This window comes from Toxotes jaculatrix, chromosome 20 (assembly GCF_017976425.1).
Source record: "Toxotes jaculatrix isolate fToxJac2 chromosome 20, fToxJac2.pri, whole genome shotgun sequence".
Taxonomy (NCBI): Eukaryota; Metazoa; Chordata; class Actinopteri; family Toxotidae; genus Toxotes; species Toxotes jaculatrix.
The window spans coordinates 2,919,270-3,063,448 of record NC_054413.1 but is presented as its reverse complement, the minus strand read 5'-3'; the positions used below and the strand labels follow the sequence as shown (position 1 = coordinate 3,063,448).

General features: G+C 40.0%; 1 protein-coding gene across 1 annotated transcript; it reads right to left on the bottom strand.

Moving 5' to 3' along the window:
- Positions 1 to 63,405: 63,405 nt before the first annotated feature.
- Positions 63,406 to 116,376, bottom strand: LOC121200276 (cadherin-18). The gene is made up of 11 exons (XM_041065466.1): positions 116,146 to 116,376; positions 103,998 to 104,292; positions 99,458 to 99,577; positions 90,853 to 91,020; positions 89,422 to 89,609; positions 88,287 to 88,540; positions 83,454 to 83,590; positions 80,795 to 80,916; positions 78,991 to 79,108; positions 70,145 to 70,396; positions 63,406 to 64,161 (listed from the first exon to the last, which is right to left on the bottom strand). The coding sequence occupies exons 1-11, from the start codon at positions 116,374 to 116,376 to the stop codon at positions 63,656 to 63,658; spliced, it is 2,391 nt and encodes a 796-aa protein (XP_040921400.1). The 3' UTR covers positions 63,406 to 63,655.
- Positions 116,377 to 144,179: the final 27,803 nt, after the last annotated feature.

Sequence of the window (144,179 nt, the reverse complement as noted above, 5' to 3'; positions counted from 1 at the left end):
TTGGTCCTTCTGGGAATCCTTAGTATGTCAGGACAAATGAGGCAAACCAGTCATGTCAGAGTCCACTGATGTTCAGCTACTTCTGATGCATTCAAAGTCAAATCATCAACTTCAAGTTTCGGATAGAGATGGCAGATTTGTTTTCCCTCCCCCTTCAGTCACAAAAACAATTAAATCCATGTCCAATATCCAGGTTTCTTGGGCATCCATGTTAGTTTCTTTCTTTTTTTTTCTTAATAAAAGAATCCCTTTGCTTGTAATTGGAAAATGTGAACAAAATTTCATAAGCTACTTTCCCACTGTGGTTCAGAAAAAAATCAAAGTTTGAAATATTTGTATAGACTGAAAATAACTGTCCTTTAAAAAAATAAAAAAATAAATAGATTTCCACTCTTGAAAACACTCTCAGGAGTCTTGAGCTGCACTTGCAGTTCTGAGTATGTGGTCTCATGTGACGAGACATCACATTAAACTAATCAATCAAGGGAATGTTTTCTAAGCTTAATTGCCCATCCCTGTATGTCTGTAGAGTAGGTCTGAAAAATCATTACATTTATGAGATTATTCCTTGCTAATTTCATTGGGAGGTCTGGGCTTTAAGACACAAATCAGCTTAGCTCTGCAGACTGACAAAAGAGGCGGTTTACAGATGCTGTGGAGGAAAACAGAAGAAAAAGAGCATCAGTGATTTATAGTTGTGGTCTCAACAAAGCCAGGATTGAGGTGAAATTGTTTATCACACTCCATCTTTTCTAGATCTAATTCTGTCACTCAGAGAGAGTTCAGTCGTGATGGGGATGCATTGGGGATGCACAGTGAAAAATTAGCATTTTAACCAGTAATTTAATTTTGTCTTGAGTCTTAAAATCTTTATCAAAGACAGAAGACTGTCTTTGATAAAGTGGAAGTGGTCTCTTACTCTGACACTCAGCAGCATACTGCACACCGAGGCACGTTGTTATGACAGGCTCCATTTTTCATAATTCTGCCGTTTTGATTACAGCTGCGTCGTGATTGATGAAGCCCACCGGCTGACTTTAACGCATCATGCCGGGTCTCGAGGTGTTATGGTACGGCAGGTTGACATGAGGAAAGTGAGGAAAATCCGAGCAACTCACTCCTCTACTACAGACACTGGATGGCAATTAGTTATTTAATTCTTTTAATAAATGTTCAGGTCATTTCAACAAGTTTCTAATGGGTTTTGTTGTTTTCTTTTATATCGACTGACTCAGAGCATTTGCAAGACGAAGCATGAAGTCAGTCAATGGTGAGAATGTGCAACAAATGGATCTTGGCCCAACACTGACCCTTTTCCTCAGCTTTCCTTCTGCAGATGACAGGAACATGACCTTGTTATACTGTTCATTTAACTTGTGAAGTTTTTTTTTTCGTTTGTGTAGATGGATTGTTAATGACGCTTCTTACAGCATCTGTGGGCCCTTTAAAGAGTATTTCTTTAGTTTTTCTTTTTTTTTCCTGGTTTCTGGAAGAGAAATGTGCGAGTGCAGGACTGTTGTGACAGGGAAGCCTGCTCTGACCATGTGGTGCATGTCTGAATGAAAGAGTATGCCTGAAAGGGTGCCTGAAAGCTTGTTTTCAATGGTTTTCAATAATTTTCACTTTATCCCACAGTGCAGAAAGTGTTTGACAGGCACAGAGGAGGAAGAAAGAGGAGAGGCAGGAATGAATTACTTTATATCTGCAGAGACTAAAGGTGGGATATCATTTATTTAAAATATGTGTAGTCACAAACTTCTATCAAACTTATGGCTGTATATTTTTTTCTGTGTTGCAGCAGCTTAGCTTCAGATCTGACAAATAAAGTTTCTAACTTCACCATTTCAGAAAGTATGTCTTTTTTTTTGTACAGCTTCTTGTGTTCAAAGATGTTGTTTACTGGGGTTTTCATTTATTAATGATTAGGATGGGGAAAAGTCCACACTGGACATTGGGTTGGTGTTTCTCATCCAACTTAAAAACACGGTGTAATGGTGAACGCTGTCGCTGAAAGAAGTCTCTATATTCTGTGCCCAAACAGAAACGTAAGAATGATTAGTTGTGGTTTTACATGAAGTTAATGTATGCACTGTGAAAGTGGCTGGGTGCCATTTGCCTAAAAGTTGACCTACTCCTTCAAAAATGAAATGATAAACTAATCCTAAAAAAACTAATCCTCTCTAAACACTTCAAATTCCCTCCAAATATTTGCTTCCCCCAGGTCTCCATGCTAGGCTCGCTCTACTTTTTTCTACCTCCTTCAGCTATGTTTCTGTGCAGTGTCAGACTGCTCCGTCCATGACCTTTTGTTCTCCTTACTACTTCTTGTTTTCAATGCTGCAAATTTATTCTTTTTAATTGTCACTGTGCTAAATGGCCATTCACTAAATATTACTGGAAAGATGACTGATTTTTGCAAAATGATGCAAGATTACGTAGAAAAGACACACTATGAATATTGAATGCTTACAGTGGGGTATAAACAGCTGGATCCCCTCAGCAGTTCAACCTTTTCTCTACAGGCAGGCAGGACCGTCTTTGGCTATGCAGTGTCAACAGTGTTCAGTCACCCTGCCTTCGCTTATCAACTTACCCTTTTCCCATTTCCACCTTATCAAAAATAATTATCTTTATTCTCAGGGCCTCTCGGGCTCTGGGTTTTTTTTTTTTTTATTTCCCACCATAACCTGTTATCACATGTTGACTGGCACGCAGGATTTATGTCATTTATCGGCCTAACCAAACATGCAACCCAATATGGTTTATTTCTCAATCTCTCTACACCCTCGTGGTCCCTGCTTCCGTTATCGAGCCCCCTGGCCGCTCTAAAGATACCGCAGGACGTTCGCTGTGGCTGCAGTTCAAAGGCTAAGAAGCAGAGGGAATCGTCTTGTGGGCTCCTCTCGACCTGCTTCTCCAGAATGAAAGGCCACCATCTGGCCTTTTAATTCACTGTAACAGGCAGACATGATGGATTCATGCCACCCCATGTTTACTCAGACCTTCACATATGCACAGATACTGCAAAAGGACAGCCTCATGGAAACTGACCCATGTTTACTGTTGTGATACACAGTAGTTTCTAAGAGATTCAAGATCCTGGCTGGTGGCACAGGTGGCTCCCATTCAGTTCAATAGCTGCAAGAATATTAAAACTCATTCTTCAATAGAAACCACAGCTGAAAAACAGAAATATGTATGAAGACTCGACACAGTTCTGACCCCATTCATTCATGACAGAGTGCTGGATTTGTTGGCTATGGAGCAAACACAAGAAAAACATTATCTGGTTAATTTCATGTTTCAGTCAAACTTGACAGTGTTGCACAACACTGGGACCATTTAAAACGTCCACTGGTTAAATGAGAAAAAGTGCAAAGTTCAAGGTAAATATGATGATTTCACATCAACCAAAACAAAAAATAATTTGCTTGAAATTCACCTGAGATTTCACTTGTACAAATAAATCCTGGGTGTGGGCCATACAAAGCTCAGGACTCTGATGCTAGTGACGCAGGTTTGCCTCCAGCATCTTGCTTGAGATTAGATTTAGCTTAAGGTTAGGTTGGGGAAAGACTGTGTTTTAGCTTAGAAAATGTAAAGCCATCCCTTCACGTGTCAGCCTCAAAGAAGTCCTTACAGTTCCTTAAACCTGACCATAAATGATTTTCAGTTAATATTTTTCAGATACTTTAAGTAAGAAAATTTTGCAAGTTTGTGGAGCATTGATTAACTTTTCCTCATTCCATTGATTTAACAAAAAAAAAAAAAAAAAAGAGAATTTGGGCAGCTTTGTTTTTCTCAAAACTTATTTTCCATTGCAAATTAGTTCAATATATTTGTTGTGGAAAAGTTTGAGGCTCAAAGTGAAATTATTCTGTTAATGCAAATCTCCATTTGTTTTGGGTATAGCCAGTTTGAGTGGGAGACAGTGTATTTACAGTAATTTTAATAATGCGTCAGCTCAGTTTTTATACTTGAAAAGTTAAGTTATCAGCCAAGCTGTTTTAACTGAACCAAACTATTTAAAAATGAATATGCAAACAGTATTAATGGAATTTTAATTGTATGAACATTAGATTAACACGATTAGCTGCAAATTAATATTGGTAGATAATCATGTTTATTTTATCTTTTTTTATATTATTTGAGAATGAAGTGTCTATTAATTGATTACATTGACTGTTCTGATCTCAAACTGTGAAATGACAAAGGATCGTACCTGTTTTTTGTCTCCTCAGCACCACATCCTGTAGATATAGAACAGTTTGACATATAGCTTCCTTTCACGCCTGACAAAAATCTGTCCAGGAAGCACACCCTTACTATTGTCAAATTGGGACTGCAGTTTATAGCTCAATAATGCAGTCATCACTCATACTGTCACTGACCACCACGTGTTTCACATTAGCTCTGAGTTTGACACTGATTTATTCCACCACCCTAGCAGCTGCAGAAGAAAAAAAAAAAAACAAAAAAAACAAAAAAACATCCAGTCAGCATCTGTTGTGCCAAACTGTCTTTTGCCAATATTGTATTTCTGTTTTAGTTCTGTTCTTAAGATCACACAAACTTCATCTCTTTGTGTACTTTCTCATAGATTTCTTTCTGGTCTGGTAGACTTGCTCCTGCTTTGACCCATCCCAAAATGCCATTTGGCAGAGAAGGACCAGCCTTGCATTCTTACATCAGCTGTATAGCCCAGGCCTTTGCTGTGCTCATCTGTTGTGGAATACCCATAAATAATGTGTGACAAAAGGCTGCTCGGGACACTCCTAGGCCTGCTCATTTGACCTTTCGACAAAGAGAAACTCGACAAAAACAAACAACTCCCCTTGACACAAGGACGCAATCTAATTTGGTGCAGAGAGGCTGAAGCAAGGCTTTCCATTTCAGAGTCTTTCGGGGGAACTGATTCCAGCTCAGCACACCCACATCAAGGCTGGCACATGGAGCCTGAAAAGAAATCAATGGCAAAGGGTTTAACAGGCTAACCATAATTGGGCTCATAGTCTAGACCCACTGTGGTCTTTGGTAGTTTTGTAAATACCAATGGAGAATAACAATCTGGGTGAAAATAGCTTGTGTCTGTCTAGATGTGGCTCATTGATTTTTCTGTTTTATTATTTATTTATCCTCTGTTTTGTGCATGCTTCAGAGAACCCTGCGAGATGCAAGCAGCAAGACAGAGAAGACTTGTCAAGATGAAAATATCATTCTGTGCGCAGACCAGAATGGTCACACAGCCAGTACATTATCTTTTTACATTTAAACACAGTTAGTGCATGCTCTCATCCACTGGAACTGGCAGTCAGTGCTACAGCTGAACGAGCAGATACCTGGATGTGTACTGCTGTGACCCTGTGATCATTACACATGATGTATTGAGTAAGGCAAAGAATCAAAATGCAGGATGAAAAGGCAGAAAAGAGGCTATTTGTCTTGACACATTTAACAATTTGAGTGTTGCTTTTACTCAAGTCTGACAGTTGCACCAAAGGGAAATTTCCCAGAGCAGAGGAGACTTTAAATTTTGGACTGTATAAATATGTCTGAATGGCAGTGAAGAGGTCAGCAAGTTCAGTTATTCATCTGGGTGGTTAAGTCATTTACTGAGGGATTTTAGTAATCAAGAGACACGGCACCTAACAGTTTGTTTTTCTCCACTGGTCAGTGGATTGAACATGATGGAATTAAAATGATCTGGAGCTCAAAATATAGTAGAATAAGACGTAAAAATGACCTACCTGACTAATGTACTTGTGGGAGCAAATCCCTGCAGACAGGATCCAACATTTTGTAGAAATCCTTTGCACACTGTTAAACTAAAGCTACATTTACTGCTCCCCAGTTAAGAATGATATATTCAACAATCACACAGGTTATATTTTCACAAGTCCATATACTTCCGGCCTTACAGTGCCTCAGTTCTCACTTGAGAATATTCTCACTGGTAAGAATATTTTTTCATACACTGTACACCCTGACCCAGAAGCTGCCTTCATGTAGGCAAAATGCACAAATCTGCAGTGTTTCAGATGAACAGTACACGGCTGTGTGGCCTCATTTTTGTGATTTAGATCTATTTTTAGACAAGTCTCTGTAAGGTTGTGGGTTTTGTACACAGTATGTGTTTGGGCAGGGACTTTGTTACTGAAGTAATGTATTCATGTGTGATGTTAAATGCAGCTGAAGCGGTGATGACACACCCCTTTTGCATGATTCCACCACCATATGAGCCAAAATCATTCCAACTGTGTTGTGCTCTGCACTTTTTTTCCCCTTAAACATTTCTAAATTTAAAGGAATATTAATCTCAATAATGTGACTAACAGGTGAAAATAGCATATCCAGTTTTACATAATCCAGTTTGTAGCAGAGGAAGGAACTCTAAACATAATCACATTCACAGCACGTAAGCTGCATTTCAGAGTCGTGTTCATTTCACAAGTCTGTATTGTATAATACAGATTCTGCATATTTAAGATGAATTTTTAGAGGAGTTCTGCTATGTGGATCTGCCAAGTGTGCCAAGTTGCATTGTGTTGCTTTTGTGAAACGTAATGAACCCTGCTGTAAACTATAAAATGTTTACTTGCAGTGTCAGCTGCAGTACAACGTGCTTGGTAGGATTCAGAGTCTTAAGGACAGCTTACTTAGTTGCCGGTGGGGGGGGGGGGGGGGGGGGGGGGGGGTTTGAAGGATGGTATTTGTTACCCTCCACCCCCTCACCCCCAGCTGTATGACAGAATATCATCAGGTGCATACTTCATGTAAAAAAAATTAGTTTTTATTCTCTGCAGGTTTACAGGAGCAGATCCTTGTTGTTATGCCATCCAGGTTTTCGATGCTGCAGCTCCTGGTGTTGTTTAGAGTATAAAATACAGGACTTTGACAACTGGAGACTGGCCTGTGTTCCATGAGCTGGTTGTTAAAGGGGAACCCCACTGATTTTTACACAAAGTCTGGTTACAGGTCTGGAAGTAGGGGAGAGTGAGGTTTCTATCTTGCTGTGATAGAGAGAAGGACATGGGAGAAGTTTTCTTTTTCTTTCTTTTCTTTTTTTTTTTTGCTTGTCAAAGTAAATTTTCTGCATGTCTGGTTTAATGACTATTATGTCAAAGCAAATTTATTCAGGTCTAAAAAAAATGTATTATGCATTTTGGCGACTTGCTAATGTATATAAAACCATGTGAATCACTTTGCTAAAGATTAGCCTGAATTCCTCAGCTTGGCTGTTTTTTTCCAAAATGATGGCTCTGGGGCGAGTAATGCCAAAAGCACTGAAGTTCAGTTAAGTCTTTGAAATATAAAATAGTGTTATACAACTTGTTTGGTTTGTCATATGTTAATCATTGTAGAAAAGGTATCATGCCAAAAACCTATAAGAGGAAAAGGGCTGAACACCCTTTGAAAAGCTGGAGAGATCAGCAGTTACTGTCAAAATCCATCAGATCAGTGGCAAAAGAGCGAAATATTGACAGGTCAACACAGCAGAGGTGCACAAAAAAAGGAGGTAAAGGAAGTAAAAACAGTGGGGTACAGTGGAGCAGCAGAAGCAGAAAGGGTCTTCACAAAAGAGGCAGAGAAGGAGCTTGCATCAAGACCAGGTTCATGGCCTTACTCCCAAAGAAATACTGCGAACTGGCATTGGAGTTAGAGGAAAGAAGCATCATCACAAGGATTTAGCAGGAACTTACATGACCCAGTAAATCAGCATAGACTACTTTATCTTGTGTAGTTTAATAATCAATCATGATAGAATGAATAATAGCTCACTTTTTTTGGTCGAGAAATTTTATGGCATTTTTATTAGTTAGTTAGTAATGAAAAACAGTTAAACTTGTAAGGTTTAACTTTTCTTTGTTTTACAGAGATAAATTCCCTCCAAACGTGGTCTATGGAAACGTGTTTCCTACTGAAATTCTACCCTCACCAGAAAGTCAGCAGCCCAGGACACAAACAAACCAAAAGTGTGTGAAGACAAGAATCGTGACTGATAAGCCTGAAAAGCAGGCCACTGAAAGGGCTCATGAAGAGAAGAAAAATAAACATCAGGGGGGAAAAGAAAAGCACCATCAAAGAATAAGAAAAACTGAGGAGAAAACAAACCAAGACCAAAATCACAGCGTACAGCAGCTCTGAGGAGAATGATGTTCCCATCCCATTTAACACTTCTGAGCATGAGAGCTCTAACGATGAGAGAAGTGAACCAGAAATCTCAGATCTGTTAGCTGGAGACTTTTTCATAGTAAACTCTGCATCCAAATAAGGGAGTTACCATTACACTGGCTTGTTTGAGAGCCTCGAGGGCAGCGAAGTGAGTGCAAGATTTCTCAGAAGGATCTGGGGGATCTCTGACGGTGAGAATCCCACCTTTGCATTCAAGGAAAAGGATGAGGCATCTTTCTCGCTGAGTGATGTGCCGAAGAAGCAAAAGGCTGGAGGAGCTGCAAGGAGGGAGCAACAGTTCATATCCCCCTGCAACCTTGGAGATTAGAATATTGAAAAGCTGTTCTGATTGCTCATGCATTCCTGCATTCTTCTTCAAGGAAGAAAATACAGGAATGTTCGGAATTTAAAAAAAAAGGTATTTCTGGTTCTGTAGAATTAATTTTAATCCTACATTTTAAACAAAGAAATGCCCAATGTAATTAAACTGAAATAAAATACATAAAAGATACACAGGACCTTAAGTAAATGATCAATTAGACTTGTGTAGCGTATACACTAAAAGTAAATTAACAGTGTATATCAGTAAAACCTGCTTTTTTTCTTTCTACCTTTTTTTTAAAAATTCACTTATTACCTTTTAGTTCCTCACAGAGCCTCTGTAATATTACTACCAGATGGTATACGGAAAGGGCTTTTAGAGGCTGACTCATAGATACTGATACAGTGCATTGCTGTCCATCAGTGATTACTGTCACCACAATTTCCTGGTTGCTTAATTAAATATTTATGAACTCGCTCGTCCTATTTTTGTCTGGAATCACTATAACAAACATGAATTTATAATTAATTGCCTCACAGTGGCTCAGGAGACAGCTCAAGTGATCACACAATAATTTGCTGCTGCAATTACAAACCATTGTTCGCCTAATATGATGTATGTGGAAATTAAACTTTTGTGAGAGCCCACAGTGAACTGCTGCATAATTATATAGGAGACCACCAGTTTACATACACACGTTCTGTCACAGACAGAAAAAATGACCAGCAGTTCATCAGTAGATTTACACACTCAATAATCATTTTGTGCAGTAATTACCCCTCCTACTACCATTTCCTATGCTAAATGACATTGCTTTAAACAATTACTTTAAAACGGCAGCTAAATTTTAACAGTGTGAGAAGCCTCACGTGTTCTGTCAGCAGCTGGAGCCTGTTGGCTGTTAATCGGTTTCAGAGACAAAACTCGGGAGAATGTGTTTGTAGCCTCAGCACGTTCATTGTTGTCCAAAATAGACGTTAAATGACAACAAAAAGAGGCCGTGTAGGGCCGGTGCAAACATCACCTTTCAGAACATGACGTTCACTAAGAATAGCTGACTGACTGATGAGGTTTATTTTGGCAACGAGACTGTGCAACTCATCACTCCTTATAAAGCATGCTGGGCAGCAAATGAGAGCACGGGGAGTGATCAATGCAAATTACTCATGAAGCCCAAGGAGAACAGAGTCTGCAGATGGTTGCTGTGGTGGTGGTGGTGGTGGTAGAGCAGAGGAAAATGCATGCGGGGCAACAATTCAGCAGCAGTGTTGGCAGCAATAAAACAGCTGCAGCAGAGAGAACAGGTAAGCATAAGCTGGCTTATTAGAAAGGAGCTGTGAAGACGTCTTTAGAAGAGAATATAGCACCGCTGCTGTTGTCTAAACTAGTTTATACAGGTTTTGTTTTATTTCTAAAATGTATTAGAACATCATGGATCTGCAAAGCTATGGTCCAAACCCAGGGGGTGTTGTGAAGCTGTTGGAGGCTGCAATCAATCACACCTGCAATAAACGGACAATTACTGGAAAGTGGGAGATGGTGGATGAGGCAAAGTGCCACCTTCTCACATTGTTAAACTTTATTTTTGCCCCTTGAATGTTCTAATACACCCCTCAACCTCCCGCTTTACTTTAATTAGTGGTAACTTTGGTTGAGACTGGTGCTCAGGTTGAAGCTGGAGCTATGTGAGGGATTACATGAGGTCATCGAAATCAGTGAACCAATGATGTAACCAATCTTAAATTGTCCTGAGAGAGTGAGGGAGCTGTCAATCAAACACAATCCACACACCTGCACAGTCTTGAGAATAGGTCTAATCTAATTTACCAGTAAGTGAAAGCACCTGTGTGGGTGTACTGAACCATGGACATGTGTGGACTAAATGGCTGCATCATGTGTATCATATTTCAGGTAAAACATTGGAGGGTTTACTTTGCAGGATCTCCTAAAATTTTCTCCCTACCAAATCTTAAGACATCACCAACACTCTGTTCGCAGTTTCCTCAACCTGTTAACACCTGAGGGCTCCCAGCAGTTATTATTTCCACCTGTTGGACTTCCTGCTGAGGACACATCACTTTATTGAGCACAATGAACCTGCCTACTGCAATATGCTAAATCAAGGAGGGACTTAAACATACACAGCAATGACTTCTCCTTCCTTTTTTTTTTTTTGGCAAGTTTCTTGCAGATCACCATTTAGCATGAAAAGACACTTCTTTCCTGGCCATGTGGAATGCCGTGCATGTTGAGCCATGCGGGGGACAGAGGTTTCTATACAGCTGTGAGCCACCAGTGAAGTATGAAATAAAATGTCAGCTCCTCAGAGTGAACGGTTTATTCTGAATGCTCAGATTATCGCCCCTCTGTCTCGACTAAGATGCAATTTGTTTTCTGTCTGAAAAAGATTTAGAGAAAAAAAAAAGTAGAAAAAGAGCAGAATTGCGAACAGGAAGTCGGTGGCTTATTAGAATGCAAATGTGCTCTGGGGCTGAGATTTTGTATGCCGTTATCAGTAGCCATCACGGGGAGGAAGAGTCACTGCTGTGACTCATTCAGGGAAACATGACATTTAGGAGATAATCGGTCTGTCTTTTTGCAATTGTTCTTCAACTTTTCAGCAGTGTGAAACCCTCTCACGCTTATTCAGAGGCTATCTGAGCTGCATAGCCAGCCTCGCTCTGTCCTCTGGCAAGGCTCTGCTGACAGAACAGGACAGAAAAAAAAAAACAAAAAAAAACTGTGGAATATGAGCATGTGATAGAAATCCATATCAAAGTGGTTTATATTTCAAATGTACAGATTGCAGATCCTCTGCTCTCCTTCTGTGTCACTATTTTTGAAATGAGGAAGTATAGTGGATCTTGTTGGCCCATAATGATCAGCTAATTTGAAAAACACTCACGTAAGCACAAAGCAAGATGAGAAGACAGGCAGAGGTTATGTGGCCTACCCTCATTTCTGCTCATGTGCTCATGGGAGATTTTTTTTTTTTTTTTTTTTACAGTAGATGGTGTGGTAAATTTAGTTTATCACTGTGTCAAATACATTTCTAAGATGATTTTCTGGCCCAGCTGCAAAGTGTGACTTGCTCTCCCATCACAGAACGAGAGAGAAAGAGCTCGATACACCCCCTCACTCTGTGAACATTATATCCAGACAGTTTGTGCTGCATAATTTAACTCCATCTGTGAAAAAATGTGAGGCTGAAGGAGAAGAAAGGCGTGAGGAATCTGGTCTCCTGTGTTCTCAGTGCCACTTTTCATACTGAAGCTGGGTGGTAAAATAACATTATCTGTCAATAGCAGTTGGACTTTTCAGGTAAAGACAGGTGTGGTAAAAAATCTTCTGGATTCCTCTTATTTAAAAAAAAAAAAAAAAAAGCAAAGTGCTCTCTCTGTACAAAAGCTTTTTTATTTGCTGTATTTCCTGGTAGAAAACAATAACAGTTCAGAAAGTCTTTTAAACTTTCAGCAACAGTAACAGCGATTTTTTTTTTTTTTTTTTTTTTTTTTACAAGATGGTAGCACAGTAAGGCTCTCCAAATATGGGACCTTCCACTGAAAGATCACATCTTTGCCCACAACAGCAACTTTGGCCACGATTTGCAGTTTTCAGACAAGTAACCCTTGAGCTGACACAGATATCTGTGCTCATCACAAGAATTCATCTGGGCACTCATTTTTAAGATTTATCTTGACCTTGCTGTGAGCTGTCCCAGATTATAAACTTTGAAACATCTGATTTTACTGTAGCCAAAAACAAGATGTGCGTGTAGTTGGAGTACTTTCGAGATGCAACACTGCTGAAGGAGCGTCCAATGAGAGACCAGCAGGACGCCAGATTTGTCCTGCTAAGCTGAGGATCAAAGTTTTAACCTTACAATCACAACCAAACCTAAAACAAAACTTCCTTGAGCTACAGTGAGGCTTACAAACAAAAGCCTTGTTTAGATTTTGTAACAATGAAAATGTAACTGAAATTGAATTGAATTATTTCACTACAGGAGCTTATCCGTTTGTTTATCTTTCTCAGCTTCATTTTTGCTTCACAAAAATCTGTAGATGAAGAAAACGAAAGAAAAACAAGCCTGTAACAGAAAACTAATCTCAAAATAAAGCAGTTTGTGGAAATTTTTGATGGTTAAGTCAAAGTTCCTCAAATGTCACCAGTAAACAACAGAAGCAGGCGAGCTTTGGTGCACAGCACTAATAGCTACACTAATTGAAGTGGGCTCAGTCCTCCTCACCTCCGGTTAGGTGGGTGTGCAAAGGCCAGTATGGTAGCTGGGGTTGAGGCCTAGTTAATGAGGTTTGCTGGGAAGCGGCAGCGCTGCGGCGTGATGTTGTTTCTCCGGGTTTTTGCCCAGCGCCTTCTCTCTGTTGACATCGGCTCATTACTGTGCGTGAGAAGAGGTGACACTGGCGCCGTGACCCCTGTGGTCCAATTCATTATCCTGCATTTTGCACCCTGCCTCCCCCAGGAACACGCCACTTACACAGATTCAAGGTGACGGTGAGAGATAGAAAAAGAAGTAGAGGAGAGATAAAATGAGGGGGAGAAGGAAAGAGAAATGAGGATTCACATTGTCCACAGGGAGGAGTGACACTTTGGTGAAGAGTCTGATTAACTAACGCCCTTAATTTGTGATCCAGTCATGAAATACCGTCACTGTCAGGAGTCGGTGGATGAGGTAAAAGTTTGGCTAAGTCACTGGAGGACATCACTGTGAGAAAATCAACTCGGAGGGTTGATACTTTGCCGTCTAAACAACAAATGTTGATACAAAATATCCACAACCTATGTTCTGACCAATTGAGTGTAAAATTCAGTGTTGACAGGCCTGTGTTTAAAAAACCTTTCAACACAAAGGATTACGCAAATGCTCCAAAAAAAAAAAAAAATTCTGCTGCAGGCTTTGAGCTGTCCTGTATGGAAGTGTAATTATGTCAGTGTCTCCGTACGAAGCAGCACAGTGAGGTGCAGAAAGCCCGACACATCATCTTTCAGCAGCGCTAAATTAGCTTTTGGAAGTGTCATGTCTGAGTTGTTGGACTCATCCTCAGCAGGAATCCTTCCCACCTCCTTTTTTTTCCCCCCCCTCGACCTGTCAGCTCCCATATCGCTGCTGCGGTGTCAGACGAGGCCTCTCACCCTGCAGAGCATCGCAAGAACCCTGTTCCTCTTTCCCTGTGGCAGCTTGTCACCTGCATGCACCTCATCCCATCACTTCCTCCCTCCGTCTGTCTCTCATATTTTCCATTTCCTTCTCACTTCCTCACCCTGATTTTAAAGCAAGCCAAAAGAGCAAGCAGATGACCTATACACGCTGGCCTATGACTTACTCATACAGCGTTTGATTCCTTGTGGCTCCAGCCTCTCTTTTCTATTTCCACCACTTTCTCTGTCCTCAGTCTCAGTTCTTGCCTGTTTCATTTGATGCCACTGTCGTTTCCTTGTCCATGTTGCAGAATAGTCCTTAACAACAATTCAGATGGAACAAAGAAACACATGAAATCACATGATCAAACAGGCTGTAAACAGAACCACAGGTTAGCCACACATATTTTAAAGAGAAAGTATTTCTGAACAGGTACGCCCAAATCTCAGATTGTTATCTGGCAACATTAAAGGTAAACGTTGGCAGCACTGGACAATATGCTTATTCGCCTTCTCACCATGAGTTAGATGAGATTAGATGTCTGTCTGTTTATTATGAAGACAGAGCCAGAAGATGGTTATCTGAGCTTAGCACAAAGACTGGAAGCAGCAGGAAATAGCAAGCCTGGCTCTGTTCAGAGATAAAACAAAACCTTCCTTCTATCTATCTAATTTATTAAATCAGTACAAAAACCAAAGTGTAATCTGTTTTTCAGCTATTATGTGCTACACTCTTTATTGCTTTTCTTTAAGGCAACATTTGATCCCAAGTAAGATTTGAATCACTACATCACTGAACTAGTTTATCCTTGTTTTTAATCGACTTAGGAACATTGCAAAGATTCATACATGCCTTCACCTCATCACGTCTTGATCACTGCTATAGTGTCACGGTCATGGCCGTACTTCCAGTTTATTCCTTGTGTTTCTAGCATTTCCTCTTCCCCTTCTGTGCCTGTGCTTGTGTGTCTGTGTTGTGGATGTCACGCCCCCTGCCTCCTTGGCTGCTGATCAGCCTGCACACCTGCAATCCATCTACTCATCAACACAGCAGCGTATCAGTTCCGGTTCTTCATCCACTCATCACCAGATTGTTGTTTCAGTCAGTTCTGTAGACTCTTGTGTTGTTTTTATCACCAAACTAATCCCTGTCTCCCTGTGCCACAGGATCATTGCGTGCCTGTCTGTTTTCCTGCTACTCTCCCTGCCTGTCGATCAGTCATCCAGCCGTGCTTGCAACCCTTCTTTCACCCCTACTCTGCCCTGCTTCACCAGCCACCATGCAGCTTCCCTCAACCATCTCCCTTTGCCTGCTGTAATCCTCACCTTCATCCACCTTCTCTCCCTGAGAGAAGACAATAAATCTTTTCTTTTTCATCCTTACTCTGAGTCTGTGTCCTGTGTTTGGGTTCACCCATTGATCGGAACAGAAAGTCTTCTTACCTGCCTCATTGAAAAAGGCTTGTAAAAAAAACACTTAAAAACACTGAGTCTTTTAACATGATCTAAAAGATGTGATGACATTATGCCTGATTTCACCATGGTTGTCAATTGGTTATACTAGCTAAACTGTCAGCTTGTTTATAACCTCACATCATCTGACCCTTTGTCTGACCAAGTGCAATATTACCATAAGTGATAGAAATGATAGCCAAAGCCATGGAAACAAGACCAAAGTTGTAATAACCCATAAAATTCTTTCAAAATGTGTTTCTGGAAGTGCAATCCATAGCTAGAGTTCTTATTTTCAATGCTGAAATATCCCCGGTTCGTTCTCGGGGCATGTCAGGCTTATTGAAAGTTGGGCATTTAGCAAAGTGACTTCATCTTTGCTTCGTCTTTGCACTCGGTTTGAACTGAGGCATCTGAGCAGAGCCACCGCTGTGCACACAGCAGAAAGAGTTTGACTTCTCTCTCTTGTCTTTCCCTCCTGCTCTTCCTTTTGTTTGTTCTGTCCTGTTTCTCCCTTGTTTATCACACCTATAAACACCTCTTGGTCACTACCGAGAGGCAGCACCATGTGCAGGCAGCAGGAACAGCAGGGAGCTCTAAACAAGACTTCTGCAAGTCCCTCACTAATGGGAAGGCAGTATGCTCAGAAAAGCCGTAGAAGGAGAAGCCATTTAGGATAGTAGCTCACTTTCTCTTTCCCTAATGGGTTGGTGTATGCCAGGCAAATGAGCATGCCCTGACTGGCCAGAGTCCAGTTCCTCCCCTGCTACTGGAATGATCACGCTCATTATCTTATTTCGCTCCCGGGTCAACATGAACAACACAATCCGTGCTTTTTGCCAGCATTGGGTTAACAAAGGCAGTTTTTCCTGCACTTCTCTCTCCTTTTTATTTCTCTCTGGGGATTCTGTGCCATCTGGTATTGTCAGTGGCTGTGAAATGGGGAGGAGTGGGCAGTATCAAAGGGGCCTGTCCTGCAGTTGATCAAGGGAGAAATCCTGCAGGTGGCTGGTTGCCTGTCTCAGGAGTAACATGACCGGAGGCAAAGGATCCACACAGGAGGGGTGAGGCGATCATTACTGGGTGGAGTCATGTACAATATGTGGATTTTTTTTTTTTGGCTCTGTATGAGTAATGTTATTATTAATGTATTGAGAGAGGAGAAGAGGAAGAAAGAGAGAGAGAGCGAGACTTTTGTATTGGGTTTTAGATGTGGGGATATTTCCCCTGTGTAGACTTTCATATCCATTACCTGAAGTGCCTGGCAGTCAGTGCCACAAATGGAGATCACAGTCACTCTTTATCATAACTCTGACATTCAATATTAAAAATACATTCAAGCATGATTGAATGTTTGATGGTGTTATTCTATGACTGATCTAAGTGTCTGGCGGCTGCATATCATTTGGGGACTGGTGCATTTGTAGAGGCAAACATAAAACGTTACCCCTACCAACCGCAGATACTCCGGAGGATTCTTTTTGGCTTTTTCTCACCAATACTGCTGTATCCTTGCAAACGGAGCAATTTGACTTGTGTGTCATATTATTCTTGGCAAAAAAAAAAGGTGTGAGACATGAGGCTGAATGTTGTGAATCGCACATCTTGTCCTGCAGTCTCACATTAATCTCAATTGTTCCCTTCCATTATCTCTGCATCTAGCTATCTAATAATAAACTCCAGGGGCAGAACCTTTCATGAATGCTTGCCCCACACCCTTCCAAATCAAACAAGATAACTGCACATAGAACATCAGAAAATAAAGTGCTGATGGATACTGACAAAGAATCAGATAGGAGACATCACTCATTCAGCACTTTGTTCTAAATGTGATCTACAGTATAATTTAAATACGTGGGAAAATGGCTGCAGCCCTTTAGAAACGTCTGCCACCAGTGAGAGGGAGTTTTCTGAGGGGACAGGCAGCCACATCTCTGGGGATTTAGCTCCATTTCCACTGTCCAGGTCAAATGAAAAATTAATCATTCTGTAGAGGGAAGAATATGATGCATGACTAAAGGGGATGAGGAAGCTGGTGGTCGGGTGGTGGGGATTTTGAGAAGGCCAGAGGGGAGGTACTGTAATGTAAACTGTAACTGTTAGAGGATGGAGATGGACCAACATTTACTGTATGGTGCATGTGACAAATGAAGACTTAAAATTCAAGTTGCAAAAAGAAAGAAATCTTCACCTATTATGCATAAACAAACTAACAAACAAACAAACAAACTGATATCCGACATGAAATGGCATGAGAAACTTGAGAGGAACATTTCTTCATTAACCTAAAATTGGCTTCCTCACACTTCAGTATTTCTGAAATGGTTTAATAAACAGATTATTTCCTTTGTGTAAGAAACTGTAATTAAAAGTAATATTTGGGGCAGAGCACAAGATATGCATTTCACTGATGAAATATGCATATGTACAGACATCCAGAGTGTAACTTTGTGTTTGCTGTATCAGGCGACAGCGCTGTGTTCACATTTGAGCCAAGTAGGCAGAATCCTTCCATATGTGGGCAGATTGCCAGCGTGACTTTCTCTCAGACACTAACATGACTGAAGTGCATGTCTGAGTGGTGCTAAATGCACCACACCCTGCTTCAATACAGAAGAGAGATGCCTTCTCTGATATTATAGTAGAGTGAAACTTAGAGGTAGGGATTTGGTTTGGGATGCAAAATGGCACAAGGTATAACATGTCTGAGGACACTTTGACTCCTTGAACTATGATTCATTAGTCACCTTTGTGAAAAGCTACCACTTTCTAAACCCACCAGGTTGACGCTAAAAAAATGAATAAATATTACTCGACCCTCTGAATTATGAATGCAGAAGAGAGAGTGTAGTATCATGTTTTTGATGAATATTTTAGCCACGCATGAGCGCATCATTTATGACTCTGGAGTGACTGTAGTCGGAGGTCCGGAGATGTTTTCCTGTGTACAACTCCAGGTACGCTACCATCATAATGACCACACTTGAACATTGGCGATGTTGTTGCCGTTTTCTCTGGCAGCAGCTGGAATAATGAGCCTCTGATGAGTCACACCGTGACAGCGGTGCAACTCAATTACCCAGCAACAACAAACACAGACGTGAAGAAGTGCAGTTTGATGATCCCGAGGAGAAACAAAGCGTCTTGTTTCGCTGTCTAGTAGCTTCGAGATTTGTTTGAACGCCCTTCCTCATCAGCTCCACTGGTTTTCTACCGTAGCTCTACAGAGCTGCCTGCCCCGTTCATTTTATATGAATGCAAATTTGTAGGGTTAAGTGACTCGCTTGTTTCAGGCTTTCACCTCTCTGCCTCGACATGAGCGAAGAACAAAGAGGGTGCATTTAGCATCTTTGTGTACAAGATGTCAGCATCACCCGAGGAATCTGACATCCAGTCTTCCGCACAACAAACACACTAAATACATTACAGGATTGTTAGTACATCCACACAACCGCAACACACAAAATACAAGATTGTTTGCACATATGATCTGAATTTATTTTCAAATATTGAATAAAAAAATACAAATAAAAGTCTTGTTGTGTTTCCAATCTTTCCTGTCAAAAAAAGAAATTACAGTTACTGCATGTATGCAGTTGTGAGTAAATAAACCCAATTCATGTATGTTTAACTGCAATAAATACTAGAGGAATATTGTTTATGTGGTTATGACTGACTGGTCAAATGACATGCTTTAAAAAGAATTTTTAAAAGAAAATTATGTTGTGCTTCAGGTCAAAAGATAAACACACTTCTTTTCCAATGAACATGTGTTCAATAAAGATTTAAAATCCCGAGGATGGTTGTATAACATGAACACCCCCATTTTACTTGTTAAATCTCTAGTCCAGTTGTAAAATAATGAACAGTCTCAGTGATTCCTACAAGTGTGTGGGTGTCTGTTTTACAAGTTTTTGCTGTGTTACATATCTTTCAGTTCTTCATGTTTGAAGAGAACAGATATACACCACTGGGATAAATCAACAAAACATTGTTCTGTGTGTAAATTTAATATGTTTAGAAATTTAGTATAAATAACAGCATGATATAGTATGTGGATGTCTAAACATTAAAACAGTGTGTCATTATTAATGTCTCATCTCGAAACCATGAGCATGAATCTGCCGCTGTAACAGGCTCCACTTTTCTGGGAAGGCTTTCCACAACATTTTGAGACTTGGCTTCAGGGATTTGCTCCCATTTAGTCACAAGAGCATTAGTCACGTTGGCCAGTGATGTTAGCCAATAAAGCCTGGCTTGCCATGAGCAACCCCAAAGGAGTTGGATGAGGTTGAGGTCAGGGCTCTGTGCAGGTCAGTTAAGTCCTTCAACACTAAACAGGGAAAACATTTTCAATGAGGACATCACTTTGTGCATGAAACTTCACACTAAATCTAATTTAAACCCTCAGCCAAGTCTTCAATTCAAAATAAATTAGAATTTGCCACAAAAAATTCACTTTGCAAAAATATCCTCACCTCGAAAATCTAAACCACTGGCTCACATAATTATTGCCACCAAGCCTGTACACAAACAAACTTTTTGGTTATTTCCCATTGAAGTGGGTGAGGGTGGCTCTCATACACACAGAAAGCATGGTGGGTGTTGACTAATACAGGGCATCAAATTCAAGTTGGCAGCCCCAGAAAAATAAACAGTCTACACTTTAATTAACTCTGCAGAAGAAAGAGTATGACTAAGTCAATATTTATCATGTCTAGCGATGGAGGCCCACGCTGGCTTCCCCCACAAGGCCCAGCGCTAATTACCTGGAGGCCAACAGGAGCACTGCTCAGAAATGATGAGATGTACGGTGGATCGTTTCTTAAATTTCCCCCAAGTGCCAGGGGTAACACAAAGCAATCGCATCAGGGAAAACACAAACACACACACCTTTTTTTTATTTTGGTAATTGGCTCTAAAATATGGACAGATGAAGAGATACTGATTAAAGACAAAAGTAGCTGGTGTTGCAACAAACAGAAGCAGTGTGGTCGCACAAGACAGCTTCCTGCCTGTGCCTCCACCTGATGAGAGGGGCTTTGCAAGCTTGATTAGGAGCAACACCTCTAATTGTTTGTCAAAAAAATAAAAAAAAACACACACAAAAGGTTCAGAGTAAATCCTGAGGGTAGTTCCTTGTTGTTTTTATTGATACAGCTTAGAGTAAACATGCGCAAGAGGAAATCGTAGGTAGGTTGCACTGCACACTAAGACAAAAACTGCAGGTGGAGAAGAGAACAAAAATCTTCGAAGGAAGCATTCATCTGGCAAACTTCAAGTTTGCAGGGTCACAGCAAGCCTGCTGTGAGGGCAATAAACCAAAAAGATATTATATTCCCTTTTCACAGCATGAAGACTCGCCTTATCCACTACCAGAAAAAATACATCTTTGAAGGAACAGTTTTAATTAACTCCCCATTTAGACGTTTTGTGTTTGGTATCTTTTGCCTCTCTTGTCCCCCCTCACCATTTTTCTCTTCTTTCTTGATCTCCTTTTCCCTCTGATATGAAATGGTTTCAGGCACAACTTGCTTGGTGTAATTGTCTCCAAAGTGGCGCTATGAAGGTCGAAGCACAGTAAGGGTCATTTGAATAATTTGATTACGGCACGTTTTTTAACCTGCAAAGCTCTTAATCCCGCAGCGGCCAGGGAATGTTAATGAGTCACCTGCCTTGTTGTGCTCGCCGATAAGAGAGGGGGGGAGAGTGAGGGAGGGAGGGAGGAAACATTTTGGTTTTCATTTTTGTTTGGGAGAAAAACTACCTCAGACACAGCTGATAGACAACCACACACACACTTGTACACACAAACACACAACTCTGATGCAGCACTGAGCTCTTTAGGGTATTATTTCTAACCAAATCGTAATGGCCCCCAGCTGTTTCACATATGTACAGCGATAACTCATAAGCAATTAATGAGACAATGTGACCATAGCAGATAGAACAGGGCCTCACTCTCATCAGTTATCTGCTTCCTAGCGCTGTTCAAAGAGCCGAAATGGAGCTTATATCTCACACTGGGGTATCCAGTTTATACTCTTGAACATATCAGGGCCTCAAATGCAGGAACTACCTACAAAAAGGGGAAAAATGCTTTTCAGTGCGAAATTGGGTTTTTGGTAAAGGCAGTAAGTGCACTCCTTCAAGAAGTAAAATTGGGGCAAGACCATTTTTAAGAAGGAGAAGATAGGCCTATTGAATATCACTGGAAGTGTGTTAGCCAATCTGAGACTGTTGGAGTGAAACCCTTTTCTTCTTTTTTTGGCCTCCAATTCTCCTTCTGTATCAGGGCTCACAAACTGTAATTGAAGAATCTCAGTCTTACCTCTGACTGTTTTTATTTATTTATTTTTTTTTAAAAGATGTGTCATCTTAAAAATACTCTGCTGTAAAACCCAGAAACTGACAAAAACATTCGGGGCTGCAGAGCTTTGTCAAAATGTCTGAACTCATCATCCACTGAGCAGTGATCAACAACCAAAGGTACAGCTCTGCTCACAGAACAGATGGACAACGCACGCTCCTTTGAAAGTCATAATTTCATAAGTTTGGTAGGCAGCAGGATTTCACACTTTGTTAATTTGTATTCATTGTGAATCTGAGAGACAGACCAGCACAGGAATTTCTTACTGAAATATTCATCACAATCCCGCAGGGCTTGTACCACTGAGACACCGGCATAACAGAGAAAGCAAATAACATCCAAACTAAATTCATTCAGGGTAAACATTTTGCCCTTCCAAAGAAGTCACAATTATAGTGACTTAAAAGCTGCTTTCTCCTGGTGTCAATTTTCCACCAGCAAAGAGAGAAAAAGAAAAAAAAAAGAAGTCTTTTCTTTTCAATTAGAAATCAGCTTTTATGACAGTCTGGCACGATGAACTGAATGTTAATGCCTGCTGTTAATGCAAATGCATACTAATACTCTCAACCCACATTTAAAGATTCAAGATTGAGTTCTTTATTTTCATCTTAGCAAACTTTCAAAGAAAATACACAGTGTGCTCAAGACAAAAAAAACAAAAACAAAAACAATTACTCTACCAGTAGTATGAACTCCACACAAAACAGAAAAAAGGGTCAAACTGCAGATGGATAAAATTTCTACTATTTGTTTTACTTTTCTAGGACTCACTGGTCCCTTGGCAATGGTCACACTCAAGACAGGCATAGTGGGGACAGTTAGTGCTTAGGGATTCATTGGGGTTTATCTTGGCTCTGAAGTGCCTCTGTATCTCTTTGACATGTGGAGCTGTCTTTTCCTTCCATTCCTTCCATAAGCAAGTCTCCATTAGTATACAGACTGCCCTGCTTGCATAAGCAGGGCAGCTGGTAGGATATTCATCACAGTGTCTTTGGAGCTGTGCTGCCTCTGGGTTGAGGGCTGCTCCAGTCCAAATAGAGCCAAGACCCTCCATCGCTGTAGGACAGACATTTTCCAAGTGGTCTGACTGGTCTCTGCTTGCACCCAAATGGATGGATACTGAATGCATATATGAATATAGATGTGTTTACTCTGTCCTTTTTTGTCTCTATGCTGACTGTGGCAGTGTGTAAACTAATGTAACTATGGGGACATTCATGCTGCAATTGAAAGAGTCCCAATTCTGATGTGTAATGTCACCTGCGGCACAGATCTGATTTACAAGAAAAGCATAAAGATGCATGGAGACACATTTGTTTTCGGTTCTGATCTGCACGTGTGGTGCAAAATTGGATCCTGAGGCATGCAAATCTGCCAGCGTCTCCATGACAGTACATAAATCTTACATAATTAACCTGAGAAAAATGCCATGATTTTTTGCACCCTTGGCAGCTCGGCTGTTAGAGTGTTAGCATGGATGCCCAGAAGACAAACAATGGAAACAAACCAAAAAAGCCAAGATAATTGGTGTTTGGGGAGAAGCCTCGGTTCAGTCAGAACTCCATAGCACAGACATAACTAACAAATGTGTTCTAAAGAAGCAACAGGCAGGATGTAGATCCTTGAACATATGCCATCATTTTTGGTTTTAGTCTGTGCATCTATGTCTTTGTGATCTTTTCCTGGATCTGATATCAAAACAGTGGAAGTTGCTAGATATTAGCAGGGAAACAGGCCTTTAATTTGAAAAACATCATTTATTTCAAACATACATCAACAATCAGCTACACTAAATTGAAGCTCGAACTTCTCAGCAAACTTAAACCAACTGAAGGAAAGCAGCAACACATCCACAAGGTTCTGTGTCTCTTGAAAAGCCTTCCACGCTGCAAAATCTGCAAGACCAGGGACATGAAGAGTGATAAACATCTGGCTGCAGGGACTTCTCATGCAGCATAATCACATGCTTATAATGAATGCTTAGCCGTAATCAATCAATGACCGGCCCTAATGTATGGGTGGCAGAGCCCTGTAGGCCCCACAGTATTGAAAAATGATCCCAGACATGACAGTACATCTCTGCATGGAATCTCATTTGTTTACTGTTCTAATAATGGGATGAGCTGAGTTGTGGTTATATTGAGATAAACTCTCTCTAAGTTAATGCATGATTTGTTGAGGTGAATTTAGCTCAGTATTCAGCTCAGTAGAGTGCTCAGCAGGATGCTGGCAATGTGTGAAGAAGTGTGAAACAGCACTGCTGTCTAACATTGGCTCTAGCTGGCACACTCTCCCACAATCATGCTGTTAAACCTCGTCTGTACTTCCTGGCCAGAGGAATGTAAAAGCAACATCTTGTATTTGTTGTAAAGTAGCAAATACTTCTATTAAAGCTGTCAATTTTCCAATAATTTCTTCTTGAATAAAAGAGCAGAAAGACTCTGTTATAGGCACAAATGACAGCAGGCAGATGCCATTTTACTGACAACAGTAAAATGACCAATGAAAGAAGGCCTGTGATGCAATATGCTGTTGAAATGGTGTATCATTTTCGTCTGAGTTGAATGAGTTGTTAGGCATGATGGCCTTGTTCTTCATTATTTTTTGATAATAAAAAAAATGTATTATTTAAGGAAATTTCATCCATAGAAAGTTATATAATCCAGTGGCAATGCAGGCAAAATCACTGAGACTGAGACTGAGATGAGCTGAAGATCTGGAGCTTGCTCTGTGTTCCTGAGCCTAGCCTTCAGTGTCATCTTCTTTTAATTGGCTTGACAGATGACAGATGTTTTTTGCTGTTTCTTATCCTTGATGTACTTTGGGGATTTTCTGAACAAGTCTTGAGCAACTCCCACCCATTCAGGTGCTCTTTTTTTCCTACCGCAGAGCTGCTCAGGAATACCACATGCTGTCTAATATTGGCACCTGAAATGCTCCACTGAGGCACATTTTGGGTAAAGTGTCATACTCAGTTTCACTAGGATTCACCAAATTTTCACTCACTTTCTCATTTCTCCTGCTACTGAGCTGCTGTCACCTGCAATACCTGTAATACCTGAGAGTCAGCATATCAGACTCAGCACCTGGGGATGGGAAACTTAGATCAGATGGTCTTCTTTTTCAATGTGTGCACCAAGTGGTTTGGTTTCCTTGTCACCTGTGTCTGTTCAGAACCAAGCATCTTTAGTTCTTCCCTGGTGGAAATCAGGGCAGCAACATCACCTTTTCATTACTTTTTTTTGCTGACTTTACAAATGTTATGATCATTAATTCTCTGTGGTGGTGGTGGTGGCCTGTTCTTGCCTGTACCTTGGCAGTGCCTGACGTTAGCCCTATTAGCATGGGACTGGTATTATGTAGGGATCTCATTTGATTAATGAATTACTCCCCAACCTCTGTGTTTTCACAGCCTCTGTGTGAAACACTGGGTGATAATGTAATCCAGTGCAGCTCCTTGAGTACCCCCATTTATAAAGACTGCAGAAAGGTACAAATTCGGTGTCTGAAAGAGGAAGTGACACTGCGAAACTGCGAACAAATCAAGAGTTCAGTTGCTCTCAGGCAACATTTGTCTTTGCCAGTATACACTAGGTTACTTGGCCTGGAATTACAGGCACAGGTGATTTGTACTGGATTAAAACCTCTAACAATCTCAACAGTCATTAGAAATCATCACTTGATCCCAGGTAGTCCTGTGTGATTAGAGCTTATGTCAAATAAGCCTACAGTAGCTGAAGTCTCCAAATATCCCTGCTGCCAACTCCTGGATTCAGTTGCTCATTCCCTTGGTGTGCCCAAATATCTGCTGAGCTGCAGCACTGGCCCCGGCTTGCAATGTCAACAAGTCCTTTACCAGGATAAGCAAGAGAATTTCCCACAGTAGGGAGCTAAAGGGAATGAGACTGAAATAGAATTTTCATTACCAGAGCATAATTTGCCAGAAATGTTCACCTAAACAAGGTTGTAGCTAGTTTTCATTTTTCTTTTTTTTTCAGGTTCCTCCCTGAAAAAATAACTACATCAATAATACAGTAAAATCAGATTACATCTGCACAAATCCTCCGGTAATTATTTGCTCAATGGGCTATTTCCTGATTTTAACTTATAATTATAGTAAAGTGGATGGAATAAAGGCATTTCACAGATTGCTCGAGTGTCTTGGCTCTTTCTTTTATCCACAGAAATCTCAGGGACTTGTTAAGAACATTTCTCTCCGTACAGAAGCAGTCTTATCCAGCCTTCCATTTGAATAACCAATTGACAGATCTCTGTGTGTTCACTGACGATAGAAGGTCTGCCAGTGCGAAGCAGATCTTTCAACACTGACTCAGTCTTTGGAGAAACACGTCACAGAGCCTACCCTCAGCTATGTCCAACCTGAAGCTAATAAGGATGGCCAACTTGCGCTGCTTGTTAGCCACAGCCTTGGATGTTGTAGGCTCATGTAGAGAGACAGTGACCAGCGGTACTGAAGCCTGAGATCACGATAGATGGGATACCTTGCTCCCTGTGCTGTCAGTATCTCATGTATTTGAGTATCTCACAGAAAAGTCATGAAGAAAGATTTTACTTTGGCAGGATTTCAAACTTACAAATGAAGGGTTTCATTCTGAAACATCCGTGTTACATGAATCCTATATGTCTAAAAACGTCCATCCATCCATCCATTAGCTATACTGCTATACTGGGTTGCAGGAGAGTTAGAGCCAGTCCCAGCTGACATATAGAGAGAGGCAGGGTACACTGTGGACAGGTCACTAGTCTGTTGCAACATTGACATATACAGATCAGCTGTCTGCTGCTGAGAATGTACAGTAAAAAAGTAATGGATATCTCATTTGGCATCCCACACGTGCATAGTTCCGATTGTGCTGCTGTTCTACTTGTTCATATTTCCATGTGCTGAGGAATATGTGCACTACCTGAGCTGAAAGTCAGCACATCAAACTTGAAGGGTCATAAAAAACAACACAAGCAGACAGACAGCAGCATGTTGCCTCAGCAGGGTTCCGTCTATGAAAGGAACTGTTGAAAGCTCTGTTGCCCTCATTCTGTTATAAGCAGTGAGAGATACATGCTGTTGGCATTTGAATGTGAATTCATATCCAAGGGGCATGGATCTCTCTCTCATGCCTGTGCTGAGCCACCCTTTGATGATAATCATTTGCATCTTTTTTAACTGTGATTTTTGTCATGAGCTTAGATTGCCTGTGCCGTGAAACATCTGTGTGGTAGATGAACCCGAGACGCAGATTGCAAAGGCGACTTGTTAAATGTCACAATTGGCTCTCTGATGGCCTTAGCACACCAAACCAGGGCCTGGTGCTGTAGCTGTCATACATGGCACGTTGGACAAATGACGCCATTTATGAAATGACAGTAGAGATAGAAGGATTCAGAGGCATTTAAAGGCTACTCTATCAACGAGTTACTGATCTGGGGCGATCGTAATGTTCTTCTCTTTTCCTACTTTTCGTGTCGAGATGACAATGAGATCATGTTAATTAATTCCTTCTATGTGCTGCTATAATGTGGTGTCATCTGTTCAGTGATATTACCTTTCTGACAGCGGGGCTATCAGGCCGTGGACAAATCTCTCTGACGTACCACAAGGAACTAATGATGTTCTTCTTTCTAACCAGCTGTCATAGCCCATTCTCTCGCTCACCACATGACTGATTTTATCCTTTTTTGCAGGTTCAGTTGAGTATTTAAAGGTCGAATTGTATTTTCTGAAGAATAGAAGTGGGAGAAATCATTGTTAAATGTCAAAGTCGAGCTAACAGATTTTCTAATCAGCCAATTCGGACGTTGATAGTGCGACCCATTTTTGGGCCTTATGATTTATTTTTGGTCAAATCCTGCCTTCACTCCTCTGTGCTTATTGATTCATCTGACTAATACACTGTACATGCTGTGTGATATTCTTATCTATTATAAATATCAGCTACATCCATATTTCATTAAAAGTGATGAAATGAAAACAGTGAATTACTCAAAGTGTACTCATTCACTCATAACAGGTTAGGGCCAAAGCTGTTGGAGAAATTGCATCACTCAAGACTCTTGAGAATTTTCTTATAACTTTCTGTGGTTCTGTTTGGACAAGAATGTGTCCAATGATGGAACTGGAGTTAGTTTTACTAGGTGTAGCAGTGTATTAAGGAAAGCCTAGTCATCAACAGTAAGATGAATACACCTGCTTAGCTGAAAAGTAAAAAAAAGACTTAATGATGCACCATATTTGCATGGTCCATTACTATAGGATTCTCTTTCAGCTCATGTATGGCGCCACTCGCTATTTTATTTAATAAAGGCCCTAAAATTTCTTCATTCATTGAATTTTCATTTTAAAAAAAGGAGCATTCTACCAATTTAATATTACACTTCCATTAAAGCTCCAAGTACAGGCTAAACTTCAAGTTGATAACATTTTTGTTTGAGCTTCTCTGACAAATGTCCACATTTTCAGTATTCATTCTTGATACTGAAAACTCAGCTTTTGGACTGACATGGATGAAAACGATCCTTAAAAAAATGGAAATTTCAATTCAGATGAGCTCCATCATCTGAGGTGCATGTAGCATACAATAAGGCATAGGCTATGGTGTAGAGAATGCAGTTATGCTGTACTTACAGAGTTGGTGACTGTTAAAAGTGATAAAATGTCCCCTATGTAAAGTACATAAAGCCTCTAAAATGAGAAATTAAGTTCAGCGCTGTAATCTAATCATCATTCATTAATTTCAAACACAATATAATGGAACACAGAGGCAAAACAACAGCAAATGTATCTTTATCAAAATACCTCTGGACTGCAAAGTATGATGTGATTCTGGCAGAACATCGGGCAGTTCAGGGACTGCTATGTTATGCATATGTGCTTATATTGCATTTTTATGACAAGATGGCCTGGCAAAGACTCTCATTACATATTCCTTCCAGCACAAAGAACATCAAAATTTCACTCATAAAACTTTTTAGTACTCCAGCTAACCACATATTACACCTCAAATCACAGATTGAAATGCCACACACGGTTCCCACTCCTGAAGTTGGAAAAGTCTGCTAGGTATATTTTCATTTCATTTAAAGAAGAAAAAAGCAAGAGAAATCGAGAGAGGGGTCTCATAAATGCAGATGGCAGCTAGACGGTAGAAAAGCGTCGCTGTTAGCCTGTGGAAAACCCCGAGAACAAAAGCATGAGCATCCATCAGGCTGCTGTTGAATAGAGCTCCCTCTGGGGAGCCAGGGCAAACAGGCCTCTCTTCTCTCTGTCTCTGTTGCAGCACATGCTACATAATAAGGATAAGCCCTCCTAGCTATCCAAATGTGCACGTAGAGTAAACAATTATGGGGAAAGAGCTGGAAAGCTTCAGTTTGTATTGGGTTCCCACCTGGTATTGCTGTGTTAAGAGAACGAGAGTGCTGGAACGTCACCCTGACCTTGCTGGCAGAGACGTCTGGAGCTCTTTCATGTCTCACAACGGGAGGAGTAGCTACTGTATATCCACTGCAAACAGTCATAGGCTAATTGTAGATTTGAATCCTGTGCCTGACCACATGACACTTGGAACCAGGAATTCCAATTAAGGGAGCAGTGAGGACTGAAAGGGGAGCTGGAGCAAGAAGTGATTGAGGAGCTTTTGCTGAGCGGCTCTTTGGAATTGTGTTTGTTTATGCAATGAAAAAGTCATGAATGTTGAATTATCTTGCTGGTTACAGTGCAAAAACAATGAGGGGGCAGGATGTAGTGAGGGGGGAGCAAAGGTCGGAAAGACTTTTCACCACAATAATAAATGAGCCAGTAGCCAGGAAATAAGATGAACATACAAGTTTGACATGCTGAGGAGTCTCAGCTGAGTTGTATGAGTGAAGGATGGGAAAGATATGAAAGGTTCAATGAAGTGGTTTAACTATAAGCCCTGCTGCTTTACTCTTCACTCTGCAGGGTGCTTCAGCGTTCAGAGAGACCATCTTGTAAGCAAAAGGTCGCAGGTTCAATCTCAATCAGTCAGTCATCAGAAGAGTGCTTGAACATGACGTTGAACCTCTACCTGCTCCTTCTAATTGTAGCTTGCTTTGGATAAGAATACCATCTAAGTGCTTAAAAGGAAAATCCACCCCTGGATACGCTTACACTGTTATAGTAGGCTTAGTGGAAGTTCAATCAGGACGACGACTTCATTGACGAATCATCCCTCTTGCGCTTTAATTTCTCAACAAGACGACAGAACTCCTTTTAGCTTGCATCATTCAGTCAGCTAAGCTTAAGTGTTTCCACTCCCTCTCCCACACCTACTGGGGAATTAATCACAAATCAATATGTTCTTTATTACTTTAAACCAGGTTGTTCAACATGGTGCTGTCATTCCCATCGTTGTTAGCATCAAGAATCTATCTGGACTCGAACTCTGGAGACAAATCCTTATTTTTGACACATTATTGAATTTTCCAGCTGAGCACTGTCTTCCATTTTAATCGTCTAACATGTTGGTGATTTGAGGCTTTTGGCAAGAAATTAATGTCTCTTCTTCTTTAAACACAGTAGATACTGCCACGTACGTGGTACATGACCAACAGCTGTTAGCGGTTGCTTGAGTTGTTCAGGGTAAATCTTACCTTTAAAATATCAGGAGACGCCTGTCATTGCTGATTCCTCAGAAGATAAAATACTAGTTTCCCCTGAACTGCTGCTTCCAATATTTTATTGCAAGGTAAGTGGCAAATTGTTGTCTGAGCGTCTCCTTTCTGTTCCTTCTTTTCAATGGCCTTGGAGCTCAGCTCAAAAGATAAAAGAGAACAGCACATGCATTTTCACTAAAGGATGACTTGTGAGGTGCAGACTGCATTGTCTCCCAGCTTCGGCAGGACTCCCGTGGGTTTCCCATTATTTTCCCTGAGATGACGATTTCAAACTCAGTCAGTTCTCCAGCTCCAACATGGCAGCTGAAAGGAAGACAAGAAACCACAGCGTGAGAGAGGATGGGGGAGCAGAAAAGTGATACCTTTAAGATTTTTTCCTTCATTTGTATTGAATGCAGTGACCACTTTGGCCTTGTCAGAGATCAGTTATTTAAAATATTCTTTCCATGAGTCTTGAGTACTGTGGGAATTTGATGTTCAGCAGAAACGTTACTTCACAGGCGTGATGCTGAAAGACGGAGAGAATGATCAGCTACTCATGTTCGCCATGTGCAAGGAGAGAAATGACTGATTTCTGGCTTTGAAAGTCATCTTGCACACTCACACCAGCAAGGTTGGTTTAGCTCTGTCAAAATAACAAGGCTTCAGGCCCCAGGCTGCATGTTTCCCGAAAAAAAAAAAAGGCAAAGTCTGTGTTGGAGCTGTTTTTACCCAGACCTCAACATCAGAGTGTTGTTACTGCTCACAGACCCTGCTGAGAGACAGGGTATATTTCTCCACTGGCACCTACAGCAACAAGGTAACCTGCCATCAGGAAAATGATCTTACAGGTATTACCTGAGATCAGACCACATGTCTGGAGCTCTTCCCAGTGGAGTGAGAACCTGGACATGTTGGTCTCTGTGCAGTCAGGGTCATTATTATTATTATTATTATTATTATTATTATTATTATTATTATTATTATTATTATTATTATATTATGTGCGGGCTTCTATGAATCCAAACAGGTAGTCATGTTGATGCAGCGTCAAACAAGGTTTGGCAAGGTTTTGGCAATTTGTTAAAATAACTGTAAGCTGTTAAAAAGAAAATAACTGCAATTTGTTGTCCAACCCTGTTGTAACCCTACCCTTCCCAGCAAGAGCCATATAATGTCTGTTGCTTGTCTTTATGGTATCACAGTGTTTCCTTTCTTGCTGAGTTGCATAGTTGTCTTTCAGCTTGTCCTCGCAGCAGCTGTCACCGACAATATGAAGCCTAACTATTCAAGGGGTTTAGTGGATTTTGCTTTTTGTTAATCTTCGCCTGAGTCCCTTCTGTTGTTGGTGAATCCTTCTGTATCTTGGGCTAAAGGTTCATCTCTTCACAAGCCCACAAATGAGACTTAAGGAATGGTATGCAAATTTTCCTTTCCTATTGATGGGAACATATTATCTTATTCAATGTTTTCTACAGTCACAGAGTAAATGCACTGACGGAACAGAGGCAACACCCACATACAATATCTTGATAAGTGAAAATAACACTTTTAAGAAGACGCTGCTTGAGGCTAATCAGTCACTGCATATATGTGAGATATATGCAGTGGATAAAATGAGCTAATTTAGTTTTCTAAAGATCTGAAATGTCGGGCTCAGTCTTTACACAATATCATTAATCTCGGAACAACACAAGGAATTGTGAGCATCGCAGGTATTAGACAAGTCAGATGTGTTAGTGTGCCTGCCTTCAGGTTAGAATGTCATCAAAATGTAATTGTTTTCAAAGATAAGTTCCACAGCAGGCATTTCCAAGGAGCAGTGTTTACGTAATTGGTTTACATAATTTTGTTTATGTTATTATAATAAAGGTATTAGAGAGAGAAAGGAAATACAAATGAGAAATAAATGCATTAGATTAAAACAAATATAGATGTTACATAAAAAATAAGTGCAGAAACCTGACCCTGCCTCCAGTTCGGGTTTCACAAATTCTGAATTCACATTCTGAATGGAATGTGAATATTGCACATTAACAGTGACTTTATCTTGTTTTCTGATTTAGAGCTATATAGGAATTTACATATTATATATTATTGCTGCAGCGAGTGTAAATACAGTTTTAACCTTAAAATGAAAAACAATATGGGGTAACAAAAAAAGCAGCATTTCAGCATGATGCTGTTTTGTTTTAAATTAGCTGTACCATTTTTCCATTCAGAGAAGAAAATGTCACATCACAGTCTCTGATGCTGGACAAATCAAGCACTACCCAGCTCATGCTTGAGCTGAGGTGTCTAAGCCAGTGGGAAATACACCCTGAAAACAAAGCAATTTCAGGGAGATCACATACCTGCAGCCAATTCCCTCACACTAAATCTGTTCAAGTTGAATATTTTGGGCTCGCCCAACTGGAAACTTCATGTAAGCTGAAATCAGGAAACAATGAATATCCTTGGTTACCTCACCAAACAAACTCCTGTCCCAGTGGTTTTTGATTGATTGCCCATGCCATATCAATCCAACTGAGATGTTTTCCTCTGGAATTTGGCTGCTCTGCTGAGTTGTTTTGACCAATATTTTTAGCTGGCCTGCATTTTCACATCATCACAGCTTTGATTGTGTAGTGTTTACTTTGACGTGAAAAAAACAAACCCCAGAAAAAAAAGAGCAAACCCACCCATTTGGGGTCTTGTTAGAATATATCATCTCTTATATTAATGCACTACCATCTCTGCTTTATTAAAATGCTGGCCTGTTCTCATCATCATAATTACTGTGCTCTGGATAATATATGTGTCCTTTGCCCTTTTCCTTTAGAGGAAGATAATATCATGCTTGATGCTCTGACTTTATTGGATCATGAATTTTGAGCTCTAATTGTGCATGCTATTTTTTAATTAGCAAGTTATTATAGGAGGTCGCATTGCAGATGTGCGTGGCACTCCTTCTCTCTGCCACAGAGTTAATGTATTTAGTACAGGGAATGACACCCCACACACCCCCTGCTAGAATACCTATTTTGGTGGGCTGGCAATGACGACACACTCCATGCACAGCCATTCTGACAGGACTGCTAATGTTCTGGCTATTAGTGATGGTGCTTTTGTCGAGCTGATGAGAGACCACTGAACTACCCTGGCTCACTAACCTGCTAACTCACATACGCAATTTGAGGGAAGAGTCAGTGAACTCTGCTATGATTGTCATGACTAGCCCCTAGTGGGGCTGTTTTTGTTAACCCTTTTGTTTTGTTTGAATCTCTTTTGTGGACATTTGGACCTTTTCAGATTCTTGTTTAGGTTAAGTTTTGTTCACTGTTCCTGTTTTATTTTGAAATAATGGCCCTTGTGTGTCTTTGTCTTGTTTCCCGCCTTTGTGATTGTCTGCCTCGCCCTAATTGGTTTCACCTGTGTCCCATTGCCTTGTGCATTTAAGTCTCGTTGCTTCCCTGTGTTCTTGTTAGTTCGTTTTTGTCTCATGCCATTGTCACAAGTTTTGTCTCATGCCATTGTCACACGTTTTGTCTCATGCCGTTGTCATACGTTTTGTCTCATGCCGTTGTCACACGTTTTGTCTCTTGCCCTTGGCTCATGTCTTTCGCTTTTGTTTCTCATCTTGCCTCTCGTCATCGTATTCCCAGTCAGGTTGTGTATTTATTTATTTGTTTCTTTGTTTCTTGTTTGGTTTTAGCTCCTTGATCCGTGTTTCTCCTCGCTAAGAGTGATTTTGTGTTTGCATTTTGTATTTTTGTGCCTTTTTCCCCTTAATGGGTGATCCTTGTTTTGCCACTTTGTTAGAATAAACACTATTATTTTTGATTACGTCTGTGGGGTCATGCATTTGGGTCCAAGTCCTCACACTAGCCTTGACAATGATCCCTCCCCAGTCAGCCCAGGATTTAACTCTGACTTTTTTTCCTGGACAGTGAGTTTTCTTAACACTTGCGTTTGAAACTGTTTATCCCTGAAACTGAATTTCGCAAGCAGTTCAGTTCAGTCTGAGAAACATTTAATAAAATGAGTATAAACTCAAGAACAGCTTATCTATGGGCGCAATTTGAATATGATGAGCCTCGACCGGGAATGGATTTTGTGGGAAGTGCATGAATTATACACAAGGTTAAGTTTAGGCAACAAGAAGGGTTTTGTTAAATGGAAAAAATAAAATGCTGCTAATTACATGTGCAGACACACACAGTTTGTCCTGCCACTCTTTTACATTCCTTTAAACTAGCACCCGTTAGTTCAGTGTGACGGAAATCTTTATTTCACCCATTAACACTTAACACGCAAGTGAAAATGTGCAAAAACTGTCTCAGTCCTCACAGTTCAAATAGACTAGTTATACCCTTCATTTATATTTGACTAAACCTTATAATAAATTCTGCAGCATCTCATGGGGATGCTCTTTTGTACTGTATAGGATCCTGAAGTTCTATATCGTAAATCCATGGAGAGAGGAGAGTCAGTCTGTCTTGAGACTTAAAGATTTTTCATCCAGTATAAAATCAAGTTTTCAGCTGATAGTAGCACTTTAGAGGTGTGGTACACCTATGAAATTGAGGCTAATTGACTGACTTTTTAACTCAAAGCAGCCGTGCTCACTTCCCTTATTGACACATGCTGTCAGTGCTGAAACCAGATCATCAGACAAGAATGCTGGGAAAGATCTATAGTTAAAACGTGAATGTTATTGCAGGTCTGTGATGGGGGTGCAAACTCCCATATCCTGTTTGAAAATGTGAGACGCTCCACGCCCATTCACCCTGTCAATTTCCACACTCTTAGTTTCCTCACCGTATAATGATCACATTACTTTCTGCACTGGCAATGAACATAAATTGTGAGGTGCAGAATCACGGACATGGACATAAGTCTTGGGGACCCTGGGCTTCAGTGCTGATATGTGCACTGATGCTGCTGGCTGATATTTATATAGTCCTGCTGCTCTGCATTTCACTTGCTTGCAGTGTATTTTGTGTAGTTTGCGTGTAAGAAAAGGCGCCATCATGCGCATAACTGCCACAGGGGGGCAGGGAAAGGGGGAAATTTGACCCCCTCAAAAAAAAAAAGTCATACATCGATACAGGTTCAAGCTCATACTTTTCAGTGAGTAATTAGTACCCTCGGGTTGAGGCAGCATTCTTTGTACTTAGTGGTGTACCATAAAAGCAACAAAAGAATAAGATACTCCACGTGTGTGTGTGTACATGTGAGGACACACCTTTCTGTAAATAGAGACATCAGAGGCAAAAGAGACTGACAAAAAGCCGACTGATGAGTTCGAGGTGAGCACCAAGAAACTGTACTACTCAAACAACACTTGCATAACAATACTCATGGCAGCATGTTGCGTGTTGTATTGAAGTTCATTATTTCAGACTTTGTCACATCACAAAAAAACAGACTCACACAGAAAGACATAATTGGCGACACATGTTTGGGAGAATTACTGGACACGTTTGTTGTTGGTTTTTAAATCCATGGAATATGTTATGAGTTAAAACTCATTTTGTATCCCTGTTAATCAGAAGTTTTCCAGCAGCAGTGATGCGCAGACAGTCACATCAAACAAACATCCCATGACACCTCAGAAACATCAGTGGTAAATGCTGCAGTGGTGTTTGTCAGCTGAAAACCTGTGGAGAAGAGGCCTGTCAAAGTGGATTTTTGGAGATTTGCTGTCACTAAAATCAAGGGACACACTGTCATGTTTGAAGAATGGCAAAAAGAAAGCACTTACTGCATTTCTCACTCTGAAAGAAATGAGGAATGTGGCTTTTTTTTTTTGAGGTTCTTTTATGGAATACAAAGATTTGAGCGAGAGAGAAAAGGGAGAAATATTGTTTGCGCTTACTTTTTTTTTTCCAAAAATGGTGTATCCGTGTAAACACTTTTTCATTTAATTTTTCTAAAAAACATTTTTCTTTGTTGATTCTGAGGTGAATTACACTATGGAATATACAACAAGTAGAGAGAGAACTAAAGTAAAATAAATTCAATAGGTAATAGATTTAAATTATTATTATTACGTGGATCTGTATTTGCGGCTCTGGCATTTCTCTTACATAACAAGGTGATAACTTCGCTCTGGGCTCCCCACCCTCAATTATCACATTCTTAAGAGTTGGAAATTGAATTGTCTCACCCTTTCACACATAGATTAACACCTGTTAGGCCATATGTGATTTGTAAAGGACAGAGGCAAAGTTATTGCTGTTGATTAAATTAAACATTTCATATTTTTTTTCTCTATTCAGTTTTTTTTTCTCTATGGAATTTGTTACATCTAAAATGCAAAAATCAATAGATTTTTTTAAAATTCTATCCAAATGACTGTCAAAGTGAGAGGGTGTTCATGTGAGTACATGAGTTATTTTAGTGGGGAAGCATTTTTTTTTCTCCGTCAGTAAAATCCATCAAAAAGTTTGGAACTAGCAGGCATCAGTATGTCTTCATCTGATCTATCAGTTTTACCTGGTGATACAAATCCATCACAACAAATTGTTTTATCGCTGTGAACTACATGACCCTGTTTGCTTCAACTCATTGTACCTTTTCATCGCCCTTTAAAGCCTGTCAAATGTGCAGCGGGGAGACTGATCCCTGTGATGGATAAATTAATCTTGACAACTTCCACATCAAAATCTCCCGATCTGGCCAGCTCGCTGGCTCCCTGAAGGAGAAAGCACATGGCTCACATGAAAGCATAATGCTTGTTAATTCATGTGAAGGAATTAACCAAAGCTAAGAAAACACAGCACATTAATTATTCAGACATGCTTAATTGATTAATTATGATGGCACACACCCGTATCTGCCTTAATAATCTTGTATATAGCGCTCGAGTGTGTTATAATGAAAGTATTTAGCAAGCGGCTGCTTGTAAATCAACATCACCACTTTGCCATTTCCATCCGTGATTGTGAAATATTCCAATCAACTTGACTTCCGTGTTTAAATAGTTTGAATGAAACACCTGCTTCTCCTCGAATTAGCTTCTGTGGTTGCATCTGTCTGCGGGTTCAACACTGGTCTGCGGTTTCAACACTGCAGTGCTGAAGGGATCCTAATTATACATTATACTCCAGCCTGGGTTGTAACCAGGCTGCACTCGAAGCAATGAACAGTCTGAAATTGAACATGATGAACTTCAGAGCATTTCTCTTACTTACCAATGCAAAATATCTAATGCAGCTAGCACATATATTATTAAACTGGTTATGTTCTTATACTGGGCAATGTTCCCAGCCACCAGTTGTCATTTTGTGCAGCTTTGCAGTCACAATTAATGATAAAGCCAGTTCTTGTTAAGGTCTCTCAGGCTGCTTTCACACCTACCACAGGCTGTTAGGTGCAGACAAACTGTGGTGTGTTTGCTTTTTCGGTTTGGTTTAATGGCTGGTGTGAAAGCTATAACTCAAACTCTGCTGTGGACCAAACAGCAACGCTGAAACTAATGCCGTTCTGTCTCCAAGAAAAGCCTGTCCATTGAAAAACATGCGCATATGCAGATAAAGATGTCTTCAGTGAAGTAAGGGGAAGCTACTTTATATTGCTACAACTCAAATTGGTGAGCATTACTTACTGTTTTAACAACTGTATCATTATGTATCAGTGCAGAGATAATTTATGATTACAGCTGTGCTGATTTGTCCACCCAGCTCTGAATGTCTGATTAGTGAGAGCTGACATGTGAAGAGGGCAGTCCTGGTCACAAAAGTTTGGACTGAAAACTCTAAAAGGCTGAGCTATAAATTCGACTCCCCCCTTTACCATCCCCCACCTCGGTTACAACCCTCCAATCAGAAGAAGGACTGACTTCAACGGGCCACTGATTTTCTTGACTCCAGAGGCTTACAGTTAGCCTCTCTGCCTCTTGACTCGATCTCTGCCACAGCTTCATTACCCACTGACTACAAAGGATTTCTTCTCTCTGGTGACTCACATAGTATGATCACCGGCTCCTGGTAGTCAATGTTTGTGTGTGTGTGTGTGTGTGTGTGTATATGTGTGTGTGTCACAGCTTTATTGTCCTCATCGCTCATTAAAGCTCTCCTCTAAGGGATGCAATGGCAATAAACACAGCAGCAGCAGCAGCAGCAGGCACATCGCTGCCTTCCCTCTGCTGACCACCTCAACGGCAGGATCGATGGTCTCTGTGGCCGGGGTGACGACCACAGGGTCACTCATCACATCAGACAGCTGATAACGTGGGAGGATGCAATTGTGGCCGCCTGAATGGGTTTTTAATTCAAGCTTTTTACTGGAACGACACAGTGGTATTGCCCTCCGGAAAGTACCGCTCAGTCTGTTTTAAATTGACCTTCGGGGGTTGAAGTTTCTCCTTCGAATCTTATCCAATTCCCACAGAGAAGCTCGGGATGTACAGTAATTGTTTGCCTCAAGTGCTATGAATCACATTCACAGAATCTGAATTTTAGCTGCCAGATCCACAGGGACAGTGAGACAGTGTGAGTGAGAGTGAACATATAAACACATGCATAAAGACACTTGATAGAAGAAAAGAAGTGTCTTAAAAAATATATACAGCAAGAACAATGAAGTAGTTTTGTCCATTGTGTCACAAAGATGAAAACTGATATTGAGAGATGATTGTGTTTGTAGTTACTGAGAAGAAAAAATTGTCTTCAGCCTTTAAGTCTGTTTTCGCGGCTGCACACACACTGGGGCAGTCAGAGGTATGACTTGTTGGCACTTTCCTAACCTTGATATGATGGTTTGACTGTCCTTTTGCAAAGTTACTGAAACTGGGTCGGACATTGTGCTGAGGACCATGAGCATGAGAACCAGGGTCACATTTCTATTTTGACCAGCCACTGCTGTGGCTTTTTGATGCTGTACTTAGGAAACAGCTAATGTTTAGCAAGGATAATGTTTACTGTCCAGCCAATAGTTGTGGATATTTCAGTCAGGACCAACTGACAGACAGACAGACATTGCTGTCCCTAAAGCCACGCTGCCAGAGTGGCTAAAAAGCATCTTAAGGCAATGATGATCTTAATCCCAGTGTAAGACTCTGGGATAAGATTATCCCAGCCTTAAAAGGCTTTTGGGAAGCAGGACCCAGATCTGCTTTCAGTACAGTATCACCCAGTTTGTAATTTGTTGATTCTACCTGCAAACACAAAATGAAAATACATGATTGAAATGTGTGGCAGTAACATCATGATGCTGCATATTGTGAATAAACTGTTTGATTATACATTAATCAGCCAGTACACATTAAAAATGGCAATCACAGCAGGACAGGTATGCGCGCTCCCTCTGCAGCCTCTAATTTAGAAAACGCAGCAACAAAGCACATTGTCATTATGCACAGTGGCTCATTTTGTTTTATCAAATTATGTGTACCCAAAACCATGCCTCTGCGAAGCACCACTTACATCTCAAATGGTCAGCCACCAGGAAAAAAAAAAAAAAAAAAACAGTATAAAAATGAACTCTGTTGAGACGGCCAAGTTTAGAAACACAGTCATCTGTGCACTGTCAGTGCTGCCCACAAGTTGAGGACGTCCTGTGGCCCAAGAGGACATTTTGAACTGGAGGGCATATGCATTATGTCACCTGGAAGCCCAGCTTCAGATGATTATGCACAGAAAATGGCAGGCTAATCATTTGTATAGAAAGAACTGCACATTTCTTTGATGCAGACTGGCTCTTATGTGGACTGAGCCAGTGACTAATTAATTACTGGCTCATCTTTCCAGCCGCCAGCGAGGAACAAGCACACACACAAACACACTTCCCCATTGAAAGAATCTATTTTATTTTTTTTTCTTTTGTTTTGGAAACAATCTTGATTTTCTGAAATTTCCTCCAGTTTTTACGTTTTTTTAGTGGAATTTTAGGTTTTATGTGCAAACACAAAATACAACACTGTCTTTCATTAGCCAGCATGACAAGAAATGTAAAGATAGAAAGATAGCTGCCACCACCTCCATCAGTCACAAGCCAAAATTTATGCACATGATAAATGCCAAATGGAAATTAGTGAACGATAGCTGGTAATTATCCTCTGATATCTACAGCCTCTTGCACTCTCTGACATACGTTTTCACTGTACTGTTATGTGCTATGGAGTTGATTGAACTGATTTAAAGTTGTAAAACACTGAAGTTTGGAAAAAGAGAAAAAGTATGATTAATCCATTAATAAAGCATCCACAAGTAAAGCGACTATTACCATTTTCCAAGAGTTCTTATGTCTAATATCTCAGCTGTGACCAGTGAAATGTCTGTCTGTACATTTAAAGAGTGTAGTCCTAATTATCCAAGGTGATTAAGCACTGTGAAAGGCTTTCCAAACGCAGTCATTATGGCACATTCAAATTCAATCTACCAGCAGGCAAAGGCTATTACAGCCAGCATGGATTTTGATTACTGATTATATGCTTTGATGACTTCAAACCTCTTGCCTGCACATTACTTCACACAACTAGAAGGAAGAAAACCACCTTTCACAGCAATGCGTTCCTTGTTACTGCTCCTTTTTCACCTGCTGGAGCAAATATCTGCTGCCAACGTTTAACTTTGCGACAATGGACTGCATAGGTTTTTGTGGTATTTGCTTATGAATGAAGGGAGAGTGCACCTGTGTCCTGCTTCCCCAATATGGGAGCCATCCTATCATTGCATCTCTAGTTCTGAGGCATACAAGGAAAGCCAGGCGAGACTGGACATTATCTGCCAAAGCGAGCACCTGACTGTGAAATAGAAAAGGTGTGACGAGAAACACAAGAGGAATTTGATGCAGTGCCCTGCCAGACTCGTCAGGTCTGACCACTGCTGTTCACAAGTAATGAATACTGACCTTGTTACTTGTGAAGCACAGAAAGTCATCATGGGCGAAAAGTAATGTTAAGCCGCAGTCCGACCGTGCACAACAATAATAAAAGGATAAGTGGTTTTCATGGTCCAGCGGTGTGCGATTTAGATAACTCTTCAGATGTAATTTTATCAAAATGTCTCATCTAAAGCAAGGCTGATTTCCACCTCACAAGTTTTAGTGTATTTGATGAACCCAGCATGTACTGCAGTATGTCCATATCAAAAAACTTTCACAATTGCAAAGTGTGTTGGTTACATTGTGATCTAATCCAGAAAGAAATTAGAGGATACCTTTCATTTGGGTTGATAACCTTCTTGGAAGGATACACAGAGACACAGCTCTTATCAGTCACATCTAGAACACGCTGCTTCTGTAACTCAGAAGCCCTGGTTGTCTTTGATGTGCTGCAAGAAATAGGTTTGCAATAAAGGAATTTCATGCTAATTTAAAATTACTCATGTCCTCATCTTCAGTATATGAAGGTTATTTAGGTCTGATTGTGATAGAAGGAAGAAAAAAAGAAGGACAATGTCAGTGCGCTATAGGCTTTTCTTTAGATCTGGGTTAGCAACATACTCAGGCTCCAGCTGAGATAGTGCAGCCTAAGCATAAAAGTGGCCTACCATTATTGCCATTTTCTTCTGTCAGGACAGACAGTAAGATAGAAAAGTGCTGTGACAAAAAGCTTGAAGAATCTATCGAAAAAGTAGAGGTCTGTAATTATTTTCTGAAATATGTGTGTGTCCTAATCTTATGTAATCTACACCGCAGTGCTACACAGCAGTTCCCTTTATCCCTGGCTTTAGCAGGCCCATATCGTGTTGTCAGAATCACATGGAAACAGGGAATGGAGTGCACTGCGCTAATCCCATTTTTGCATTTAATTACCCACTACTTCAGAATGCTCACTGCACCCTGGCTGCAGAACTGTTTGCAAAAACTAGGAAGTCGAATACCACTCTGCAGAACACTCTCCCCAAGGGAGAAGGGCTTGGCTGAGCAATTGTTCATACTCCTCACATACGCGTCACATTAGCATATCTGGCTGCCTGCACAGACATTAAATGCAGGTGAAGCACAACCAGGGTATTATCACTTTGTTTATAATACAAAGGCAGTGTGTGCGTGCTCTTCCGCTCACTTCATTTCCCACAGACAACATCAGGCAGCATGCTTTGCATACTCGTGTTTTTAATTGCCTGCTAGGATTCTGGATTCTGACCCATAATCTCTGTTCTCAGCTGCTTGTAAGCCATTTTTCTTTTGTGCTGTCCCTTATATAGATGCGTTGTTTTGCTCTTGCTCGTCAAAGACTTCACAGAACACCCTCTGCACAATGAACACATATGTTTATGTGCCAGGGTATCATGTTCATTTCAGTGATGAGTCAATGAAATTGAAAGAGCAATGAATGAAAAGTCTTAATGTTCATTCTGAAGACTGTATCTAACAAAGCCTTTCATAATGAGCACAAAATCACCAGGGGTTATGACATTATCACAAAATATCAGTGATATGTTGTGACAATAGGTAACACATCTCCTTGAGAAGACGTTTTCATAGATGTTTTTTTCATTGTAAAAATTTGCATGACTGTACTGAAAACACAAAAGCTGTGGAACTGATAAACTAATAATTATGCATTTAATTTACGGGCGCCTTTCAAAGCAACCAAGGACACCTCGCAGGACACAGTTAAAAAATAAGCAACAATGCATCAGTATCACAGAACAAAGCAGTGACGAGTTCATATTATAAATAAGCATAAAATCATACCATAGCCAATAGAGAAGATCTATGAATCATGGTAATATACCAGTCTGAAAAAATGCATCTTGAAATGGGATTTGAAGGAGAGAGAGAACAGGAGTGAGGTGATCTGTGGAAGGAGTTCTGATCATGATACAAGCAGCTGCATTCTGGACCAACTGAAGTTTGTGCAGAGAACTGAGGGGAAGACCAAGGAGGGTAGACGGAGACGTTTACAAGAGACAGTGTGGATGAAAATAGCAGTGCTGTTAGGTGTAAGTGAAGGACAAAGGCGATTAATGTTGTGCAGATGGAAGTATGCAGACAGAATGACACTGTTTATGCGTGCTTCAAAAGATAATGTGCTATCCAAGATGATGTCCAGACACCTAACCAGAGGGGAAGAAGGAGGAACTATAGACTAATCAGAGAGAAAGTATCAGATTTAGCAAAAAATTGTACTTGAAAAGGGGAAAAGATGCAGAAATGTTCAGTATGTTGACTCAAAATGGCAAATGACTAATTTGACAGCTGGAAAATTACCTCTACGGACAACAAAGAGACCAAAGAATAACACTGAATAACACATCGAAAGTGTGGAGAAGTGATAGTTGTATTACAGATAACAACTTCATATCATACAACCATCCAATTACACAGCCAACAAAGTGAGAAACAGCACTCAACTTGAGGCAGTTATTAATTCAGGACACCATTCGAAGGAAAAAAAAAAAGGCTCCCTTCCCACACTGCATGTGTAAACACCAGCTAATACCCATCATGCCCAAAAAAAGAAGGGAAACATCCTTCTTCTGCCTCCTTAAAACCAACAAACATTCACAACGTTAGGAGTGTGATTAGGCTATTTACAATTCACAGCAGTGGCAGTCAGAATATACCAACAATTGAAGCTGGGAACATTTAATTAGTGGTGACACCTCTAAATACACGGGTTGGTTGATAGCATGCTGATTACCACGCCATCGACATAGTGCAGCCAGGCTTTTCTCCACCTGCTGTGTTCCCTCACTTTGACACTTACCTGATAATGCAATGAGTCATTCATTCATTCATAGTGCCTGCTAACACATGTAAACACCATGCCACTGCTGCACGCTCCTTCGTCCTCACTTAGTCAGGTTTCACTCAGGTTAATCCGCCAAGGGTGGATTGTAATAGGATCTGGGAGAGCATCTGGATGTGCAGTGACACTGTGAGCTCTTAACGTATGAAACAGGGCGTACCTCAGCAAATCGTCTTAATGGATAATGCTGGATAAAGAAAGGGATAACATTTTCTTGTAACACAGTTACCAAAAGTAAAATTAAATTGGATGAGTTGCTGTATTCGATGTGATGTTTGAAGAAAAAATTCCAGATTTTACACATAAATCTGTAATGCCTGATGAAATCCAGGAGTTAACTGTGTTTTGTGACAAAGTGCTGTGCTTTACAAATCCCAGAGAACGTGATGTATACTGTTTGTGGATGTGAAGCATCTTTATTCTAGGCAAGAAAAAGTGTGAATGGAATGAAGGGAAAATATGGTGTTCCATTTGTGGTTTGTTTAAACTTTAAACATTGAGGTGGAGATTGCATTTCATACAGAGTCAGGCCGTGACTGCATTGCATTATGGTTATCTGAGGCTACAGTCTATTGAACACTGGACTTTCATTCTTCATTTTTTTTCTCTTTCTTCTCCTTTTCCTTCCCGTCTTGCTGCTCTTTCTACTCTATCACCATGCCCCTTCTTCTCATTTTTCACTTGGGTAAAATATAAGGAGATGATTTTTAAAGGACATACAATGTGTTTTAACCACGATTCCAAAGGAACGATTCTGTCAGCTGTTTCTGACTTGTCTGTAAAATACTCTGATGTTCAAAAGTCAGAAAACAAAGTGAATTGTACTAAAACTATGAAGAATCACTGGTCTGTCTGAGCACATGCAGAGCCATCTCTCCTCTCTGCCTGACAAAAAGAAAAGCTGTAGTTAAAGGGAGAGCTTTCACTCACACCTACAGTGTGTGCATGTGATCTCATCTTGTGTGTGTATTCAGAAGGCCGTGTTGCCATGGATCCTAGCATGGGAATATGTGAAGGCCATCATGGTAAACGCTGTTCACTGACTGTCCAGTGTCTCTCACATACACACACAAACACATACGCTGTTACACTGAGATATGCATCAATGTAATATGTGCACTGCCTGCAAAAATACTGACCAATTTTGCCTTTTGTAAGTATGCAAACATTAATTGAATAAAGGGGTTACACAAGGGCAACACAGTAGATATTTTCTATGTATATAAAAATATTCATGGAAATTAGTATTGCCATGGCAGCATGTGTGCACACACACCTCATTGATCACTGGCACCTGTCCTTCAATATCCAGGCACAGATTGCTCACCGAGCTTTCAGCACAGCAACCTCTCCCTCCGCCAGCCTGTGTACATTCTAAAGGTTTGCTGAAATTATCAATTAGGCTCAGGTAGATGTCTGGATGGGGCCAGTAAGGCCCTGCAACATACTGACATAAACGATGTAATTATGCCTTAGATGGATAATGACTTATTTACAAAACCCAGTCATTGGTGGGGTCATGTTCATTCCAGATAAAGCAATTTGCTTTGATAGACCCTCACAAGCTGCTTGTGCATGCAAATGGCAGCATTCATTACTATGTGACTGTTCTCTACGTGGCACAGAGAGGCTATTACCAGCAGACACTGGGTGCCATTACCAGACAGAAGAAAGTGAGATGGATAGACCTTTCTCTTCACACTGTCCACGGCTGATGTTATTAATTTGGGTCCTTGCATGTGGGAGTGGTTTGTTTTTCTAACAACCCCCTCCAAGTTAGTAATTGGCTGGGACATCTACCAAGGACGACTTCTTCCCCTGGACTGTGATGTTTGGACTGTTCAGCCAGTGTAGACGGGGTAATAGTGAGCAGTGTGTGATGGAGTGCTAGGAGTGCAAGCACACACAGTCAGTGTCATTGACACGAGCTGAGATGGCCCCCCAGACTCAATGACTCATTAATCATGGAGTGTGCTGAAAGCGGGATGACAGGCAGCTAAGCGCGTACACATCCAGAATCCAAAGTGTAATGACACAGAATCCACAGGAAAGCCTCGCCACTATTTGCTTTGGTTGATAATGCAGCAGCTGAAGTGCAAACAAGCTCACGTCTACTCGATAACATCTGTGTCAGCCCGGGGTTGACAACAGTATCAGGACATTCTCGTAATTACGTGATTGCGCTCACATAGCCTGATTCTTAGTTATGTGATACCTCGGTGTGTAGGTGTGGCACAAATGTAATACAGACACATGTTCAGCGTGCTTTTATTAATAAACTTGTGCAAATGTCGTGATATCCCGTAAACAGCAGTCAGATGAGGATCCAAGAGCAGAGGAGACTCGAGTGGTGATTAAGTGACAACACGAGAGAGACACAGAGAGAGAAGAGCAGCAGAGAGATGTACTCAAGCAACCAGGTCGAGCAAGGAACACATGACCTAACGAACAGGTGGAATCAGTGAGTAGAAATAGCAGTTGCGGCTGTAGCATGAGGACAGGATCGAGCACCACGGACAGCTGCAGGATCAGGACCCTGGCCAGTGCCACAGTGTGTCGTCCCTGATGGACACTGTGCATTCTGTCACAGAACTCATTGGATCTGCTGTGCTTTCTGGCAGTTCGCCCTTACACACATACATTTGCACACCCCAGGTGGATTACTTTGTAATATCAACAGGCAAATTCTGCTATTGACCTTATATTCATCAAGAGACAGAATGAAATTGTTGTTGCGCGACAGCCTGTCACAACACAACCACATCACTGTAGCCTCTTGAGCTTCTATTAATGTGCTGTTATTTTTGTTTGTTGACCCGAGATAATTAATTGACTGTATATTATATTGTATTGATTTTGTCCATGTTAAGGTGTTTTCCACTTGGGACCTGCAATATACTGCGTATTGCAGATTTGCCTGAGTCATGATGCCATTATCTTATAAATATGTTTTTTTTTTTTTACAACAACACTGATAAACAAGGCTCATAAACATTTCACACAAACATCTCAGGGCGTACACATAACTCCATGTTATTTGTTACTTTCTTGGTGATCTGTCATCCTGCCAGGTTACAGGTTTTGTCGGCAGGGGTGTGTCACAACAAATCTGATTGCTGCCCCTGTAAGTTCAGGTAAACGTGATGGAGTGGCTGCATTCTTTGCTGTAATTTACCTTTAATCTTGTCGTCTCACATTCTTGCTGGCGTGTTTATGTAATCGAGCCTTCATATTCACTCTCAGATATTCTTCTGGTTTCATGACAGTCAGATGATGGAAACATCATCAGCATGCACACTCGCTTGCTGTGACTTCTCCGGACAATGAGCTGCTCTATTCACTTATGCTCAATTGGATATTACACAGACTTTAGGGAACTGGTAGGGTAAAGTCCATTTGATGTCCAGTCCAACTGATTTGGACATTTGCATTCTCAGAGCTCCTCCGGGTAATGTCTAAATAAGTTCAGGGTGTGAAGTGCATGTGTGAAAGCATTATAAGTCAGTGCTCTCCATGGACTGTGCAGGTGGGGAGCCAGACAGCTTTGGCTTTGCAGGCAGGGTGATAGAAGAGACAGAGGAGGGGGAGAGTGGATGTATATGTGTGAGAGAGAGAGGGAGGGAGGGAGGGAGGAAGGGAGGAAGAACTTAAGAGAAGATGAGAGACATGCTTGCATAGCAGATCGAAGAGATGGGCATATCCAGACAGGGAGACCAAGGATGTATTGGGGTGGAAAAGAGCAGAGGCAAAAATAAGAGCCCACAAAACCAGGGGGATATATAAAGGTGGTCAGGGGGAAAAATAACGATAGTGGGAAAAATGTTGAATCATTTCTGGTAAGGTTGGCGAAGCAGTGGTTATATATAGCCCATCTATGGGTGGTGAGAGGAAGAGAAAAAAAGAGAGGCAAAACATGAGAGGAAAAACAGAGCAGAGAGTTCAGGGAGGTAGGTGAGACAGAAAAAAATATACCTGTTTTGGGGGAGATCACAGCACCAGACCTTGTCACAGGCAGCCAATGTGCAGATGTTACAGTGTACAAAAGGTCCCGGTCGTCCATGATCTCGAACAGCTTGACTATGGCTGCCAGGGCTCTCCATGGAGTGGTCAGGTGGGCGAGAGACAGATATAATAAGATGGGCTATTGTGTTGGATGGGACAGCGGCGAGCCAGGGCACTAAAGGTCTAATGAGGCATCGTGTTCCTACAACCACACATAAATACAATACAATGTGGCCACCTGATCGCTGCAGTTGCACGTCCTGCAGAAATTGAACAGCCTGTCGGAAATAATGGAGTGTGAAAACCTCTGCCCTCGGATATAAATAACGATAGCATAAAAATAATATTAAAAAAACACTGACAGATGTAAATACTCCTTTCTTGTGTGTGTGTGTGTGTGTTTGTGTTTGTATCTGCACTGTATGCATGTACAAATGTGTATTACGAGCATAAGCAGAGTGGATTCAGAGCCTGCAGCATCGTAGTGTTGGCAAACCAAGCTGTTATTAGAGCATTATGGGGCTTTGGATCCACATAACTCAAGCCGTCTGTATTGTCAGTTTGTTACCATTTCTGTGCAAAATGGCCTCTGCTGCCAAGTGTGTTTTTGGTCATTGCATTACAATCTAGCACAAGACTATTGATCTGTTTTTTTTTGTTTGTTTGTTTTTTTCATTTTTTATGAAGCATGCTTGGGTTACATTCAGTTTGGAGTGTGTCACTATATGATATCAGCGTATCTTTGGTACACAGAGTTGAACGTTACCCACTTCTGTTTTACTGTCAGAATATGTTTGACACTCATGTTCTGAACAGTGAGCACTGAATTGGTCATTTGGTTAAACCTGGTCTACATTTGATGGCCTCCAGGTTAAATGGGACCTTGATTCCACAACATACAACTACTTCTTTTAATATGAAGTTATGATTTTTTTTTTTTTTTTTTTTTTTAGTATTTTTAGTGTTCAGCTAGTTTTAACCTTGACAGCTAGATTTTTTTGATGTGCTGACACCATTCTGCATTCTGCACACTGTATGAATCAAATTCCTTCGGCTAAAGAGAAGATAAATAAATAAATACATAGATTGGCTGTCTTCCCTTTGTTCTGGGCATGTGATGAGAGTGAATGGATGATTTTAACAAGCAGGTCTTTAAAAAGAATGATGTGAAATTCATTATTTACTATCCCTATCACAGTGATTCTGATTGGAGATGTGTTAACTAGGGAACTGAAAAGTGAAATGTGACCACCAGTGCTGCAATAAAGCAACGTTTTGATGAGAGGCTCCCTAATGTCTTTGCGTCCTGTTCTATAGCCAAGAGGCCATTTCATGTATGTGAATGTATTTCTTTTACATTCAAATACAGTCTGATCACTAGTTTTTTGTGGGAACCTCTTACTGAACTGCTCTTGGTTGTCGGTGATCTCTCATGCAATGAAAGTCCAGCAACAGAGTCTCACATGATAAATGCTCTTTCCTTACCTCTCATCATAACAGCACCATTAAGATGCTACATGCCACAGTGTGACCATAGGCCTTTTTTCTATTTAAGTGCCTGGCTAGGAGTCACTGCTGGTATTTTCAATCTTGCTGCAATGAGGGCCCATGGGTATTTGAACACATTAGTGCTTCAGAGGGTAGCTCTAAGCCGTTGCTTGCCACTGTGTTTGAACTCACGAGAAGCAAGGTATTTCTTTCTGTAGTCATTATTGGATCAATTTTCTTTATAGATATGGTAACGTTTCTGAACTGCACTGAGCGGTGATGACTTCAAAGAGATATGATGGAATATAAGGGTCAGGTAAAATACACACAAAGGGGTTTAGTGTCAGAGCTATATCTCAAAGGATGTAAAACACTATTTTGCATTGATGTCTTTTAAAGACCTGCGTTAATGTACTGTAGTTCTGTCATTCATAGGCACAGCCATTAAAGTTAAAGCCAGAGATTTACTAATTCATCTGATGCTCTTATCCTGAGAGACTTACAATCAGTGACTAGTTTAGTGTCTGTACTTCCAGAGGAAACTGCTGCAGGGCTCAAAATTAAGAGCTTCTGCCCACAAGGAGCCTCATCTAAAAAGGTACAGATGTTGTCCCGAAATGTTAACATTGTAGAGGCACTTTTTTTTTTTTTAACGGGCACACTTTTGATCAGTTCCAAAAGAGAAAATTAAGGCACGAGTACAAGGATTTAACAAGTGGCAGATGAGGCAGAGGTGCTCTGTGTAGAGTAAAAGCTGTTTTCGTTGAGTGTAACCTAAGTTGAATGAGACAAGGACCCAGTGATTTTTCTAGTCCTTCTCTAGTATCTTCATCAAGCCAATCAAAGTCAGGAGAAAGCTTGGAAAGGAACAGAAAGTCAAACTATTTCCATGTTCCACTAAAAACATTACTAAGACAAACATAATGTGATTCTCTATGGAAAAAGAGCTACAGCCCTAAATAAAGCTCCTCTGAAATATTTCTACATTATTAATATAAGAAACCCAGTTTTTGGTTTGTTTGTGTCTCTGATGCACTTACTCAACCATACATACTGTACAGCCATCACCACAGAGCACCAGCTGTGAAATGTGGATGTTATTCATATAGCACAGATGGCAAGGCATAGAATGCTACCAGTCTTGCTTAATGAATGTTGGCAGTAATGAAAGAGCCGATTCGTCATATTTTCAGCCAAGTGGAAGTGCATCAGTTTCTGACACGTCACCAACAAGATGAGAAAAATACTGCAAAAACAGAAACATTTATTTAGTGCACCTCAGGACATTGATCAGTCATGTAAAAAAAAAAAAAAAAAAAAAAAAAAAAAGCTGGGTATCAGTGTTGCAAACAACCAGTAGTATGGATTCAGAGGTTTTGCACAAAGCATTTCATAGCTCCTCCAACAATGTTTCCTGTACACTCACGAAAACAATGTGAAATATTACAAATAATCATCACTATGCCACAGAAACTTTAGCAATATTGGTACAAAGGAAGGCAAGGATTACAGCAACATAGCTACTTTGATTACCCTGGGTTTATAATTTCCTGTAGCACTGTGCGGTTACTCTCATGTCCATGATGATAAAGTGGGATTTACCAGCTCACTTCTCATTCATTTGTCTCTGCTGCATAAATACCTGCTGTGAGCAAATGAAGACCCGGGCTCAGTTTATTGTTTGGTTAGGCACATAAGAGTGGGTGTTTTATTTGCCTTGTGTGACTTGGCTGGCAGCGTGTTGGCTCCATAACTGGTTGTAATACGCTTTGAAGGCATTTTAAAGGGGGATTAAAATGATTTTAATGGCTTTCAAACATATTTCAAGAGCTTTTACCAGAGTTTCAGGCAATACAACTTAGCCAAAAGTTTGTGGACACCAGGATATCTGTCAGATTTTGGAACCTGCAGAATTTGCTGCCATTCAGCCACAACAGCGTTAGGGAGGTCAAGCCCTGATGTTGGGCGATAGGTCTGGCTTGCAGTCGGTGTTCCAGTTTATGGATGAGGATGAGGTCAGGGGCTCCGTGCAGGCCAGTCAAGTTCTTCAGATAAACTACGATACAGCTCCATGTTTGCATTGACAATTATGTGATTGGCTGCGTCTCATTAAAAACGTCTTCTGGAATATTCTGTATATTAATCCATTACATCCAAACATTACTTTTGTTAGCACTTCTCTCACCTATGAAATCCTTTTGCATAAATTGTGGCAGCACTCCTTTTCCAACAAAGAGACAATACATGATTTCCAAACCTTTATTACGCCCCTGTGATGAATATTGTTGCACAGATTTAATTTAGGCCTGAAATGGTAACAAAAAAACAAAACAAAAACAAAAACCTCTTCATCAAAACATATTTATGTGTGTTTATGAGCAACCATGTCCCCGGTGGTGACACTGAATATGTTTTTTTTTCTCTTCTGAATGATACTGATGAAGGCTGCACAGCCTTCACACACAGGTTCACTCTAAGTGCTACAATGATGCAGGTCAAACACATTTTCAGACTACGAGCTGGTATTTCCGTTTTTGCACATATTCAAACCCATTCCACCTCAATTTGTCTTTCTTTGCTCTGTGAATAGAGCTGAATGCACTGCCTCGGTGCATGTATTCGATGGCACTCGATGAGAGGTTCGTTTCTCAGACGTGTAGAATTGTGAAGAATTCTGAGTGGGAGGCCTCCATTCTGCTGTAGAGGTTTCATGCAGCAGAGGAAATAGCTTAGCTTCCTAATGAAGTAATCAGACCAGGCAAGATGTTTATCACTCCAGCAATCACACAGTCTGAAATCCATTGAAAGACAGCCAGATGAATTACATGAAACAGCCAAGCATATCAACTGCATTTAGATTTACTTTTTTTCGATTTTCTGATGTTGCAAAGCAGGCCAAGAAATTTAGTCAGTAAAGAGAAGAAATTTCATCTGAATGGTTTTTTCTCAAAATGTCAGAAATTAAGATCCACAGGCAGAACATATCAGAATTTAAATTTTTTCTTTCCATAAAAATTTACTCTAATTCCATCACTTCTGTCACGGGATAAATGGTGACCACAACTGGGCAGGGACCCTTATCAATTTTGCTTCTACAGAGAGCCGATGTTGTTGGTTTCTGGTGTTCATTCAGTCTCTAGTTCAGGGTCTCCGGCTCTGGCTGTGAATGTTCCAACATAGAGTCCTTTGTTCCTGGGGGACTTTTCAACGTCAGTATGTTTTGTGCATTTTACTCAATACATTTGTCCTCATTTAATAGAATAAGCACAAATGACTTTGAAAGTACTGTTCAATTTAGTCCAGGGCCTCCAAGTTATCTGTTACTGGCTGTACTCGAAAGCTTCTCCTTTACCAAAGTAGAACCCACCACTCAAACCGTCAGTATTCACATGAAATGTAAAGTTTTTTTTGGTAAGAATATCAAAGACAAATCTCTGAGACTCTCATCAGTTGGCTACTTGTTTCTTTTGTCCCTTCCTCTGCTTATTTTGGTTGTAAAAATCGGCACCGGTGAGGGAATACAGTGGGAATGATAAGTGTTGTGTAGCAGGGTTTCATTTATTTGTTTATTCCCTCTCAAGCATCATATTAAATAAACTTCCCATGGAGATTTGCCTTGTCTGCTGGGACATGACTGTGCTACGAGGCAGCCGCTGTGCAGGCTCCACATATTAGCTTTTGAGTAACTGGGACAAGATTCAACACTGCCGCATGATTTCAGTGTGTCATCCGCACATGTGGGTCACAAACATTTCCCCAGAGTGTTGGTATTGGATTCTGGAGAGCCAATTGTGTTCCTCACACAACACACATGATAATGAAAATAATCTTGCCCCGGTCCCCACAGGGAATCTCCCAGGCCTGGAAAGCTAGTACTTCTTTGTCCATGTCTGTTTGCTTTCATATGTATTTTTTTCTTACATGCTATGTTTATGCAAAATATTCTAAGAAATGAGCACTTGAAGGTGATATGAGAGCATTGTTTGTGTGATGTTCCCGTGACAGCTGCCTCAAGCAAAAAGAAGAAAAAGCCAACTGAAAAAATCTTCAAATCGAATTTGTAAACAATTTCTCAAAGCTGAACAACAATCGCCATCCTATTTCTACCTGTTTGATGTTCCTTCTTAATCTCTGCATATGTTATGCTTCTCATCTCTTGAGGTTCTTGCTCATTTTGGAAGCAGTAAGAAGCTGCTTACCTCAAAGACGGAGCATGTGAGTTCTGTTCTTAGCCGCAGTTAAACACGCAAACGCCACAGGAAACACAGGCATCAGTGGCCGAGGCACATCCCTCAAGGCTTTTCTCAGGCTCTCTTTTTTTTTTTTATTTCTAGATCAAGATTAACATGGGATAATCATGAGACCCCCACATGCATGCCACATAACTATACATAATCAGGAGATTGCAAACTGACGTCTCCACAATGCAAACATCACCCACAAGGGATTCTTCCATGTTTGTTTTTATGTTAAATGCTCCAATGTAAGATGCCCTTTTATTAAATGGTGCACCATCAAACAGTGTCGTGTTTCAACCTCTAAAACCACTGATGCAGATTTCATACTGCAGTAAAGTATGTTGTTGTTATAAAAGAAGCCAATGTCACAGGTCTTAGTTTGGAAAACCATAACAACACTGTCAACTAAAGTTCACAAAGAGAAAGCAAAACCATCTCCAAAGATTTAATATTTTTCTCTCCAAGATTTTTCACCACCATCCACAGTTTGTTTTGATGTCTTGCACCTGGAAGTAGCTCTTCAGGAGTCTCTGAAGCATTTAATTGTGGGACAATAGGCCTTTAGCACAGCAGACGTTTCTGACATGTGGCAGAAAAAACTCAGGTGTAATTAATACCATTAATGGATGGTTGCATACTGTTTGGGTATTTCAGTTCCAGTGCCCCATTGTTGTGCCTCCCTGCTCACTGACATGGCTTACTGGGACACTTAAAATGGAGTGGGGAAATCATTAATTTGATTAGTTCCACCTGTGATTTTCCTGCTATGACAAATCAAAAATGCCTGCTGTGAGATTAGCCTGTATTGTACCTCAGAAGCACACTCAAAAATCAAATAAACCTTTCCCTTCATGTGTATTTTATTTTCCCCAATTCATTCCTACTTTCAAGTTAGCAAAGTGTACCAGAGTAAAGCAAACACTGCATCTGTGTGGGGACAGCCTGCCTTTGAAAAATTGCTGACCTTACGAGACAGAGGAAAAAATAACATTACTTGTTGTCATCTCGTGTAACCGTTGTTCTACTCAAGTGTCCCAGTATGCCTGACAGTGTGACAACGACCCAGCATACGCAATACGCAATTGGCCTGAAGCGGCTAAATGGAATTCAGCCATTAGACTCTTTCATATACACCAGTGCTTTTCCAGCTAATAAACCAAAATATCTTCAGTGAAAAAGTCTTTTCCATTGCTGATTATTTCACTTACAATCCCAAAATCAACACTCAGATAACTCTCTCAAACAGTAAACACGAACACTTGCAAATCACGAACATGGGAACCTTTCCCATCTCTACCGTCAACACTGTAGGTAGAAATGTTAACCTGAAAGAAAAAGCAGAAACAGATCCAATTCAGCGAGGTTGCCAAAAACCACCAACCCCTTCCATACTTGGCTGTCAGTGGGCAGAAAAATAGTGCTGTCAATGTAGATCAGTGTAGGAGCTGCTTATTAATAGAGTTTTATGAGAAATGTACAGTAATATGCTTCATGTAATGACAAAAATATTTAACAGAGCTTTTCCTGCCCCTTTCAGATCACAGCTCATTTATTTATTTGTGATATCTATCCCTCTCAAACCACATATCCCATCATACTCCCAGCAAAAGGACTTGCCATTCTTCATTGAAAATAAATGGGAGCTGGTGGCTCCATCCAACGCAAAGAATTTGGTGTGTTTCCACCCTTAATGACAGTCTGCAGGGCTCAGGGGCCTGCTGGTTTATATTGGAGCTCTCTTATCAGTGACTGATTTGCTCCTGGGACAGCAGGTGAAGGCAATTAACTGTTAAGTAGCTAGCAGGACAGAAAGCAGCACAGGGAGCAGCAGTGAAAACCACTGCTCTGAGAGATGTTTCACAAGCTTTTATGCCTTCCAGCAATTTTTGACTTGAGAAAAAATACATTTCATTGCACTTTAGCAACAAGAATATTAAATTAAAATGAGGATGTATGACTATAACCAAGTGATTTCTTTTAACAACCCAGGACACTTAATTTTGCTAAAAGAGAAAATGTTCCCTTCACAAACAATATTACAGTGCACTGCATTACTTGGCGATTAGTATCTGTTATCATCTTTAATTGCTATCAAAAGTGAAATGCTGCAGTGCCCTCCTTTCACAAGCATCAGTTTGAGAAAGCTCGGTGGTTTTGTCTCTTGTGAAGGCAAATCAAAGTGGTTTACATATTCTGTCCCTCTTTCAGCTGAATGTCAGAAACACTCATCGGTGTCTCCCCAAAGACCTCATTATCCTCTTAATTTCCAATTATTTCAAAGACAAATGAGTACACCTGGCATCCCAAGCAAACCTGTCAATGATAAACACGGGAGATGGTTCCATCCCCGCCTCTCTCGGTGGAAATAAATGGGCTGACGATCAAACCTTTTTTTTTTTTTTTAGACATTCCAAATAGGCTAGAATTCAAGGACGACTCCCTCCTCATAGCAGCTTTTTTTCCCCCCTTTCATTTACGTTTACAAGTAAGGTTCAATGCTAGCTGCCATTAACTGCCATGCTTTTGCAGTGACACTCATTTGTGGTTGGCATCGAAAGAGGGTCTCCCCAGTGTTTCCTAACATGTGTGCAATACAACCTTGTGCTTCAGCTGTTTGGGGCTATTATACTGTGTTCCGCTTTGACCTGGGGACCTCAGTAATTAGTTAACGCCCTCAAAATATACTGTAGATATTTCAAAGCATTTGGTATAAGTTAAACCAACACAGTTAGCTGCCATTTGCATTTGGCCTGAACAACATCTCTTTTAAAATAAGTCAAGATGATGTTAAAATATGTGCATAAGTGTCACAAGTTACTTGAGTTAGCAGGTCAACATGAGAATGAGAGGATAACTCTTTCACATCAGTGTTTGTGGGTATTTCTGTTGGTAAAAGCTAGATAAGAAGCTGAACATGCTTATGTAGTGCTGCCCGAAAAGGCAATAAAATCACCTTCTTCAGTCACAAGATTTAAGCCTTTATTTTTTCCTTCTTCTTCCTTCTTTTCTTTCTTTTAAAGCTTGACTTTAATTTGAATTCGCTTGCAAAGCTTTCTTTTCATATGGAAAACTCCTCTGAATGGAAAAATAGGAAAGTGTTCCTCCAGTTTAGCCATTTTTTTTTTTGAAAAATAGATGTCTTCAACTACCAATTTAAATTCTTTCAAACTGCAAAATAACGAGTTCCTGGTGAGATGCCACCTTTGGGGCAGAGGGGCATGGAGCCCAGCAGGTACAAAGGGTAACATTTTTTGATGATCTGCACACAAATTAGTAATTTGCTCCTTCAAATTAATAATTCCTGGCTGAACCCCAGGCTTCAAAACATCTATCAAATACCTGGGACTGCATTGTGTAATGTAATGTCACAGATAACCTACTGTGCAAATTATTTTTTGCATACATCATTTTTTTTTTTCTTTTTTTTTTTTTTTAAATGTCACATTAAAATTTTACCTGATGTAGTTTTTAAGGAGGTGGGAGTAAGGGTGGGTAAGAGCTGGCAAATGTATTTGTGGGTATTTAATTGAATGAAGCCTGTAAACACTGATCTGACTCATTCATACTGTGCTGACAGTGCACTGGTCTGCATTAAGCCCACAAGAGACCAAAGTTATCAAATTAAAAACAGACCTCATTTGAAGTCAGTGCAGTAAGGCATGATTCTACCTACTGGGCACTGGGAATAAGGCTCTAATACATTAGTGATTCCATGTGTGCAGAACATGTGGCTTATTTCACGCTTAATTATTTAAGCTGTGATTTTCACTTGTCAGAACAGTGGGGAGTACCACAGCACCTAGATGGATGTTTAATGCTCATGATGCACCCGCAGTAATCATTTGTTTGGGGGTTGTTGAGCGTAGGGAAGGTATCACCACACTCTTATTAGCAAAGAGCTGTGAAAATTGCTTGCAGCTGCCATCACTCACGAATTAGCAGTTTTCAGATTGAACATGTTCTTTCAGAAGATGATAAACTCATGGAGTAACTCAAGAACAATATTTGTACTTCAATTACAAGTTCTCACTTGAGAAGACATAATACTGCACATGTAGAATAAGAAGGTAAATGCAATAGGGACCAAAAGTCCGAGTCTACAGCAGCAAGAGAAACAGCCAAGGGAACAAAGTAAATCATACCCCAGGTAGTAAAGCGACATTCAAACAACAGCTGGCAAACTGCAACTGCAACAGGAGAGTAGAACTTTCCAAAGTACTTCTTCAGTGACAAAACACCGCAAGACTTCACTGAAGACTGAAAGACTTTTGTTTTTAAAAAAAAAAAGACAAATCAAAGTTTGAACTTTCCAACTTCAATTGGAGAGCTTCTGTGAGGAGACATCCACATTGGGAACTAATTAGAGCATAAAAAACTAATTTTGGTGAAAAGATTCAGGCATGGGAATGTTTTTTTATTCATTAGTCACACAGAATCAGTCCCCTCTCCAAAAAGAATTGCCACTTCATTCTGCTGTGGCCCATCATCCCCTGTGGAGTAAAGTTGTGTGAAAGAAGATCCATTTTCCAGTAGGGCAGTGACTGTAAACTTGCACCAAATCCGTGCCTGATGTATTGAAAGTCTAAGAGAACTGACTTGCATACTTTTCTTGTTAATAATCTTTGAGATTCTTTTGAAAAGGTACTGGGGACAAGCCTACATGTAATATTAATGCCCAGGTGGCAGAGTAAAAACACTCTGACCTGGGTTCAGTAGCTAGGGTGTTTCAAGATGTGTGCTTCATCAGACCAGGCTAGCAGTGATTGCAGGTGATAAGCTGGTGAAGATACTTGTTGGAGCCTTGGCACTGGTTTGACAGGGAGCTTGTTGAGTGAAGGATGGCAAGGATGGCAACTACAGGGGTTTACAAATTTGACTTTGTGATCATGATTTGTGAATGTAAAGAATCAAGCATAAGGGAAAGTGGTCTGGAGGAAAATAAACTGGTGCTGGTAGGTTTTGGGGTGAAGAACCAGTGTGAGCCTCGCTGTGAATCCATCAAAATCAAAACACAACTCTGGTCCAGTGCACCATGATTGATTCACCACACACTTCTGGCTGCCTGCCTTCATCAGGATGGTGTGGTTTTGAGGTCAGTCAGAGGCCAAGCTGTAACACAAACCAGCCCACAGTCAGTATGTACTAGATCTGTGTGTTACCATGTACAATGTTCAAACTCCAAGAGACACAATTCTTCTTTGTATTTAATGTCAGTGACCAAGATTTCCGGACACCACACTTCCTCCACACATCACTGTATCTGGTTACATCTAATATTATATATCTTGGTCGTTATGGTTGGACATTATCCGGGCCAAGTGTCTGGTTATGATGAATGAATGAATGAATCTTTACTGTGCAATTCTGGAAGCAAATGCAATTATCTAAATCTCGCTCACACACTGACTGAATTACATTTTAAGACAGAGAATTTGCAGTTAATTCCGTGTGCATTACGCGGCGCATGAATCCGTCTCATATTCGCGAAGAGGTTTCAATTTCATGATGTAGCTTCATATTAGTCACAGGCTGGTGAAGAAAGTCAGCAGCAGCTTGTCCCCACTCCTCCTCTGCATAATTTTTCAGGCTATGTAGGTCAGCTGTCTCACTGATGGTGCTGTTTTCAACCATGATTTTTAAGTTCCTTGTTGTTTATTCTCTAATGTCACTGGAAATTATGTATTACTGCGGAGGTGAAGTGTAAGGGAGACAAATTCTAATCAATAAATGTGCAGCCTTATTTCCTCTTTTATTTGACAGCAGTGAAGGCATGTAAAAGCTCCAAAAATCAGAATTATGTAATTGTGTCCTCTAAACAGACTCATTTTTCAAAGCCTGAATTCACAGGCATACCGTTTTCCCATAATGGCCTTTCAACTGTCAGAAACATCAGTGGAAGAAGATGTGACACTTGTAAGTCATTCTGCATCTTAAAGTTGAAATTCCAACTTTCACGAAGTACTTTTTAACAGCAAACAAACCTGCAGGTTCCCAAACTTTTGGGTAAAACAACTTTAATGATCGCGAGCTTGAATTTGAAAGGATTTTTAGTCTCTTTGATCTTCTATTTCCAATTCACCTTCACATACTCCAGAGTCATGAACATTTATAATATGCAAAGCTGTCCTCCATTAAATCATACTCTATGTGAAAGCTTCAAACCTTCTTAGAAGCCTCTGACCTCAAACGGTATGAAAAGTAGCACCAGCTTGCTCTGCTGGCCCTGAGGTCTTCACTAACACAACCCACTGAAAAAATAAATAAATAAAAAATACAAAAAATAAATTATCCTACACACACACGCTTCACATCTCAGACACTCAGATACACAAACAGAAATGCATATCCATCCTTGACCTGATATGCAAAGTGCAATTAAAGCTGTTTTGGTGAGCAAACATACTCCGTAAACAAACTCCACTGTGTGATGCATGGCTGCTCCTCCACAAGATATGAGAGTGTTAAGGGTGAAGGAGACAGTAAAACATCGCGAGAACCATCACCGCTTGCAATAGGACTAGTATTTTCAAAGATAATCCATTCTGCTTCTTTTGACAAAAGATAAAACCTCGGGAGCTATTTCCCCAACACATATCCTCACACGGCCCATGAGATATTACCCCTGCCTTATCTTGGAAACATATGGGCACCAGCTTTGATAGATTGTGGCTCTATAAAGAAGAAATCTTTATTCAGGGAGTGACGGTTTAATCCATGTAAACCTCTCGGTGTCTACCACTTATCTTACCATTCTTTTTTTTTGTGCAAAAGCCACAAAAATTGGCACTCTTTTGGAAACTTTTCACCACTTTTTAATTAATTAATATTTCTCAGCTAAAACTTGTTCTGTAAGTGTCATGTATGCTTAATTACCTAACAAGTAACTAATTGCCAAGAGATTAGTTTTTCCTCTCATGGATGAAAAATCCCCCCCTTCTTAAAAAGCTTTGCTCTCCACAAGATTTATCTTCTACACAAATTGCATGCCAATGGCTCCGATAAGAACATGCTGTGTACAACACAATGGCACTGCATCAAATTATGTTGATTTCATGTCATTAGTCTGTTGTGGAGATACTGCGTAGAAGTGAACAGACTACAGAATCCATCAAGGGTCAAATTCAGTGCTTTTGAATGGGATCCTTAATTATACATAGTAAAACTGACTAATCATGCAAATAAATCGTTTAGAGGGAGCAAATGATTTCCTGCTCCAGGGCTGCTTACTGACTTGAACACCATCATCTGTACAAAAGTCAGTTTGTGTTGGGCTTTTAAAATGGTGAGCTTCAGTATTTAAATCCCCGTTAAATACTTCTGGATGGATTGGCCAAAAATAAAGCTACAGACTTAACCTTCTGTTTAACTCTCTCACTGTAAAATCTGAATGTGCTGTAATGTAAAGAAGCATTTTCAGATACATCTTTTTATTTATTTATTTTTTTTTTGGCTCCAAGGAACCTCAAAGGCTCCGTCATGAATCCCTAAACAAATAAATGACAGTGCTTTGACTCAGGTCACAGAGATGGAGTAGTAGGTCTGTATTTTCTGGCTTACAGACAATTCTACCAATTTGGAGCATTCTCCTGCTGTATGGAGGCAACTATCCATCTTCCAGAGCAAGGCCCCTTTTTTTTCCCCAAAACTGCCTTAAAAATTTCCTGTTTTTACTTGTTTTACAAACACGGCCCTCCAGGGCAGGTACTGGTATATTTGCTGCCTGAGGAAAGAAATTTTGACGCTTTAGGAGCTCGAGAGTCATCAGAAAGTTGCAGTTTTGTGGGCTATGTTTCCCTTGGCAACCACACTAGGAGAGAGTTATTTTGTGAAGAATGGGGGGAAAACATTAATGGATGAAAGGGAGGAAGATGAAAGATTCACAGGATTTGAGTGACTACTGCTGCGTTCATCTCATAATCACATTATTTAGGTGCAATTCAAACACAATGCTTCAAACAGAAACATAAGCGAAGAAATAGATACTGACTGTCAGTTTTGGCAACTTCGAAGCTTACCTTTGGATAGCTTTATATGACCTTGTCTGCGGGCCAACCCTTGGGCTCCTGACAAAATTGGAAAAAATTCTCTGCTTGTCTACTTGCTTCAATCTAATTGTGAAAAAGACAAAAACACAGCCATTCTGTGAGCAGAGGGAATTAATGAGCAGGGAAACGAGGGAGGAAAAACAAGACAGAGGATTGTTATGGAAAGAAGAGAGTGGTGATATCAGGAGGTACGAGAGGAGGCTGTGAAATATTCATCATCCTCCCTTCGTCTTTTTTAAGACCATTGTCAGCATTTCTGAACCAACACTGAACAAGAGCACGAGGGCAGAAGAGTCAGGCTTTGGTGGAGATAACTAATCGACATGTGAAAGTGACACCATTTGTGAAGTTAGCACTGAAGCACTTTTTCTTTCCTGTAATCAGCGTTACACAGAAGAACTAAAGAGTTTTGCTGCAAAAGGAGATGTTCACCATTTGTGGCAGCTATTGAACTTTTCAGACATGACCCTGGTTTACAAAAGGCTTGACAGCACAAAATGAAAGCTAATCATACCTTTTGGAAACGAACGTTAACTCCCAGCTCGCAAAATGACACCACTTTGAAGTTTAGTTTTCTTGGCTGTTCCACATATTAAGTGATAAATGTGAGGTGATTATTTGTTCTCTAATGGATGTAAGGGATGTAAAGTTTCCATTTTGTGTATCACAAAGATGTCACTTGTGGCACTTTGAGTGGAACTTTGAGTAGACATGATTCCTTATGAAGGAGAGAAAGCCATTGTTCCTTATGAAGGAGAGAAAGCCATTACCCAGAGAAGAAATTAAATATGACTGTTAATTTTCCTTCTTTAGCTGATACCAAAGAATTAAGACTATAAGGTCTTGAAACAATCACTAAACAACCTTAACATTGCTGGAAAAATTACCTAACCAGCACTAACTTAGTTACTACAATACCGATACTACAATAACGAAGATTCACAAAACAATAAAAACCAAAGTATGCAATGCATACTGATGGTCGTCATTTCTCCAGTGTCAGTTAGTAAGAATGGGTATGGAATACTGAAATTGGGACACAGCAAGTTCCTCTGCAACATGTGAAAGATTGCATACCCATATTTCCCTAATCAGTCCCATTGCAAAATGCGCACATGCAAATTAATGAACCAGTGCAGAGAAACCAGTTCATATAGAGGGGCTATCAAACACCTAGTAAATTGGAAAGTTGACCATGAGGAGACCCTGGGGAAAGTTCGGGATACCAAGGTTGCATTTTTTGGTTTTGTGGGTCAGTCTGCTGAATGAAGCCAGATTTGTGTTACATCTTGTTGGGTTCATAAGTTTGAGCATTAGCTAAAAGATTTTGACTTTGGGGAAAAATAAATCACATTCATTGTTTGTCTTGGATAATAGGCATCACATGCACTGATAGTATAATGTTATTGTTATTTAAAATGCCAGTTGTGATAATATTAACCATTAGAAATTGTACCAGATAAATTATTCTGTATCACCTCATCTCTCCCCAGTTAACATAAAAAAAATTACCTGTTTCCATGTAAGGCTTTTTTCAATGAGTGTTTGAAAGATAATGGCAACATGGAATAAATGATATAACACATGATCTAAGTTCATTTGACTGGAGGTGTCATTATGGTGCATATGGCTGGCTCAGCATCATCCTCTGCTTAAGCGCCTTTGCTAGTGCCTCCCACCATTATAATCTTAGCCACATGCAGTGCTGTAGATCCATTCTTAGAGGAAGAAGACAAATGTACAATTTTTCTTTTTCACATATCCACTCATATGGATTTCAGGACTTTATTGAGCAATAAAAAATATACACCAAGGAAAATATCATTTTCCTTTTTCCCCATATTGTTGTTCTTCCATCTCAAAATCTGATTTAATACTTCCAGATGAACGACCCATGATCCAAAGTGACAAATTGAAAAACAAAAACAAAAACAAAACAAAAAAACAAAAACAAAAATAGAGCAGTTCAACAGTAGAGGTTGAAAACCACCAGACCAGTTTGAGAGCGTCTCTGTTTTTTCGTATCGTTCACTGAAATTTTGAAAAACAGATTTCAAACAGATTTGGTTTGAACAAGAGTGAAATCACAGACTAGGTTGTCACATCTGACTCTGCCCCTCCGTAGAGTTCTGCCAGTTTCTGAAACTCAGGTCCCCAGTCATCCAGGTAATTATAATCCTGCTCAGATTGCGTGCCAGGGGAGTCTAAAGGACTGATGGATCCTGTGGGTGAACCCTGACCCTCGTAAGCGTAGGTCTGGAGGGAGTCGTAGGGCGGCACGCTGGTGTCCATGTCAGCCTCTACCAACCTCTGCTTGATAAACTCGTGCACGTCCACCTCGTCCAGCTCCGATGGGCTCCGGCGGCTGCGGGGTGGGCCACAGTGTTGTTGTCTCGACTCTGGGCGAATGTCCCTCCGGAACTTGAGCTCCTCGGCGGCAGCCGGGTTACGAAGGGCAATGATGTCAAAGGCCTCAGTGTCCTCCTCACCTCCACCCTCATCATCGTAAGTGACCACATTCTCTCGGATGTCCTCCTCAGAGATGATAAGGGGCTCTTTCTTGCTCCGCCTCAGTGTGATGAAGAGAACCACGATGGCTGAAAGACAGAAGAAGAAAAGTTTTTGTAGCATAGGTACTCATGTTTCTAAAAAAAAAAAAAAAAAGAAGTGATGAGGATGATGCCACAAAAAGCTCAATATAATTCCAAATATAATTCTGGAAAATAACTTCATATGGTAAACTGACATATTTAATAGTTGTAGACAAAAATGAGACAGGAAGAAAATTGATTTTTCAACAGTTAAATTAACAAATCACTTAGCAGAACAACATCACATTATGGAACAGCTGAATGTGGTTACAATGCTCAGCCATTTCTTTTATGCTAATACCAATCCCTGCGTGTGCCTGTGTGGTTTGTTAATTCATAGTTCACGACAGACAAACATGCTGTGGTTCGTAAACAGCAAACCAGATGAACATGAGCCAATTTTCTGTGCAAATTTATCCGTTTAACCATCAGGACAGTAAAACTGGCCAAGCGTTGAGGAGTTGTAAATCAATAATCACATTATTCGACATTAGCATTGAGGCAGTGATGATTTTTTGAATGCAAGCTGTTGAGATGATGACAATGTACGCATTATCGTCATCTGTGGAGCAACCTCATATCCAGCCAAAACACAATGCATCAAGTGAGGGGAAAGCATATGGAGGTATGTCTCATATAAGCATCTCTTAGTTTTAGGTGAGGCCCGTAATGGAAAGAATGTGCCAGTTGTGCCACATCAAAGAAAATATAGCATGATGTTGCAAAAATGTCTCTGCTGATAAGAAGTTTACAGTCTGAAATATCTTTTCCAACTGTTAATGAAGTCATGAAGCCAAGTAATATTTGATGACATACTACAGCTTGGAACTTGTTCCTACAACTAATGAGAGTTATGCTTCTTTGGGTTAATGATGGCTTCACTGCAAAATGTTAACACTAACATCCATTTAATAAAATGGCGTCAGTGAGGGAAGTACATTTTTATAGCAGTGCAATATCTGAAAGGAGTTCATTATGCTACATCAGCAGACACGAGCAAGATAGATCAGTGTTCCTGCAGAGACGTCTTTGCTTCATAATGAAATTGCACTGAATGTTAGCAGCAGGAAAAACACCAAGGTTTAAAGGAACATAAAGAGAAATACAACTCATGAAAAAAAATCCTTTTTATAAGGTAATAGAAATGTTTTCAGCATCTTGGCATCACACATCAAACTCTTACATGCTATCTTTGTCTAAACAACAACACGCAACTGTGTTAGATCAGCCTCTCAGGAAGAGGCACCTTATAACATATACTGTACAAGGTGAGAGCTTGACAGAGAAACAGGAGGGTGGTGGTGGATTAAGAGGAGCTTTCAGCTTTCATAACGCCAAGGATGCAATGATGCATTTGGCTGATCTACTTTATTTACTCAAGCAATCAATTTTCGCATACATATTGTGGTGACTATGGCATGCAGTAAACAGACTATAAAGCAGTTTCAAAGACAAGATTTAAGCCTCAAACCAAGCTTGAGTTGTTTAGTGAAACGCCAGAGCCTTTGCTCCTTCAGTTCACTTGGCCAAGTGAGAATAATCCCATTGAAAATGTGGAAGCACTGAATAAGTGGACCAAAACAGACTGGAAATGCCACGGCTCTTCCAGGTTTTGTCACAACTGAGAATCTGAACCAACTTCAGTACATGAAATTGTCCTTTTAATGGATGTATTCATGGACAAATTAGCTTGCTAGGGAGTCCTAGGGACAAAAATCAGTTGTAGTCCCTAAGTAAAAACTGTTTATGGTCACATCAGTTGCTGACACAGAAAGGGTGTCAATGAAGAGTCAGTGAAGAGGACTCAGGCAAAAATGCAGGATCACTGACAAAAGAGCTGATCCTGTAGGACCCTTAAGAGTCTGGAGCCATGGGGCGGTTTTACATTTTTTAATCCAGCCTGGGGTCTCACGCAGAAATTAACATCTATTAGCCAACAGTTACCCTTGAAGCCCAAAATAATAAATTAACTGTGGGTAAAGCATGGTCTATTTCTTTTTGTCTGTCTCATGTCAGAATGTTTCTCCTGGCAATATAACAGATAACTACTTCTTAGTCCAGTAACTAAGCTACCTGTCAGCCCATGAGGCATCGCACAAGCCTTGACTGAGTTGTAATTGGACAGTGTCAAGCTAAATGTAAAACACAACACAGCAAACTTTTCAATTATAGTTTGGATGAAAAAGAAAAATATTTGACTGTACCCTAAAACACTTTTTTTGTAAAAATAATTATGCAGAGATTCATCTATCTACATATTTCATTGTTCGGTGCAGTTCCATGCCTGTGTTTTTAATGAAATGTCCCCCTACCTGCATGTGATTAATCTAAGCAAAACAACCCAAATTCACTTCACTCCACCTGGTGCACTGGCACTGCCCAAGTGGGGTTAGAAAGGGTGAAAAATGCAATTTGTCTGGGACAGTGCTTATCGCTCTACTTGTTTAAAGCAACCAATTACACAATGCAAGGATGTGAGAGTGTGTGAGGTGAGATGGGTCAGTCACTGAGAGTAGAACTAGGAAATAAAGAATTTTTGCTATTTTTTTTATTTACTTCCCCATGCATATTTTGAAGTTGGCACATTTTGGGCCACTTTCTGCTCCCAGTATCTACAGTTTGACATCTCACTGTGGTTCAGCAACAGCCTAAATATAATGAATCCAGACACTGAGTTAAAGCACCCTTATTTTTTCTTTTTTACCAGTTTCTTGCACCAAATTGCACTTTCCACAGCTCGTGATCTGCTTATACTTAGAGTAGCGTGTTTCTATTCACTGTACACACCACATTGTAATACACTCTCTGCATTAATGCTCCCTCGATGGTCCATTCAGGTCATTTCACATGCCAAGCCAAGGCCAGCTGAGGTCTAACTCTTGCGCAATACACTACTTATGGCACCAGGGAGCATTGCTCCAGTCTACGGATACTTTTATTTGCTGCAGTAGCCATTGCAGAAGCCTCATTTAGGCTGAATTTAAAACCTGGTTATTGAAGATTATACTGGAAGACTATTATTAAACTGGACTTGCATTATAAAATAATGTGTCTAATCCAAATAAGAAGCCATTCTTTGTAACTTCTCAAGCCTCAGCCCTCAGCTTAAAGAGAGCAAAACTTAACACACTGCAATTAAAAACACTAAACAGAGACAACTTCAATATTTTAATTCAGTTCTTCATCTTGTTTTGTTGTCCCATGTTTTTGAAACACAAGTACATTATAGCACTTCTTCACTATGATCAATATCTCCATAACACCGTGTCACTCATCACCTAGAGTCAGTTCTAAAATAGCTACATAGTTGTGGTTTATATTTTAGAAATAAAGTCCCTGAAAAATATTCTTCAGCCAATCAGACTGATGTTGGCTAGTCCTTCTAGTCTTTGCTGCTGTGGAACTGAAACGAGATGGTTTGTTAAGTATTAATAACTGTTAAGTATTAGTATAAGTATACAAAATAAGATGTTTTACATTTGCCATTTGTGTGAGTATTTGGTTTGTGTTGATACTATAAAGTCAGTTGAGTTCATTCTACACTAAGCAGAGACTGTAAACTGTGAAGTACACTTCTTAGAGTTGTATTTTTAATCCAGTTCCCCATTTAACCCAATTAGTACTGAAATTCTGTACCATTTTCTTTGCAACTAAATAAATACAATCTTAACAATGATCTACTTATGAATATTTTATGTTATTTAAGTGATGTGTAAAGGCAAACATTATCTGAGTCAGTTCAGAGATGGTTTGTATCCCTTTCTGGTTTGCTGCAGGATTAATTACGATGGCTTATTAGAGTGCAGAGAGATAAAACATGGACATTAATTGGGCAGACGGAAAACAATCAGACACAAACAAATCATACTGACAAGCAAAGACAAGCCAGAATTGAAAGTGTGAGCCATGTCTATATAAGTGATATAGACACTGATGGCCTGGCTTTACCACATTTGTGAACCAATAACCTCAAGACTGAATTTCTAGCTAGGACTTCTTTCTTTGCAAAAAGGGATTTAAAAATAAACAGTGCCCGTCCATGGCATTTTTTCCCTTCCCCAGGGACACACCATGTTCAAAGTCTGCAAGCCCCACCTAAATCATTTGCATATTGAGATCCAATCACAGTGAGAGCTCAATCAAGATGATGAAAACTCTTCTTAATACCAGGTACAAATGCAAAGTCCAATGGTTTATACATATAATGTATGCAGATACAGATCACGTGTTAATGCCTGGTATAAATCAGCACTGAGGTTCAATACAAGCAAAGACAGACAGATACTATACAGAGGGAGGGAGGCACGGCATATCACTAAAGTTTCAGAGGGATTTAAACTGGGGATACTGCATTTACTTAGTATGTGTCTTAGACCAAGTCAAATGAATGGCTGTTAAATGAACTGGAAGCTGATTTATTCTGGCTGTGACCCAAAGACAAAATCTCACATCTCTCGGGGTGATGGGTTACCAAACCTCTGTGCAGTCTCTAAGCTAGGTGTGAGACACTTTGCTTGTAACTGGAAAGTGTGAACCCAACATGCAACACCAGTCAAACCCAAAAAAATATAGTTGCGATCAGCTCCTGTGTCTCCCTGTTTCTCTTCGTCTCTCTCCGTCCTAACTAGAATTTGCTTTGTGCTGATAATTAGTGATTCAGCTTGTGTCTCTCACTCAAGCGTTTGCTCCAAACAGTGGTGATGGCCTTTTGTTCGCCTCAGCCAGAGGCTTTGGCATAGAGGAGGCAGACAGCCAGTATGAATATGCATAACCTTCACGCACTAATGTCCACAGACAATCACTGAAGAGAGGAGGGGAGAGCAGCAACGGTGAAGCCGTGTTATTAGACAGTTTTGTCGAATCATGTTCCACTGGAGTTTGGTTTGCAGAGGAAGAAATTGGTCTGCAACGCCCCTCACGGCTCAAGATCAGCTGACAGGAGCCTGTTTACTTTGGGATTTGATTTTTGACATAGAGTTTGTGTCACATGTCAGACATTTTCCACATCTAACATTATGTTCAGATTTGTTTTTGTTTTGTTTTCTATTTGACCTGCAAAGCTGACTGTCCACATTCCGATTCAAAGAGACATGATAATATTTGCATGTGCATATATAATCATTTACTGTCAGTTCAAAGACTGGTTGCCTTAGTAACAAGCAACGCACATCTTATACCGAGGACATGATTTCTGGGTGCTGTGATGGGCTCATAACATGGAAGTAGCCCTGTTTGTTTTCACTGTATTTCTGATGGTGTTTTGTATTCATGGTGCAGAACACATCCGTCACACATGAAATCAACAAGAGTGGTATCTGTGTTGGCTGTCACCACATTCCTCCATGCTTGTCCTCTGCTCTTCTAGTCACAACATGCAATGTCAAACACGTGCCAAGCGAGGAGGGAAGGGGGGTTAAAAAAAGATGATACAGTTCCATAGTAAGAGAGCAGATTTGAATTGAATTTCAAATTGTCAACAAATGTGATTTAGGTCTAATCTGATTTTCTGATTTGAGCTGCCTGTGTGAACATGAATCCTCACTGCTCATCGACTCAAGTTCCCCTCTCCAGTCACTGTAGGGTTATTCTCAGTATTCTTTCTGTTGTATGCACTTCCTTTCTGAATCACACTGACCCTGCAGTCCCCATTTCCCTCTTCTTTGCTGTCTTTGTCCTCATCATCTCCTCTCTACTCACCTCTCCTCCAGCCTTCTCTCTGTGTCCTTCTTCTCTTCTGTCCTTCATATCCTTTTCTTTTTCTTCCTTCCATGCCCTCTCCAACTCTTTCTACCCTCATTCTAAATTCCACCTGTGTTCTTGCATGTCTATTCATCCCTCTCTCTCCTCCTCTGCCCTTGTCAAACCCTTTCAAACCCTTCTGCTCTTCCCTGCTTCTCTATGGTCCATCTCCTCCGTCCAAGCCCTCAGGATATTTTCCCCCAGGCAGCTCCCCGCTGCTGCAGTCCCTACAGTGGCTGTCCCAACTTACCCAGCAGGATGACGATGCACAGCAGGATGGCAATCAGAGCCCCCGTGCTGAGACCTGCCGAGGAGAGGAACGCCTCGCCTTGGCACATCCGGATCCTGCCGTGGCGCTGGCACGGGCACACCCGCAGGGTCAAGGTGCTGGTACCACTAAGGGAGGGCTCCCCACCGTCCCACACCACAATGGGCAGCTCGTATAGCTCCTGGGTCAGGTGGTTGAAACGCCGCCGTCTTGCAATGATGCTGGCCGTGCTGTCTATAATGGAAAAAAAATAATAATAAATTAGACCCCTTGGCTAAAAAGACCACTTGAAGACTAATTGATGGCTTCCTCTCAGCTGCATTGCTCTTTGACTGAAGCCTGCAAGGATCAGATTCTGATTCAGAAGAGCTTTATTGATCCCCACAGGGTAACTGCAATTATCTACTTATACAGACAGACATTTAGATCCTTGGATTTCAAACCTTATCTGGCATGCCCCAAAAAGTTTTCGCCCACCCCTGCCCCACAATTTTTTTTTAACCATTAACAATGGTATTTTTCCCCTGCCCACCCCTGCAGTGGTTCTATACACCCCCCCGCAGCCGAGTTTGACAACGACTTAGAGTATGAATTCTCAGCTAAACAGGGAAAAAAATCCCATCCACAACATTTGCCATTTGCCTTTTTTTTTTTGGCTTTTGAAGTATCTCAAGCCAGTAGATTTCTTACTATGTTGGCTGTTTTCGTGTTTGCCAAGGCTAATTAATTTCAAAGGTGTTCGTTTATTTTAATGTGTTGCAAAAGAGCAGTTCACCTTGGCCTCTGCAGAAACACCTCTGTTAATGGAACATGCCATGGAGATAAACAGAAATTAAAAGGCTGACTTTATAGAGAAGAAAAAGAAAATAAGAGAGAGCTCTAGAGACGGTTTTATGGCAAGATTCAGCAAAGGAAAGGAGACAAATAAACACACAGCTCTCACGCGTGTATGTACTTGTTAAAAATGGACTGGAAAAAAAGCTTACTGTGTAACTTGTGATGTCAGTACTCTCTCCCAGGTTAGAAAGTTTTTTGCAGTGCTTGGCAGAAATACCCATTCATAGCCAACTTTACGGTGTCATTCACTGTGTTTAGATGCCTAGCATACAGTAGCTGCTGAGGCTAGCTTGTTAGCCAAACCTACACAAGGATGTGTGAAGGTTTGCCATGAAGAATATAACACACCATGCATACTGTACTGGTACCTGTAGGTTCTGTAAGAGCAGGTTATCTCAGCAGGAGATCACCAGTTTATCTGTAATATGAAGGATGCTCAAATAGCTGTACCTTTATGGACGACATAGAGCACAATCATAGCTCCCTTTAACTTGTTGTATCATGAGATAAGGAATCACATAATGTTGGAACACCACCAGTTTCACTACACGATCTTCCATCCCTGTTCATTCAAACTATATGGCTGGGTGATTCAGGTACCTGGATGACTAATTTGGACCTCACTTGACTGACTAAGAAACTTACAGATGACACATTGCATGCACATTGCATATATATATATATATATATATATATATATATATATATATATATATATATATATATATATATATATATATATATATATATATATATATATTTACATGATATTTTAAGTTCCAAAATTGCTGATTCGTGTACAGGGCAACCTTTTCTTTTCCACCCAGTGAAAACACCTCCACCGTGCTGTACTATCATGCTGCTGCTCTGAGACCTTGCCTCCCACTCCAATCTCTGCTCCATCTATGAATAATTATAATGATCGACAGTTGGAATGACAACACGTACTTCAAGCTTTATTAAGTCAGACTCACAGTATCACCGTATCAGCAAGCAGATGGGTGGGGGGTTTGAGAGAGTGGAGAGTGAGAGATGCAAATAACAAGGAAGAGAGATGGGGAGTTGGAAGATGAGAGGAAAAGAAGGGGAGGCAAGGGGGGGGTGAAATGAGGAGGTGTGTGTGTGTGCGATTGTGTGAGTGTGTATGAGCCAAAGAAAGAGCAGAGAGGACGAAGACGGAGGCTGAGGCAGAGAGAGACAAAAAAGCTGTGTGTGCATGGTCTTCACCGTCACAGCCTTTACACTTTGAAGCACAAAACCACAGCAGCACGGGTCCTTGTGCAGACCACAACGAAGAAGTGCATCAATTATGTCATGCTAATTTCACATTAAACCGCCTCTTGTCGCAGGTGGGTGGAGGAGAGCTATGCGCTTGTTGATTAACGCCGCAGTGAGATGGGCCATCTGCAGCCACGCGGCATCCACATAAGAGGAGAGACAGCACGAGTTAGCACTGTCACAGCTTAACCGTGTTGTGACAGCTCGCACTATATGACGTTACCTGCAGTGCAAGGCAGGTGACCACCCAGGAAATGAGGGAAAATATGCTTTTAAGAGCATTTCACGCTTCACTGAAAATGATCCTACACATTTAGATCCATGTCATTTTGCAAATCACATAAAAAAAAATGCACACAGACATTAATATGCATGTGTGAGAGGTTCTACACAACCCTGTGGAATTCCCCTAGCACTGTGTTCATTAAGCCAGAGTATGAACCACTAACTGGCAAATGGCCTCATTTTTTCACTTTTCCAAAAGCATTAGCATGATAAGCGCGATAAGTACTGCTTACATAACTTTTTTATTGCTTATTCATTCCTGTCTGTCCATCTCAAGATATAAAGTTAAGTAAGATTTTACAACATCATAAAAAACAAAAAACAAAAACAAAAACTTGTGAAACCATTAAGACTCTACACTTGTATGTCTGAACTAAAAATATCAGTGGCAGTGAATTTTTTTTGTGCTGTTTTAGAGGAAATACCTGATTACTGGACACTGATCCACAAAACTGGATACAATTAAGAGAAGCATGCTATATATTTGAGATGAGGTATTTATCATATATATGGAAATATCTTTGCTGTAGAGCGGATTGTCTGCAGAACATATGAAGTGTGATTAAAAAAAAGTGAAACCAAAAATAAATCAACAATAGACACGCGACGCAAACACACAGACTTCACACTTGCCTACACATGCACTTAGCTGGATTCCTTGTGAACTTTGGTGGGTGTATGTAGGTGTTACTGATGGGATTCAGCACGAACCTTCTCTCTAGTTGCCACTTGGAGCATATCATACTGTGCTACAGTATGGTGGGACATAATATACATTGGGTCGCATTCTGATGATGTGCACTTAATGTTGGGAATGACTCAAGCTTGTAATTTCTGACTATATTAGGAAAATGTATATGCTGTGGAAGTGTTGCAGGTGTTTAATTCCACATCTTTATTACATTTGTCTCCTGAAGTAGCAGTAGATTTTTGGTAAATCTTCTAAGTTTAAAAGTTTAAAGAATTTAATTATTGTTATATGGTTCTGTAATTTACCTACAAGGCTCCTTAGGGTCATGGTCAGTGAACTCACCATCATCACTCACCGTGGCGTGTGACAAACAATCTCCATCCCCATATCCTACAACACTATCAGGTGATGTCACACATCACATTTTGTTCGAAGAAGCTATTTTCAGAGAAATAGGGTCCCTTGAAATAGGTTGAATAATGCTGACTCACAGTTTTCCTCTAATACACGCGACACACCGGGAAGCCATATTGCTCCCAGAGAGTGGATAATAGGTTTACAAGCTCTGGCTTACCATTTGCACTTATTGTACTGATGAGGTACAATGGTATAGCCCAGGCTGATCAGATTAGCATCTGCTAACAGTTAACAATAAACATACTAACAAAGCTTTCTGGGTTGAAAATACACTTTTGAAAAGACTGTCTGTATTAGACTATATCTATACTAGTCTATATTAGACTAATTACACCATGATTATTTGGCTGATAGGTGTTTACTGAACCAAAACAAGTCACATACCAAACTAAAGCTTCTGTACCAAGCAGCACAGGGAGAATACGTATACCGCTATACTGTTTGGTATTATTAAAGGGCAGCTTTCAATATTGATTAAGGGTTCCCTGTTGTTCAAATACTAATATCATTTATGTAGGGATAATAAGCCTTTCATGCAGAATCACAAACAGCACATCAAGAGACAAATGTAACAATCTTCTTTAAAAGAAGCCCGTGAATTCAATAAGGATTAGTCTGACTCAGTAAGGCTTAGCTTAACAAAACATGCCCGGCAGTGACACCAGATAGCAGTCAGTGATTGGGCTGATTGGAAAAAAAAACTATAAGTTCAGCCCACTACACTGGTTTCAGCATATTCAAACTGTAGCAGTATAGCGTGTTTGCCTCATAAGGTTGTGTTTTGTGTATTTGATTTAATTACGGGTCACCTTGTATGTTTCTGCAGTAACAATCAAAGGAGACTGGAGAGTACTATTATTATGTTCCCCTGTTACACAGGAACAATTTGGTTCACAGTTCTGATGCAGCACCACTGGCTGCTGGGGCCTTACTGCACATTTACAAGGTTCATGCTAAACAATAAAAAAAAAAAAAACATCATTGTAATTCCTTTTTCTTAAATCATAAACATCAAGCGATCAGGGAAACATCTGCACTTTGCTTGAATAATAGGGACGCTGATCAAATACTCCAATGTGAGACTTTGACAATTTTCAGCTGCTTGTTTTGTCAAAACCAACACGAGTCAGACTGCTCTGCCCTCTTTGCAAAAATCATGCTGTTTCAGCAGATAATGGGTGTTTGGGAATCTAGCAGTATAACACACACTGCAAGTCAAGTGTGAATGACATATAAGCTAATTAAACGTCCCACATATCAATGACTTGACAGTGCTTCTTTCAACACAGCTGATTAACTGTAATATTATAAGGTCTTCTGTATGCACAGTGGAGGAAGATGCCTTCAGAAATCAATTGATCTATTTAAGTATGTGGGTTATTTAGAGATCATAGTCTCCGTTTAATTGCCTTTTAGACGCAAATGTCATCACAATGTGAATGATAACAAGATCAAAGAGGCATTCAATTTTCAGTCATTGTAAAGTAGGCATAGTCAAGTTGAATGTATTTAAAGGGCTTTTAACAGAACAGTTTCGTCACAAAGTGCTTTCCTGGAGCAGCTGAGCAGAAGCATCCCCCTTGTTTTTCAGCTTTAATGGTGCCTAATACGCTGTAGGAGTATGACCTGCATTTCCTGTAGAACATCCAGCACTTTAACTGCATCAACACATCTGCATGACGACTACGTGTTTAAGCAAGCCTGACTTGACCTCTGCAAACAAAGATTGCAGTTCCACAAGGAAAAGGCCTTGATCTGAATTTAAGACTGAATCTTTGTTTTCTTTTTAGCTAAAAATCGACACTCAACCAGTATGTTGATCTGATATTATTAAGCAGACCTGGAGCTGTTAAAGGTCTCAGTGGGAATAGCACCAATTGAAACAAGATAATAGCTTTTAAAAAATCTGGTATGGTTGCAAGTAGACAGAAAATAGCATCCTGAAAAAGTCATAATGATTTAGTTAACGGGTTCTTTGAAAAGGCGTGATTGTTAAATTACCTGAAATGAATGAAAAGGAGGAATTTGGAGATATCGTTAGTAATTTAACTAAAGAAGCAGTCATAAAAAACATGTCTCAAACTTAATCTTTTTTTCTTTGTACAAAAACTGAGCACAGAGCCACAAATAAATCCAAGTTTCATGAGGATCCACAGTGAGCAAACTCTAACTGAGGAGGAAAGGAGGTCAGGAGAGAGTTAGTCGTGTGAGTGACTGAGAGGGATTTTCGTCAGTTGCACAACAACAGAGAGAAGTATTAGGCCCTGGCACAGAGCAGCTACCAACTGTTGGTCTGCTACAACAGCAACGAACGAAGCTGCTTCAAGTGTGAAGAGCTTACTTTAATTATCAGACACAGGAGTCAACAGTATGGCGCATTGTGCCTCTCTCTCCCACCAAGATATTGTGAGCACAGCAAATAACTTCTAATACACAGTGGCAGTAGAAAAGCTATATGACTGCGACACCTCTTTTGACTGCAAGTGCAAATGCAGGCTCCATGTGACTAGATGACTGGAGCAGCATGTATTATGGGTGCAGTGGCACACCATTAAGAGGGAGGTTTGTGCAGATGAGCTGGGAAGAATTTGGTGAAAAATACTGTTAATGAAATGAATCATTCTAGGTGGACAATGAACTATAATATGAATGAGTAAGCAAACAAAGTACACAGCAGAATGGAACAGAAACAGAGAAGAGGAGAAAATCTTGAAGCTGTAATATAACGATTTTGTCATTTGAGTTTTAGGCCTAAGAATGACACTGTCCTTCACCGATGAGTCCGATGAGTTCCTGGGTATAAAAGAAGGTGTGAGTACGTCTTTGCTGGCGGGTAGAGGTCTTAAACTGAGAACCACTTTCCTTGTCTAAAAGCTAGCTTAAGTGTGTCCTTGATTAAGGCATTTATTTGCTCCAGTGGAGCTCCTCCATGGTCAACAGAACAACTTAGAGGCTTTGCTGGGCAGCTGTCTCTCTTTCATCTGGTCAACTACCCGTTCAGGTTATTGCTCTAAATCAGAACATGCTCCTTAACGGTTCTCCTGGTTAAAGAAAGGAAGTTGCATGAGGAAATACAAGGGCCCCTGTATGTTTGAGTGGTTGTTTTAATCCCTCTTTTATGATAGCTGTACAAGATGTACTATATATTTTAAGGGGTGTAACAAAAGGCACAGGTTGTTTGTACTGTAAGGTCTGTTAGTTGTATTGCTTATTTTTCTTAAGCTTCTCCCTAAGTTATCCCACGTTATGACTTAAACTTCCCTTTGTTCTTTCAGGTTCTCCACAACAAATGATAAAAATATGAACATTTTTCCATGTCATGACACATAATCGGCCCAACCCACATGGGATTATATCACAGATATAGCTTGAGAAAAACAAGAGCCTGTGGGATGGTATGCAGCAGGCGCTGAAACCCAAATTGAAAGGCACCATTACTCAAAACAGCATGAACCAAGAGAGGAAAAAAGAAACTCCTATCAATCCTTCAAGATAGGAGGGTTCCCTTCCTGAATGTTTTGGGAATATTTTGCTGCAGATGGCTTTGTTATAATAAGTCTTTTGACAGAAACACTTTGCAAGAATGTGAACTATTTCCACAATGCTGATATTTGGATTGGAAATCTAATTTCTTGAGAATTTAATTTGCACTGTGCTCTAAAAGTTCATCTGACCCAGCCTGCCCCCATGAGTAAACCTACCTACCAACCAGTCACTTGCCTGTAAGGTGTAGCTCCAGGAGGATGCCCCTGGTATCCCTGCTACAAGCAGACCTTTGCAAAGACGCTTATCCAAAGAGGGCTTTGAATTACTCTGACCAGTTTTCCCCAGGAGAACCTACCAGGAGCTACTACCCCCAACAAAAATGCTGCAAGGATCACAGTGTCTGTAATTTATTTGGTGAAAGATGAAACAGTCGCCCTCAGAAGAGCAAAGAGCAACAGTAGTAAAGAACGGCTGCATTACTGTGGCCAGCTTGTTGTTGCTTAACAAGTAATTTTTCAGTATTAGCTTTTATTAGCTTTTCTTCAAGTCCACACTGTGATTCTCTAACACAGCATATGGCAAATCAGCAAGAGATGTTTTGCATGCAGTAGTGGTAGTGTACCTTTGTGGGTTTTCTCAGTAATACCCTAGAGTAGAGAACTATTTAACAAGTGTATTTCACAACATATACAACATATTCACACCCCTAAAGAGATGCCAAAATACAAATCCTCATGTACTTGGGATAAAATGGTATCATTGTGGCACCATGCTGTACACCAAGGTCTGAATCTTTCATTGTGGTGATTAGGTAAAGAGGAATTAGGGCTCCTGCAACAGACAGTGAAGGATGATGATAATGATGAAGCATGGAAAGTAAAGCAAACATTCTGTCCTCTCCCCTATCAAATACACGTCTCACACTTCCAACAGCTGACTTCAGAGCTGTTCTACTAGGTTAATGTGTGTAAAATTGAAGCAAACTACCGCCCAATAAATTATTTATGCCAAATTTGCACTTTCAAAAAATGATAATTCATTGTCCTTCAGGAGATACGTGGAGCAGTGATGCAGTCGATCCTTTCCTCTTTTGATTCATCTCCCCCTTAGGACTGGAGGTAGGGAGGAGGTGAGGGATGTCTCTGGGTGCCACTTGCATGAGTGCAGCAAAACTAGCCTCTGCATCTCAATGTGGCTGAAGCAGGAAAAGGCAGGCTTGTGGTGGGAAGCAGCTGGACCAAGGGCCAAATAGACTTATCTCTTATTATCACATCGATTTTTTTTTATCTCTCTCGTGCTCCCTTCCTCTCTGTTTTCCTGCCTCTCTCTGGCTCAGGGATTCATCTGGAGTGCTGTGAACTCCTCTTCTCAGTGGGCAACGGTGAGATCTTCTGGCTGAGAGCTTTTAAAAGCCCTGTGATTGTAGACCAACCTAGGGCTAGGTATTCACCTGAGACTGAGATGGTTGCCATGGTAACGCCCACTGTTGGCCCTGCACCAGCACAAAATAAATGGACGCAGGAGGGGAAAGAGAGCGCACCAAAGCGGGTAATCCCTTTAACAACAGAATGCGCAAACATGAAGGACCTCTATGACTCTTATGTTTCATGAAGACACGACTCACAGGAAATCCCAGTGGCATTTGAGTCTCAAGATGTCCATCTACCACACCCAACTGACAGAGCGCATATTTTTATTGCACCTCCAAGGTATGAGGAAATCAGTACAGCTTATTGGATCTTGGAATGTGAGCAATGAGGATGGAGCCCGGCCCTGAAGGCAGGGTGGAAAACTCATAAGAAATGCAAACAAACATATTGATCACTTTAATTACCTTCATTGTCCTTGAGGGTGAAGTTGGGATTAACTGGTAGATGGCTTGGCAAAGCAAAGGAAAACCGCTGTCCATTGGCAAAGTCATCCTTATCCACTGCTGTGACAGTCTGGATCAGCTGTTGTTCAGAAGACAGAGGGTAAATTACTTTCCAAAGACAAACACCTGCAACATTTAATTAGCTGCTGCACTATTTAGAATCACTTTTCAGTCCAGTTGCATGCAGGACAAGGGCTTGATTTAGTTTCTCATGCGTGTCTTATGATTTGTTGATTATAATTGGACAGAGTCAGAGTTCCTTTGACCTACAGCCAACTAGTCTCGTAACATTTTCTCCTCTACTGCCTGAAGGGGAGTGGCTGGTTGTGACACTAGGATTTCAGAGCATTTGGCTTCTGCTGGGGCAAAGGCGGGGGCTGGCATCTAACAATGACAGGGGTGCTCTCTGGGCAACCTCACTGCCACTTATGTCAGCTTGTTACCCTTAATTGGTAAAAGGCACAGTAAGAGCGAGGAGAGAGCCAGTGTTGAGAAAAACAACCTGATAGCCCCTGTCACCACAGGGACTTCTTATCTTCGATGTGTGATTTGAGGTGTTGTTGTGCTCCTCGTGTACTTGCACAAGCCTTTGTCTCTAACTGTGCAGTATTACAATGGGCTTTGTTTGTGCTAGAGTGTATTTATGTGGATGTCGCGGTTGACAGGGTGGCTCTGGTTGAAGCTTTTGGCTGAGAGGAGCAGTGTTTTTTTCCTCTGGTGTTAACAGTTTCAAAGTTAAGCTGTAATAATTTTGTTTTCCATCAATGTGAAAAATCAGTTAACTGCCACTCTTACTCTTAAAAATCAGCACAATGGGATATTTTGAAAATCAGAGGAAGTAATATACTTGGCTATTGCTTGAAAATGCCTGCCTGAGGAAACCTAACTTCTGGGTAGGTTTTTGAGTGGGTGCAAAGTTGTTCTCCACAATTGTAATCTAGGGTTTAGAATATAATGACAGTCTGATGTCTCTATGCAATTGTCTAAGCTATTTTTGCTCTTGAGTTGAGAGAAATCTGTGATCTAGTCTATATATTACAGAGGTCTGGCCGTCAGTGGTGTTAAACTACTACTAACTATTAATTAGAACTAAGAATTGACATGCAAACACACTAATGAGCAACCGTGTTCTTTCTCACATGCTTCTGTTCCATTCTTCACATTGTAATTCTTTCCACTTAATCCCCTGGGCCAAGAATCTTAAGGCTATAATGCAACCATAATTTAAATTTAATGTAAACTTTAATTCAAACTTTTTCTCCACTAAATTGAAACTATTATGTAAAAATGTATTTAGTTGGGTCTTCCCAGTCTTTACTCCATCATCCTTCGCCAAACCAGCCTTTCAGCCATTTCCATGCTGCTGATTGCTCTATATCTCAAAAGCCTTCTTAATTCAAATGAATCAAAGACTACTGAGAGCAAATTGGAATGAGCTTCGATTTAGAGTTGTCATGGTTTGCTGCCGAGATATTTTGAATGAGGGATGATTAAGCAGCTCTCTCCAATGCCTTCACTGTCTCTTACTGCTTAGCTCTCAGTGAGCAACCCAAACTGCTGAGGGAAACAATAGTTCAGTGCTGAATGCATGTATTCAGGGAAATGACTACGGTTAATGCACAGCCCTCAACACTTTCCTTCTGAGGTGTGTTTGAGATGTAGAAAGATTTGAATGTGTGCGGAGGGAGAGGAAGAGAAAAACAGAAATAGAGGCAGAGATAAGTGTTACTCTGTAACTGTTTCTAGGTGAATCCTAGATGCTCACCTGTCCCGGCCTTGAGCTCTCACACACAATGACGTCCTCATCTGTAGCTATTTCTGGTGGATTGTCGTTCACATCCAGGACCTGGACGGTAACAGGAACGTGACTGAGGAGGCTGGGGTTGTCTGTAACAGAGAGAGAGAACGTGACAAAGAAGATGAAAGTCAAATGTAAGCCTTAATAACAAAGTAGAGCATCAACACTGTAATTTTAAACTGGGACACACTGTGCTCTTCTTGTTGGGCTGTTTATGGGTTTTGTCTGTGCCTCTATAAAAGCACTGAGGGATGCAGCGTTGCAGAAGGCAATTTTGTGTATTAAAGCACATCTGATCATCTTTGTGCAGCATTGTGTTGTCCCAGTTGGTGTGTGCGGTTATGATGCATTATTCAACCATTGTACTGCATGAGCAACTCGTGAAGCATGTAAAACATAAGCCTTTTTTCATCTGATGTTAATGTCAACTCCTTTCTGGTAAAACAATACAGAAGCAAAAAAAAAAAAAAAACATGATTTCACACTTGAATTATTCTTTGCTCAATTGAATTAAGGTCTCATATTAATTGTGTTTTGTTTCTACTACTTATAAGGCCTGTCTGGGGTTCGGGGTACAGGTTTCACATGGTTTATCCCTGGTTCCACAAATGTCACTGAAGAGCTCTAACACAAGGCAATTAACCTTCATCCTGTGGGGTACCTCAGGCCCCAACAGAAGAGGACTAGCTTTGCTGGGTAGCTTCCAGGTGTGAATATGTTTTACAGTATGAGAGTGTTGCAGGACAGCGCTGAAAAATAGCATGCTCACTCAGCAAGACCTTCCTTGAATAGAAAAAGTCAAGCAGGTGCAGCAGTATTTCTATTAAAGCAATGTTTCAAGGTTTTTATTTACCTCATTTTGTGCATACAGTAAAGGTTTCCACGTATGGCATTGTTGTATCATCTAGAGAAAGGTGTGTCATTGCACCTGCTGTATCATAAAACAGTTGGTGTGTCTTCGATGTAAAGTACCAAGGAGATTCAAAAACGCTAAAATTCAATCACATACATGTATTCATTGTGTAATTCATTCGCTCACTGTGGTTTGTCTATCTGCTCCTGGTGGAAATTAGACGGCAGGGTAAAGTCTGTGCGGGATGGTTAGCAGTGAACTGTGCACGGTCCTCTGTGTCTGTGACACTGTGTGTCCTTGCTCATTCAAAGTGGTAAAAAGCATCTTGCCATGTAACTGTATTCTTGAATACTAAGGAGAGGTGAAGAGATAAAGAAACATTAGCATGCAGTACCTCTGTCAGTTAGCAAGAGATTTTCCTAATTGTGATTATAAATTACCCAAGTTACCTGATAGCAATTCTTGAAGTTAGCAGGGCCTGGATTGATTTAATTAATTTTCAATGTAGGAAAGGACATTGAAACAATTGGGACTAATTTGATTTGGTAGTTAATTATAAAGAAAATACACTCTAACCTATTTGAATACATTCTAATCAATATGCAAATGAACTCCTTCATCCCTGTTTTCTCCAGACTATAACTGTTAATTTCACTACTAACTCACCTGATGTTGGGCTGTGTTTAAGTACTGTTTATGACTGTGATATTACTGTTAATCATGCTATTAAAACGTGTTGTTTCTCTGAAATGCAGACATGTATAGAAATGTAAAGTACCAAAAATTGACAGATAAAAATAAAAAATTATGAAACACTTGGAAGACACAAAACAATTGCTTTTCCTTGTTGAAACCTTTTACTGATAGAAGGGGGATATTTTTTCAGAATCAGTCAAAATAAGGAATTTTATTCACTGTGTGACCCTTAAATAAAATTTGGCATAATTGTCACGGATAAAGTGAAATGACCTGGATGGATCTGGAAAGAGCAGCAGGTGACAGCCACTGGTTGCAGTCTTGGTGGCTTGGTTTCCTGCTGCTGTGGATATGTGTTCATTAACATGTATACAGTATCCCAATGAAGTGTCTTTGACCAAGGCACTGAAGTGAATATCGGCCTAAAATGTGCTGCAGATTTTATTCCGTAGGTAGAGGGCACAGTGTGGATTCATATAGTCATTCCTTTTTATGGAACCTTTCTTTTGTACATATTGATTTTGACTCCAGTTTTACAGTCCATGAATCTGAACCGGGCTGTCTCTCGCTCACTATATGATCCCCTCTGGGTGTCTTGTCATCGTGTAGGAAAGGAGACAAAAAAACTTCTGTGCAGAACTATGACACCTACCTTTGTTTTTGTTTTCCAGTCTCTTTTAACTGTCTCATTCAAGCAACTGCATTACAAGATTTAACATGTAACGTGTAGGAGAAATGTACCATATTTATATGCCAGTAGATGATGTATGTAAAAGTAATTTTTATGTCATGAATACAAACTATGAAAATAATTCTGGGCTAAAGTGCCTCTAAACCTGAAGAAGTTGTACGTCTACAACTTCAAAAAAAAAAAAAAAAAAATGCTGTTTCATGTTAGCATGAAGAAAGGACTAAAACACCTTCAAGCTTCCAAACTTTCTTCAACTTCCCAGGATGAAAATAAAATCAGAATCTGTTTGTACATTTCTCATCTCATCAAACAGAGGCAGCAGGTACATTACATTTACTCACTCACTTGTAAACATTTGGTTTATGGAAAGTAACCTGTGTACCTACCAACCTCCGAGGCCATCACAGTGATGTTATGCCAAGGCTTGTCTTCTCTGTCCAGAGGCTGCATCGTCCGTACAACTCCACTGCTCTCGTCAATTCTGAAGTACCTTTCTCCTTCTTCTTTACTATCCAAGAAATACCTGTTAAGAAAGGATATTATGATGGTTTGTATCCACTCCAGATGTATTTTTCAAAAATACAGCAATGGATAAATAAAAGGTGATGTACAAGAGTTCAGCACAATGACACTGAATAGTCTGCAGGGTACAATTACAGAGTATTACTGCTCATTACAAATAAACTGTAGAATCTGTGGAGCGCTTCTTTCAGCCATCAAGAATACTTAGTTAAATGCCTAAGAACACTATGCAGGCACTTAATGTCTTTTTGGCACTTGCTTTAGTTCACCAACTCATTAAAAGGCATTAAAAACATATATTTATTTACTTTGGTTCATGTGATTTAGTTAAAAAATGGTATCAAACTATAAAATAAAAACCTTACATTTACAATCTGTGATTCAGTCAAACAAAACCAGTGAAATGAATGAAGCGCAGAAGCTGTAAAAGCCAAAGGGAATGTTCTTATGCTTCCTTGATTTTCAAAGTCTTGTCAGACCTCTAAAGCACGTGAACAGAATAATCCCAACTGCTTTTAAATGGACTTTAGGTCCTGACAGAATGAAAATACATATTTCTGAGTCAAGAGCAATTATACTCAATATTTAATAGTGACAAAAGGCAATGTTCTGCTGGCAATGTTTACACTGTTTTAATGGCTTTCTGGCAATGCTGTTATCGAACTAGAAGTAAAGCAGTCTGTGGAATACAAAGAATAAATGGGCTCCTCTCAAGTTCAAGCACAAAATGAGCATTGGCTGTGTATTCCCTAATTTATCTCTTAATGACCTATTTACACCTTTAATCCAGCATTCATTGTCCTGAGCAATATAGCCTAAGTCGACAATTTTCAACTGACATGAGAGATGGAAATGGCATAGGGATATTAATGCCAGGATTGCATTTATTTGAAATAATGAACTCATTTTTTAAACATGGATTGCTTACAAGTGTATGCAGCACCCTCAGTAGAAATGTTGTCATGATTTATTAAATGCCCAGGCTCATAAGAGCATGAAGGCTTTTCGGCTGTAAGAGTGAGAGTTTAGGTGCTAAACGTGTCTCAAAGAAAAGCATGTTATTTTATGGCTCCACTGAAAAACACTTCAGTACAGTTAATTACTGTTACTGGTGATAAATCATGTGCATTTTATTGTTTGGTGGTTTATTTTCATATTCCTTCAAATAACCAGCCAAAGTATAGGATGTTGCACTGTGTAATCATTATTTTCCAGAACACCTTGATAGAAGGAATTTTTTCTACTGGAGAGACCGGTTCTGGCCCACCTTTGACCATGGGTGAAATCTGCTCTAGACCCTTTTCAGTATGTTTACAAACCTAATGTGGGGGTGCATGCTCCATGCATGCTCAGATGCTGGAGATCTTCTACCAGTCTGTGGTAACTTGTACCATCTACTGAGCTGGGCTCTGCTGGGGGAACAGTAACTGTGCCAAAGACGGCAGCAGGATCAATAAACTCATTCACAAGGTCAGGACCATCACTGATCAGAACCTGGAGACGTTTGAGTCAGTGAGGAGCAAGAGGTCACTGAACAAACTCGTCTCCATCATGGTCAATCCATCCCATCCCCTCCTCAACACACTGCAGAGACAGAGGCACTTGGTTTTCTGACAGACTCACGACCAGAGTTTACGTTACCCTGTGGGGACCATGAATATTTGCATTGAAGTTTTTCCATTAGATGACCAATCTGCCTTTAGAGTCAGGTAATACATGCAGTGCTTTATATTAACCAGGCCAAGGCATTTCCACAAGTGTTCGTGGTGATTATGATAATGTATAAGAGCAAACATGAAGAATTTGTTGGGTTATTTAGATGTCAGTTCCTTACCAATATTTGAAATGTCACATCAATAACGTGTTTATTCCAATGCATGTATGAGCAAATGTTTGATGATCAAAGAGAGACAAATACTGAACCCTGCTGCATTCTGATGTTAGCACAGGGACCAGTGGCGCAGTTGTTTAGCTTTTTTTCTGGGTTCAAGTGGATGTCAGTGAAGTACTTCCCGCCGTCTTCTTCTTTATGTGGTGAACATTGGAAGTGATGTACTGTCAGAATGGACCAAGAAGAGGTATCCCACAAGGAGAGCAAGAAAACTCTTTGATATGTAGATTACCTTCTTGTTTACTACAAATCTTTCACAAAGTCTTTAGATTCTGACATGAATCAAAGGATCATGTTTACCCTGTGTCTTCCTGCCATTTCAGGGGTCATGGTATGAGGACAGAAACTGCTCCTGTGTCTGGTAGTTTTGGTATATGGGGTTCCATAATGCCTGCCAGAGGGGAGGAGTTCAGAGTAGTGCCCAGGGTGTGAGGAGTCAGTAATGATTTTCTCTGCCCTGGTTTCCTGGTTCTTGAAAAGTACAAGTCCTGTAGAGCACCGGTGACTTTTTCTGCTGTCCTTGCTGTTCGCTGCAGTCTGTTCCAAAACTTGAAGGTCTCCAAGACTAACAAAGGGCTGTTGGATATTATGAGGGGGTAGAGGTGCTAAGGGGTGTCTCCTAAAGTCCACTGTCATCTCCACAGACTCATCAGCATCTTGGATGAGTGTGATGATAGAAATGTTGTCTGCAATTTTTGAGTTTGACAGCTGGAGGTGCAAAGAGCGAGAAGAGCAGTGGGGAGAGGACGTTCGTAATCCAGAAGTGACTTCCTCCAGCCTCAGCTGTTGTTTCTTGCCTGTTAGAAAGCTGGTGATCCACTGACAGAGAGCCACTGCTCCTCCAACTAAAATGTACAAAAAAATTTCCGGTTTTGGGAAAACTGGTGAAAAATGATCTGGAGAGAACTGTCTGGTGTTCAACAGTTCTTCTCTTATGGAAATAATCAGGTTCGAGTAACCGAACACACAGAGAATGAACAAAGACATAGAAAGAACTAGAGAACACTGTAGTGAGGCTGCCATCCGCGGCCATAGGAAACTGCTTCTTTTTGATATGTTAGCAATACTTCACCATATGAGGGGTTTCATGTTTACAGCTACTCCATTTATGCTGAGGCTACAGAGGGAATTCAAATTAATACAAACAGTGCCAAGCTGTTTGAATGTAATGTCATGAAACGAGGTACCTGTGCAGAGCAAAAACCTAAGATTAGTCCACTGCCTAAGGCTAATATCAATCTTTTTTTTTTTTTCAGCAGTACACAAGCATGTGTTTTGAGAGCATACAAATGTGCTAAGCAGTTGTACTGCCCCGGGTTGCTTCACAGGCTTGCAGATAAAATAACAATCTATTTGATGATGCCAAAAAATGATAAAGATTCATCATGAATATTACTGATTTTTTTGAGGGGATATGAAACATTTAGGCCATGTATTTCTGTACTAACAAACAAGAGGCTATTAAACACATTGCAGTACATCCTTCAGTCTATTTATGTTATGATTAACTCCCTGGTGATTGCTGTTGAACTCTTTTTGGATGTTCTTGGACTTTTGTTGAACTCTCTATGGACTTTTTGGACTTTTCTTTTGGTTCCTTGGGTTCATTCTTCATTCTGTATTTTATTTTGAAGTCCGGTTCCTCATGTATCTGTTCCCAGTCTACATCCTGTCTTTGTCTGTTTCCCGCCTTTGTTGATTGTCTGCCTCCATCTAATGTGGATCACCTGTTGCCAATTACCCCAGTGTATTTAGGTCTTGTTGCTCCCCTGTTTCTGTTTGTCTGCTGTCAGTCCTGTTGTCAACCCTGAGTTTGTTCTTGTGGTCTTGCCTCTGTTTGTGTCTGTTATTCCAGAGTTTGTTTTTCTGTGCTTAATTCCTTTGTGGATGGTTTTTGGTTTTCCTGAGTTTTGTTTCCAGGCCTCATAGACTTTGTGCCAGTGTTTGTATTGTTTTTAAAAGACACTGTCACTCATCAGTCTGCCTAGTGAGTCTGCGTTTGGGTCCTTTCCCTCATGTTCCTGGCCACAGCCCCCGTAACAATTTAACATTATTCTTTATTTTAGTATGTCCCAAAACAAGTTCAAAGCTGTCTGAAATATCCTTAACTTGGTACCTATTTAGTATTTTGAATTGCTGTATGGTGCTTACAGATGCAAAACCCAGCCTACTGCACATGTCCAAAATGCATTGTCATTATTTTGTATGTGCATACTGACACACTGACAACATACTACAGTGTGAAGCCATAATTTCAAATCCTCATCCATAAAAGGTAGAATTACATGAGGCAGAGGTATTACTAAAAATTGCAGTTTTAGCTTAAATGATCTTATTAGTTGATGTAAACCTCAATGGGCAAAATCAAAGCACCTCAGTTTCTTGTAGCAAAAGAGATCTTATTGATAAACCTTAAACTGAACCTGCAAAAATAAGGAAATAAAGAAGATGAGTAAATAAACAACCAAATTTGAGTCCAAAAATTGACTCATTATCAGAATTCTTGAACGGCAAACATATGCTTTACCAACTAAGCTAATCAAACAGAAATCCATTCCATCTGGCAAAAAGACTGTTTCAAGAAAATTTTACATTTTTGGAAACCAATTAGTTGAAAAACTGATACAGTTTCATTGGCTGCCAGTCATAGCGGCAAGAGTGCTGAATCTCAGAATATTAGCAACCTCTTCTCTTACCCTTTGCTTATGCACTGATGCCTATTGAACAGCTTCTCAATATTTATAATAATTTTATCTTTTAATTTTACTTCAGATTTTATATGTCCATCTAGCAGTTAGTGTCTTACCTAACAGGACTGTTCCTGCTGTCAGGATCTCGAGCTGTTACAGCGCCCACCTCTGTACCACCTGGTGCGTTCTCATATACATCCATGATATAATAATCCATTGAAAAGACAGGGGCTTCGTCCACATCCCCAACTGTTATTTTGAGGGTGGCAGTATCTTTGAAAGAACCAAGATAAGAAAAACGAGGATCCACATGTGTATTCACCCCCTCGATGTGGAGCGTGTAGGTCTTCTTTCTCTCGTAGTTCAGAGGCTGTTGGGAAAGGGCACCACAGGGACATATGATTAGCACAATATATAATATTATATTATTATATATAATATAATTACTTCAATTGTGAAAGTAAAAAGTGAATGCTAAACTAAGGCTCACAGGCTCACTTACAGTATTTCCTGCAAATCTATATGGTAAGCCCACAACTGTAATCCCTTTGCAGTGTGTTAGGCAAAAGAATAAGCATAACTTTAAAATTTTCTGTTGCAGTATGACTTGTCCAATATTTACTAAACTTAATGAGATGAAATTAAAGAATAAATGACTTGTCTAATAACTGTCAGTTTAATGCCATATGTACTGACAAGAACTCTAATTTCAGAGCATTTGTTTTTTTTGCTTTTTTTTTTTTTTTTGCTGCATATAGACAATTACAAACCAGGGGAGGTTTCATTGTAAACAAAATCATCTATTTAATTCAAATTCAGCACGACTATAAAATACAGTGTGAGAAAAAGAGTCTTATTTTGAATCCATTTCCTACTGCATAAACCTTAATAAAGCCTTCATTTTGAATAATTTGGAACTTCCATATCAGCTGGTATTCCTCTTCTTTTTCTACTCCTCTTTTGTTGAAGTACTGCTACATTTTTAGTGCAAAACTTCTGGATCACTTAACCGTTTAAACCCTCTGTAGATGGCATAACTGTGTGCGACTGAGTAGATGCAGATACAGTATTTAACAATATCAATTTTATCACACACGTCATCAAAACACTACAGCACCACTAGAGGTCAAAACTCTAAGTCCGTATGCAAACAGCAAAGGACTGATAGGTATGTTCCTTTCCTTGCACATTTTTCAAAATTTTTTTTCCGTCAAAGATCCCTTTTCTGTGTCGACAAGAGTACGTGCTTACCTTTTTGAGGCTGATGACTCCCTCTCTCGTGTCTCTGTCCGTGGATATGGAAAACATATTGGCCCCCTCTGAGTTAATGATGCTGTACTTGATGTCTGCATTGATGCCAAGGTCCTCATCGTTGGCTTTGATCTTCCCCACCGGTTTCCCTACTTGAGCTGATTCAGGGACGTACAGCTGGTAATTTTCTGTGGATGAACATTGATGTGTTCCCATTTACAAACAGCAAAACAACTGTTTTAAACACAGACTGAACTGCCCCACATTGTTGTCTGAATGTCATCCTAAAAGGGCTTAGTTAAGCAATTTCATTCTGTCACCCTTTGTTCCTGAGGGAATGTCATTAAAAATACTCTGCAGTGCTTCAATTGACATTAAATGCTAAACCGAGGTTGATAGCTCTGCAATGGAGCAGATCAAACTCTGAGGCAGATGATTATTCAAAAATGTTGATGGTTTTGAAATAGTTTTTCACTGCAGAAGAAAATGAAAAACTCTGAGCCGAAGGCGATTGTGTTTGATGAGGCACTTTCAAAGGCAAAAAAAAAAAAAAAAAAAAACTTCATCATTACTTAAATTTATCATTAAAATGGAGAAAATTCAAGCTGCAAAACAGAGGGTTTGGATGAATGCTTGTCTAATTTTGCTAATTATGGAAATTTTAACTGCAATATTAGACTAATACATCATAGTGAGGAGTGCGACATAGGTCCACAATTTTCTCCCTAAACCTTCTAAGACTGATATATTGGTTAATCAGTGCATGCATAAAAAAAATCTAATTATTTTTCTCTCTGCAAATACTGACATAGTGATGTTGTCTTTTTTTTTTTTTTTTTTAAATTCAAACAGCAAAACCAGACAATACACTGTTGCACATGAAAGGATAATCTTCCATGAGCAAAGGTATTGGGACTTTTGCTCCACAGAGTACCCAGAACTTTACATTAAACAGTCAATTTTCTTGCTATCTTTCCACTCCCACAATGAAAATCCAGTACAGAAATCTTCTTAGAAATGCTTTAGGCAGCTGCAGTGGAGGTCTTCCGCTCAAGGCCATAAATGGCTGGGAACAGCTGATTACATTACAAGCCACAGCTTGGCCATTTAATGTAACAGGTTAGCAGCAGTAAGACATTAATATTACCATTGATTACTTTGTTAAATTAGCCTTCTGGCTATTAACTAGCAAAGAAGAGTTTTCAAATAGTGGCTATGGCCAAAGACAATGTTCTCCAGTTTCCTAAATGTAAAGCACCTTATTACAACACAAACAACTATCTACTTCTGCATTAATCTTTGTCTGTTTGTCTGTTTGTTGCTTTGTTTGTTTATTTGTGAGCAAGATTATGCAAAATCTTTGTGGCGTGACTGAAAAGTTTGTATTTTGTTATTTAGTAGTGTCATCTTCAGGTAATGTTTTATACATACTTTGGGGAAACTTGGGCGGGTTGTCGTTGACATCTGTCAGAGTGATGTTGATGGTGGTGGAGCCAGAGAGGCCTCCGACCTGGCCTGCCATGTCTTTGGCTTGGATAACAACTGTGTAGTGTTCTCTGGCTTCCCGGTCCATGTTAGCTAAGGCGGTCCTGATGATTCCTGCATGGTTGGAAGAAAACAAACCATTTAAATAAATTTGATAATTGATCTTGTGGAACTAGACACATTTTGTATCAGAATGAAAAAGAATAACCAGTAAACTGTTAATACCAACTAATAACAGTCTTTTGAAAATTTACAAAATAAGACACTGGCAAAGCAAAGTGAAAAAAAAGTCTAGATTATAACAGAAAAACCTCCTTCAGTTAGGGCCTACTCATACAGGACTGTATTACTCTTTTCTTTAAAGACTAACAACATAAAATTGTGTGTGTTTCATCTTTAAGTCACCTGGTCTCTCATTGTTAAGGTTAGCTTTTCCTCACTTACTACTCGCTCATCATATTTAAAATCACTATGCAACCTTGGATTGTGGCAGAATGCAACTTTCTAAGGGAACCACTCAATCACATTTATTACTACAATAACACAGCAAACACAGCCATGAACTTTCACAATGAAAACTCAGTGATATACGACTGTACCTCTGCCCACCACAGAGAAACTGTACACAGGTAAATTGCAATACAGTAACAAGCTGAATAGACAGGCACAGAATTTGCTTCATGTGTTGCTGGGTGATTAATTGGATAGGAGTATGTCTTGCACATAGATTTGTCTGTGTGTGTTTGTGTGCAGTCTTAACATGTCTGTTAGTCTATATTCGTTTTGTTTGTGTGTGTCTATATCTGTGCTAGAGGGTTAATTCGCCATCTTAGCTCCTGAAACCACATCACCACATGGAGCCTGATTTAATATGTTCCACCAGTTACATCAGTGTTCATTGTAAATCCTGCTTTTCCCCAGAGCCAAGACCCTCTGGCAACCATTGAACTTATGGTCTCGTGAACTTGTGAACCCTGCAATAATACACAATGGTTGAAGGGGAGTAGTGAGACCCAGGAGGAAATGGTATGGTGTGGATCATGATGTGAAATGGACTTTGCTGCTGTTGCCTCCTGTTGTAAGTGGAAATCACAGCAAGTGACATTTGATGAGATGGCATTAGAGAATGAATTAAGGCATCACTACAGTATGGTGAAAATGTATTATTTTCTCAAGTGATTTACATTGGCAAAAGAAAGAGTTCATCACGTTTTGCATGAATTACATGTTACATAATCAAATTATACTCCTTGTGTGGGAAAAAAAGAAGCAATGAACACCAAAGTTGTTTTGAGGCACACTCCACTCTCACTGCTTATTTTCATTTTTCTCTAGAAGGCAAGATGAATACAGTTAACTGCAGTTTTTCACAGACATTTGTTTGCTTTGTCTTAGCAGACAAATGATCATTCTCACTAATACTAGTGTTTCATGTGGTGTACAAGGCTACTTTTCTGTCACTTATTTTTAGACTCCAACTCAGAAAAGTCTTCTGGTTTTCCGTATCACATACAGGTGTGTCACAGCTATAATTTTCATTTGTCAAAAGACTCAGTTAGCTAGCTAACAAGTTCAACGAGTTCACATTCTTGTTACTCCATATTTGCTGGATATGAAATATGAATTTAAAAAACAAAACAAAACACTATATTACATACTGTAATTGTCATTGTGAACAACAATTCCCAGTTACATATGGGTTTTTCTTGTAGTTACGTTCATGGTCTTTAAAGTTTTATGTGGCAGCTGGATTTAAAGCAAACATTTTTGCATAAAAACTGTATTAGGCAAAGTATTAAAAATGCAGGGTATATCTGCATTTCGTAAAATGTCTGAAGTGCATGATTAAGCACTGACTCAAGACGACTGACCAAGTAAATTATCATCTGTACCAGCAATTCTGTTAGTATTCAGTTTCCAATCCAAACATTAACAGCCTGAATTTAACAAAACTCAATTTTTAGAGCAAATTAATGCACTTTTGTGATTTCCTAATTTCACCAAAGAGCCAGACAGAGCTGTGTTACACAATAGGTCATTTTCCTCTTTCTTTTTTTCACAACTCTATAGACAGAAACTAATCTACTCGCCTCAGGCGGAATAATCATTAAAAGTGGGTCAAGGAGCAAAGCAGCCAACAGTATTAAGATCCAGTGGATCTTAGGTTACACATAATCTGTGACACTGAGCCATGGCTCGGGTCCCACAGACTGCCAGTGATCGTGGACTCATCAGCAGTGAATCAACAAAAAAACTAAATATATTAATAGCATGATAGACAAGAATGGTATAGTAATATCTAGAAGATTTATATGAGCAGAAGATGAGATACAAGGTGTCTGTATTCTGTTAAAACATACATTCAAGAGTTGACCTAATGTCAGATGATTCTGCAGTCTCCACAATGTAACACTAAAAACATAAAACATAAACTTGACAAGGTGATGAAGTATCTATGAACGAGCTGTGAGAGTTTCTACTGCTGAATCCACAGCGGTATGAATAAACTCTAACCTAATGATTCTTCCAGTTCATATTTCTCCAGTGGCTGAAGCTTTTTTCCCATAAAAAGGACAAAACCAGCTGACTGGTTGAGAGTTTTTCCAATGTAAAATGTCACAGTGTACTGTGTGTCCACTTCAGGCCTACACAGAGACCCTGCTTGTTAGTTGTTGTGACGTAAAACAAAACAAAAACAAAAACAAAACTTTTCTGTAATGTACTTTCAAATATTTTGTGGTGGTTCTGTCTGTTTTAAGTTCCAACTCTGACAGTATTATTTATTACTAAATATACTATTACTTCTGTGGTGTAATTTTGTGTGTTTTAGTTCTGCAAGCAGAAGAACAACCATTAAGTGGGGCAGCAAGCTAGACATACACTAATGCGTTGCAGGGCTTTATTCCAAGGGATTTCAAAGCAAATAAATTTACCTTGACTACCAGGTTGGTTTCTCTCTGACACTATGTAAAATATTTTGTTATAGCTGCATTTGTATTCTGTTCATTTCATTTATTCAATGTATTTGTTTGATATTAGAATTAATTTTTGAATTAAAAGAAACAGTGGTTATAAATTGTAACTCTAGTTCTAGTTGAATGATTATCTTAATTAAATGGGAGATGACTGACCTTTTGAGTTGGTGGTGACTTATGCTTTGGTACCTTCTGCCTTTCAAATGCTAAGCAGAGTGATAGACCGTGTTCTGTTTGAACTCTGACCACTCTGGCAACTCTTCTCATGCAACTGAGTGCTTCATATTTATTACATATTAAATGAAAATAATAATTAAATTTTATATTTTACAAATTACAAATAGAAAACTATGATAAAACTCAGGGGAAGCCTGAAAGAATGTCTGTCCTTTGCTCCAATAGAGGAGGCCCATAAACTTTTCAAGAATCAGAACACAAGCATTTTATTTTTACCAACTGTTCTTTTTGAATGCCAGGTCTCAGCATGGATCTGCTGCTTCCCTTAGCTGCAAAACTCATCAAAGTGCTTACAGCCACTTTCCTGTAATGATGCTGGGTCTGCAAACTCTATTGGAAGTCCTTTGTTATTAACTGGAGTCTTAGCATTGCTTAACCTGGGGTCCTTGAGACACATAGACCTTGGCAAGTGGCCACACTTTCCATTAAAACAATACTGTGACAGATAATCTGACCTTTCAAGTCTCTTATTACCCCTTTACTCATGAAGGCGCATCGCTGCTGAGCAACATTTCACAGTAGTGGGTTTAGAAACAATGAGCACACACTAAAACTATGAGATTTTCTTTTTTGGCCTCAGGAATTCCACTGTTGTCCACAACAGTGAGGAGGACCTGCTGTCAGTCATCTGTCAAAACTACTGCCCTGCTGTTCCTGAAGAAAACACTCAGTAGGAAGAGGGATTTGCGACCGCCTAGGAATATGTGACAACACATTCATCTCTGATGCAACATTACAAATCGACAATCACTGACCTGCATTCATTCTTAAATGAAATCCTTTAACAATACAGCAAAGGCCACAGGGGCATTTTTTGGGAAGTGCAAATATGTGAAAGGTATGTCAGTACTTTGACATGAAGATCACACCCCTGAACTCCCTTTCCAGACCTTTTCTGAGCAGTAATACTTCAGATAGTCTCTGCTAAATCTCTATGGAGCTCGTCAGTTAATTTAGAAAATAATTGAGAAAGAGCTGACTTCCTTGAACCTGGGCCCATTTGACACAGTGAGGTGGTTAGCCTTTTCCTCAACCTCCCAAGTCTATTAGAGTTGATACCATCACACTATCCACCTCTTTGTCTGGCTGGAAACTTCTAAAGGAGGACAATCTCCTGGGTGAACAAAAAGGATTATAGGAGATTACTAAAGCGCTCTTCAATCTCCAGCTTCAGGAATCTTGGTTTTTTGGCCCATCCAATACGATCTTATCCCAGTGTGCCTGCACTCTTACAGCATTTCTGGAGAAAAGGTAGATAACATCAACAGAAGCAGTTATAATAACCACAGAAATCATAATAGTACATGTCTTCTTTTTACTTTACAAAGACTCTTCTTTTTCCTCTATTGGATCATATATCTGATTGAGAATAATTGGTTGGACTGCCCAAGGCTATATCGCAACTGATTGACAAAGTGACAGCTTTTTCCTTGATCTAACCAGCGGTAAGACTTAATCCATGAAAAAGAAAAAAAAATGTCTTGATCTGTGTCAGCTCCTTCAATAAACTCGAACACTCCCAAATCCCAGATCAGCAGAGAAATTAGCCTATTTAGGATGCAAAAGGGACTGAGGGGTTCTGGAGTGTGGTGTATCTTTGCCTCTATGTGTGTGCGCAAGTACAGATGTGAGGCGGGGTTTTGGGGGGCATTTGACTATGAGACTCAAGAGGAACAACCTTGATGTCTCTGCGGGTAAGTGACAGATGCGCAGCAGTGATCGGAAAGACAGGAGTTCCGACACGCCTATAAAAAGGATAAATGCAGCCACCGTCTAAGATGTACTTTTGCTGAGATATAGAAAGCTCTTATTAAATCTGCTGGCTTGCAGTTTTGAGATTTGCAAACCATGTAATCAAGAAAATCCATTGCAGTGAATATTCTCAACATAGTTAGCATGTCATTTTGCTTGCCACATCACCAGACTAGTTATATTTCCTAATACTGTAGGAGCAAAAGTGACAGAGTTTTCCCAGAGTAAACCAGTGCACCATTTTCAACTTTTATCCTATGTGATTTATACTCAGTGAGCAGATAGAGGTTCAGTCCGTTTTTCCAACTCTCAGTTGTCCTTTCAAGGTTCAGGATCCGTCTAAAAGCACACCTTGCCAGGATCTGTGAATGTTGGTGGACACTCTTGACTGTAACGAAACCTCTGTCACCATTCAGGTCCTTTGTAAAATGCAACACATTTTGAAATTTTAAAGGAACAGTTTTCATTTTGGTAAATACACTTTTATGCAGGGCTACCTCAGAAGATCCATAGACTTACGTATCTATCCCTTCAATGTGAAATAACACCCAGCAGGCAATTATCTTAGCTAAGTGAACAATAAGCAAAAGCAAACAAGATAACTTATCTTTCGTTTATATATATATATATACACACACACACACTAACATTTTAAATATCAAACACACTGATCAATTAAAATGGTTATAACAGAAATGTAAAAATCTGAAACCCAAATATATCTGTACTGTCACAACACTGTCAGCAACAACCTTACAAGCTGTCCGAATGTCAGCATAATATGTGTACTTACAAACCACTCTGTCATTTTAAATACAACTTTGAGGAAAGAACAGGCTGTAAAGCCATATCAAAATATTTTGGAACGTCAGATTATTATAAAGCAGAGCAAAAGCTGCCACATTTGTTTTCTTTTGAACACATATTTTCCCCTCAGCTCTTCCATCATTATCAGTTGCATCAGTTACATTTCTGTCTTTACAAAGTCTGTGCCATGCTCATTTATTTCTTCGGTGAAGTAAATCTAATCCTAAATTCCTATCACCCCTTTTTTTGCATGCTGCATGACACCATCATAGATGCGTCACTTACAATTTTACATCCATGACTGAATCTTATTTCCAGTGGAGACAAGCAGCTGCCTTAATGTCGTTCTCTGAGTTAATTAGTCAGTAAGGAAGTATGAACTCAGTGTCATTTTTTATTTTTTTTTTTATTTTTTTTTTTTGATTGAGCTATTAACACATCTGTCTTAGTTATCTGACTTTGAAATGCAGAATGCCCAATGGAGTTTGCCTCTAGCTTGGTAAAATATTTACAAGCGACTGCTGGTGCAGTGTCTGGCATTTTGCAGATGTGTAACTAAACATTAACCTCAAATAATGTCAAGTCCCAAAATAGACTTGATGGTAACCAAACATGTTAAAGATATCAAAAAGTAATTCTAGTACAAGAACTGCAAAGTGAGTTCTTGTAACCATTAAATGATTCAGATTGTGTATAGAATTAAATAACAGTTGTTTACTTTAAAGAGCTTTTAACAAGTAACCGCAACTAAGCAAATTACAGTGGAAATGCATTATTTTTCACATAGCAATAGACTAGGACTGATAAGATACAGTGTTTTAACAGTAATACTTCATAGGATATTTGATAAAAGGTCATGGTTTCTTTGCCAAAGCAGCCTGTCATATCAATAATCTGTTGTGTTTTAAGTTTTGAAAGCACTATATACTGTAAAAGTGGTCAATTTACCACCATAAGAGTCGGACGGCTCTGTCATTTCGGTCTCCGGTAGGTTTGAGATGATGTTATCAAAACTACTAAGCCGGGAACAAGAAACAGGTAAACCGTTCACTCTGGTGCTTGCTGAGGATTTGGGTCAAGTCTGAGACGGTCCTTTGGGGATTCCTTCAAAGCCATATGTCCAGGCCAAATGCTATCATTACCCTCTGTCCTTAAATGATCTTTCCTTCTACCTCATGGGTCTTGTAAAATCTGTCACTGCTCTACCAGGTCACCGGACCAAGGTCAAATGGGAAGAAATAGATTTGTCAGTGTGTGTGTGTGGGTCTGTGTGTGTATGTGCTCTTACAATCCTGCAAATAATATATGAATTTCCCAAGATGTTGTCTCTGCAGTTTAAGCATGGTCAGAGCCAGGTACATGTGGATATGAGGAGGTGTAAGCAAGCTAATGCAGTGAGAGACAGATGCAGGAGCAGCTTCAGCTCCCCGGTGTGGTTCTCAAATATGGCAGCATTCCAACACAACTGCTTTAAGGCTTAGCATATTAAAGACCACATGCAAGTAACACTCCCTCTATGTGCACATCTTCCACTGACCACTGGAGTTCCTTGTCCTAATTTGAGGGAGGAGGGTGGTTTGCCAGTGGCGAAAACAGCAGCCGACTTATATAAATTAAAACGTGTGGGTGGAATACTGCTGTGCAGGGAGTGCAGCTGGCTAGGCCTTCGATCACGTCCCTACTCCTCTGCACGCCCCACACTGAATTATAATGCAGACAAGATGCCGAGTCAGCTCAAGCAGAACAAGCCATCTGATGTGTCCAAAAGCACACTGCATAGAAAGAAAATCACAGTAGAGTAATAATTTTTACAGTCAAAATTTGATTTAAAATAGATTTCAACTACAGTAACATATAAAAGATAAAACAAAACATGTGGCGTTACATAACAACGTCCAGTTACATGCTAAAACTGGCATTGCTTCGGCCTCACCACATTGCTGTGAAATTGCTTCATCAATCCCCACTGCCTTTTCCCCCCGAGGTAAAGTCAAAATATTCAGCAATTCATTTGTGTTTGCTCATTCAGCAAAGACTTCATGTTTTACATGGGCGGTATAGTCTCAAAGGGGCCAACAGTTGTTCCAGACAGCAATGAATCAATTCATACAAGTGGATTGTTGTTCACGTTAACCGACAGCAGCAGCAGCAGAGGCAAGCATGCAAAACTTCAGACACACGCGTGCATGTACGCACTCACTTTGTGAGACAAAGAGAGATCAGAAATAAACATTGTACACACACACACTCACAGCAACACATTTTTCACATCATATAAAAGTTATGTCTTGCACTTTAGAGGGTTTATTAACATTTAATAGATCTAGCAGAGGTCTCTCAGACAAAAAAAGATGGATTTTGAAAACACTGAGCACTGCCTGTTGTGGCTTTTTTCCTTCCTTTCAAAAGGTAGGAAACAATGGCTTTCAGAAGGCATCTCTACAAATGTCTCCTTTGACCCCAGAGGAGTTAGTTATAGCCCACAAACAGTGGATAGCGTGCTCAACAATATAGCAGTCATATGAGTAGTCCATAACTCTACTGTGGCTGCTTTAGCTTTTATGATGTTAGACGTGCTGCAATAACAGAACAGGATGTTCACTGCAAGAAACATACGGCACATGGATTTGACAGCATGATATACACATCATTTTAGGACATCAACAATAGAGATTATAACAAAGTTATTACTCTCATTTATAGTTAGAGTCACTGTGCTTGCAAGAGCGTGAGTGCTTACTTTGTCTAGCATTAATCCAAAGCATGCAGTAATACCACACCTGTTTTGGGGTCAACAGAGAAATATGGCTGTCCTTGGAGAATACTGTAGACTATTCTGGCACTGTTTCCATAGGTGGGGTCGTCAGCATCAGTCGCTGTGACTTGCAACACAGACGTGCCTAAAAATGAACACAGCAAAATTATTTCCCGATCATTCCTGGCTCTCTCTCAGAGGTTTTCAGATGCTAATCAAAGTATATTGATGTGATTCAATTGTGTAATGGCTATGTGTTGAAAATCTCCTAGCAACCATGCCTGGTGCCTTTAGATCCCAGGAGGACTGCTGTGCACAAAATCTGAATATAAGATTGCAGGGCTAGAAAGACAGAGATACTTAAAATGCTGGACACATCTTGAATAAAAAACACTTTCAGCTTCAAGAAAAGTCACCTCATTTAACCCAAAGAAGCAGCTAGCTACCTAACAAACATGCTGCTTTAGTAGCTATGCTTTAGCAACTGATTTTTAACGATATTATGATTAGCTACTTAGCTAACAGGTTGCTGTGATGTAAACATAAAATCAGTCAGATTTTAACAGTGACAACATAATCAAGCCTTCATAAAAAAAACATGAAATTAATATACATACTTTAAAATAGAAATATGTTCATTTGCAGGTACTGCTATACAAGAGCTGACTGCAATGTGTGTGTTATGGCTCATGAAAATATATACCGGTATAGCCCTTTTTTTTTTTTTTTTCAAATTTTAAGGCTTTAATGTGAATATGCTTTGAGCACAGTCACTAGCATTTGTTTTCAAGCTTTTTTCATTGCAAATGGATGACAAAAGCAAAGACAAATGATTTGAAAAATTGAAGGGATGGCTCATTATTTACATTGTTATTTAAAAATTCTAAGAACCATTGTGGTTCAATTTAACACTTCAAGTGTTGCTCAAACAGCGTTACAGGCTTCATTAACCCATTTTAATTGCATGATGAGCGCATTGTAATTGCACTACAAGCTTGTATAATGGATTAGTATATATAAGAATCATGGTATGACCATGTTAGGACACATATGAGCTATATGATACATTTTCGGGCCTGGGAATCTTCTGGATACTTGCCTTCTTGTTTTCCTTTAGGTGTTAAACTAAATTAAAACAACTGAAACTCACTCCACTGTGTCCCACCAGATATGACTTATTTTTTTCTGGGAAACCTGACAGAGCAGAGTGAAATGCCAGCCATAATGAACCATGTACTCCACTGTATGCTTGGGCACTCCGAATCTCTCTCAACCTTGGAGCAAAAATTGCACTGGGAATTATTTGGACTTAATCAATTCTGGGATTGCTTTGGAAGCTGAGCTGGTTCCAAATCATCTGTCTAGGAAAACCTATTAGTGCATAATTTAAATGATGGGCTGTGAATCGGTCTGTGTTAATGGCTTAAGTAAAGAAAATGCTCATCTGTGACATTCTATCATTAATATTATATGGTATTGTATATTAATGTTTCAGGTTTTCCAAACTTTGGTAACAGATTCATACTTTTGCATATTCTGACTGGTAATGCTTTCATTATGAACTCCTAATAGACTGACTGCACTTGCCATTGCTCACAATACACTTCAACTTAAGTGTTCAAGCACTATATATTTGGAACTATTAAGACGTCGAGTGCAACATTAACATTCTGTTTCTAGTCATTAAAGAGTGAGCACTAAAGAGTCAGCATGCATGCGTTGGCTGAGCATTAACTTTAAAAATCAGTTTAACAAATGCAGTAAAACTCTGCTGGGAATTTTGTCTCAGGAGTTTTAAGGTCACAGTTTCACCTTTCTTTCATGTTACAGACTCCCTCGAGAATAAATGCACTTTATAATACAACCACAATTAGTCAAAGGTTCTCACAAAGCTATCACTACCTAACAAGACCATTCTGTCTCATCCAAAGGAGCGTGAACTCTTTGTTAGTGCTGCTTTCTAGCGACTAAAACCATTAAAACAATTAGTCAAAACCTAAGATCCCAGTTAAGGATTTGTTGGTTTTAACCATATACTTACCCCACCTTGCACTAATCTAATAATACAGGGTATATTAGTATGGTATACTAGATGTAAAATGGTCCCTCACTCTGAGTCAAGGGTTGTGTTGCATTTGTTTCATCCCCACTTTCATTTGATTTGAAACGAGAAAAACCTATTTCCTTGCTAACAAAGCAGCAATTTGTTAGCAAGATGTTAGTTAAGATTTAATGGGTTGAAATAAGATGAGGAATAAAAGATGTCAATATGCAGGAAACAGGCCTGTCATCAGATATGGAAAACTGAAAGCAAAATGTGTAATAAATTTTGGGTGCTTGGGGGGAGTAAAACAAAATTGATTTATGTTTTATGATGGATAGTAGCATCTACTGAGAGAAGCAAATAGGGGAAAATAAATCAAAAGTATGTGTTCTGTCCTTTGCACGCGACCATATGTGTCCATTGTAATTTGTTTACAAAGGGTTCAACACTTACCCATGTGTGCAACTGTGTTCAATTTCCATACATTAGTTCCGGTAACATTAATTTAATCATAACTACTCATCTAAACAAGCCACCACCTCAGCCTCAGGGTATTGAAAGCACTATTAAACTGTGATTTTCCCATAAGTGAAATACTTAACAGGAAAGCAGAGCTACTATCTCCAGCACGTCCATTAAGAATCTCAACTGGGAGACGTAGAATAGCAGGAAACTGACACTCCTTTCATCTAGCACTCAAAAAAATATGATTGTACTATTGAACGGGAGGTATGAAACAGTAACTTCAGATTACCTGGCATGTGCCCAGCTAATCAATTTAGACAGGAAAAAAAGAACATCACAACCAATTAGCTGCCACACTCCCAGACAGCCCCTTCCTGCACTTGGGAGCGCCAGTATTGACAAATGCTGGGGGATTAGTGCTCTGGAGTGTGAGGACAGTTGATTGTTACAGCCGATTTGACGCTACAGACGTCGAACCGAAAAGGAATTACTTTAATGGACATGAGCAAAAGAGGGGGCGGGAAAAGAGGCTAATTATTTTCCCCTTCACAGTCCTTGATTTCCTCCCTTGGGTCATCAATGGTGATTGATTCTTCTTCTGCTAGCGATGATAAAGTTTGCAGCGAACACTGAAACTTTGAAATGAGTAGTCTGGTTAGAACTAAATGAAGGATGCCAATACACAGATTTGTGCTGCAGGTATATTTTCATTACCACATTATGGAGCCATTTAGAGCTAAAGATTACTGCAACTGATTTATCTAATAATTACAATCATTTAATGTTGGCTTTTCTATACATGATGTTGTCTTGCAGTAGCAACAGCACCTAAAAATCACCTAAAAATCTAACATTCAGTACATGTCAACAAATGTTACTCCACAAACAAAGTACTAGAACACATAGTACAGCCCTCTCAGAAGAGATTAAGACATGTACTTGACACATCCGACAAATACACTGACTGGCAAAGTTGTATGTGTGTCAGGCCTGTCTGTTTATGAATATTCAGGATTGCAACCAGGGAGATATTGACTGTTTATAAAGAGGGCGCCTACAGGTCTATTGGGGTTTGCATATTTAATCGGTTTTGCACATTTCCATCTCCTTGCTGCAAGACACTGGTGTAGCTGTTCATTTTCTCTTTGAGATATTTTTTAATAAGTATTTCTACTTCTTTTTAGCAACTGCAAGGATTATTTCAGACAGACAGATATAAATGCAATGTTTTCAACCAACTGTCAGCACCACAAATTCACTATCTTATGGTACATTTGAAGCAAAATCGCACTGACAGCAGTTTGGCCACCACTTGGAGAACCTACATACGTTTTGAAGGAGAGCTGTGAAATATTTGAGCATCATACTTTTGAGCTATTGTGCTGTGAGGCAGAATCCACTGGACTGAGAAAAGGGTGGCTTTTGTTCACCCAAGCTAAAAACAGAACAGTAGAATACAGAAATAAAAAATAGATGTTTGCCACATGATGCTGGGCATACGAGGAGCAGCTGTCTCAGAGGAGGTGGATAGAGGCTTTTCTTTCCACCATGATGTGGAGAACACCACAGTCTCGATGGCAGGGATTGCTGCGGAGGCACTATTGAGTGCTTTATAAAGACCTGCCCACCCGGGAAACCATCACAGCAACCAGAAAACAAAGATGAAAAAGAGAGCTCGGCTGGCTTACAGAAGATCAAACATTCTGGAGAACATAATCACAGACAGGACAAACCTGAATGCTGCACAGGGCAATAACATGTTTGATCCTGGTTCTTAATACGAATACCTTCGTTTACACCATCTTGGAGCTGCACTTGGTCATGAGGCTATTTCAAACATACGTGGGGCATGTCAACGGTCAAAGTTAAGCCATGATATTTTGCTCTTTACCACAGAGATAAAATATGTTATAAACAAGAAGAATATCTAAAAAGTAACAAGAATAACACTCAAGTTCTCAAGCACTTTTCATATTTCAGCCCATTCAGACAAAGGCTTACTGCTGCTGACAGGGTAGAGTAATCATCTGACAGTTTATTTTGTAACACTACTCACCCACTTCAGACATCTCAGGCACCGTAGCTACAAAGGGTCCATCTGGAAATTTGGGTGCATTGTCATTGATGTCTTGTACTTTGATGATGAATTCTGACTTTGGTTCCAGGGCCTCCTCTGTGTTGCGGTCCAAGGCTTGTGCATGCAGGACATAATGCGTTTTCCTTTCCCGATCCAGGCTCTTAGTGGCATGAATATCTCCTGTCACTTCGTCAATGATAAATATAGTCCCAGCTCCTTCTCCGCTCAGAATGTACCTGACGGATCCATCGCCTTTATCTGAGTTTGAGTGAAGCTGAAAGGGAAAGCAGACAGAGGGTGTGTGAATACAGAGCAGAAAAACGTTTCTTATACTTCTTAAGGTTGTTTTTGATTCACGGTTTCAAAACATGATTCATGGTTGTAAAATTTACAGTGGCTGAATCGAAGTGATATGGGATAGTTGCAGAGGAAAGGACTTCTACCACCATTATGTCTATTAGTGTGGCAACAATCAGCTGACTCATTGACAATAAAGTTAAACATACATTTCGCTCAATAGCTACTCAGCTTTGAGAAAATACCAAACATTATCTAGTTTGAGCTTATCAAATGTGAATATTTGCCACATTTCTCCATTTTATATCACTGTCTCTGACAAAAACAAGTAAAGGAGAGACGTCAGCTTAAGATTTTGTAAACTGTGATGGCCAACTCTCACTGCTATTTGTATCAAATATCAGCTATTTGTATTATTTATTTACTTACTTACTTACATTACTAATAGTGAGAGTAATTAATGGATCAATCAACAAAATAATTACAATACTGATGAAAATGATCAATAATTGCACCCCAAGTCCATTTGAAGGCATGGGTTTAGGCTGTATAAGTATGAATTGTGGTGCACTGTATCCGCTATAGTTTGACATAATCTCTGCCAAGGCTATTTAAAACATTTGAGTTTTATATAGCAGTAACCTTTGTACCATTACTGCACTGCATGGTGGTCCTCGGCCCACGTTTCAGCTTCAGAAAACTCCCAACATCTAAGTCAGACATTACATTATTCAATATTCCTCTCTCAGGCCTGACTGTACCCGAGCATCACTGAAGAAATGCATCTTTAGAGATTAAAGTTTTGGGGGAAATCTTTACAAGACTGTTAAAGATGGAAGAGCGCTGCCTTCTTTCTCACCAGGAGAGGGAGGAATAAAGGAAAACCGAGCCACTTGTTCAGCCATAATTGATATCAAGAGGATTAAGACTTTCATACCAATTGCTCAGCTGGGTTGCAGTTTGAAACTTTATAAATATGTTTTACAATAACACTGAATTTCCAAACCAGGGTACGACAGTAACATCATCATTTAAACAATTTCATTTTCACCCATGAATAAAACATGTTAAGAATTTTTTTTTTTTTCTTTTTTCCTCAGGGAAATGTCACAGCTGAACATAACAGAACAATCCATTCTCACTGTGCTTTGGAAACATTTTACATATTGGTGGTACTGGTGGTATTTTTTGCGTTTCATATTTGTAGATGCACATCAGTGAGCTGTGAACACAACCTTTGAATTCCAAACCATGCCTCAGTCTTGTCTCAAACATGATTTATGCAAGTTGTTGGAGAATGTAAGATTCACTTGCAGCTAATAAATAATTCATACTGTGTTTGTATGGAGATAATATGTTACTCGCCCTCGCATTATAATGTACATAGTCTGGATAAACATGGATATTATAAAGACCTGTTTGTAAAGCACTGAAACATATAAGAGGACACAAAATAACAAAATTATGTCAAAATATTTTTCCGTTAAATTTAAATTAGCAGCACCAAGGTTTGGCACTTCCATTCTGAGTTTTCACAATAGTGTCAGACAAGTAGTCAAACAGAGCTCCATGCCATCTTTTCCCTAAATAAAAAAAAAATTGGTACTGTAAGGGCTATTTGACCAAGAAGGAGAGTGGTGGAGTTTAACACTTTTTTGTTAACTACATATGTGTTCCGTCATAGTTTTGATGTCTTCAGTATGAATCTACAATGTAGAAAGTAATAAAAATAAAGAAAAACCACTGAATGAGAAGGTGTGTCCAAACTTTTGAGTGGTACTGTACACACATACACACACACACACACACACACACACACACACACACACACACACACATATATATATATATATATATATATATATATATATAGTGCAGGGGTGTCCAAACTGTTCCACAAAGGGCCATGTGGCTGCAGGTTTTTGTTCCAACCAAGCAGCAGCACACCAGACTTGACTCATTTAATCAACTGATCTCAGTCTTCAGACAGTTGATTGGTCAAACTCTTTGCTCTTCACTGGTTGGAACAAAAACCTGCAGCCACACAGCCCTTTGTGGAACAGTTTGGACACCCCTGATATAGTGGGTAGTTAAAAAAAAAAAGAAAAAAAAAAAGGAAACAGCAACAGAACAGAATAGAAATAGGAACAGTGCTCACAAGTTGAGATTAATCAACAGGGATATGGCTCATTTGGCTGTTCTGTTGAATGCAGCTGCGTTTGCAGGGATACAGAAGTCTAAATCCTGAGATCTGCTTCACCTTGACTTTCAATATTAAAATTAAAATAGGTGTTGATGAGGTAATACAGTGCAACTACACAGTGTAAAATGAAGGGCTTTTATGAGTTAACACTCAATTCAAGTCTTTCTGATGGTAATAAAATGAGCCCTTTGAGAGAGAGTCTGTGTTTTACATCTAACTGAATTTCTAAATGTCCAACCTTAGATGTTTCAGAAAAGCATAATATCTAATTTCAGCTGCTGAAATAGAAACTTAATTCAATTTGTGATACAGGCTATATTGATATTGACTGATGTGGAAAAAACCCAAAACAAAACAAAAACTACTGTGATAACGCATCTACGCCAAGTTGATACATAATGATTTAGATAATGTTATCCCCTACAGCTCGCAAAAATAAGTGACACACTACCCACTGTGGTTCTGTTGTTGCTGGATTGGGACACAGCTACTGTGTCTTGGAGAACAGACTAAAGCTGAAGACAAGAGAGTCTACTTTCAATTTAACCCAAATTTAGAATCAATCAATCAACATGCTGTTCAGTTTTATTTAGAGCACTAAACTCTGCACCTATTATTGACCAAACCGCATTATATATCTTTTTTTTTTTTTTTGGCTGTCTGTTTGTTACATAATTAATGACAATTTCAGCACGGTAAATTCTCCACTGGACCTCCATCAGATATCTCTGCTGGGAGATATGACATGCCTAGAAAGCCTGTATACCTATAAAGTCCATTAGGATACATGTGCAGGGGAAAATGAATTAGCTTGTGTTACCTTACTGACCCTGAAGCTCAGCTCTGGCCAACTAGGGTGTATTTTCCAGTCACCAGCCAAGGAAGTATATATTTTTATATATATATGAATAGAATTTAGCAAAAAAAAAAAAAAAACCCAAAAAACATAAACAAAACAAACAAAAAAACAAAACAGCAAAACATGTTTGTATTACCATAATAAAATGCACAACCATTCACAGAGACAGAGTTATTTAACAAGTTGAACGCCGGAGGTCCTCAGGCCACATCTAATCAAAGCCTGGACTAGCAAATAAATTACTAATTAGAAAGCTGTTGTTGATTGCAAGCCTGACTCTTGATGAGAGCCGATTGTCCTTTCTGTGGTAAATATCAAGCCTGTAATTAGATAAGGAGTCAAAGTTCCTGTTGAATCAGGTTGTTAATCAGTTGCTAGATTGTACCAATATGAAACACAACCTCCAAAGCAAGAAATCAGAACGTGTTTACATATCAGTGGCAGTGGAGACAGGACCAGTTACTCTGTTGACATGGTTCGGCCCATTTCTGCACACACTCATTTAATTTAGTGGCAGACGTTAGGAAATATTTGTTTCTGGTGCTGTATGTAGTTTGATAATCAATTCACACCTACAAAATCCATATGAATTAATCATTTAAATACAGAGAACCAGAGTTATTACTTAAGGGCAGTCCACTTCCACAACTACTACAAGGATATATCCACTTCTGTCCAGCAGCACTCTACAAGTCCAGCTCATAAATGTAATTTCGCCTCCAGTCAGAGTGCTAATTTAGCCATTGACTTCCTTTGCAGGAGCCAATAAATCAAGCTTGGCAAAGTGCGAACCAATGATGCATATGGCAACTACTGCCTTCCAAAATATGTGGGTGATAAAAGTGTCAACAGGTTGCGGGCCATTACACAAACATCACAGGCTGAAAGAGCAGCAGCGTCAGGCCAGCTGAGACTGAAACAATATGAAATACACAGAAGGTTCAAATCAAAACAGAATTATTGAGCGATAAGGATGCATGCTTGAATATGAGATGATCAGATGTTCTTGGTGTGTCAGGTGATCTTACTTGGTTTAAAAATCACCCTCATCCTCGATATGTCTAATATACAATGTGAATGACACTTATTACAACCTTTCAAAATTCTGTTTCTAAACTTACTAGGGTACCTGAGGTAAAGATCTATTGCTCTTTTAGTCTATTAGTATTAGATCTAATATTGATATATCTAATATTGATAGATCTTAATATACCCCCGGGTTGTAAGTAGACTGCACACAACATTCTCGTGTTTTCTAACCATCTGTGACTGTTTGATGCCAGGGGATACCAAAGAGATGAAAGGAGGCAAAATAAAAATAAATAAATAAATAATACTTGGACAGAGACCTCCCTCACTACTGTTTAGGAGGCAGTTTATATTTCACTTACTTCCCTTCTTAGTCAAAACTGATTGTAAAAAAACAGGCTTGGGGCAAATCTCTGTCACATGATTTTAAACACAAGGCTCTGTTTCTCTGCAGAGGGTGCTGCTCGTGCATTTCAGTTTCTGCAACTGGGATATTTTATTTATAATTCATTAATTTTGATCACACAGAAAATTTCATGACTACCCGCCTTAATGTAATATGCGTTAATTTTATTAAACTGCAGAGCAGGCGGGATATGAGCTTGACATGCATCAGGACTATGGGTGGCAATCCAGAAGAGGGTGGGGAAGAAAATGGCTTCAGTGCCCAGTACATACAATAAATAATGAATGGAAATGTATGGAAATCTCTCACACTGTCTCATACAGTGTAGATAGAGAAGTTCAGGGAGACATCATGAAAAAGCTGAAATTATGACCTCTGCAACCTTGTTGTTCTGTCGCAGAGACCCCTATATCCCCAATCCTTTTCCTCCACCAGGCATCAAAACAAGGGATTGTGTTTATCTCTCTGTCTCTATGGGTGACTTTATTAAAGACTAGTGGAATAGATGACTGGCATGTGGATGGCGGCTGGCAGCTGGCAATGCATTTCTGGGGAGTTTAAAGAGATCAACAGAGTCTGAGGCTTTAAAGTCGCTGGTGAAAACACTCCAATCTCAAGCAGAATCTCCCTTATAATTTCATCATATGCCCAGAGGAGCAACCTCAGAGAAAGTGTATCTTCACTTTCTTTTGTCAACAAGCTACATGTTTCATTGTTTGGGCTCTTTGTACTCATTGTCGAGAGTAGTCTTAAACTGTTTGTATTCACAAGCTAATTGGTGCTCACAGCCAAACAGTTTAACATTGGCTCTATCGTACCACTTGTCAGGTGTCTAAGTCAATTACAAGGAAAGGAGAGATTTGAGGAAGAAAGCAATCCTCTCACCTGACAGAAATCCACCATTAGAACATTATGTGGTCTTTGTTCCGACTGGGTTGGTTGAACATCAAGTTGACACTGGTTGTTGTGCCTACTCTCAGTTTAATCATGTGCCATTAACACCAATTACTTGTCTTACTGAGATAAGAGTAAACTGAGGATGGTACAGTATTTACATTGTCCTACATGTTTTATACCCAATCACAAGTGTGTTTTATTACATGTTGGATAGGGCTGCAAATACTGATTATTTTCGTTTTCTATTGACCATTTTCCTGATTAATCAGTTGTTGATTTGGCACTTGTTTTGGCCATAAAATTCCTCAAAGTAGCCAGAAATGTCCTTGAAAATTTCCCAGAGGCCAAGGTGAAGTCTTCACACTGGTTGCTGACAGTGTTGATAACTGTCAGTTGCTTGCAATATCCAGCAGCTCTGCAGTCCACCGACAGATCATATCAGTCATCATACAGATGAACAACTATACACAATAGAATATCTTACAAACATTTATGAATTGGTTAGCACAAAACTTAAATGCAAGGCCATTATTTCTGAAATGACACATAACCACTAACAAACCTGTTCACCTCATCAGCGGACAGAAGAAAATTCAATTCCATTTATGGGCCCATGGAACAACATGCACCATTACAGCATCAAGTCTCGGTTTGGACATAACCACCATGCCAATTATTATTTTCCTGCCAATTTTTGTGCTGAACAAAAATAGAGCTGACGGGCCACGTGGTGCTGTGATAATCACCCAAAATGCTCAGAAGTGGCTACAATTCAAACCGACGTTACTCATGTCCCATTTCAGGTAGAGGTATGACTTAAACACTTTATGTTGGAGAACTTTAATGGAATGTGGAAAAAAAAAATATCATCACAACTGCATAGCACCAGTGGCAGATACATTCTATTGAGTGCCATCTCGATACATTATTAGTTGCTGCACACCTTGAGGTATTTTGCAACACTTCCTTTTCTATTTTCAACTGGCTTTGTCCTTTTCATTGTGCAGATCCTGATAATGTATGTGCCTGGTCGGACTGCATTATTGGTGTATGCCCTTTGTAATGGCTTGGTTGTATTCAGTGTACATATCCACATAATGTATGTGCCTAGCCAGCCTTGTTTGCTCTCTGGCTGTCTAAGAAGATGTTGCTTTACTGCTGCTATGTTCATGTCATTATGAGCTGTGTGGAATAAGAACAGGAAGGTGAACAGGAAGAATGTCTCTCTGTTGCAAGCAGAAAATGAATAAGTATGGTTTAAAACTCTAGATGTGACAGTTATATGTAATTCAGATCAAATTTTCTACTAGACACAGAGCATAAAATACGTCAAAATACAACCATGGTAGCTACATTTCAGCTGATTGATCCCATGCTGATTTATAATTGATTTTCTAGCGAGTTAAACTTTCAGTGAGACATCAACTTTACAGCACAGCTAAATGGGCCTACGGCTACACCAGGCACACCAAGGCTACAAACAGGTGTGCTTGCATCACTGCAAGCTCAACATCTTAATCTGCATGTTCTTGGTTGTGATCTCACAATTCTTGTAATCAGACCCACACTGGACAAACAGCAGTGACATTTACTTTGTGTGTGTGTATTTTTTTTTTTTTTTAAAGATTAATTAAAACTGCATCACTTTGATGTTGAAAGCAGGCCTTTCTGATGTATAAATGGGAGATGAAGGTGGGAGTCAGGCAGTGGGGCATTTATTCCATCAACAGTGTGCATGGTGAGGGGTGCGGAGGGGGGTGAAGAGAAGAAGCAATGAGCAGGCTACGTGCCCTAGCTGATGATCAGTGCCTTGGCTTCATATTCGCAATTAGTGAAGGGGGGTGGGTTAGTTTTTGATTAAATCTTGGCTCTTATACTTCACTCAAGAGGACTTAATCACTTTTTATGTGGGCGTGCTTGATTGTCTTATCACCACATTTTGGCCATGCTCCCTTCCAATCAACTCCTCTGAGCACCCCCTTCTCTTCGATTGATTTGTAACAGTCACAGTAAACCCTGATGATGGAGGGCCAGCCTAATGACCATGCATCAAGAGACAGTGATGAGGGGCATGCTGAAGACGCGCCATTGATGCACATCACGGAGATCCGCCCTAATAGTTGCCCTCTATTTTGACATCTGCGGGGAGAAACAGAATGAATCGTTGTCTTCCCAGCAGGATGGTTGACTTCTTGATGTACAGTAATGAGATTATTAGAGTCCCGGAAGCAATTCTGACACTCATTTAATGGCTATGCCTCTAACTGCTGCTAAAATTTAATATTTGAATGAGACAGAAATGAAACCGTCAGCAGATCGGCTTTAGAAAACATGAAGTTTCTGCCCTGTGCTCTGGCAGTGAGTGAAGGCAAATGGTTTAGTCTCAAGTGTCTAAATGGTGCTAATATGTTTGAACGTTTCAGCCAGAGGACAGGGGAATGCACTTTGGAAATTACACATGCCTGCACAGACAGCAGACATGAGCTTTAAGTGTTATTTTCTGCAGTTGTTGAATCAGTGAATGTTAAACTGTAATTCACTTGGCTTAGCTTCCTTTTTATTTTTTAACATCTTTCGTGTGGTTAAAGAGTTTTCGTATTAAGGACACCATACATTTCTATCCCTGACCAGATAATGATGAGCCTTTCCAAACAAAGACTGTTAATCCAAATTGCCTAAAACACAGCTGAGAAAAATAAATGCATCTTTGCCACACATTTATACATAGAGTACCTGAATGTACATGTTGGTGCTGAATCAGTTTTTTTCATAATCATTAACTGTTTAAAGCTTCACTATTCATTTTTTCTGTATCAGTACTAGATCATATGCCTGTATGTAAAATAACACTTGTGGTGGCAAATCTAGAGAGAATTATCCCCCAGCTCTGCTGTACATTTGTCTGTGAGGTCCTACAAACCTTTTTAGCTTGTAAACAGAATATCAGAAAAAAAAAAATGCTTAGCCTGCCTGCGTGGCGCTAATGTTATTATGACATAGGACATCTGGACTCAGTAATGGACGTGCTGCTCAGTTGTGAATAGAGTGGCAAAAATGTGCCATTCCTCCATGTTGTGTAGAAAGATGTTTCAGCATGTTGCTGGTGTTTCCACCCTCACTTGAAATGACCATTTTACAGACATTACAGTGTTTCCCACAGGTTGAGAATCCACTTGTGGTGGGTGGCACAGTGTGCGACCGATGTGAACGCAGAGACTCATACAGTATAGTAAGGGAGAGTGCAACCCAAGTTATTTCTGTAGCTGCAACTTACAGATGTGCCCTAAACGCCTCACATGCAGGCTATCAGCTAGGCGGCTACACAAAGGGAAGCTTCAAGTTCTCACTCTACTGCAGTTACTGCAGTATTGAATTAGTGATTTTGGCGCAACTGTGAGAAAAACATGCCGACATGAATATAAGGAATTGATAAGGGCGTAGCTTATGATTCTGATGGTTGGGACTACTTGGAACAGGCTCTCAACTGGAACGGGGGGGTGGACATGTAGTTGGTTGGTTGTAGTCACTGCAAGTCACTGATAAGTATCATTTCTGCCATTTTCATGATGTTTCTCTTTCCAACAATGCAGAGTAGTAATGTAACACAAGCTGTGAAATTCCCCGTGTTGTTTCATGTTTGCAATGGTTTCCTGCATTGCAAAGTGTGGGTGAGAAGCAATTTTATGTAAAAACCTTGCTTCACTTTTTTTTTTCTTTCCACTGTTGAGCTATTACTGTACATACAACAAGACAGTTGCCTTATTCTGTCACAGCACAATCCATTTTTAGATGTATGAATAAAACATTTAGGCACCTTTCTTAGAGGTTGCTACTTTGCTCTGCAAATGAACACAGGATAAGACAAGAGGGCATACCTCCTAGTCTGGGTTGAAGCACCCATTCTGTCAAATCCCACATTATTTATTGTATATTTTAGCAGCAGCCAGACACCCAGTGATGGTTCAATTCAAGGATTTCTGACCAAGGATCTGGTTCTTCTTTATCAAACGGCTGCACTCTCTCTTCCAACTAAGTTCCAGCAGGCAGTTCGCTGCAGTTCATGTTCACTCAGAGTGTGGGGATTTGCATCATCTTCTAAAAATTACCATCTAGTCTGTAACCTGCCCAACTACTTCAAAGCACCACGCTGAGCTGATTGACATGAAGACATTCACACCTCCCATTGGGAGAGTGGGTTGTCTCCTGTCTCATATCTGGACAAGCCCTGTCCCCTACCAAGCATTTGCGTCTCACTCATGCACAAAGCTGTCATTTCCCAAATGCATCAGCCCCCCAGAAAGGTGTCACTGGGGATTATGGGATACCTCAGGGGGATTAAAAATGTTCTTGACAGACTGGCCGCTTCACTTATTCCCAGAAGTCACTCTTTGCTGTCCTTTATGTGAGAGTATGGGTAGAAAGTAGAATAACATTCTCAACTGCCGTGGCCAATTCATTGTGGTATGGCAGTGTTATGTATGACCTTGCAGATTTTTAGCACATAGCTGCTTTTTATGTTGACCATGCAATAATTAGAATTCCTTTTCTGTGTGCACTTTTTACCACATATCTAATCACAAAATGTCTGTTTCAAAACTTCACATTTTTTGATGAAAGCGGTTATCGACAAAGAAAGTGTTTACAATTCCCTGTAGTGGAGCTGCTCATTTGCTGCTCACTAATGTCCAGAGTTTTTAATCAAGCAAAGGGAGGAAGAAAAAAAAAAACAACAACAATACAGCACAGTGCGTGCCGAGTGCATTAATCCTCCTCCTCCTCCTCCTCCTCCTCCTCTCCTGTCTTTGTCTAATTAAGGGTCATTCTGTCTCCTGGCCACATTAGGACACTGCACACCAGTCCCAACCCACATAATTAAATGTTTTTTGTGCTAACCATCTGGAGACCTCATCTCTTTAAACATGCATGTTAAATTGAATCCTTAATAATGTTTATGTTTTTTTCTCAGTGCTTTATTATCATCCAGGATTAGCTGTTTATGTTTATTTTGCATTTATAACACACACACGCAAACACACACACACACACACAAAACAACAACACCCTTAAGGTAAGAGTAGAGCTAGCATATCAACCAACCAGCCAGCAAACCAAACAATCAGGAACTTCAAAGCAGTGGACGAGTTAATGTTGGACTAACCACGTCTTCATGCAGTTACTGCATCAACAAACTGATGCTTTGACTGTGCTGCAAATATCTTTGTATCGTCTAATACTCAGGACACAATGCCTTGTGAATGCAGAGGGCTTGTTTTTGTTGGCACTGTGGGATTTTATGGTTCATTCATGCATCAAATAATATTAGAAAGAACATGTTTCACCAATAAATAACCTTTCTTTGCTGCTTTGTCAGCCTCGCAAGGACATTTGTGATTAAAACCCTAGGTTTATTCAACAATTTGAGCTGGAAAGTAATATTTGCTCTTCTTGTTGTTTTTGTTTTCCTCTCACCCTTTTTTTCAAGCATGTCATCCCTTTTTCTTTCTTTTTTTCTGTTCAAACGGTATTGTTGTTGAAATACAGACATATGTGCTGTCAGAGGAGCGTTGTGCCTTTCTCATTCTCTTTCTCTCTGAGTGCAGTTGAGGGGATTAGTCTGTGCCCGAGTGCCTAGAATAATGATCACTGCAGCGGAGAAACACATTTTCACATTTCAGGAGATAAGGGCAGGCAATCTGCAAGCCGAGGACTTAACCAGCTCCCTGTGGCTTACTGTGGAGTTAACAGAAAAGTCACCACCAACTGCCAACAACCACGCTATACCTTAACCCTAAGCACGAGCAGGAAGAACACCCACTACTCTTGCTTCCACTGTGAGGGACATCAGTCACTCTGAAATGACACTGAAATTACATTCATAAAATTTTTTAACTATGAGGCACCCTGGCACACGATGTCCCTGTTGCACTACTGTCCAATTTCTTACTAGGGAGGTTCATTTCCCACCAACAGATCAAATCTGGGTTTAAATCCCACAGAGAAACCAAATCTAATATTTCAGTTCAAAGATAGCTTGATGTAGAGGGCTATTCTCACTTTCAAACTTAATCCACTCTCCTATAGCTAGCTTCCCAGAGTGGCAGACATGCTGAGAGGCACTCCTTAATTACAGAGAATAAAACATTTTTTGGACATTATCATGAGAGGAATTCAGTCAGACATCATAACGACAGGGAAAAACACACACACACACACCTTCACAAATGAGAACTGAATTTCCACATCAGAAGAGAAAAAAAAAGCTTGTACAATGCCGACGTGGCAATCTACCTCAATAGAACAGCTTGCTCCTGCTGTAACCCATTTCTCAATAAACAAGAGGAGAGATAAAAATGCCAAGTAAGCTGTTCAAAAGCAAGTTCTCTGGGATCAAAAGATTTCTATTTTAACAGTTGCAGTCGGCTGAGTAAAATCTTACCTTTCCCACATACTGTGCATCTGGTCCCATGTGTTCTTCTAAAACAAAGAATTGGTTCCAGATCCAGCCACGCTTAGGCCTGTGGTGCACCTCCGTCTCCCCATTGGCCAATTTGGTCTGGTTCTTGGAGGGCACTTTGGATGGGACATGGTGGCTCGCCCCATAGCACCTCTGGATGAAACAGAGGCAGACCAGAAAGGGACAGAGACAGGAGGTGGTGGATATCCTCATGGCGGCGTGCGCTTTTGTAAGTTTATCCCTGTGTTCCAAGGTGGAAAGGTCCTCCCACCACCACCGCCACAGCCACCACCACTAGCCACCGCTGCAGGCCCGTGAAATAGTCCAGGCAAAAGCTGAATCTAAATCCAGACTTAGGAAACAGAGGTCCTGGTAGCTCCTCTAAGGTTCATGGTTCAAAGCCGAGGGTTTATCAAACAGGGGTTTAAAAAAAAAAAAAAGGAAAAAAAAAGAAAAGAAGGAAAGAAAGAGCAAGATACATTTACATTATGGAATTTCCCAGGCTGTGAGATGCCGTGCAAATGGACGTGAACTTCTGGGTAGTTCTACCAAGAGCAGAGGTTAATCCCTGAAGCCATTTTGGATTTCCTGGGAGAGAGACAAGGGGAAAGAGAAACACAGAGTTAGAGATTAATTTGATGGATATTAGAAGCTAAATGTCCACTAATTCCCTCCAATTAAATTGCAACTCATAAATCCTTACAGATGAGGACGTGCACTTCAAACTGGCTCACTGCGATAACGTGCAAAAAGGCAACAAGAAATCCTGTTTCAGTATTCTACCCATTTCCACCATTATGCCGATGATGCAAACAAGTTTAGACTTAAGGAGCTGCAGTGCTATTAAAAGGTCGTCCATGCCTATAAGGTCAGAGCACTGCTTGGTGACTGATACTGTCATGTGAGGTCAGAGTCACGTATCAGAGCAGGGCAGAGCTGGCCCTATAACTCAAAGAATGAGTTGGCTTTATTAAAAAATATCTGAGAAAGGTTTGATTTGGATGTTTTAACATGACCGGGGCATAGTGCCAGGCTTAGTGTGAGCCTCAGCACAGTGAATAATAAGTGTGGCGGGAAAATACATTTAAAAATACATTTACTATGATAAGGGCAGACATCAAGCCACTCACACGTACGGCAGAAGGGGATTTTTAGAAGGCACTGGAATGGAAAAGACAGATGGAAACTGTTTTTCTAAATTAAAATTATATATTGAAGGTTATGGAGAATTGTCTTATCTTGGGGTGGATTTTAAAGTTAGATATGTTATTTGAGCACTGCTGAAGCATGAAATCGGCCCTCAGTGCTCACATTTTTTTTTTCTTTTTTTGATGAGAGGAAATTGCATCATTTGACCTTGCTGTTCCATGATGCCCTTCAGTGTGATTTCACAACTAAAGAAAATAATGATTCAGAATCTCATTTAGGCTGCTATACATCGAGATTAGAGGCCTTCCTCAGAGCACAGTCGGAACTTGCGTTGAGAAGAGGAAGACAGAATATCCTCCATTGTTTTTTCCTTGTTAACACGAACCTTAAATTTACCTTAAGGCATAACAATTTGACCAGTAACAAAAATTATATTTTGCTTGTTTTGAAGTTTAAATTATAAAAGAAATAATATTTTAAGTTTAAAACATTATGGTGATATCACTGCTACCAACAAATTACAAAAGAACTTGCAAAGTTCAGAATGACCACAGACACTGACCAGCTGGTCTTACCCAGCTAGTTGCTCACACCTCAGAAGATTTCTGGAGAAGATTTTCACAAACAAACAAATGTAGATTCGAAATCTTAATAGTTTGTTTCTGCTGATGCAGTAGGACAGACATTTTAAAAGTTGTGAGTCTTTGCCATTAGTCCATGTCAGATCCCAAGGCATCGCCAATAAAATTAGACATACACTTGTCAGAAAAATGGGAAAATACCCCTTTTAAATCAAAACTACCTTTAGGTGAATTAAAAGATAAAAGTGATCCAACACTGTAAAGTAAACTCAAAAAAAGCAAAAAGTAGTTTGGGCATTTTCTCAAAAATAATAATAATAAAAGGAAGTACATAGAGTCTCAAATGCTGACTTCCAGCAGGAGAGTTGGTCCAACATTCAAAGTGCTGCTGCAGAATAGCAGCTTCATGGGGATTATGGAGAGGACAAACACATGTATTTGATATTTAATAGGATATAGGAGCTGACAGACTTCAAAGGCTGCTGCTCTCCATCTCTTACAATGCATGTGACAATATTAGAGAGAAACGCTAAAACGAGACATTAATGCAACTTTCGACTGTCACATACTTTGAAGGATAATCACTGAATTATTTTTTTTGTGTGTATAAATACATACATATATATGGATTAAGATGTGCTTAGAACCCCATGACTAATCCCCGTGTTTCATATATCTCTACATGGAAATTTCGCAGCTCAACTATAGTTGTTGGTGATGTTGACTAAGTGCAGCAATTGTAATGGGCAATACCTACTGTTAGCCCAGGCTGTGTAAGGGAAGGCAAAGTCTTTTCCACATTGACTTGGATTAAAGCATCAGAGGATAAATACTCAGCCAGACACTAAACATGAGTAATCTGGGAAAAGATTTTCATCTGCATAGGTACAGCTACGCCCAAATCCTGCTTTCCCTGCCCTCTGTCTATACCTGGGAAAATGATAGTGAGCCTTACAAAGACTACAGATAGAGTAGTTCTTTCAAAAAAGGCTTTTGTAGAGATTTTAAGGTTTTTCTTCTTGGTTCAAAATCACTTTTTCCTGATTCAGTTCTGTCTTGATTCAACCTCACTGTAGCAAATTTCCCTACACAGTCGAAGTATTGGTGAGACAATTGTGGTACCTGAGTGAGTCACTCTGTGTCAGAATGAGAATATCTTTTCCAGTGGTTTCACTTTCGCCTCCTGGGGCTCTCTTCAATCAGTCTCCTAATTGTCTGATTATCATGCTGATTCTAAGCAAAATACATTTCAGGGAGCCATGAAATCAACAGCATCTGGCTCTGTCAATGGAAATAATTTCCCCCTTTTTATGTTGATGATATTGTTCTGAGCAGCCTTCTGCCCACGGCATGTTTATATATGTGCAGCGTTTAACAGGATGGGTTATGCACAGCGGCAGCCACAAAGATTTTGGCAGGATGCTCACAAGATGGCTATGTTTACATGCAGATGTAATTCTGTTTGATTTTAGTTAATGCTGTACCTTGATTACGGTTAAGTTCATAGTTTGATTATGAAAATCCTGATTCTTCTTGTGTAATTTTGAAGGTTGTTCAGTGTTTTTCTTACTGACAACCAATCCAGTGAAAAGACCATAAACAATCAGCAATCTAAAGTATTTTTTGTGTTGTCAAAGCTGCTATAGCTTCCTGCTCTGTGCTGTAGTCCATAGTTTTTAGACAACAATGGAGGAAAATTAAGCAAAAATCTGAAATATTTGCCAGTTTCAGATTCTCTGATGTGAATGTCTCTTTCTGCATTTTTTAATTTCACACATTTCATAGACTAAATTATTATTTTTTAATAGACTGAAATAAATTAATCATGACTCAAGACTTCACTGAAATATCCTTTAAACCTTTCTAACTATGTTTTAATGTATTAAATCATTTAATATCTTTGAGTAAGTTACATCACATTACATACAAAATTTAGATTTACTGAGTTATCACATCTGTCCATACATATGCACAAAAATATCTCTCTCCACAGTGGTATGGTGAATCTTTTCATACTTTTTTTTTTTTTGCTGGTGGATTGTTCAGCCATAGGTAGACAGAAACACTCTGTCCCTGTCTCCTGTTTTATTCATGAAAACAGGAAAACTCAATCGCAGGGAAGCAACTGGTCATGTAAACAACTTAAATTGACCTTAGCTGGAGTATCGCCAACAGTTATTCACATAACCACAGTCATTGATGACACTGCAGGAGGTGAACCACTTAAAAAAGCAGAAAGATAAAGTAAAATGAAAGGCAACAAGAGAGGGAGAGATGTTGAGAAAGCGACAGAGATGCACCTCATGTCGTTTTGGCAGAGAGGGAGAACAGGCTCCTGTCGCCTGCCGCTAATAGCTAATGTTTTGGCCTCCTGCTGAGAGCTCACCCACTGCATTCGATTTCACAGCATCAGCTCTCTGCTGATGTCAAACACCAGATAGCAGAAGGCTGGGGCGGGTCAAAACACACATCACTGAACCACTGACTATCCCTGGTGCAAAGAGGACCTCGGCAAAAGAGACTCTTGACTTTTCACCTCACCTCTCACCTGAAAGGAACAAATACAAACATTTTCCACCCATTTATAGGGCCTGGTTGTTGCCTGCAGTCGTGGGGAACGTTTCACTGAGCTAGGGTAAGTAAACATGAGGGTTAAAGTAAGCACAGGAAATACAAACAGGAGAGGAGAAAATTAGTGACACAGCAAAATCGTTGTTGTGTCTGTAACAATGCTGTGAAAATGTTCCTGAGGCCTGAACATAAATTTATGTTTTCTTCTCTGCTGTTTCTGCTGAATCAGATGGAAATTTCCGTGAACTTGTTGTAATGGATGCTGAAATGGAGGGCAAGCTTAAAGATATATTCAGCACCAGTACATGCAATGTGGGATCTGGTTTCTTGTTTCGAGAACCATTAAAAAGCTTTTTTTATTGCTCATCGTATGTGGTTTTACAAATGCATGGTTCTATATTGGCTGTAAGTGAGACAAAAAAAAGACTGTACTTTGAGTTTAGAGCTTTCTCAGCGACTCTGCAGTGTTTGCTCTGTTGGAAATATAATTATCTGAGAACTGTATTTATATGAAGCTGTATTAAACCTATTGAATTACTGTATATTATAAGTCTAAGGCAGTTATATCACACAGAATCGTCACAACTACTAATGTGTTTATCTATAATCTGCATAAAATGTTACATCAGGATAAACAAACTTTGGGTTTGGTTTTGAAATGTTGTCTTGTTGCATCTCCTTCAAAATCCAATGTCAGTAATGTGCATTGGAATTTAATGCTGTATACATAGTATTTTTCTGATTTGCTGACAGTGATAACAGCCAGTTTTGTCAGACCTGCGAAAGCACATTTGATTGATCTGTACCTGTTCTATAAATAAGCACACTTTTGGCCTGGAGTCTATTGGGTGATTTGACCCAGCTCATTGTTTGTGAAAGGAAGCAGATTAGTCTGATCAGCTTCACAAGCCAGGCAATCCTCTGAATGTGTGGCACACCCTGGAGGTTCCACCAAATTGGAGGAGACAAATAGGTTGGAGAGAGGTGCCAGCGATTCATGGGTTTAGCCAAGCAGACTGCACGGTTTCCGCAATGCCATCTTACTAGGAAACACACAGGGAATCATGGTTGAATTAATTGTTTTAGTGGCTAGTTTTTCTACAAAAACCTTCTGATCTTGTGAGACCTTTTCAACTCTGGTCTCTCTGTGATGTTTGTAAGACACACAATTTGGTAATATCATGATGCTTTTCAATTTTGCTCTGTTTTTTGGCAAATTACCATCGCCCACTGATGTGATGAAGGTTCTGTCCACACAGCCACATAAAAAATATTTTTCACAGATGTAAGCTGTCTTGCAGGATCACAGTTTTTCTGCTGGTGTTAAATGCTTTGCTCACCTTGAGAGTAGTTTTTGAGCCAGAAATATGTCCTGAGATTCCGCATAGTCACGTACTTGCTTCTCTAACCTTCAAGCATCCCAAACTCAAAGTTAATTGCACTCTTCTTCATAAATCTCATTTCCTACCTGCAACTGCTCTGCACTACAACTCCACTGCTTTCAGTGAAAATTCATATTCTTCATCAATCTGAGTTTTCCTTTCCAAAAGCAAAATAATTTTTTTTCTCCGAGTTAACTTGGGCTATTCCAACACCTGTAAGAATACGACTTTGATCACATTACATAACCCAAGGACAGTCGGCAGAAAACATCGAGATCATCTAATAATCATGACCCAGCTCCATAGATGACACTTCCCTCGACTCGTCTTCTTGTCAAATCGAAATCTGAAGATCTGAGAATCAATTCTCTTTCTTCTTGCCTAAGTGATGAGAGCAAAAGTAATTTTGTTTTCAGGCTACAGACAGTGCAACTGTCTGCGTAACATTTTTAAAGCTGGGAAAACAGAAAGAAAATCCGCACATGCTCCAGGACAGTTAAAGGCCTCTGTGTGAAGAGTCCAGGAAATAAGACAACGGAAGCTTAAAAATACAACATATTATAACCATGTATTTTTATCTCTCTTGTGAACATTATAAATGCAGAAACACAACAGACAAATGCTCCAACCTTGCATTTCAGTCTTTTTCCTACACTTGTGGGTAATTAAAAGCAATAAGCAGCAGGTTTTTAAACACAGATTAGGCCTGAAGGTAATTAGGCCCATTGCAGTAATGACTCCCACTGAGTCATGTGGGCAGGATGGTGTGTCAGTCACCCCCTCCCACCATGTCTCCCAAAGTCAACAGCAACTTGTCCTTCCAGTACACTACCCTCCAAACACCATCTGTCCTAACCCTCAGCTTTGATTACCTCAAACCCAAAAGCACCACTCCTCACACAGCTCGCCGAGGCAAAGGTTTCTGAGATGAGAGCGGGAAGCCTCTGATGGTTTCATCTCCTCATGTTTACATGCCAAGTTAAACAACCTTAATTATATCTGTGAAGGAGCAGTACTTTCTCTTTTTTTTTTTCCTGGTGTCATATTAGAAAACATGTCTGCACCCGTCAACCCCACTATATGTTGTTTGGCTGTTTAATGAGAGCTGGGTGGAAGATGGAAAATGTCCCATCTGTTGTGTGTTTAATGGCTGGATTCTTGAGCTCTCATCATACAGCAGGAGTGCCAGGATGGAGCAGACAGCACCCATCTGCTGGTCACTGCAGGGAAAAGACATGCGGTTTTTCAACTCGCATCATCATCATCATCTCGCTCCACTCTGACTGCAGCGCCGCCACACAACATCCAGACAAGGGTCCATTAAAATTATGTACATGAGATACAGAAGACTGGAAAATGTTTCAATGTAGGGCTCGAACTCGTGATTATTACCTCCACCGAAGAGGTTATTAATTTATTGATGGTTTGCTCTAAAAATGTCTGAACACAGACGAGACTGCTAGCAAGCAAACGTGGTCCTAAACAAAGTAGGTTCTGTAACGTTCCAAAAATTGGATGTAAATAATTCACAAGGAAGAAAATAGATTAAACACGTTTGGTAGTAGCCAAGGTCACATATAGTGGGTTTGGGCAAGAAATGGTAAAACTTAGAAGTCAGGTGATGAGCTCTAAAATCCGTATTCAGAGGAGCAAATGGCATATTTGGTTGTTCGAACTTTAAGAAGCGCATTGGTTTGTTCTAGATCTAGATTAATAATTGGTAACAATAATTGTTGATCATTTTTCCATCAGTCACCTAATCAATGAATTGATGAATCATTTCAGGATCACTTGAATGAAGCTCTAATGCTTTTGGGATTTAAGTCATTCTCTGCCAAATAGAACAAGAGAAAAAGAGACAAGGTGGATTCAGAATGAAAATATATTCATATCCCCTACAGCACTTGGTTCTCTTCATGTCTGAGAAGACTAAATTCAGGTTGAGTCTACTGGAGTTTGGCAGGCTTCACCATTTCACACATGCTAAAACACACAGAGCAGGTGGGTTTTACAACAAGGAGAGGGCCTCTGTGCTCTCATCCACAAAGTAGGGCTGAGGCTATTCGCATTAGCATTTCATACACAGATAAGCTTACTTTCTCGCTGCCAGGTAGATTCCCTCATGAGAGGTTGAAGAGCAAGAGATTTGGGGGTTTCACAGATGCTCGCCACACTGCTTTTCAAGTGCCCACAGAGACTCACGGGGGGTGTTAGGAGCCGCAACAGACAAATATGCCTCCTCATCGTCCAAATAAAAAATAAGCTGGTAGTGTAGACGGCAGAGACGAAGGGAGGGATGAATAGTTGTGGGGAAGTGTAAGGAGAATGCACAGTATGTTGTGTGGGCTGTGGGGACAGTATTGTTTTCACGCTGACGTTTTTGTTTTTTTCATTTTACATCATTACCAATGCTGTTGAAATCAAAAGCTACAGCAGTACCATGAAAAACAAAGAAAATCATCTATTAACAAAACGCATTTCTGGCCAAAAGGAGAATCACGACTTTCCCACTTAGGCTTGAGATTATGATTTTCCCACAATTTATCTCCTCTCCCTCTCTAGATAACCAGTGGGGTTTCCTTGATTGTGACTCATTTTGCTCTTATTTTTGTTGTTGTCCTTCGAGGCTTCTTCTGTTCGCCTGATTGTTTGAGGAGATTTGAAACAAGTTTCATTTTTGCTCCATGTGCCTGTGTATGGGCATTTGAGTGCCTTTCTTATTGTTAAGTCTGCAGGGTTCACAGCACCAGCAGTTTTTGGACTTGTGAACAGCCATAATACAAGAAATGGTCAGTTTGACTTGTTTATGGACTGAAATGCACTTGAGGTACTTTAGGAACGCTTGGTATTATATAATAGACCCCGCCTCCTAATATAAATACTAAATACTACACCATAAAGCATTAGACTGTACAGACATAAACTTAAAAAAATACTGGTTTTGGTATCAACTGGATACCTGGAGTAAAAATTAGGCTTCTGACACAGGGTTGCTGACTTGTTTAGGTGCACTGAGATTGATTTCAGTACATGGAGAGCTGTTTGACACTTTGGTACATGATCTGACAGTTCGGCAACAGTGCACTTGCTCACAAGCAGAGCACTTGAGGCATGGAAGCGGGCAGATGTTGTCGCAAATTGAATGGTTCAGTCACAGTTCTGGAGACTGTTCTAAGAAAATCTGCTTACTACACGACTCACTAACAGCAATGGTGGCGACGGAGTGAGTGTATGAATCAAACAATAATTTCTGTTGCGTCAAAATAGAAACAAAAAATTGTACCAAAGGCATAGGTTCTTGTCTAAAACTAGAATAGGAAAAAATAGCAAAGATGCATGTTTACACCATTCTCTGATTCACACACTGCGTGCACATATACACCCTCTAGATGGGATGTTGGAATAGAATTTGAACTTGTACAAAAAATACAGTATGGTTAGGTCAGCTATTGTTGCTCGCTTAAAAAAACTCAATACTGAATTCAACCTTTTGCAGAGGTATTCGAGTGGTATTAAAATTCCCGTTCTCGTCTTAACTCTAGTGGACAGCCCCCCGCGGCTTGCCTCTCATCCACCTCAGATGTGTGAATCAGTAGGGACACGCTGTCCATCTCCCTCCTCTCGCTCTCACTCTCATGAATCGCTGGCATGGTCCAATTAGCATCTATCTCAAATTTCCACATCCCGCCGATGCACGTGAAGGGTGAGCGGGTCTGACAGGCGCACAGCTCACTAATGCTTTATCAGTGCAACACATCAGGCCTCCTCTTTGCACTGTGACACCGACAACTAACTGACGTGACTCTCCGTGCCAGGATACTACATGGCTTTTGAATTAGAGTCCATATTGCACTGAAAGCTATATTTAAAAAGGTAGTAACTGTAATGTCTTTGAACACAGCAGTCATGCAATATGATAAACAGTTCCTATATGGTTTCACTTCAAAGTACTGTTTTTTTTTAATGAAAAACTACCAAATTCTACTGACATATAGAGGAATATATTTTATTAAGACATATTTTGGAAAGGCAATTGATTACTTTTAAACTTGTGCCATCAAATATGTTGCACATTATGTGTGGCTTTTTTATATTTTTTGTCATTTTTTAGAGTAAAACATATCCTCATGAAAGCTGCCAGAGTTTCTGCCCCATCAACAGTTTAATCTCAGTTTTCTCTATTAAGATGCTTATATTCTGCTGAACTCTCCTTGAGCAAGATGCTGACTGTCTACCAGTTTATTCTGTGCACACTGCTGAATATAAAAGTGTTAGTGAAATGCCTAAAGCTTAGAATGTAAATCTAGAGGGGATACGTGTGATAAAGGATGTGCCCAGGCGAATAAAACACAGGCTTTCTCTTGAAGAAGCTGAAACCTCCCGAATGTGACCAAAAGGCATACCCGCCACCCCAACGCTTTTAAGCAGAGTGCAAAATAAAATACTCGGAGGAAACCTGCAGGATCCCAGGAAGAAACACACAGCGATTACATAATGACAGTTCATCCTTAAGAGCTATTTAAAAGGGGGAAAGTCTCTAAGCAAACACTCGCAAATGTGACATGGAAACCCAGCCCCCCTAATAGCACATTAAGTATTCATGCAGCATATTGGCAATCACATGGCTGTGTTTTCATGGTTTGGAAGACATTCTTCCCATAAAACTGTGGGCAAATATACAGAGAATATTCTTACCCACATCCAACTGTGGCAGCATTTTTTCCTCTTTCGCGTCACACATTTTTGTTTGGCTGCATCGCACTTTGTAGCCACTGAATCTTTTAGTTGTCTACATTTAAATCTAACATGCTTACAAAACTAATTTTAAGTGTTCAGTTGTTTTGTATTTCCACACAATTCTCAACTTTTGTGGACATGTAGACAGTAGTCATCTATTTATCATAAATGAATTTATTCTCAAATCAGAAAGTCATGGCTATTAAATATATCATGAAAAAAAAAATATCTATGATTCATGAAAAACTAAAACATTTTCAGGGTTTTAATAAGGCAAACTATGTTTTGACTAATTTCTTTAAGCCAGTTATGAATAACTTTATCATTCATTGTGTTTTCCTAAGGTCAAAATTGCAAAGGTGCCGAAATGCCACAGTCTTAAAAAGTGCTCTGCCGTGCTCAAACTTCCTTTTATAGTGCTGAGTGTTCTTTAAGGAAATGCTTTGCTGCCCATTCGTCACTGCCAGTGAGAGCAGGAGATGAATCATTCTAATGTTGCTCTCACCCATACTGAAGAAACCCAGAGTGCAATAATGGCAATGTGATTCAGACTGCTCTGTGTCCCAGTGTAAGCTATGAAAGTCTAAATCAAAAAATGGAAATGCTGGATGACAACAGGCCAGAAATGGTGAGTTGAAAGTACAGGACTGGAGATTTTCTCCTCCTGTTGGTATTGTTGAACTACATATGTATGATTTTGATCAACAAAAAGGTTAAGATTAACTTTTGTTTTCCTCAAAGCAAAAGAAGCAAAGTGCCTCCAAGGTGTTTTCATTTTCTGGATGATTACCATGTGCCTTGGTGACACCAACCAAGCTGATTAGTTGATGGAAAACACCCTCTGACTCTTACCACCTGTCTCCTGATTGGCTATTGCGGTTTGTCTGGCAGCCTATTTAAGTCACTGGGGGGAACATTTTCTGTAAGTTGTATGGTCTGAGGACCAAAGCTCTCCCTTGTGTTTCTTGTCACTACACTGTGATTTTTCAATCCAGAAATGGATCCTGTTCATTTTCTCTTATGTAAGATTATTTTCTTTCTCCTATGTAATGGGTCTAGTATTGAATCATATGATATTTAGATGAAATATGGCCCATGAAAGAAATGTCCCCATTGAAGGATAACAGTGTTTTAGTCTCTGATGACACCACCATCAATAATTCCTATTTAGATAAATATGATGGTAAACTTTATTGATAACTGGATAACAATAACAGTGGCAGATTTACCAGTGTGATCAATGTAGGAGCGTCACTCAAAACAATAATACCACTGAAAAAAATCGTTACTGGAATCACCAGGTCATGTGAAGCATATAAAATGTGCACAGAAGAGAATCTCAAATAATGGCAGAACACTGGATCTTTAAGTCTTGTGTCCATTCCAGTGTCTCGCTGACACTGGCAGCTGTATGTTGTCAGTGAAGCTGTTTCACTGTAGATTAGAGAAGCAGCAACACAAGTAAATTAAAGCTGCAATCTGAGAGATTCCTATGAGACATATTTTTTTCTAAACAATAACGGTGTTCCTCTCGATTATTTGTGTGTGTGTTCATGACTAACTTTCACAAGGTGGTGGCCCCCACTCAGCCTTGCTAGGTACCAGTTTGCTTTTTAACTTATTCCAAATTAACAACTGGGGCTGCTGGGAATTTCAAGTAAACATTCCCATCAGAGCAAGTCTGATAAGAAATTTAATGACAAAATTCCATGCATCATTTATCTCCGTAAGCCACACAATAACATCACAGTGCTGCATCAGAAGCAGGGGATTATTTTACCTCGTCGCATCCTGGATTTAGAAGAAGATGGCACCACTGATAAGACTAATCAACACTTGTCTTTTCAAAGCTAAAATTCTCCCTTGCAGAAAGCCCTTACTGTCAGTCTTGGCTGGCACATAGAGCCAGTGAATGACCACTTTTTTGTTTGCTATCTGTGAAGAGACTGTTAATGTTTGGAGCATGATTGATCTTCTGAATGGCCCTTTCACTGCGCTGTTGGTACAATAATCCTCTGTCTTTTTTTCCTGTCTGGACTGCCGCTGATATGTTTAAAAACATTATGGTGGTCATCACATTGAAGCCACCTGGGGTGAAAGATATAGCAAGATATTAATAAGGGGGCCTCCAGGAATCTGTGTCCATTTTAAGTCTTGATGGCCCAATTACCACAACTTTCTGGTCAAAAACAACCCAAAGTTGGCCTTGGTAGGTGGTAGGTGACTAAATACTTAAGATTTCTCAATGATAATCGTGAGCTACAGCTTAGCCTAGTTTGACAAATGATTATTTTATGGTGTAGCAACTTGCCACCATGCTGAGCAACATGCACTGTTAAGATGTCTGCTCAGCTGCACTCTGTAATGACTGACTGATAATTGCACAGTTCTTCACAGTTGAGTTGACAACACTTCGGGGTAGGGTTTGTGTGGCTGGTGTCAAATCACGGATTCCAGTGATTAACATGTACAGTTTGGCCTTTGAGCACTTATCGTGGTGTCTGCATCACACGCTGTGATATTCAAACATCGGACTGTGTTAGTAAATGAAACAGACATTTTCCTGAGTTGCTGTCTTCATTAAGATTAATGGTGGTGTAATTAGGCCTGTTCCCTTTTCAAACAAGAAAACATCCACAAGGCTGGGCAAATACATATACCACTATATCAATAAAGAGTGTCTGAAAGGTAGGGGGGCCATATTTGTCCTTTCAGAACATTAGCAGTTCACCTTGGATTGCTGTTAGGCAGGTGCTGAGCCTGTGTATATAGTGGGCTACCTTTTTGTAGAAGGAAAGCCTACAAGTCCGATGCAAGAAGGAACAGGAAGTAAAAAGTTCCCATAGTTTAAAAGATCATTTGGTCTGTTAAATGCTGGGATGTAAACATATACTTTTTTTTGAGTACATTCATAAATCCAGTTCACTTTAGGGTTGAGTCAACCTGACTAACAGATTATTCTGGAAATTAATCAGTCACAATTTCTGTAATTGAATATTTAAGACATTTAACAAGTAAAAAAAAAAACACCAGCTATGTGAGGTTTCACTCATTTTAATCAGCTTGTATGTGTAATACACTTTAAGTTTTGTTATTTTTTTGTTTTCCTTTTTTTCAGTCAGACTGATTAAACTATTTCAAGGCCTCTACTGTGGCTCTGCTAACTTGTGTCTGGCTTGCCATCTTCATCAGAAACAGATCAATTGTAATAAACTATCATTGCAGATAGTGGGCTGTGTTTTGCATAATGCTACTCCAGAGTGTTTAGAGTTTGCCAATTTTTTGAGCAATTTCATGACCAGCACATCTCAAATTCAAGCACCAGCTATTAGTCTTCTTTGGAAATAAGGCAGCTGCCTCATTTTGCTTTAACAGCGTCCATGGAAGTGATGATAGTCAAACGTCTCTTAAAGCTAACACATACTGTGTTGTGGCTGTCAACATGACTCGCCTCTCTAACTGCTTTAGTAATTGTGATTGTTAAATTTACATTTTAAGTCAGCTATCGTGTGATGCACGTCCCAACCCATTTAAAATGTGGGGAAAGTGTCTGATAATGGCTTGTACATGGGAATAACCTTACACTGCAAGACAAGACTGACATGACGGATGGATTTTCAGTAGAGGGCCCTCTGAGGCCGATGCCTTCAGTGCATTCCGTGCAAGTCTGTTCTGCGTATTACACACTGTATGTCAGTTCAATTCCTGATGTCAAGTAATCAACCATTTCTTAAAGAACTGATTAATCATTTAAGACATTTATCAAGAAAAAAATGTCCAAACCTTTGATTGTTACTACATCTCAAATGTGAGGATTTGAGGATCTTCCCCTGTTGATATTTTTGGAAACATAGTGTGGATCATTGTGATGGACAAGGACTAACCTAAGATGATTGGTCAATTAACCAATCATCTGAAAATAAGTGACAGATTAACTGATAATGAAAATAATCACTGCAGCCGCCTACTGCCGTCCACTGGCTAAATAAGACCATATATCTGAACCACTACAAATGTCCCCCAGGCCCCAATTAAAGGAAGAAAAAACATCTAAACTTCTCCCTAAGCACAGTTTTTCCAATGGCTCATGTAAATAACATTTACATGTTGTCTGCATCAACGTCAGAGTCCATAGTAGAGCCATTCTGTGAACTGTTCAGCTATATGGAGGAAAAAGAAAAACATCCCACAGCTTTTTTTCCACACAGACCAACAACATGCTCCTGAATCACATGACACTTGACATCTTTTTCCTTAAACATTTGCAAACACATCAGAGAGGCCAGCACCTTGACAAAAAAAATGCAATGCTTAAGATTGGCAGCCATACAATTCTCTCTGTGCTCACCAGAAGCCAATCAATGCAACATTAACAGGGACAGCTAAGCATCTGGCACTTGGCTCGCGCATCTTTCCACACAGACGCCTGTCGAAGCGTTTCAGAGAATTCAGATGAGCGCTGTATTCACTCCTCTTTTATTTATTTATTTATTTATTTATTTATCTCTCTCTTCCTCTACAGAGAGATGGGATCTGGTGCGGAGAGAGAAAGACCCACTTATAAAGAGAGGCTGCAGTCAATGAGTGGACTCCTGTTTCCTGCAGTGCGCGTAAATTTCAGTCTGGCTACACTGGTGCGGCACACGCATCAGAGAGGGATCGGATAGCCTCCCAACTCCCGCTCTGTTAAAGCAGCCTGTCTATCATTCATAACTCCACTGAGGCGCTGTGTGCAACAACACCCCAGGAGAAAAGACCGACGCGCGCTCGAACCAAATACACTCATTATAGGCGAAAAACGACTGAGACAAAGTGCGCACTCTTCTACTTCTCTTCGCCTCATGTCTGTTTCCTCTTGGTGCCAAATTTCACGGGGCGCAATCGCAAATGCGCACACAGTCAAACTCACCGCTTAGGAGCGCGCGCACACGCTTACGCGCACAAGATTCCCCATTTATTTACCAGTTCTATCAAACACACCACAGCCCAGTACAGGCTGGGGCACACGCCCGCGCCGCCACAGACACTCACGCGCACAGGTATAAACGAAAACTTGCACACTACAAAAGATAACAGCGCAAAGCCAGGCAAACTTACTTCTGTGTCTTACCTGTCGTCGTACACTCCCCGAACACACATGACACCTGATTAACGGCCAAAAAGATTCAAGAGTTTGAACTGGTTCCTCATTGTCTCCTTCCTCCCGTCTCTCTTTCAGTTTCCTCTCCCTACCACTGTCATCCTCTCCAGGGCAGAGCTTGACTGCACGGCTTGCGGAGAGCCGATAGGCTGCTCTCCCTTTCTCCCCGCGTGTGTGTGTGTGTGTGCGGGCGACAGGACGAGCGAGTCGAGTCAGTGCGTGTGTGTGTGCGGATCTCTCCGCCGAAGCATCCTCCAATCCTGCCCGGCTACTGCGGCGGCTCAGGCTGAGGACGGCAGTGGATTGGTCGGTTTTCAGATCAATCCTCGGTTATCAGGCTCGGACCGGCCTCCCTATGCTTCTCCTCCACCTTTCTCCATTATCTCCCTCTCCTTCCCTGCTCCTCTCTTTCTCTGTTAACACGTGATTATAGATAGTGATCAGGAAGCGATATGTTATCCCTATCTCATTTTCTTAGACACATACACTCAGAGCCTACATTCCCTGGCTGTCCCAGTAGGATATAGAGCATTATTGAGTGAAGAAAACTGCATAGCAGGAGAAAAAAAAAAAAAAAAAAAAAAAAAAAACCTTCTTTAAAACACAAAACTAGAGGAATTTACCATTCAACAGCCTGAAAAAGTTCCAGAGCCCTGACTCATTTCTCTACAAATCATTCTGTCAGCATCTCCCTGTGTAAATGAAAGATTCATTCTCCCCTAACAAAACAGTACCAAAGTGAGCAAATTATTTTGTTTTTCATTTCAAGCTGCAGTTTCATTTTAAAAGCACGAGAGACTCTCGCTCAAACTCTGGACAGCAAATCACACTGACTTCAGAACTGTGGGGACTGCAGACTCAATGTTGTACTGTTTTGTTTTATTGTTTTTTTCCCATCAGCAAAACTGAAAATAAAGTCAGTCTCTTATGAGCTTCAAATATGGATGCATTGAACCTTTTCTGTTTTTTTTTTAAACAACCAGTGAAATGTTTAATATGAATAACTGTGTTCAAGATTATAGATGTCATAGCACTGTTTCAGTAATCTTTCTGACTTCATAGGGGTCAAGGGTCAGCATCAAAGACGTGATTAGCAATGGCCCATACATCTTCAGGTCTACATCTGTAAGGGTGTAACATCAGTGTTTTTTATGATTTACTATTTATTTATTTGTTTGTTTTCCTAACACAGATGGAAATTCAGATTTATCTACCAAAAACATATTCAGACACATAACACCATCAGCAAAGAACGGTCATCAATTACTCTGGTGAGTTCAGAGGAGTTAGGAGAGTGAGGTCAACATCTAAGCAATGGAATTCAGGAAAAATAGTATGAAGATCCACAAAGTTCAATTTGCTCGCCTGGCCTCGCCTAAGAAGAACAAGAAAAACGTATAGCTTTCGATAGTTAAGACCAAAGTTTGCATGGCATTTTGGGATACGTGTGCTCCAACACAGCTTTATCAGCTCAAACACTCAGACTTACACTCAAAGATTGAGCTCTTTCACTGGGCATTTTCTAATAAATACTTCTTTTATATATAATTGAGAGCTTTTTCTTTTCTCTATTGAGTTTCTGTAACATTCATTGCTATGAAAAGTTTTCTTTGAAAAAATATGAAACGTAGCACGATAAGTAAAAAGGAAAAAAAAGCAAGTACGTTTATATCAAAACTGACCTCAACTCTCCAGATGTCGTGGCACTATGGTATCTTTGCTATCACTAAATGTTCATTTCTCCTGCCTAGCTTCTGAGTACAGACAACAGGGTGCATCAGTTGTCGGCTGTTGCTTTGAGGTACATAAATGATGCACTGAGGTGTTCGATAAAGGATGACGATTTGTTTTGTACCATGGTTCGAAATGTATGCGTCCATAAAAACACTTTCCTTCTCAAGTGTCTACACATCTGGTGTCACTGACAGCCTGTCACAGGGTCTGTTCCCCCCGGGGCATTTCAGTGGTGTTCAGTGTCTGGCCATAATCTGACTGGAGAATGAATGCACAGACTCACAAGCATGAACAACCAGCATCATAGTCTGTGCAAAACCGTATTTTAACAGCAGTAGTGTTCATCATCGTGCCAAAACGGAAGATGACTGTCAACATAAGCCACAGCAACATGCTTTACAAAGTGTGAAGATAAGAGGCAACAGGTGCATGTCATCATAATCCCACATGTGGCATGAAACTGCTGTTCTACAGTACAGAGATCTGTTATGATTGAATCAGTCATTTAAAAGCATGATTGAAATCTGTGCATTGAGTAAATGTTGTATGTACATGTCGGTGTAAAGATATCACTTATGTGTGCTGCACATTTTTTTTTCACATCATATAGACGAGTCAATACTTTTGAAGGCGTTTCATTCAGTTTGCTTTCCATTTCGACTGCATACTTACATTCACCTGCACTACTCAGCCTTCAGCCGAAGCTAACATACTGACAGTACCTGAACTGAATATATACATATATTTCACATTTTCTGTATGAAAATGAATGAATGTGGATGTACATGAATGGATACCATGGCCACAGAAAAAACGCGTTTCTTTATCAATACAAGTCCCACACACTTTTCCAGTCTTTCACAAAATATTAGTTGTTTTAAAACATAGTGAAACTCACTCTGTTGGTCTTTTAACCTTCCGCCCTCCAGTTCATGCCACTTCTTGGCTTGGCGACACCTGTATTTTCTTGGTACAATCACCTTCTGTAAGCAGCACCTCTCAGCTTGGCTTCACTGTGTTTCCTGGTTTCCAAGCCCAATTACACTGTTTCGAAACTCTTTTATTGTCAAGGTGATCGTAGTTTTTTGACTTTGACTCTTTCCTTTTTTCTCCCTTTTTGTTTCTGTCAATCAATTAGTCAGTCCGTCAGTCAGTCACTCTCTTTCTACCCCCTCTCCTTCAAACACGCACACACACACACACACATTCACGTTACTCAGGTACCCTGGGGCCAGCTGTTGAGTCTGCCTATGAATTCAGCCATGCTTTTGCTCTCTCTGGATCCAAAGGGAAACTTAATGAATAATGAACAGAGCAGTGAAAGGGGCTGGTGGGGGTGGAGGATGAAGAGATGGCTAGCACAAGAGTGAGGGAGAGGCCCTTCAGGACCAGGACACGATGGAAAGATGGAGGGAGGGCAACTTGTTAGTGTTCACCCATCAATTAGGCTGCAGAGGAGACATGAAGAGAATGGAGGGTGATGCGTCATGGACAAGGGAAGGAGGAGAGGGAGTTGGAGGTCTATAAACTAAAGTGTGCTTGCTGAGGAGACAGATTAGGCATCAGACGCGAGCAGCAAGATGAGAGTCAGAGCGAAGTGGACATGGAGAGGCAGGGGTCTGGAAGACGTCAGAGGCTTCTCAGCACACTGCCTCCAGCATCATATATCATCCAGGCCTAGTTCTTCCTGCCAACACAACTGTGTCTCTGGTCCACATCCAGAATTGGCATGCAGTTTCAAAAACACTCTAAAGTGGATGTGCTCAGTATACTAAAAAAAGTAATGACTCTCCTTGAAACTCCAGACAGGTGTTTTCATTCTTAGCACTAAAAGGAAAAAAAAGAATTACACTTCCTGTGATTCAGATTTTGCATGACTGCCAGATGTTATTTTTTCCTCAAAAAGGAGTATGACATTAACACATGGTTTAGGTGATAATGCAACACTAGCCCATCATCTAGTTTGCATCTAATATCAACATTTTGTGTGGTGATTGTGTTGAAATAAAAACTCCCACTGAATTGTGCTCATGTCCATTTTTTCTGAGATTAGAGGTTTTCATGTTCCATTAAAGTACGAGGCCACAGCTTTCTCATTATTCCTTCTCCAATTCTTTATGTGATAAGATCAAAGAAGGCTCACCTGACTCTGGACACCATCCAGAAATAAGGCAGTCGTCACAATATGAAGATTTATGTGTCACAGTGGAAACTATCTGTATAGAAGACGACACATTGCACTAATAGCTGACATTCTCTGTGGCTGCATCATACTCAGTTTCTTGTCAATTACTTGACACTACCACCTTTCATATTCTTTTGTGTCTTTATTAGCTGGAACAGCATTTCATTTCAATCTGGGTTTGATACTGTTGGGATTTGGGGGAAAAAATAAAAAAAAATATGTAATGACTATAGTAAAACAGTAGCAAACAAGCTATGAACCCACATGGCGCTGTTGCATGGATTTCACTGATGGTTTATTAATGATGGCCTAGAGCAGTGGTTCTCAACCTTTCAAGTCACGATCCCCCAGAATAATCAGGTTGGTGTTCGTGACCCCCAAAATGAAAGGTTTTTTGTGTCCAATCAGAAACTCATGTAAAGGCACACTTTGACTCTCCCAAACACACTCAATGAAATCTATGGCAAAGTATTTCACTGGTACAGGCGATGTGATGTTAAAAAAAAAATTCTACAGTCAAAAATATCTTTTTTTATTTTTTCCTCCAACCATCTGGCAGCCCCTGGAAATTATCTTGTGACCCTCTCAGGGGTCAGGACCCCCAGGTTGAGAACCACTGGCCTGGATAACTTCCCTGCACATAAGAGTGTGAAACTCTGTAAACACAAATGCTTCTCCCTGAGAACAAGCTGCACAGTGTTTTAAGGGTTACTTGAGTATCGATCCAAAGGGCCATTTCTCTGCATGATGTCTGTTTCCCTGATGGCTTTTTAATGACAGGTCTGCAAATCATTTTGCCAGGGGTGTGGGTGTGGGTGGGTGGCTAATTGCTGTAGAGTCTTCGACGATACACTGAGATTATAATGTGTTATGTGGACAAGTTTGAAAGCAATTAACTTGCATACATTTTTGTGGTGTACCAGATCGCCAGTGTATGTTTTTTTGTTTTTGTTTTTGTTTTTGTTTTCTTAAATGGTGTAAGCTGGTTCTGTGGACCCTCCATATATAAGAGACATTTGGTCAATTAATCACAGCTAAGCAGAACTGAGGGATTATGCACTTGACTGAATCTCATTTCAAGCTGCTGGTTTGGGTGGGTGTGAGCATGGGAACTGCTGCGGACAAGACAAATGGTGGAGGCAGTGGGCTCTGCTGGAGCTGGGAGACACATATCAGCAGGGTAGGACTGGGAATTTGTTTGCCTCCCGCAACACATCTAATTTATGTGGTTGATGAGCATCAAGGTTACACCGCTCCCTGCCATTAAAAATCCATATACCACTCTTCCCTCTGTGGAGAGTACTGTGAGTACTGCTACCCCTGAGAACTTACCCAGCCAAAACAAATTGCTGCTCAGGAATCAAACAAATAGTTGCTTTCGCTGCCGACTCTGAAAATGTATTGTTTCCTTGGTAAAATGCGTCAAGCGTCTTGCTGAAGAATATGAAGCCTCTCAAAGATTGGTAGTCTGTCTCATGCACAATGGTTTATGCAGTCCTTAATCTTAGATGTGAACACTGAGTATTTCTACAGTTTACATATAGATATTTGCTGTGAGTAGGTAGAGGACTTACAGAAATATTTTGAAGGAGATGTATATTGGTTTTGAATGGTAAAGTTAGACTTCATATTTCAGTTTTTCTAACCAAATGCATGAATGAAAACTTTATATTCTCATTAATTATGAATTTACAAGGTCTGATTTACAATCCAAACAGGAGCGCTGCTGGGTGAGGAGGAGGAGGAGAGAATGTCAAGAGTCAGTCTGTTTTACACAGGGGGAAGTTTACACGAAGCTTATTTACATCCAGCTGAGACACACACGATGGAAATAATGAAACCGAAAGTAACTGCAAATCACGTCTGACATGAAATATTAGCCGTACAATTGGAAATGCAGCAATTGGTAGAGCTGACAAAAACAAAATATGACAGAACAGAATCATTGACTTTTAAATCCACGTTTCTTTGCACTTGTGTATCGAGTGGCACCATGTGGCTCAGCTCGGTCGCTCTGAGTGATGACTAAACGCAGGAAATGGTATGAGTAGAGAGACACTGTCAAGAGTTATAACTCCTAATGGGCCGAGTGCACTCTGACTGAAAGATGGAGCAGCTGCTAATGAAAACAAGAGGTACAATTATAGAAGTAGGTCAAGACATTAAAATCCATATCAAAGTGTGGAAAACTTCAGTCTCTTTCAAACAAACTGCTAATTGGTTTTAAACTAAGGCTGCAACTCATGATGTATTTTCCTTAATTAATGTGACTGTTATGACTTTTCTTTTGATAAATTGATTTAGTCCACAAAATTTAAAAAAAGAAAAGAAAAAAATCCTAGAGAGCAGGTCTTTGCAGTAGAAAAAAATATTGCCAGTAAACATAATCCATGCAGCAATTATGTTTCCTTCAAAACACCGCAGCCAAAACCATTTTGAGAAGGCAAATATATCAGTTTTGAACAATAAATGACTTTAATCGATTAAAAAAATCATAGATGCTCTGCAATCCTAGGGTACTGTACCCAGTGATGTTTCATTAAAAATAAGGGATTCATTATGATTCACTTGCAAACTTGAGCAAATGTGCATCGGCTCAAGCGTGATTCTAGCAAGCAGTGCTAAGCACTGTAAGATATATGTAAAGGGTTAAGAAAAAATATATACTATATACTAGACACATACAGCAGGTCAGCGGGGGGGGGGGGGGGGGGGGCAACGTGTAGACAATACAGAGAGGAAAAGGAAACTATTGATGGTTTAATGACCTTGAAAACCTCTCTATAACACAATGATAAGACAGGCTCTAGCACACTCATTCCCATCATAGCTCAAGGCTTAACCCAGGGGTCAAAGGTTTCCCTGTAGGATACTCTTATTCTACTCTCAGAAATGCTTTGACAACCTTGATGAGAGTGCCTTTGAGCTGTAAAAGAATAGGAAATATTCTTGGAATGCTGTTTTTGTCGTGCTTTCCCCAGTTCACCTTATCCAATGAGTGGAAGGGAGGCTTTTCGCATCTTGTTAAGCTATAATGGAGACTGTGTAAAGAATTGAGATGTGAAGACACTGTTATTTTCAGCTGCAATTAGGGGCTGTTTCTGCTACATATCTGCACACGGAGCAAGGCGGAAATCATGACAAACTTGCAGGATTGTGAATTTGTAAATGAGAATCTATGATCAGAGTTAGTGTTTAGCATGATATGTTGCTTATGTGCAGCTGAATTTCATGGTTTGCGTCCTATAGTTCCATTTATTTTATACAATAATGTGCTTTCAACTTAATGTGCCCAGCTTTGTGCATGGGCCTTCCCCAAACTGTTGTCAACGAAATTGTTCTTACACAGAACTCCAAGCTGAATTCCATCCAAGACATTCGGAATGTTCTGGATCAGTCAGTGGACAGTCCCTACTACAGTCTGTGGTACAAGAAAAGTAAAAGGTGTAGATATGACTTACACCACTTCTCTACCATGAGAACAACTTTTTTATTTTTATTCTCTCTTGTAAAAGCATGTATTTGCATTGTGTTGTTATTTTTCAGTTTCTTAGTCAAAATGAAAGGTCACACAGTTATTTCTGTAACAACCCATAGCCATTGATTTGTGAGGGGGGGGGGGGCAGTACCTTTTCCAGTTACAGCTTCTGTCTGACAAGACTGAAATCTAGCTGTGAATGAATTATTTAACATTTCACGGTGAGGTATACACCATTAGATATGTACTGTTGTGTGAAGCATGTTTGGGTGGCACTGCTGCTGGATGACTTGCATTCTTGCAGCCGTGCTCACAAGAGAGTGAATAATGGTACATTTCAAGCCAGATGATAAAATTATAACAGTATGTCACAAAGTATACACGTTATGCAGGTTAATGTTGGAAACTCTCCGCCACTGTGTGCTCCTGCCTCTGGCAGAGCCCCAAGGATCTCTGTCCTCCCATGCATAGAGATCTCATTTATAGACCCATTGTAACCAATCAGGACTCACTCAAAGAGTTTCACACTGACTGAAGAGAAAAAAAGACATACGCTTGTAAAAAAAAAAAAAAAAAAAAAAAAACATACACCATATTCTGGGAAGTTTTAGATGACAGCTGTTATTTATGGGCTTACATAAAGAGTCAGATCTCTCTCTCTTTATCTGTCTAACTGTGATGCTTTCACTGAGTTTGTACCACAAAACAGTGGGCTTGTAAACGACCAAAAACTTAACCAACATTTAGCTTCAGCACAGATAACTCAATCTCGACTACAACCTATGAACTGCGAGAAGGCAGTATTACGTGCAGGGCTGCCATTAAGAGATTATTTGTCATCAAGACAAACGCACAATGAATGGAGAGCTCCTTATTGTCCCCATAAGAGACAACCTAACACGAACGCGAAGGACCTTCCACTGTCTGTCACTAATACAACAATAAGCACTGTTGTGGATTTGTACTCACATCAAATGGGACTCATTACATCCAATATAATGAGTCTTCATGGTCATATAAAATACTCAGCCACAGTATTTCAGTGTGACAACCACTGAATATGAGACCATTTTACACAAGATAAGCCCCCTACTGTGCCAACAGTTCTGCCCCATGATGTTCCCACATGCTTGAAATTAGTCAACCTACAGCAGATACTCGATTGTCTGATAAAGCAACGTTATACAACAATTTTTCCTCAAAATAACACCTTCCTGGTGCTCATCTGGTAGAGTGTGTACCATCGAGGCTGCGCTCAGGCCCTTTGATGCATGTCATCCCCATCTCTCTCCCCTGACTTTCATGTCTCTCTCACTGTCACTGTCTAAATAAAGGGTAAAAAAAAAAAAAAAAAACTGAAAAAAACATCAGCATCATCAATAGATAAATAATAAAAACAGACTTTTCCTCAAGATGATAATACATTTATACAAACTGCACAAGACTCCATTTAAGATATTGAAAGGTGTTTTACATGCAGTTGTTTTCTAAATGTAATTGTATTTTTATTTCACAGCAGAAGTTGCTTTGCGCGTGGAAAAGTTCAGGTCGAGTTCATTTACCAGGACAAAGGGGCTTACACCTCCACTCAAGTATTGTGGCTAGCAGTTTTTGGGTCAGTTGCCTTCAAAAAACACACAAGAACCTACTTGAGCTACTGAAAGACTGTTGACACGGTGCTGTGGTTATTGGAGGAACGGTGGAATTGAACAAACTTGCTGTTTGTACAAAGAATTCACACCATTTCCTGAGAAGTCACAGCCCCAGCAAATAGCACAAAACCCTGTTTGGCCTCTGAAAAGATCCACTTAATTAATTCTTTTATACAAGTAAACTCAAGTATAGGTATTCTGTCACTGCTGACAGCTCCAAATAAATAAAATATAAATGGCTCCCTAAATATAAATACTATTAATAATAGTATGTTTGTTTATTATTGTCATTTGACAGCTGCTTGTGACTCACTTTGCCCTTTGAATCATTGATGTGATCAATAGTGGGTCCGAGCACTGCATCTGCAGATGAAATCCAAGTCGGAACTTTAATATCAGAGCAGGCACAGTGACCGCAAGGCATTGAATCATCCATAATAATAGCTGGATGAGAGACTGCATGGCGGATGATGGTTAACATCTGATGCATTAAGAAGGATGCTGCAGAAGAAGTTAGGGCTGGAAACATGGATTTATTTCAACTTCTGGGTCAACAACCTCTTGGGATGGCCAGTAATAGTGGATATCTATGACTACATGACTCCACATTGTTGAAATGCACATGCATGAGAGGTAACATAACACATACATAACTGTGTGTACAGAGCAGCTCTGTCTTAGCTCACTCAGGGCTTATCCTACAATTCTATAATAAATCAGCGGATGGGGTCAGTGTTAGACAGAAGAGCATTTCTGACCAAATGAGCCATCAACATGCTTACTCACAAGCTTGAGAGGATTGCACGTGAAATTTGAAATCAGACGTCAGACTCATGTCATGAACGTACACCTAGCTGAAGTGATGAAGGTGACAGATTTACAGAATGAAAATTACTTTCAGAGAGTTCTTCCAAGGATACACATTGAACTAAGATGGAGTTGTTCACATTCCTAGTGCTGTATTTGAAGGGTGTCTGCGTAACCTAAGATGCATCTTGTCACCCCCTTCTGTCTCTCTCTCTTCTCAGTTCGTATGTGGTGCGGTACGGTGTTTGCTGCGTTATTCAGTGCACACCATATTCCATTTTAAGACAGACCAGAAATTCTGGGGCACAGGGCATGGACCCTTAAATGTGCTCACACATCTTTCAGACTCTCAGCAGGGAGAAAGAAGGATGTTCAGGAACACACATGAGGATAAGGTGCAGTAATATTTATGGATGGACTTTGTGGAAAGCCATGGGTCAAAAGGTTTCACTCTCTGGCAGACAGTGTTTGCCACTGGCTCTGTCTGTGTCAGTTTTACTAGAAAGTACTATTTTTTTAAACCTTACCCTGCTTGATAGAAATATAAGCTTGGTGAATGAGGCCTTATACTGCATCTAAAATCATAGAACATTTTTATTTTTTTACTTTTTATGGAACATTAGGTTTTGAACATGGTTTAACTCAACAAAATTCAGATTCTAGACAAGGTTGACCGACATCCAACATTATACTATATATAGTATTTTACTAATCATCACAGTAGAATTTTATTTATTGCCTTTTAGGTGAAGGAAAAAGCAGAGATTAGTACTTTCTTATGTTTGTTTCATGATAAGGTACTTTCAAAAAGAAAAGCCCCTTGCGAAGTGTGTTTTATGGACCACAAAAAACTGAAAGTAATGTTTAGGGACAGATGAAATTGCAATCTTTTCTTAGAAATGCAGGGACACATGGGGGATTGTAACATTCAAGGGACCAATTAGAATAATTTCCTTTTACTGCTGAAGTCCCAGTCATCCTCTGTCAGCTTGTGTCCCACACACACCAACAAACCTATAGGAATGCTAATAAACCCAAGGACCATTTTCAATATCTTTTACACCTTCTCAGATTGTTAAACACAGTTCATTCAAAGGCATCACTGGCATAGGTACAAGTTACATTTTGGTAGTGGCTTAAAGAGCTCCTCTCTCATTATGCTGAGTCAAGAGCATTTGATAAAACATGAAGTGACAAGCGTGTTTTCTACAGCAACACCACCTAAATGTCTGAAAAGGATTTACTGCAGACGAGACGAGGAGAAAGGTGCCCGAAGCCTGAACCAAACTGTTCTGTGGAAATCAACACTGTCAGATGTCATTCCCATAAAGAGAAGGCAATGTAGAGACACCTGCGTCACTCATATTGTCTTAGACTCCAAGACTAGAGGAACATAGACAGGAAACGGTGACAGAAAATGATCACAGAATCTCAGAAAAGAGAGGAAAGTACTGAATTCCTTTCAGCAGACTGGAGTTTCAGTTATACAAATGCTATACAAAGCCACATCCTGAAGAACCACAGCAGCCAAATGAAGTCAAACAGGAATTAAAAAAAAAAAAAAAAAAGCACCTAACATTACTGAGCCTCTAACAATCTTAATACAAGCTGAAAAAAATGCCATCTTGCCACGTTACATTTACTGGGGAATTTGCTGTTTGACCCATGGCTGCCGTCGGTCATGAGTGAAAGAAAAAAATAAGAGAAACCCATTTATATTCTGATTAATGTTCATGAGAGTCCCTGCTTTCAAAATTCTTGAATAACAAACTCGACAAACTAGATTATTTCCACCAACAGAGCAGCTCCATGAAATGTTCATTTTAATCCAACCTGCCTCATTTGGAGCACACGCTGTATAAGCTCAAACTGTTTTATAACCAGCAGAATACCCACTTCCTGCTGAAAAACAAGTGGGTTTTGGGTGTTTCTCCTACTTTTGTCCAGTGACTGCAGCACACCCATGACCCTGAGAACGAATAAGCAGTAAACAGTAATAATAATAATAATAATAATAATAATAATAATAATAATAATAATAATAATAATAACTGTTTGAAATTAATTTTCATCCTGATTTTATCTTACTATACATCTGAAAGTTCTGGTTATTCACAGCAGTTTACAATAAACAAGGTCCTCTTGTGATGGATAGTTCTATTAGAGAGGAAAAACAAAACTGGGAAATGCAAATGCCCTGCTCATTAGCCCAGGGCTCATTGGCAAAGAGAATAATAATATTTAAAAAATAGAAATTGTGAAGGGGAAGTGTTTTGCTGCAAATAGTATTTTTCTGGTTTTCAGGCAGGTTTTGAGAATTCCACAAACACAAAAACAAAATAATAGTAATAATAATAAAATAAAACATAATGAGCCCTGGCTCAAATGCAGGAAGAGTATGGCAGAGCTATAGATGTCAGAAATAATGATGTGACTACCAATTACAACGATAGAAACCCCTTCCACTCCCCCATAAATACAACACACCATCTCCAATGCCAGTGTTAAAAGCTGTATGTGTGACAGTCGGTCTGCCCCTGGGGTTATCACACAATTGTTTGTTGACAGACCCACAAAACCTGCAGAGTGAAGATCAGAGG

Excerpts from the sequence above, each read along its gene's own strand:
- LOC121200276 (XM_041065466.1), bottom strand. The coding sequence starts at position 116,376 with ATGAGGATATCCACCACCTCCTGTCTCTGTCCCTTTCTGGTCTGCCTC. Across the intron at positions 104,293-116,145 it reads ATGCACAGTATGTGGGAAAG|CTTCACTCAAACTCAGATAA; the intron begins GTAAGATTTTAC and ends TTTCCCTTTCAG. Across the intron at positions 89,610-90,852 it reads CCCGCCCAAGTTTCCCCAAA|AAAATTACCAGCTGTACGTC; the intron begins GTATGTATAAAA and ends GTTCATCCACAG.